The following is a 138906-nucleotide window of genomic DNA, read 5'->3' as shown; positions in this document are numbered from 1 at the left end:
AAATGGTATCAATAGCATTTTCCACCATGAAACTAGTCCGGAAGTCTGGTTTGTAAGGGGAAGCAGTAATTTTAATTTTGCTGATAACAGTTGTGCTAATGTTACTGATGAATTTGCAGTAGTAAGTGGCTATTTCTCATCTTCCCTCAATTCCCTCTGAATGCTGCAGTTGATACCTAGGCAGGCCTGTAGGTATTAAAAGAAAGTGTGGAGGGGACCCCTTCTGCCTTTCAGTTTTCTTTTGCACTGATAAATCTCATCTGCTGTAGACATGTTACCTGTGAACCTAGCTCCCTGCTGAACAAAGCACTTGATCTCTGTGGCTGCCTGGGAGGTGATAGCAGGGGAGAGAGAAGCTGTTGGGATACCTCACCCAGCGCCTCTGGCCAGCAGTGCCTCAGGGTGAAGGGGAGAGAATACCCACAAAAGGTGTGAAACCTCATTGTTTACTTTGTACAGAAGAGACCACTTGGAGAAGAACCAAAAACTACACTCTGAACTTCAAAAGATGGTAAATCAATTGCAGCTTCAGGTTATGAGGTGTGACCATAGGTGAAACGCTATGTAATGCTCTAGAAAATATAATTGATACGTGACTGATGCATCATGGAGTTCCCATTTTTTTCCTCATTTAACATGTATAACTGCAGCTACATCAGATACAGGTTTTAATTGAAATCCGCAGTTGTCTTGTATGGGGCAGTTAAGTTGCCAAATCTTGTCTGTGGTGGTGCTGCTTGTCTGTTTCATTGAAACACTCTTTAAATGCTGAGCAGAGCATGGCAGATGCACTGGTGCAATAGAAAGGCTTGAGAAACAGTCTGAGATGGTAGCTGAGCCAAACATTTTGTCCGCCTACTTGTTTTAATCTATTCTGGAACAAGCACTGTGAGGGGTTAGTTTCAAATGATGGCAAGCACAAAGATTTGGTGCCATAATAGAAGATATTTTATATTTTATTATTAACAAAAAGCAGACTTGTGCATGCAGTGGCATTTTTGATAGCTGGAGCTCTGAAGAAGAGCATCAGATAATATAATTCAAATAATATGTCCAAATCCAGGGCCTAGGTTATTTTGGGATCTGTGAAAGTAGAGATGGCTTATTACTGAAAGGCAGAATCTAAAAGGTAGCTCTAGGTAAGGACCTGTTAATGTATTTGGTCGTAAACTATAACTGGAATTTCCCACACTGAGCTTATCATAAAGGTAAGACTAAAACATATACTAGCATGAAACACCTACAACTGATACTGCAGAAACAAAAGTCTTTAGGTGGTATTGATGGATGGATGTATGGTAATGGTTTATTGTTTTGCTTTGTTTAGTTTTGTTTTAATATTTACTGCTTGCAATTATAAGCCCTTCTTGGATAGTCTGGCTTGTTTTACTAGTATAACAGCACTAAGCTATCAGGCATGTTATTTATTACAACACGGTAGCTTTTCTAAAATAATTCTGTTGGAGTTTTTCTGGCATTTAAGCAGTTCTGCTGAAGTAGCTAGTTGTCTATGAAGTTGTTGGCTAGTAAGTCTTTTTGAGTTTGTTTTTAAGCATTTAATTTGTTGCCTTGAAAAAATTAGGTATGGAGTTAATGGTGTTAGAAGTCTCAGCTCTTATTTTCTAGATGATTTGAGTTGGTTTCAAATCTGGATATAAAAGCTTTTAAGTATGACATTGTCATTCTCCCAGTATTACAGCTTATAGACAAAAACAGTTGTAATGCCTTTGCTTATCTACAAAACCTTCTATGAGGGGACAAAAGTATAAGACAGAGTGAAGCAATGTACATTTTTCATGCTTTTAGTGAATGTAAATGTCAGCAAGGAAAGAGACTGTCCGAGCATGCCAAACACAACAGATAATTGTTTTCTGTCCCAATGTAAACATCTGTTCCTAAATAAGACTAGCAAGAGTACCACCTTTCTGATAATGGGCAGTTACACTCACCCAAATTGTTAAGACAATATCAACAGACCACTGCTTCCTGCTATTTCTCAGATGTACTCTTGGTTGTGTGATATTGTAGTGTTACATGATGAGACAAGTAATAAAGTGCTGGTTTTACTGCCACACTGTTCACAGAGCTCTGTGAGAGCAAAGCAGTAGTACCTTAGTTTTTGAAGAAATAGAATCCTCTAGAAAGAACAAGGTGTGACTGTGATGCAGAACCATTATATGTGGTCCAAGAACTTGAGAACTGAGACTCCACCAGGCTTAGTTCCTCAGCTGAAGACATTTCATGCTGGTTTATGAGTAGTTGACGAGTATTTAGTAAACAGAAAATTCAACAACCAAAAGTGAAAACATTAAAGTTGTGATACCAGTTATGATAATTCATGGATGAATGATTTGAGCTTGCACAGGTGCCATGTTGAGCTGCAGTCTGCTCCTTCATTTGATGGTTTGCTGGTGACTCTTCCTGTTCTCTTTAGCTGGGAAGAGTGGGATAAGCTGCATTCTCCTCTGGAGTTGTTTTTGTGTGGTGTAGTTGGACTGAAGCCTGAGTGAGGAGATAGGACATAAAGGGCAGTTAGAAGAAACTATAGGGGAAAGCCGGATGTGTGGGAGACAGTGGGACTTCCTGTGTTGATTTTCCTGCTTGCTGAGCAGGGGTGAAGATGAGGCTCAAGGCCTCCTACTGAAAGAATCTCTTGAGGAAGGCATTTTCTGCTCAGATTGAAAACTTGTTTCGTTTGGTGCCCCCGTGTGTTCTGTTTGTTGACAACACGCAAGCTTGTCAGTATGCCTCTCTATTGAACTAGTATCAGTGTTTGTAACTTTAACCATATTAGCATAGTTAAGAGTCAACTTTCATGTGCCATTTATTATGGCACAAAAATTAATGGTAGCCGCATTTCAAGTATTAAGTTATGTGGCTTCACAAGCAAGCTGTGTGCCGTGGGAAGCTTGTATTAGGTAATTATACTGTGCTATCCTTGGTGCTTTAAGGTCATTTCCAGAGTGACCAGATTAATCAGAAGTATCACAGAAGCATCTTGTAGTGGCTTGGATTAATTTTTGTAAATTCCTATTGTGTTGATGTGGTAACTTCAATAGTTTAGAAAACTGGCTTGTGAAATTCTGCCGTGCCCCCACTGCCACACAGGCTGCAAATTCCCACCCAGCCATTCCACCATGGCTGTAGTTTTCCATTGAGGTTATTTTTCAGGGAACACCCTTGAAGCCAGATCATAAAAGTCATCAGAGTTAAACAAAAATGAAATTTCTGAAGGGCTGCAATCTGTGGAGGATGCGTGAGACAATGACCTGCAAGCCTGCTTTACAGAAACAACAAATCCTGGAGTGTGGCCTAGATTTCCCACTGTGAACTGACGGAGATGCTTACAGTATAGTTTTCTCATTTGTTCTAAGGCACTCAATGAAGTTATCCTTATTATGACTGCCCTATGTAAGAGTGGCATAGCTGCAAGCCTCAAAAGGGTGTTACTTGTGTTCTCTACGTAAACAAACAAGTATTTTAACTCCCAGTCTGTGGAACTCGATGCAGTGAGGTCTAGAAGTTTGTTTGGTTTAGAGGTAAGTGTTCCTCTGAATTGCAGTGTGCTCGGGGGCATGTAAATTAGACAGGTACGATAAAATACAAACCCTAGTCCAGCAAAAAGAGACTAATAGATGATAGAGGTTTGTGGGAAGAAACAAGTCCTGTAACTGCCTTTGTGAATTCTCCTGTGATATTTGCCGTTGGTCAGACTGCTTGGGTACCTTGAATTGGGAGTGTTACCATGTTCTACAGGGAGGCTTTTCAAATAGTATTATTAGCTTTCTTTTTGTCTGTGACCATTTCAGGCTACTATGCATTGGTCTACCACACTACTCACTGTGTCTGCCACTCTGTCAACATTTCAGTTGAAAGCCAGTTTGTTTTCTATGGGAAGGAATGCATCTCCCACTTCATCTGCTCTGTCTCCTTAAGTGGTACCAATATTTTTTGTTGGCAGTACTAAATGATCTAATACTGATCGTGATCTGGCTAAGGAGGTAATAGTTCTTTAAACATCTCCCAGAAGTTAAATTCTTTTCTAAGGTTTTGTTTTAAATGTTTGTTTCAAGTTCATATTTGGACACGTAGAAAAGACAGTTACTTAGAAATGACATAACTAAAAACAAGAAATTGGGCAATTATGTACTCTCAACAGGAGTGTATTTCACTACTAAACAAAATCAAATGTTTTTTCAAATAGCTGATGGACTTCGGCTGCAGAGTGAACTGTAGCTGCTATGGAAAATTCCAGGAAAAGGTGTAAAATGATGAGTGAAAAATGTCAGGGGTGGTATTTGTTTAATGTGATTTCATTCATACGTTTATATCCAAAAACGTCTCTTTAGACCATGTGGGAGTTGTACTGTTGAGTCATGTTAGCCTTTTCCTTTTTCACATTTACTCCATTTTGTTTGTACTTCCCAAAGCTATTTTATTTTTCTGATTTTATTTTACCCTGCCGGTTTGTTCTTTCTTGGCTTTATTTTTAATTAGTTAAACATAAGTGGCCTTTGACATAGCAAAGATTATGAAAACAGTGGGACACTGGTTACTGCTTTGAAGGAGTAAGGCAAATATTTTGTGTGTTTGTTCTCCTTTGTCTGTTACCTCTCTCCTGGGGTTATATTGTCAGTGAGTGAAATAAAAGAACCACTTGAAGGGGGAGAAGGGAGTTGATTTAGAATCTTGCTTAGTTTTCCCTGCATTATGACTAGAGACCCCAATAAATCTTAGTTCTGCAAAGCTGTGAATGCATGGTGAGAGCCTCAAGTTTACAGCATAAAGCGTTATGGCAGACCAGACCTGGCAGGCAGATGAAATTTTAATTTTAAGCATGTAGATTAACAGCCAAACATTTGGAGCCAGCATCTAATCATGTTTAGGATCTCTTGAAAATCTGTCCTCCTGTAATGGAAGCTTCTATATGGAAGATAGCCTACTGGAAATCTCTTCTTTTTTAGTCATCTCAGGGTCATAGAGGGAGACAGTGACATGAGGTTTGAAAGAGCTTCCCAGCTCTGCTGCCAGTCCAGCACTGTAAGCTTAAGAATATACCATTTCACTCACTTTAGACCCATCATATCCAGTACCAGCTGTGGTCAGACTGTGCATGTTTGGTCTCCCTTTGAGATTTGTGTCATATTGCATTTGAAACATCAGCATTTAATGATAACCAGAGGTGGCAGCAATTGAGATGGCTGATTCTGTTGTAAATGGGTAATACAGCTCCCTGAATAACAAACACATGCATACTGTTCCCTTGCTTGATTTAAACCAAAAGTTGTTGCTGAGGCTCTGCTACTTAAGTGAGGCTTACACTTTGTCAAAAGGAACATGTAAAATAGCCACAGAATCCTGTGTCTGTACATTTCTCTATAATGGGAACCAGTTAGCCTTAAAGAGGTTCAAGGGTGTTTTCTTAGAAAGTTATTAAAAGATAGAAGGTTGATACTTGCGTTGCCTTCTTAGAGAAAGCTGTTTGGGAATTAACCATTGTTAGTTGCCACAGGGGAGAAGTAACAAGATCCTTGTGACTCGCATAAAGGGATCTTTCCAGGTTGCCAGAGAGGTTGCAGCTGGCAACACACAAGGCCAGGTTGGATGTGGCTCTGAGCAATCCGGGCTAGTGGAAAGTGATCTTGTTCATTGCAGGGCAGGATGGAGTGGTAGACATGCTGGTGGAACTAGAAGACCTTTAAAGGTCCTTTCCAACCCAAACCATTCTATGATCTTTTGAATTCTGATTGCTGAAACTGAATAGGTCTGTTTCAGGTGACCACAGAAAGACTAGTTATCTTTATCCCAGCAGTAGATCTCAGCTCTGAGAGGTAATACAATTAAATGATAATTGATGGCCTTCCACAGTTTGAATACAATACAGCATGATTTGCAAAAGACTGGAAATGAGCATGTGTCCCAGAAAATAAGGGGATTCACACCTGTATGTGTGAAAGTGTACAGGAAATGTACAGCAGATTTAAGTGGTTTTCATTCATGGCCATCATTAAATACTAATCTGTTTTGTACTCAATCATGGTAGTCATACATGTTGGTGTATGACTAACATGTCATACATTTGAAGTCCCAGAGAGCATCACCCTACTCTCTGGGGCTTCAAAAATCAAGATTGGGATGGGATTTCTACTTTCCAGAAGGCCTTCAAGTGTCAATGAACCAATAAATCCTCAGTTTCCTGCAGCTAGTCAGCAGCTTGAATTTGAAAAACAGCAGTCTGTTGCCTTCCTACTCTCGGTGAAAGCTAAGTGGTGGTAGTGAAGCACTCCATGTTCAGCTCCATGGAAATACTTGTATTCATATAAAACGTTGTCCATGAAAGAAGGCTGATAACAGAAACTCTGATTCAACTGTAACAGAGGCACTACAAAGTCTCCCTGATTGCAGGAGCAGAGTTGTTAAGAAATGTCAACCTTTCAGCTGTTTAAATAGTCTTAGAATATAAAGCTCCATACTTTGAAGATTACAGAAATAACAAAGGAAATACAGTCAGTAGGAAATGATGTTATCTTTTTTTTTTTTTTAGCATTGACCAAATACAATCACTGACACTCTCTTTAATGTATTCTAAGGCACATGACAATGCAGGCTATGAAGACTGTAAACAAGGATTCAGAGATAATGAGCTTCTTTACCAGCTCTGTTTGTTCCAGAGCCTTCATCTGATTCACATACCTGCGTTTCAGTAGTTGAGCAGATGAGTACTTTGCTTCTGTTTTACAACTAGTAGCAGGAGAAAAGTTCCAGTTCATCTTATTGAACTGACAGAGAAGGCCCCCGTTTAAGTCTCTGTATGGAAATGTGATTAGTTCTTGCCCTAAATATGTACCGGTTAAGAGAGAAAAGGTGTGTGAAGCTCAGGGGAATGAAGGGCAAGAAGCCTGTTCCCAAGAACAGTGCTTATCATCCAAACTTGACAAACACAAAGAAGAGACACAGGTAAGGAGTTTTAGCACAGAAACAAAGCATGTATGCTACGTGTAACTGTGATCCAAGCTTCAAAATCTGGTATTTCTGCTCAATAGTTTTTTGAGTCCTGGAGTAGGTTAATTCTGAAATGATCAGGAGCATCATTCATTTTCAATCTAAATGTGGGCCTGGAAACATGGGGTTTCAGCAGTGGAAAAGGATAATTTAAAATAGTATAGTAACAGTTCTGTGCCTTTGGTGTCTGTACTTTCTTTGCATGATGGTTGACATAGGTGGATATTGGTAAGAAAGTTGGAATCCCTTTTTGAATAACTCAGTGAGATGTGTAAATGATCATATTTCTTCTGTACTGAGGGAAGCAGGTTTGTATGGTTATCTAGTTTTGGATGCACAAATATGTAGCTCATTGGAATTAAAGCAGGCAAATGTACCATGTGCATTTTTAACAGTCCATTCTAATGTTTTTGCCTATTGTTACCAGGAAACCCTTCTGCAGTTGCATGTAAAACACAATCTGGCCATTGCTTGTTTTAAGCCGTACTATTTTCTCCATTATTCACCAGCTTAGTTTTGTTATAATCTGAGTTTAAAGGCAATTGAAATGTCATCTTTGTCGACAGAAGCAAATACTGATTAATGTCTAGAGATTTGAATTAAGCATTACAGAAATTAAGGTAAAGATAGAGGCGGTGGCCTCTATAGCAGACTATAGCATTTACCTGTAACTGAATCACACAAGAAGGCATTGCTTTCAAGATGATCTTCGAGCTACTCCTCTACTGAATTTAGTCACTCCTGGAAATGAAATTTCTGACATTGTTTGTTACAGTGCAGAAATGGGGGAATCTAAGAAGTGAACCTGATACCGAGGATTAATGTGAAACAAGAAAATCTTCCAGTGCTGGGCATCACATTCTGACTTCTGGAAGATTTATTTTCATTTGTGCAGGAAGTCCTATTTTCAAGGAGTGCTTTTAAGCATATAGCTCCCATGTACCTCATTGACAAATACATGCCTTGTTCTATTCTTCCGTAAGCAGGAATTGAGCAAGGACTGCTGCCTAGAAGCAGGGTTGGGAGAGAGGAAAAGCTTTAATGCAGTCAGCTGTCACTGAGTTTTGTGAGACTGCAGATCTGTGGTAAGGGCTCTTCTGAACTCTTGGAAAACTATATTACCTTCACCTTTTTTTTTTTCCTATTCTTATTTTCAAGATACTTAAAAATCACTGCTTTTGGCTAATGGTATGGGTAGTTAGAGCTGTCTACTCCTTGGAGGCATATGGACTTCCATCTATTCCATGGAACATACTCAGGGAAAGCTGCTTGTGCAGAACATTTCTGAGTACTGGAGCCTGCATGACTAAGAAGTAATTTGTGTAGCATTTCCAAGAGCTGTGTGTTGGCATTTCCCAAATCACTTACTTTAGACTAGTGCAGTTTTCAAGCATGGTCAGTTTCTCTCACTGAAATGAAGTGAAGGAAAACAGAAGATGAGTTTAGAATTAGTCTCTTTGGAGCTATCATTGCACCATGGAGTTGATGGTGGTGAGACTACTGCCAGTTTGAGATTAGTCACGTACAGTTGTAATTCTGCACTTCAGAAATCATGTGCTCTAGACAGAAAAGGAAGAAAAGTGGTGATACTGTAAGAAAAGCTACTACAAGGATTTTTCCTTGTGGCAGCCTATATTCTGGCTACGATAAAAGGGGAAATGAAATAATCCATATTTGGGACATTTATGCTTGAATTAAATTCTGTTATGTTGTCTTGAATGAATGGATGGAAATTAAAAAGAAACTCCACAAATATGAACTTTCAAAAAAAATGGACAGTGCCTTTTAAATGATAAAAGGCTTCGGCTGTAGTGGTGGAAATATAAAACAGTTGACATTTAAAATGTCAATAATTTCAGCATTTACCACAGAGCTCTGACATTTTAATAGTGACCATTGGAGCTTTTACAAGTTTGAAATGCCTCAAATTCTACAAAATTTTTGGCAATCTGGTCATCTTTGAAAAGTGGTATCCTCTTTTGGAACTACAGCTATTGGGGAAACAAAGCTCTTAATTTTGATGATTACGTTCAGTGAAATAGGGTCATCTGTACAAAGATGCACACTGATTTCCTACTGCTTACATTTGCATTTTGCTTTAGGCAGTGAGAAAAATTCAGCAAGAGGTAATATTTTCTTTCTTCTTTCATCCCCGCCCTGAAAATGTGATGTGTATTAAAATCTTTCTTTGGTAGGCAAAAAGTAGCAGCCATGGAAGATCTTATTCTTCCCTGGCTTTTACAAATCTCTTCCCTTTCTGTGTATTAGTTTTCAAAGTTTAAGAAGTTAAGTGATAATGATCTTTTTCTAAAAAACATATTGAAATTAGTGTTAGGAAGAAACTAATCTTCAAGGCATTTGTAGAGACAGTAGAGGATTCTTAAAAGCTTTTAGATGATGAAAACTGTGGTTTCCTTATTGAGAACTTAATCTATACTCAGTTATTCAGTGTTTTATGACCATTAATGAAGGGCTTACATTGAAAGTTTTTCTTATTATAATATTGAATATTAATGACACTGAACTAACATTTCTCTCAGGAAGATACTGGGAAAACCAACACATCTAAACAAATAATTCAGTACCATTCTTGCTTCCACTGCATATGCTTGTTTCACATATACTTCTAACACAGTTTCTGAAATATCTTTGTATCTTATGGGCACCAAAGTGCCCATTTTAGCCTAACAAAGTAAAATGCCTGGTGTGAAGGTCCATTCCACAAAGTTTCACATCTATACCATGTGCACAGTAAAAGGAATCTCCATCCCCAGTTTCATATGGGAGAGTGAAGCAAAGTTCAAGGGAATGCCTTTTTGCTGAAGAAAACTGCTTCATTGCTTGCCAAAGTATAATTATCTACATGAAACTTTGCTGAGTTGAAGCTTTTTCTGTAGAATGAGGAATTCCTGTGAGTGTGTAATACATTTCGGTTCTTGCTATTCTTGGCTTTCTTCATAAAAGAAACACCATTGCTGCTAGTTATAAAAACATTTTGTGTGACCCTATATCATGGTATTGAACTGTAACCAGGTTGCCTGCCAGGTTTGAATTCAAATATTTAGCATTACCCTGAACAAAAGCTGATAATGGCAGCTCTGACGGTTTTTTAAAAATATGTATTTGGTTAAAGTTCATTGATGTAGAAATAGTCTAAAACCCTCCAAGTATTAGATTCCTCTGTAACATCCAAAACTCTATGTTGAAGTGTTTTCTGTTGTTTTTTTTTCTTTAAATGAGATTTTTAATGAGATTTTACTTATTTTGTTATAATTAAAATTTTTTTTTTAAGACCCTGCTAAGGCTTCAGGAGTCCTGGCTGTGACGCTACTAAACTAACTGCTGCACTTCATTTAAGTAGAATGTGTGGTGGAGATTTTAAGCTTCTGTACCTCCAGAGACGACTCAAAGATTCTTTAACTGTACTCAAATGGTGGGTTTATATTGGGTCTTGCAATATTTAAGTCTTCAGAAAGAAATCCCCATGATATGCAAGCTGAGATTTTTTTTTCCCTTTGAGGGAAGACCTATTTAAGGCATCATTTAATTCCATGAACAGAATTATTTATATTCTCTGGCATATTAGTTCATTGCATATTTTAAATATTGCACCAGCAACTTGAATTGAAAGGTGTGTGAATGATGGAAAAAAACATGATGTTTCAATTGTACTGCCAAATGATGTTAGTAAATGAAGGGCATAGTTGGTGGTCTGTTTTCCTACTCAGACTCAACAGAAGAACTTATAACCGAAATGCCTAACCAGTCACTTGATTGAAGAAAATCTAAATTTATTCAGCACAATGGAAGAGTCCTTCAGTCTCCTCTCTTATGCTCCTCCCGCATACAGGATCTGCTAAGGGAAATGAAAGAAGCATACCTTGGAAGACTGTTATTTTGTGCAATACCACCCATTTGTTTAGAGGTCTCTTTGTAAGAGACTGTTAGGAAGATCTATGTGAGTGATACATGGGAATGGAAAATGACTCTGATTTGGTCATCAGAAGGTGAGACAGCTTTCTGTGAGTGGAATCATGGAAGTGATCAGAAGCAAATCTTAATATACAAACTGTAATTCCTTCAAAAGAGAAAGGAAGCTGGGTTTGTACCTTCCCTGCCCTTCCTTACAACAATAACCACTATGGCCTCTGTCCTGAAATAATCTGAAAAATCTACGGAGGTCCCAACATTCTGGAGCCGTGTTGTAGTTCCAGTTCTGTTTGAAATTATGCATATCTGGCCATAGGATCCCTGAAGTGAAAGCTATGTAACTTTGTGTCTTTTTCTGGCAAACTCTATCTGTCTCTTTCTTAAAGCTTAAAAAAGTGTAGCATGCCTTTCTGCACAGCCCCAGGGAGAAGGAGCTGTCAGAGACACTCATACATGAACGAGGGGCAGTCTCTGTGTGTAGAATGTCATGGGAGGAAGGTCATTCAGGCCTCTTGCACAAAGAAAGAACTGTAACTGAAGCTCTGCTTTATACTGTTTCTCCCTTGATGCAACTATCCCTCACCTTTCCAAATTGGAAGCCAATGAACTGTGCTGCACTGTAGACTAGAGTGCCCTACAGTTATAAGGGGAACAGATATATCTGGAGATGACTAACTTCTGTGGAACACACTTTTGCATTTGATTAATTGTGCCATGTCAGTGGCCTTGCAATGCTGCTGGAGACGCTGTGGTGCCTGCAGGTTTTCCCAGCAGCTTTAATCTCTTTGTGTCACAGAAAGATTAATGCTGCGAGACACATGACATCAGGGTACAAGCTGACCTCATATGCCCTGTGATGACTTTTGGAATTGGTAGATAAGGTTGTTCTCTCTTGTTTATAATGGGCTATTATCTTACTGCAGGATCCCGCAAATAGTGCAGTGACTTCTCAGTAATGTACAGGGGCAAAAAAGTTGCCCTTTTATGGTCATTTCTTAGATGTGATAGGGTTTTCAGGAAGGATTTAATGTTGGAAGATTATTGCCACTTCTGCAGTGGATCACGGGCAGGTTTATTTTCTTTGTCTTTGGTTATAAAATCTAGAAGGAGAAAAAACTCAAAGCAAAGTTCCTTATGACATTAGCACCTACATGACCTACTAATGACAGGGAAAAGGGAGTGTCAGCCTATTCCTCCAGCCAGAAAGAAGTGCATACAGCAACTATAATGGATTCTTCTTACTCATATTTTCAGAAAGCCTGATCCGGACCAAACTCTTCAGAGCCAGAGCCAAAGCTCTGTAGTTTTGGATTTTCACCCTTGACTAGAAGGCAAGGAAGAAGTGGCTTCATCTTTGGAAGGCCCTCTGGGTAAACTAATGAAGTCCTTCTGTATCTATCAATAGTTTTGCCTGCTTCCTTCTGTTTCCTTTTGAGAGGGTGCTTTTAGAGATGGTTAAGTGGATTCTTTAAGAATAAGTACTCTGAAAAGGGTATGTTTTCTGGGAGCTTTATTTACTGTTCTTCAATACAAATACATAGCCTGCCTTTTGTTTTTTAGAGCATGAATGGGAAGAGTTCGGAGAACTAGTCTCGAATCTTACCATGTTTTAAACAGTACTACAATGGCTTTCTCCAGTAAAAGTATTTACAGTCAGTAAATGACAGTATCAGTAAATGACAGTATCAATTACTCTTTTGCTGTTGTTGTTGTTGTTGTTTTCCAGAAGGTGAAAAATCCAGTTGTGACTCTAATTGGTATGTAGGATGGAGCAAGTTCTGCTTGTAAAGCCTCATAAAAACTGAGGAAAGTTTGACTGTCAGGGACTGAGGGTTAAAAAACGGTTTTCATTTTTGTCTTGTTTAAACCTGTATCTTTTTGCATTATTCATTATTTTGACTTCAGTTTGAATAAAATCATCTTGAATAGCAATGTTTTAGCTTAGTTTTATGTGCATTTTTATAACTATCATCTTCCTTTGGTACAAAAATGCTTATATTCATAATAAGAGGAGGATGTAAGAACAACTAAGGCTTTTTCATTCAATAAAATATTACAAAAGATTTGAAGGATATGGATTCTTGTCTGTCTTTAAATGTCATGTGTCTTTGCAAATCTCGTGACATCACTTGATTAGGTTTTGTTTGTCTTTGTGGAGATAATGTCTTAAGTTTTTTGCGGAACTAAATAATGTATTTGTGTGACTCATGCTGTGGCTGCTTTTCCTGATAGCAACAGTGTATGAAAAATTGTCTAATATATTAAATACATATTTAGTTGTGAAGAATTCAAAATGCTGCAGTCGAGGGCAATTTCTGTCACAAAATTTCTGAAATCTAAAACCTTTCCTTGTTTGCTGATGTCCTTTCACAGCTGTCTTCTGCAAAGTGTGCCAGCAGTTGTCTGGCGTTTGTCTTAATGCTGTTTGCCCTGGTTGTGAAAGGATGTGTAGCAAAGCAAAGGGAGTGGACAATGACTTAGCAATCCAGACTTTGGTTCTCCCTTGTTTTCAAGACTCAGCTGTCCTGGGCCTTTCTAGTAGTGGAGGGGAAAAAAACAAGTGAGATGAGGTGGATCATAGCTGTTAGTTTAGTTCCCACTCTCCCATTTCATCTATTGTGGCTGTTGTTTCCTCACCTGTGTAAATGACCAGTGTCCTACCCGCATGATGTAAATGGTTTTATTAGCTGAGTGAACAGGCAGCAAAGTTGTGACCTGCCCTGGTAGTAAATACAACTTTGTTTTGAAGTTGCACGTTCTTTTTATAATCATTTTATCTGGAGTCCTGCAGGAATCTAATATTTCTGCATTGGCTGAAATGTACCTGTTTGTCCAATAGCTGTAAAGTAGACCAAACTGGAAACTTTCCTACTTGACTGAGCTCTTGACTTGTATGTGAGTGCATGCCTGACTTAAATAAGAGGATCTTAACTGGACTAAGTCAAACAAAATTGAATTTTTGAGGTGATGCTAAAATGCCTTACTAGTGCTTCTGACATTTGCTTCTCACTTACATTATGAGGAGGGGCTGAGTTTTCCTTTGAGCAGAATGATCTTGGTCTAGGCTCATTTTCCTGAAGATGCCATGTTTCCAGCCTAATAAAGATGTCAGTAATGCTGGGCAAAGGGAGGCTTCTGAATAAGCCACAAGGAGAAAGGTATTGAGCCCTGGGCAACATGGTTTAGGGTAAGACATCCCTGCTCATGGTAGAGGATTGGAACTAGATCATCTTAAGGTCCTTTCCAACCCAAACCATCCTAAGATTCTATGACAATAGTCTTACATGTGAACCAATATGTATGTGATCAGCAGTGTTGGCAAAGAGAAGGCATAGTGAAGAATTGGAAGCTAGAAGTTAAAGCTGTAAGAGACTTTGTGTGTCATATATGTGTATATACATACAATTATCCGCTGAATTGCGAGGGGCATTTAAAGTCAGTTTGTTATAAAATTTGAGTTTTGGCAACCATACTTTTTTCAGCAGCTTTGATAATGAAGCTTGTCAGGATATATTCTGAGGTCTCTCATTTAGGCAAGGACAGTTGTTACTACAGTTTAAGTTCAGGCATAGCCTGCTATTGACCCAGTCCTCCTGCTCAGCTCCTCACTAGCACATAAGCTTTATCAGGAACTGAGAGCCTCAGTGTAACTGAGAGGCAAATTCACCTGCAAGGTAGCTCCACAGAAGTCAGTGGATTACAGCAGTCCACAGGAATGTTCAGCACCAAATTAATTTCTATGTAGCTTGTAAGTTTTATTAAAGATGTAGATTAATGCGACTTAGTTTTTAAATCTCATGGTCTAGTATCTTCTTGTCTTCTCAGCCCTGTAGACTTCAGCAGGAGCTGCCATTCCGGTCAATAGTAAATAAGTAGTGTGTCTCTATGGCAACTTTCAAGAAAAGAATGATTTATTTGTACACACACACATTTTTTACCTCACTTATAACTGAAGGGGTATGTCTGAATCACTACAAACATAAAGATTTATAGTTCTAGCTTCTAAATAAATCAAACTCTACCCTGTTTCAGGCCCACCAAAGGAAAATACTAAGTAGAAGAGGATACTATAATGTGCTTGCTGTAGAAATGTTAGATCTGAATGGGGTGATGTACACTGATCCTTTACTGAACATTATAAGTTCAGAGGCTTCAAGCTGTGTGTAGTCTGCTCCTTTCTAATATCTGGAGTTTGAGGAGCAATTTTCAAGCTGAACCAATCACAGACGGAATTTGTAAAGATCAGCCCTTCTGGCTTTCTAAAAGTATTAGCTGTTAGTCATAATTACTATTTTTCATTGTTTTTAAAGTGTGTAAAGTTTGTTCCATGTGAGAAATAGATGGTATACAATTGAATTACTTCTAAGTTTTTCCTGGAGTGCAAAATGCATATTTCATACCTATCTATATATCTGCATTTTATTAAATTACAGCCATGTTAAGCCTGCTTTTTAATGTATTCCACTGCATCTTAGTGAGTCTGATTTTTGTATAAGTTGATGAGGCCTAAAACTGCTTTAGGTTTTACTTATATAATTCTGGATGCAACCACTCTTTTCCATGGTTGAGCTGAAGGTAGAAGTAGGCTCTGTAAGTTGAATAGACTTTCAATGGGGGAAAAATTAGCAAACTTACTGTAAATTAATCTATTTGCAAATATGTGGAAAATGCTAATGTTTATCAACTTTCATTGCATGGGAGAGTAAAACATTATCCAAGCAGAAGGTTGCAGCTGAAATGCATCAAGAATAGCAGCTAATAGTGCATTAAGCAGAAAAACTGAGAAATTGTATTAAATTCACTGTCTTTCTTTGCAGGGTTCATAGAGCTCCTATGAATAAGCTTATTTCTATGAGGGGAATTAAATACCACAGCATTCATTTTATAGGGGGAAGAATAAGGCATGGCAGGATTACCTAACCCTATGCCATGAGTGTGAATGTATCTTCAGGTAATATTATGGACCTTGGTGATGTGCATTTAAAATTGCATAATAAATTATTCCACATTAGCCAAAAAAAAAAAGAAATTGTACTGTTAGGTATTTGTGCTTTATCTAACACTAATTTTTGATATGGGTGGGATATGCTAGAAAGAAGTGCTTCCTGAAGCTAAAAGTACTTAGTTGTTATTGATAAAGAGCTCTTCTCTATCTCTAGATATTGCTGTCTAAAGAGTTTTTGTAATAAAAGGGCCCAGTAGGTCACGTCAGGCTTGTTAATTATCATTACTGCTAAAAGTTCTTTGGTGTTATTTTTATGAAAGCCAAGCAGCGCTGCAAAAAAGCTGTGGAGCCCTATGGTGCTAAGAAACCCTGGTAATGAGTCAGCCTTAAATAATTTGTAACAGACAACAATTGCTCTGTTTTCCAAATATGAGAAAACTATTAGCAGTTGCTATGTTAGTTCAATTGGCATTTAATAGTATCATATTTGTCTGTGAGCCAGAAAATATATAGAGCAGGTTTTGTTTATTGTCACGTTATGCACAAAAAACACATGCACATCAAGTTGCTCCAAGGATAAATACCAGCTTCTTAAGCAATGATTTCTCATTTGGTAACCCAACTCTGTGGTGGAACTGCAACTTGTTAAAAATTTTGGTGCATAGAAAATGACATGTAACCTGGCTTACTTATAGTTGACAGGACATGGTAAAAAGAAGGTATGAGTTAAAGTAAAGTTGAGTATTATGTTACTTTTGCCATGTGGGTATGTTTCTCAGGCATCTGTGGCATGGAGTATTGTAAGAGGCAGAAGTCATGATGCAAACAAGATACACACATGTATCTTCCACATGAGTATAAAGCAATATGTATGTGTTGTGAGACTAGTTTTAATAGCAGTCCTGAAGTTCCTGCCTTCATTCCTGGTCTAACCATGTCAGTTATACCCCACAAGAGCTTGTGATGCTGACTGATTTCAAAGGCAGGATTACTGCTAGTGTTCTTTTTGGGGCTGTAAAACCATTCTGCAGCTCAACACAGCCCTTGGTAGTTTGGTTGTCTTCATGCCTGCATAGAAGTTCTATTTCTTCAGAAGGCAGTGGTCATTTTGTTTTACAGGTTATAGCTTTTCTTGTGCTTCAGATTTGCTTGCCAGGTCAGAGGCTGGAAATTCTTTGCCCATGTGTAGCAGGAATACAGTTTCTTTTTGTGTTTCTAAACCCTTTAAACATTTTAATCTTGTGACTTGGAACAATTAATAGCGTTTTGGTAATTAATTTTGATAGATATTTGACAAGTGCTATTTAGAGGGATTGTATTGCATAGCCCATAGCAAACCTTATTCCTAAATGGCTGAAGCTTTTTCTTAGAGAATACAGTCTCATATTTCTAAGATGGGGGAAGAAAAGCTTTCTTCTAGAATTCTAATAATTCTGTTCCAGATTAAAAAGAAGAAAAAGTAATAAAAAATATTTCCAGCAACAACTAATGAAAACATTTCATCTGCTCCTTACCATGATTATATGTCAGTAACCTGATGACTGCAATCCTGGACACATTTTTCTGGGAGATTATATATGCTTTTTCTTTGCTTTGAGTGAGATCATGAGAGGAGTCCATTTGTTTTGTCAGAGAAAAGGGCAGTGCCATGTCACTTTCAGAAAAGAGTAAGATAGGGTGTGATTCATTAGAAATACTTGTAAAACTTTTTCAGATATTCATCTACCAAGGCCTGTAGTGTAGTTGTCAAAAGCATGGAATAAACTTCAGAAGCTGCTTGACTACCTCAACTGACAAGCTAACACTGCAAGCTTGGTAACTATTTTAAAATAGTACAGAATTCAAGGTACAGCCGTATTTAGCATGAAATTATAGGAGTAAGTCTAGCTTCAGGTTAAACGGGGAGAAATTAATTTGCTGTGTTCTTGAATTGATGCATTTTTCCCATATTTATGCATTTTTTAATTTATAAGATTTAAACAAAAGAGCTGATCTAAACAGAAAAAAGCCTCCAGTAATGTAGAGTTAATAGAAAAGCATAATCATCGTGAACTGTTGGAAGCTCTGCTCATTCATCTGCTTTATATATTAGGCTGCAAAACACAGCTGTCAAGCTGTTAGTGGCTCACAAAACAACCCCTCAACCCTCCTTTTACTGTCAAAATTCTTTCTCATTATGTTTTTCTGCATATTTTTTTTTAATTCTTAAAAATGGTTAATTCAAATGTATGATTATTTATCTGTATCACTTAGCGAGTACTTGTGTTCTCAGTCTGTCCAAATCTACAAACAGTGCTTGTCTACACCTCCAGTTTTTTTCAAGAGACTTGATGTTAGGGAAAGTAAAATTTGATAGGTAAGTTAGGATGCTATTCCATATAATATGTGAACCTATCCTAGTCCAAGTGAGACTCGTAATTAGAGGGTCTAGTTGATGAAGAGCAAAGACAAAGAGTCCAGAAAGCAATTCAGCCTGTTAAAGAGCTGAATCTTTAATGTTGTCTGGTTATGTCTTTTTCTACTGACTGCAGAGGACATGTAAATGTGTACATCTTAGAATTTAAATTCAGAAGAGGACTGTGCTTTTAATACGCTTCCTATTTGTGCCTCCACAGGTTTTGGCTTGCACGGAGCTGCATAGGAGCAGTCTTCAGGGTGCCCTCCCTTCTGTGGTGGTAATGTTTGATATCTGCCTTCTGCTATGACTTTAACAGAAAAAGGCAGTGTGGTCATCTAAGCTTGTAACTGCACTTTTACCAAGGTGCAGAGTTTTGTGATCCTAAATTGTTCTGTAGGAGTTTAAGAGATGCTATTGGCAGAGTGATAATTAGCCCCTCAGGAGAGTCTTCCAGTCTTTGTGTAAAAAATCTGTAACGTTTGCATAAGTTTGGCAGCTCAGAATTTCATGTCGAATTCCAATGGATATTTGTGCAAGATGTTCACCTGTATGTCCTCTGCCCTACGTTTTAGCTGTCTTTGTGAACATTTCAAAGGAGATGATTGGGTTTTTGGAGAATGACCAAGCCTGAGAATTTTCTGCAGAACTTCAGACTGCCTTTTGCTAGACAGAAATGGGTATGTTCATGCAGTTGAATCTGGTTGTATTTCTGGGTTCATATTTTATGGAAGTATTACCGTTGTGGAAATTTTTGGAAATAATGAAATCCCCCTCCCCAGGGATTATGATAAATATGATCAGTGGATTTGAGTTTATGGTTTTTATAGCCAGGTCTAGTATAAGAATTTTCCCTTGGAGTAAACATGCATCAATCTAGTTGCCAGTGGTTGGGCACACAAAACACATAAACAAGAAATAAGGAGTAATCTATAACCCTGCATACTTGAATCGTAATACGGACAGGATTGGAATGAAGTTGTTTTAAGATTGGAGAAAGATGGAACAGCAGCTGAGAGTATTTTTTTTTTTTCCCGTGGAAGTCCTCTCATAAAGAAGCTTTCTATAAATCAGCCCATTGCATTTCTTGACATTATGCTATTGTCATATTTTGTATGTTGTATGAATATGTAAAAACGACATCAGTGATAATTATATATAGAAAATAGCACACTGAGGAACTTTAGCTTCAGGAATTAGTTTGTTTTCTTGGATATTTTTTAACTACCTTAAGTTTGGGATGGTATTTAACATTCTGTGTCTATAAGCCATGGAAAGGACTTTTATGGAGGCTTGTATGAGAATGAAAACAGTGTGCTTGCACATATTTTTCTTTCTGGAAGATGTTTAACAGGTTTTGAATAGCGCTTGAAGGCATTCAAATAAGATCAGATGCAAAGTTTTGAGAAAGGTAGCTTTTAGATCAGGAACCAGACAGATAAATGTTTTGTGAATTAGATTAGAGTTGAAGTTGTCTGAATGAGTTTGATACCAGACAGCTAGCCAAAAGTTTTTTCCTCTTGAATTGGATTAAACCATTGTAGTCACAGCAATTACGCTGTGCTGACTTTTATTATTTAAATAAATTTTGACGAGTTTTGTAAGTTTAACGTTTTGCAACATCAGATAGCAGCAGGAGCTTGGAAGGAAACCAACAGGCTAAAGAACTGTAGAAAAGCCAGATTTTCTCAAGCATACATATTTTCTCAAACATAATATACTCATTATTGAAGATGGAATATAATAAAACTGCAGAACATCTTTCAAACCTCTCTAATAATTCTAAGGGATATTTCTGTCATTTTCAGTGTTTAGTTTGCATCAGATATCCTTTAATGCTGTGTGGAAATGAAACCTTTGAAATTAAGAAATACTGGGTGGTAATAGCTGATCATAGAATCATAAAATGGTTAAGATTGGAAAGGACCTTAAGCTCATCTAGTTCCAACCCCCTGCCACGGGCAGGGATACCTTGCACTAAACTGTGTCACCCAAGGCTCCACCCAACCCAGCTTTGAACACCATCAGGGATGGAGAGTTCACAGCTTCCTTGGGCAACCCATTCTAGTGCCTCACTACCCTCATAGTAAAAAACTTCCTTATATCCAGTCTAAACTTCCCCTGTTTAAGTTTTAACCCGTTACCCCTTGTCCTATCACTACAGTCCATAATGAATAGTCCTTCCCCAGCACCCTTACAAGCCCCCTTCAGATACTGGAAGGCTGCTATGAGGTCTCCACGCAGCCTTCTCTTCTCCAGGCTGAACAGCCCCAACTTTCTCAGCCTATCTTCTTACCAGAGGTGCTCCAGTCCCCTGATCATCCTTTTGTCCTCCTCTGGACTTGCTCCAACAGCTCCATGTCCTTCTTATGTTGAGGACACCAGAACTGCACACAGGGCTCCACGTGGGGTTTCACAAGACAGAGCAGAGGGGCAGGATCACCTCCTTCGACCTGCTGGTCACGCTCCTTTTGATGCAGCCCAGGATACAGTTGGGTTTCTGGGCTGCGAATATACACTGAAGACAGCTCATGTTCATTTTCTCATCAACCAACACCCTCAAGTCCTTCTCTGCAGGGCTGCTCTGAATCTCTTCTCTGCCCAACCTGTAGCTGTGCCTGGGATTGCTCCCACCCAGGTGTAGGACCTTGCACTTGGCATGGTTAAACTTCATGAGGTTGGCATCAGCCCACCCCACAAGTGTGTCGAGGTCCCTCTGGATGGCATTCCTTCCCTCCAGGGTATCAACCAAACCACAGCTTGGTGTCATCGGCAAACTTGCTGAGGGCACACTCAATCCCACTGTCCATGTCAGTGAGAAAGATGTTGAAAAGGATCAACTCCAACCCCTGAAGGACACCACTCTTTACTGGTCTCCATTTGGACATTGAACTGTTGACCACAACTCTCTGCATGAGGCCATCCAGCCAATTCTTTACCCACTCAGTGGTGAGTCCATCATATTTATGTCTCTCTAGTTTAGAGGCAAGGATGTAATGTGGGACAGTGTTGAATGCTTTGCACAAGCGCCCTCTGTAATGCCTAAAAAGGTGTTTCAAGGGCTATTAATGCAAAACCCCTTGAAGAGATGGTTAGGTATCTTTGAGGTTTCATCACATATGGGACTCCTATGTCTAGAAAAAAAAACCCAAAATATAAAACAAACACCGAACCCCCTAAAACAAACTACAGAACAGAGCCTGACCTGACTCTTTCTGGCCTGAACTTGCCTGCTATCCTCATTTGCATTGTGAGGAATGTCAGAGCCAATATCACTCCAACAGCGCTCTGCATTGAAGGGGTGAATGGGAGCAGAAATAATTGATCATTATTCTTTTTTGTTGCTTAATTGTATCTTACCTTTGTATACAGTGACTTTTCTGTCTATCTCTTTCTTGATGACAACAGCCTCATACACTTAAAGGGTAATGTCATTTGGGCTTCAGAATACACTGAAAAGTCAGTGGAAGATGTGAACTACTGAACTGGCATATTGCAAGGACGGAAGCAACATGATGATGGGTATAAAACAGCTCATTCTGTTGGATAACAAAGAATATGCTACATGCCTAGGAGGGACATTAATACTTTGAAGTAAAATGGATTTAAAAACAAAGAACAAAATAGTTCAAGGGAATCAGGGTCAGTTCAGTGGGTGCCTTCAATTATTTTCTCTGTAACATGCTTAACAAAAAACAAAAGTGCAAAATAGTGATTTAAAGCTAGAGTTTGAAATTCCTAGGCTGCTTAAGAGTTTCAGACTACAGCAAAATGGATGTGGGCTTCTGGCCTTTCTAGGTAGGTGTGCTGGCACTCAGTCAGCACTCAAGCTTCTATTGCCGTGCTTTTGGACAACTAGGAATTGAAAAGCAGTTTGCTCTTTTCTGAAAAAGGGAAATTAAAGTTCTTACACAGTCAATTCTCTGCCTTACTTACAATCCCAATGGAAATGGGGCCATTGAAGACCACTGGAACACTGAAGCCAAATATAGTATATTACATAATAAATAAAAATCAGCTCTTTATAACATTCAGACTTCACAGTTTTCAAATGCAGACTCCTACCTATGTTTTCTTAGCTTATGGAATGTTTTACAGAAGACTTCATGCTTCATTCTGTTTCAGAGGGATGGCAGGCTACCTTTCTCTTGTATGACTGCTCTATTACTTGTCCTATATCAAATGAGCTACAAATGATTTAAATAGTATAGCTGACTTGATTCCTTTTGAGTAAAGAGGATTAAGAAGCCCCTACACAGGTTGCTTAGCTGGCAGACCTTAGGTGAGAGGAGGGGCAAGATAGTGGCCTGTAGCATGGTGCACTGCAGCTGGGGGACAGTATTAGTGTCTGCTAGCAGAGCTGATGCTAGTCAGTGTCTGCCATCAGTCCAGCCTTACTCCATCAGTGCTGTATGTTTGTTACTCTTGGTAACTGTTTCTCACTATGTAGCTCTATGATGCCTTTGTCCCCTTCAGAATTTTCATTACTGATGATGAAAGCTTAGTGACAGCAGAATTAAAAATTGGCTGTAAAGTTAAATCAATATGCTCTTTACAATCTAGCTTAATTAACTTCAAGGTTTGAAAACAGAAGCTTAAGGGAAGCTGTCAGTGATCTCTTAGCAGAACATGGAAGACTGAACGCTGTTCAGCTGTCAGGACCAAAGTTGTAATGAAGAGAGTAGGTGGCAGAAAAATCTATCAGTTCTAGGAACAAAGAACAGGACAAGATCCATTATCTTGCAGTCAATGTCTGTTTCACTTCAGGTTCAAAAATTCTGATCTGTGGCTCTTGTTAATATGTGTTCTGGGAAGAAGTCAGGAAATAGTTTTGACACATCTGTATTTGGTTGCAAGCAAATCACCCATATTTACTTGAAGCCTTGATTCAAGATAAACTTTCCTTCTCTGGGAGTGAGGAATTGGCCTTAGTTAGGAATATATTGCACTTATTTCATCCCTTATATTGCACTTATTTAATCCCTTGTATTGGACTTCGTCCCTTATATTGCACTTGGAGATAGAACATAAGCTTTCTATATAGTTAGGCCCCCTGCACTCAGAATGTGCTGTCACTGTCTGCATGTGAGATAGCAGTAACAGTGGTGAGTGAGCCTTGCTCTGTTATGGGGTGGATTAGTCACAAACTTTATTCAGGAGGAAGCTCTGTCTGGTGGCTGCTGTATTACAGCTCCTGGGCTCTTGTGCTTACCAAACTGTAGTAACTTTGCCCAAACGGTAGTCTTATTTCCATCTCTCTTGTCTACTCTCAGGGTGAAATGATTGCATAAGCTTTTTGTTGAGCTCCTTAGTTAACTATTGATTTGGAAGTAATTAATGATCACAATGATATCCCTGGATGTTTTGATTTTTTTTCTGTACACTTGCATATGCATGTGTATGTGTTGCATTGGACCATTGGTCTTGGAAGACTTTGTCAGTAGCTTGTGCTTTATCTTACTGACTCGAAACATCTTTTGCAAAATGCGTATTTTGTTGTAAATTTTTTCATCTATCAAAGAAGAAAGTTATTATTTGTATGAAAAAAACCCTGATTTTTCAGAAAGAAAGAAGTATTCTTAAACTCTACCACATTTATACCTAGGCATTCCCTACTAGAACTTTTTGTGGCAAACGATGAAAAGTAAAATACCCAGAGTTATGGTCAAGCTTAGAAGGACGTATAAGATAGCTTTCTTAATTGGATCATTTTATTAATTTCAGTGTGTTCATATTTTTAAGGTGGCCTATTGTTCATAAGCAACAGTTCCTCAGCTGGAATCACTAATGAGAAAAGATAGATACTTTGGAATAAAAGAGAATGTTGAATGTTGTTGGCATATACATTAATGTGCAGAGTAGGTGTGATTTAATAGGTAAATTATATTAAGTATGGTCAGCAGTAGTAGTCAGACAGCTTTGCCTGTGGAGGTGGGCTGCTTCAGATCAGTTAAAGGCTGTGCCGACGTGTGATTTTGTTCTTTTTATTATCAAAACTTGCTTGATGTTCCTATTATTTCAACAGGCTTATTATGTTGTCATGGTTTAACCCCAGCTGGCAACTAAGTATGACACAGCCAATCATTCACATCCCCCTTCCTCTCCTACTGGTGGGATGGGGAGGAGAATCAGAAAAAGGCAAAACAGCCAGGTTGAAATAAACACAGTTTAATACTTGAAATACAATAAAATGGAATAATAATAAAAGGAAAAAGAGAGAGAGGAATAAACTCCAGGACTGCAAGAAACCCAAGTGATGCACAGAACAGTTGCTCCTTACCCACTGACCAATGCTCACACCATCCCCAAACAGTGGCCTGCCCCTTCCTTCCAAATCCCCCAGTTTCTGTACTGAATTAAGTGTGAGTAATCCATACTGGATTACTCCTTTGGCTAGTTTGGGTCAGATGTCCTGTCTCGGTTGTCTCCTGGCTTCTTGTGCCCCTCCTCACTGGCAGAGCATAAGAGACTGAAAAGTCCTCGATTTAGAGTAAGCATTACTGACCCACAACTAAAGCATCAGTGTGTTATCAGCATTATTCTCACACTAAATCCAAAGCACAGCACTGCACCAGCTACTAAGAGGAAAATGAACTCTATCCCAGCTGAAACCCGGACACATACGTCATAACAGGATGTGGGTTAACACTGATTAAGGTTTTAATGCTGCTGCCTGTCATTGTGATTAATGACAGGTAGCAGCATGGCTTGCAGTATTTCCAAAATTGTCTCTTCTGGCTAGAATGTAAGAAGTAGTTTAGTGGGGCATCCAGTGTTCTTCCATCAAAAGGGAAGGGAGAATTTTGACAGTAGTAGTACAGGGGTGTGTTGCTCCTGCTTTTCTAATATGCTTAGTAATATTGTAAAAAATAATAGTACATGACTTAGCTGTAAAGTATGTACTGTATGGAATACCAGATTTCAGTGACCTCTTAGTACATTTTTAAGGGTTCTTCAGACCATAAGATGTCAGAGTTAAGTATGGGTAGACATGGGATTTTTAGTCAAGACAGACTGTGTGAGAGAATAGAGGGAACTATGGAGACAGGGTTAAATTTAGTCCCACATTTAATGTCCTGTATCTTGTGAATCCTTGGGAAATTTCCTCCATGTTGAACGATGGTATCTGACCCTTTCTGCAGCAGTTATTGGATGGGCAACTCTCAGTAAGGCAGGCAGTACTATCAGAGAATACTGCTATTGCAGGCCTAGAGATTACAATAGAAAAACATTTTCTGGTTTGTGAAGTTTTTTCTATGATTTTTTTTTTCCATTTTTCCAAATTAAAGAACAGGCTGAAAATACGCAATATTGATTATGAAGCTTTCAATTTTGCAGTTGAATAGCTGTAACTGTGGTTGTTTCAGTCATGTTCAATGACAAAATATACAAATTTCTCAAAAGATTTTCTTTCATGGGTACCACAGAATGAAGTATTTCCTTTCTGAAATGTAGTAGTATTGTTTCTCTGTCAGAAATTATATCTTTTAATATTTGCTATCTACATGTGCTTTATTTCTGTTGTCTGGGGAGGCTTAAGTAAGAGTCATGAACCCCAAAATTTAATGGGAATATAATGATGTACGTGCAACTTTCAAAGGGAATGGAATTTCCAGTTAACATTAGGTGACAGCAATAGGTAAGAAGAAAACTTCAACTGCACAGTCACTGCCAGGTTCAGAACAGGGTCAGGAACAGCTTAGTGTAATATATAGTCTGAAAGCCAACCTGTGACACTGAATCACAATGAATAATATTGTGTAAATAGACAAGCAATTTAAGACTGAGATTAAAAGTAGGTCTGCTTGAATTAGAATATGATTTGGAACTGGATCTCTTGCATTCTGTTCAAGTACTTACCTATCAATTGGGATATAGGGAGTGAGGAATAGAGCAACATCTCAGTTAAGACAGCTTGAACTTCAGGGGTTGTTTTACAAGACCAGTATATAGATAATTTGTGATCAGGAATTTAGAAAAGCAGTATTGACCAACAATATTCTCTGCTTGATTGTTTTATGGCTTTGACAGGAAGGAAGGAAATTACAAAAAATGGATTTTCATTTTAAAAATGTTTCAGTGTTATGTAAGTATCTTAAATCATGTTGTTTTTATTGGAGTCTCAGTAACTAGGTAATAAGGTACGGGTAATAAACCCCCAACATTTATGCCTTCTGAAAATGTATGCAGTGTCATATATTTTGGTTAAAGTTGATTTCTGTCCATGTAGTTTGAGAACTAAATCTCTAACAAAATGGAAATCAGTGGTTTGACCATACATACATTTTGCCTGAAACAACAGTAAACTTTGCAATTTGATTTTAACAAGACACTGAAAAGAGGTGGATTAATGGGTGTCTGAATTTAAGGTATAAGCAGAAATTAAGACCAGTAGGTATTGGTGTTCAGCTTTTCTGTTTGGTTCAGTGATAGTTATTTGCATAATGTAGTTCATTACAAAGTGTACACCTTCCCACACACACTGTAGATGCATAAGAAGAAAATTATTGTCTCCTTTTGATTCTTTATTGCAAACCACAAGGGGAAAATTAGAGTTGGCTCTGCCTTATCTTGCACAAGTGATGCTTAGTCCAGAGTGATTTATAAGACCAGGGATACCTTTTCTTCCACTAGTTTTCTATGTCTATGTCAAACAAAGCCCCCCAGCATCAAACAAAACCCCTCAACATCTGTCTCTTTCTCAATACTCATTACTCGGTAATATAACTCAAGTTGTATTCTTAAATGGAGTTTTGAGGAAATGTTTGCTTATTTAAATATTTCATACTTAGGGGGGAGGGATAGTTCTGCAGTTAGTGTGTCACCATGTTTGATTTTGCAGTAAGTTGCTCTAATGGTCCTTTGGAGGTAATGTTGCTATGAAAGCTTGAAGAAAAAAGGACAAGCAGTAGGAAGGAGTTAAACAAGTAAACTGTTCATCAAACGTTTTCTAGAGAATTTCCTTTCATGTTTCACAGTGGAGACAGAAAAGTGTAATGAACACCAAATAGCAGTGCTGGCTTGTGCTAGTAACCCAGGTCATCAAAATAAGTCACAATCTTCATCTGGCTGTAATTTGAGTATCAGAGGAACAAGTTAATTTTCTTTAGGGTAACTCTGTGTAGGAGGAAGAAAGAAATTATTCTGTTTGTGTTTGGTTTTCAGATTATTGCATCAAAGCAGGAAATGGGCTTGAGGTATATCAGAAGAAATTTTTAGAATGAATTAAGCAAACACTTGGAGCTGACAGCCTCATCAGATGTAAGCACAATAGCCCATGTTTCTGCAGCATGACATGCTTGTTTGGTGCCTTGGGGTTTTGCTTTTCTAAAATGGGCCCAAAGCAGGGTAGTGATGCTGAATTGAAATTCTTCTGTGCTGTAGTTAGAACAGGTAGGAAATTAAGTTCATACAGAAACCATAGAATAGTAGTCTGGTTTGGGTTGGCAGTGACCTTACAGCTCATTCAGTTCCAACCTGCTGCCACGGGCAGAGACACCTTTCATTAGACCAAGTCGCTCCAAGCCCCATCCAACCTGGCCTTGAGCACCCCCAGGGATGGGGCAGCCACAGCTCCTCTGGGCAACCTGTGCCAGTGCCTCACCACCCTTACAGGGAAGAACTTCTGCCTTGTATCTAATTGAAATCTACTATCTATAAGTTTAAAAACAGTTTATATGAAAAAAAACTTTGCTACCAGGTTTAGTGTGTATGGTTAATTGGACTAACTCTCTGTATTAGGAAAGAAAGAGTTGTGAACAGTAGGTTACACTTGTTCCTCTAGAAAATCTGGCAGTTAGATGATTGAAATTTAAAGCACTCAGCTTTTTGTACTCTAATGGGAAATGCAGTCACATATCTGTAAAGATCATCTAACTTGAAACACATTGAAAATGTTACTTTTTCTGAAGTATTTCAACTGTAACTAATTGAATTTTTTTTTATAACAATAAAAATAGAGAAAAAGAAGTGTTAAGGCACATGAAAATCAACAAGGTGCTTGGTGACAGCCAGCATGGCTTCAATAAGGGGAAATCCTGCCTGACCAATTTGGTGGCCTTCTATGGTGGGGCTACAGAACTGATGAACAGGGGCAGAGCAGTTGATGGCATCTACCTGGACTTGTGCAAAGCATTCGACACTGTCCCACACGACATCCTTGTCTCTAAATTGGAGAGACATCAATTTGATGGATGGACCACTGGGTGGATAAAGAACTGGCTGGATGGCCGCACGCAAAGAGTTGTGGTCAATGGCTCAATGTCCAGCTGCAGACAAGTAACGAGTGGTGTCCCTCAGGGATCAGTGTTGGGACCGGTCTTGTTCAACATCTTTGTCGCTGACATGGACAGTGGGATTGAGTGCGCCCTCAGCAAGTTTGCCGATGACACCAAGCTGTGTGGTTTGGTTGATACCCTGGAGGGAAGGAATGCCATCCAGAGGGACCTTGACAGGCTTGTGAGGTGGGCTGTTGCCAACCTCGTGAAGTTTAACCATGCCAAGTGCAAGGTCCTGTACTTGGGTGGGAGCAATCCCAGGCACAGCTACAGGTTGGGCAGAGAAGAGATTCAGAGCAGCCCTGTGGAGAAGGACTTGGGGGTGTTGGTTGATGAGAAAATGAACATGAGCCGGCTTCGTTGTCCTCTCACAGCCCAGAAAGCCAACCGCATCCTGGGCTGCATCAAAAGGAGCGTGACCAGCAGTCAATGGAGGTGATCCTGCCCCTCTGCTCTGCTCTTGTGAAACCCCACGTGGAGCCCTGTGTGTAGTTCTGGTGTTCTCAACATAAAAAGGACGTGGAGCTGTTGGAGCAAGTCCAGAGGAGGACACAAGGATGATCAGGGGACTGGAGCACCTCCCCTATGAAGACAGGCTGAGAAAGTTGGGGCTGTTCAGCCTGGAGAAGAGAAGGCTGCATGGAGACCTCATCGCAGCCTTCCAGTATCTGAAGGGGGACTACAAGGATGCTGAAGAGGTACTCTTCGTCAGAGACTGTAGTGGCAGAACAAGGGGTGATGCATTTAAATTTAAACAGGGGAAGTTTAGATTGGATATAAGGAGGAAGTTTTTTACTATGAGGGGAATGAGACTGGAATGGATTGCCCAAGGAAGCTGTGAATGCTTCATCGCTGGTGGTGTTCAAGGCCAGGTTGGGTGGAGCCTTGGGTGACACGGTTTAGTGTGAGGAGTCCTTGCCCATGGCAGGGGGTTGGATCTAGATGATCTTGAGGTCCTTTCCAACCCTAACTACTCTATGATTCTATAACAGTTTATTTGTAAAAAACCTCAAATATAATTGATATTGTCTAGAAAAAAAATGCAGGAATTCTTGAAGACTAAAGGTGTATATAAGTTACATATCTTCCTCTAGCCATAATTTTTTCCTGTTATTGGGTAGCTGAGGTTTAAATGTCAAGTGAGCTTTGCATCTATTTGGATGAATTCCTGCCCAAGGTAACGTGGATTGGCATTGTGTCAGATGTGGCAATTTGAATAAGAATCAGCCAGTATTATGAAAATCTAAACATGTACAGTAAGGATAATACTTAGCTTTTACAGAGCCCTTTTCATCTGCTAAAATACTTTTGTCCTGGGTTCAGCAGTAGCAGTCATGTTTCTCCTTTGTGGTAGCTGGTGCAGTGCTGTGTTTTGATTTCCAGCCTGGGAACAGTGCTGGTGGTACCGATGTTTTCAGTTGTTGCTAAGTGATGTTTACCCTGACCAAGGAGTTTGTGAGGCTCATGCTCTGCCAGGGAGGAGGGGAAGCCGTGAGGAAGCAGAGATGGGGCGCCTGACCCAGGCTGACTGGGAGTTACGCGGAAGGACACGGGCTTCCAGGTGGGACTCGTTTCTTGGCCAGTGGTATCGTATTCTCTTCCCTTGTTATTTTCTGTTATCATTGTTGTAGTTGGTGGTAGCGGTGGTGATTTGTGTTGTACATTGGTTGCTGGACTGTTCTTGTCTCAACCTGTGGGAGTTGCACCCTTTCGATCCTCCTCCCCGTTCCTCCGGGAGAGGGGAAGGAGAGAGCCCGGGGGGGGGGAGGCCTTAATTGTTGTCAGCCCGGCACCACTCAATGGGAGTGAGTGAACAGGTTGCCTGACTGGGTTTAAACCACAACAGTTCTTTTTGGCACCCAACGTGGGGCACGAGGGGTTGAGATAACGACAGATCAGACCGGATTAATAGTCACTCATCACAATGCTGATTTATTGGCTCTCAAGGTTGTTGCTCTTGATCTCACAGTTTCAGTATATCGTATCTTACTTCCATCCGGTATTTGTCATATTAGTGTTTTTCAAGTGTGGGGCTTGGGCTAAGGTTTTTGTCTCATTGTACTTTATGGTAATGACTTGTAATACAATAGAATCATTGATCATGAAACTGATCCGGCTTATGTTCCCAGTGTGGTCACCACCTTTATACTTTGGGAGGTATATAATAGAAGTGCTTAGCAATTACACATCTTTTTTCTCCTCAGGTGCTCAACCTGTGAAGGAGACATCCTTTTACCCTCCCAGTCGTCCCCCCAGACCATTTACATTTGAGAGTTTTGAAGTTTTTGAATTGCCTTTTAATGCTGTTGAGACTTGTTTGCTGATGGTGATGGGAATCACCATGCTAGCACGCATACAGAGTGTGTTTTGCCCACGACTGATTTCAAGAGTTAAGCAGAGTCAGGTTTGAGTCTTGTCCGGGGTCAACCAACGATGTAGGAGGACCAAGAGGTTTTCCCTGAGGCTGGACAACCATGAGCGGCCGGGTGTGTGGGATAGTATGGGCAAGTATCTAGGTCAGTGGGCCCCTCCAGTACTTTGGAATTTCACTACCAAACAACTGCAAAATCCAGAAGAATTAGTAAAACACTTAAATGAGGTGTGCGGTCATTCTGGCCATACCGGAGATGGACAAATCATGGCAACGTGCTGGGGCTTGGCCTATGCTTACAGGGCCTTGTTCAACACTATCCAGCACCTTCAAAAGGAAAAGAATGTTGGTGGATCTGAGGGCAAAGCAACAGCCAGCGCAGCTACTCCAGCTCCACCAGCTTCACCACAGCGCAGCTACTCCACCACAGCAGCTTCACCACCCCCAGCGACAAGTACAGTCGCTACTCAAACTTTGGCTGCAATGAACAGCGCAGCTACCCCAGTGGCAAGTACAGCAGCTGCTCAAACTTCAACTGCAACAGACAGCGCGGTTACCCCAACTCCAAGCACAGCAGCTGCACCACCCCCAGCAACAAGTACAGTCGCTACTCAAACCACAGTGATAATCACTGCAGCCAAACCAGAGGACCAATTTGTACCAATATCGGTTGCCCCTGTACGCAAGAGAACAAGTAAAAAAGAGGCAAGAAGGGTGAAGCGAGATGAAGAACCAATGAATTCACCACCTGTTCCAGAATCTGATCAGGAGTCATCATCACATGACGAAGAAGAAGAAGAAGAGGTAACTTCTCGACCTCGGACCTCAACTGAGCTGCGGAATATGCGAAAAAGATTTTACCAGTCAACCAGGGGAGCACATCATCACCTGGTTACTCTGATGCTGGGACAATGGGGCCGATGGACACGAACTAGAAGGTACAGAAGCCAAGCAGCTGGGATCACTTGCTAGAGAAGGGGGAATTGACAAAGCAATTGCAAGAGAGAAAAAGTCCCTCAGTCTTTGGAGGCGGCTCTTGGCAGCTGTGAAAGAAAGGTTTCCACACAAGGACGATGTTACGAGTCATTTGGCCAAATGGACTACTATAGACAAAGGCATCCAGTCTCTGAGGGAATCAGCCATCGTAGGGATGATCTATCACATCAAGCCGAATAACGGGGATACACCCATAGATCCAGATGAAGTTGAATGCACACGACCCATGTGGCGAAAACTTACACGGAATGCACCGTCATCATATGCCCATTCATTGGCAACGGTAACCTGGAATGACATAGTACCACTAACAGTGGATGAAATGGTTCATAAACTCTGAGAGTTCGAAGACAATCTCACCCCTTCCATCATCTCAGATGTGGAAAAACTGTCCCAGGACCTCAAACAATTGAGGGACGATCTATCTGATTTATCCAGCTCCTCACATGTACCAACACATGTCTCAGCTATTAACAAAAGGCGTCCTATTGTTCAAGAGAGGAGATACAGGAGGTATACGCCACTGGGTCCCCTATGGTTTTACCTGCTGGATCACGGAGAAGACATGACAAAGTGGGATGGAAAACCTTCTTCAGCTTTGGAGGAACGGGTGAGTGAACTGAAGAGGGGAGCAAGGGCCAAGACTGATCGTCCCATAAGAGCTACAGCTTCAGTCTCTGGTGAGCAGTTTCCCAAATGGAGCGGAAGAGCTGATTTTACTCCAGCTCCTGTGATAACGAAGAATAATCCCTTTCACCACAACTTAAGTGTCCAACTCTGTGATGACCATTAGAGGGGCCCTGCCTCCAGCCAGGTGGAGGTGGGGGACAATCGGATTTACTGGACTGTGTGGATCAGATGGCCTGGCACATCAGTCCCACAGAAGTATAAGGCTCTAGTAGATATCGGTGCACAGTGTACCCTAATCAACCTATCAAGGGGTGGAACCCATCTATATTTCTGGAGTGACAGGAGGATCCCAAAAGTTGACTGTGCTGGAGGCTGAAATCAGCCTGACTGGGAGGGAATGGCAAAAGCACCCTATTGTGAATGTTCTGGAGGCTCCGTGCATCCTCGGCATAGACTACCTCAGGAGAGGGTACTTCAAAGACCCAAAAGGGTACCGATGGGCTTTTGGTATTGCTGCTTTGGAGACAGAGGAAATTGAGCAGCTGTCCACCTTGCCTGGTCTCTCAGAAGATCCCTCTGCTGTGGGGTTGCTGGAAGTTGAAGAACAACAAGTGCCAATTGCATCCACAACAGTGCACCGGTGGCAATATCGCACCAACCGAGACTCTCTGATTCCCATCCATCAGCTGATCCGTAGACTGGAGAGTCAGGGGGTGATCAGCAGGACCCACTCACCCTTTAATAGCCCCATACGGCCAGTGCCAAAGCCTAATGGAGGATGGAGACTAACAGTAGACTATCATGGCCTGAATGAAGTCACACAACCATTGAGTGCTGCCGTACCGGACATGCTAGAACTTCAGTATGAACTAGAGTCAAAGGCAGCCAAGTGGTATGCCATGATTGATATTGCCAATGCATTTTTCTCCATTCCTTTGGCAGCAGAGTGCAGGCCACAGTTTGCTTTTACTTGGAGGGGTGTCCAGTTCACTTGGAACCGACTGCCCCAGGGGTGGAAACACAGCCCTACCATTTGCCATGGACTGATCCAGACTGCACTGGAACAGGGGCAAGCTCCAGAACACCTGCAATACATTGATGACATTATTGTGTGGGGCGATACAGCGGAAGAAGTCTTTGAGAAAGGGAGGAAAAAAATCCAAATCCTGCTGAAAGCCGGTTTTGCCATAAAACGGAGTAAGGTCAAGGGACCTGCACAGGAGATTCAATTTTTGGGAATAAAATGGCAAGATGGACGTAGACAGATCCCCACAGATGTGATCAACAAGATAACAGCAATGTCTCCACCAACTAATAAGAAAGAAATGCAAGCTTTCTTGGGTGTTGTGGGGTTCTGGAGAATGAACATCCCAAATTACAGTTCAATTGTAAGCCCTCTCTACCGTGTGACCCAGAAGAAGAATGATTTTAAATGGGTCCCTGAGCAACAACAAGCCTTTGAGCAAATTAAACGCGAGATAGTTCATGCAGTAGCCCTTGGACCTTTCCGGACCGGGCCAGATGTAAAAAATGTACTGTACACTGCAGCTGGGGAGAACGGTCCTACCTGGAGCCTCTGGCAGAAAGCTCCAGGGGAAACTCGAGGTCGACCCCTCGGCTTTTGGACTTGGGGATACAAAGGATCTGAGACCAGCTATACCCCAACTGAGAAAGAGATACTGGCAGCCTATGAAGGGGTTCGAGCTGCTTCGGAAGTGATTGGCACTGAAGCACAGCTCCTCCTGGCACCCTGGTTGCCCGTGCTGGGCTGGATGTTCAAAGGCAGGCTCTCCTCTACACATCATGCAACTGATGCTACATGGAGTAAATGGGTTGCACTAATTACACAACGAACTTGAATAGGAAATCTCAGTCGTCCAGGCATTCTAGAAGTCATCATGGACTGGCCAGAGGGCAAAGATTTCAGAATGTCACCAAAGGAGGAGGTGATGCGTGCTGAAGAGGCCCCACCATATAATAAACTGTCAGAAAGTGAAAAGCAGTACGCCTTGTTTACTGATGGGTCTTGCCGTGTTGTGGGAAAGCATCAGAGATGGAAGGCAGCTGTACGGAGTCCCCGATGACAAGCTGCAGAAACTGCTGAAAGAGAGGGTGAATCGAGTCAGTTTGCCGAGGTGAAAGCCATCCAGCTGGCCCTGGACATTGCTGAATGAGAAAAGTGGCCAGTACTTTATCTCTACACTGACTCATGGATGGTGGCAAATGCCCTGTGGGGGTGGTTGAAGCAATGGAAGCAGAGCAACTGGCAACGCAGAGGTAAACCCATCTGGGCTGCTTCACTGTGGAAAGATATTGCTGCCAGGGTGCAGAACCTGGTGGTGAAGGTACGTCATGTAGATGCCCATGTACCCGAGAGTCGGGCAACTGGGAAACACCAGAACAACCAACAAGTGGATAAAGCGGCTAAAATTGAAGTGGCTCAGATGGACTTAGATTGGCAACATAAAGGTGAATTATTTTTGGCCCGGTGGGCCCATGACACTTCAGGCCATCAGGGCAGAGATGCAACATATAGATGGGCTCGTGATTGAGGGGTGGACTTAACAATGGACACTATTGCCCAGGTTATTCATGAGTGTGAAACATGTGCTGCAATTAAACAAGCCAAGCGGTAAAGCCTCTTTGGTATGGAGGATGATGGTTGAAGTATAAATATGGGGAGGCCTGGCAGATTGACTATATCACCCTGCTGGTAACCCACCAAGGCAAGCGCCATGTGCTTACCATGGTGGAAGCAACCACCGGGTGGCTGGAAACATGCACTGTGCCCCATGCCACTGCCCGGAATGCTATCCTGGGACTTGGGAAACAGATTTTGTGGTGACACGGCACCCCAGAGAGAATTGAGTCAGACAATGGGACTCATTTCCGGAATAACCCTACAGATATTTGGGCCAAAGAGCATGGCATTGAGTGGGTATCTCACATCCCCTACCATGCACCAGCCTCTGGGAAAATCGAAAGGTACAATGGGCTGTTAAAAACTACACTGGGAGCAACGGGTGGGGGAACTTTCAAGCATTGGGATACACACTTACCAAAGGCCACCTGGTTGGTCAACACCAGAGGATCTGCCAACAGGGCTGGCCCAGCCCAGTCAGAACTTTTACATATTGTAGAGGGGGACAGAGTTCCCGTGGTGCATATGAAGAATTTGCTGGGGAAGACAGTCTGGGTTATTCCTGCTTCAGGTAAAGGAAAACCCACTCGTGGGATTGCTTTTGCTCAGGGGCCTGGATATACTTGGTGGGTAATGCGGGAAGATGGGGAAGTCCGATGTATACCTCAAGGGGATTTGATTTTAGGGGAAAACAGCCAGTGAACTCAATTGTATGCTGTTGCCTGCTGTGTAATACTTTTATAGCCCATCAACTAGATGTCTTCAGGTCACCAGCGACTAGCCCTGACTTCCCTCCAGCCATCATCCCAACAGAGAATGAACTTTGATAGAACCAGATGCGTTCTGCAGTAAAGGAATGACCAGCATCAGCAGGCAACGATCCAATACTGCACACAGCCTTTCCTGCCCTGAAAGATTGTTACAAGAGATGGAACCTGACATCATGGACCGAATGGACTTGGCGGCATTATAGGAATTGGTCCATGCACTAAGAAAATGATTTCTTTCTCTTGGTCTGTATGTATATGGATCTATATATGTGGGAGAGCGATGGTGTATTGAAAATGTGGGATATGAGCATGACGTGAATGGTATGGAATAAGGGGTGGATAATGTCCTGCGTTCAGCAGTAGCAGTTGTGTTTCTCCTTTGTGGTAGCTGGTGCAGTGCTGTGTTTTGACTTCCAGCCTGGGAACAGTGCTGGTGATACCGATGTTTTCGGTTGTTGCTAAGTGATGTTTACCCTGACCAAGGACTTTGTGAGGCTCATGCTCTGCCAGGGAGGAGGGGAAGCCGTGAGGAAGCAGAGATGGGGCGCCTGACCCGGGCTAGCGAAGGAGGTATTCCATACCACAGCACGTCATGCCCAGGGTGGGGGGTAACTGGGAGTTACCCGGAAGGACACGGGCTTCCAGGTGGGACTCGTTTCTTGGCCGGTGGTATCGTATTCTCTTCCCTTGTTATTTTCTGTTATCATTGTTGTAGTTGGTGGTAGCGGTGGTGATTTGTGTTGTACATTGGTTGCTGGACTGTTCTTGTCTCAACCTGTGGGAGTTGCACCCTTTCGATCCTCCTCCCCGTTCCTCCGGGAGCGGGGAAGGGGAGAGCCCCGGAGGGGGGCCTCGATTGCTGTCAGCCCGGCACCACTCACTGGGTGTGAGTGAACAAGTTGCCTGACTGGGTTTAAACCACGACAACTTTACAAGAGATCAACTGCCTTACCCTGATTAGCTGTTCTGATGAAACATGAATTGTTAGAGTGTGTGCCTGTAAAGAATTTTATTATTTTTGATTCCTTCTGTTATCCTTGTGTCTTACCCTTTTAAGTCTTTTGCTGTTTGAAAACACACTTGCTGTTAATATTTATTTAATTTGCAAGATACATCAAGATTCTGAATTACTGAAATATTTGATAAGGAGCTGTCATGTTTTCACTTCCAAAAATTCCTCTGGGTTTCAGGACAGATGAGGAACTGTTAGCTATAGAATCCATCCTGATAATGGGAAACTGAACCTATTTATTGTTATTTCAGTTCTTCAGGAGCTTCTTTAGAATGTCTCTATGTTCTCTCAGTCATCACAGTTATTACCTGATCTGATTTGATGAGAATCTGTACTTTTCAAGTATTTAAGTCCCATAAGCGAGTACAGGGCAGAACACTGTTCGTTTTCTGCCTTGTACAACCTGAAACAGAGGTTTTCAAAGTAGCACCTACAGACTTACCTAAAGTTGTTTGATGTGTAGATGACAAGCCTCATTTATTTTTTACTTTCATTTATTTTTAATCTGTCTAAATAAAAGGAAAAATCTTTTAGTTCTTAAATCCTGAATATTTCGGGTTTGTCCTTTCACCTCTGCTTGTGATGCAAGGCAATCAAGCTGGAATTTGTGTTTGTGTATTTATTTTTCAGGTTTATTTTTTCCTATAGAAATGTTTGGGCGTAAGTTTCATTTTCTATTTTTTTCTGCTTTTTAAACCTCTTTCTTTTCTTAAGTATTTCAAGCCTTTATAATGGTAATGCCTGGATATGAGACTTTCTCTGTATTTTTATGCCATTTAAACCTTAGTGTTAAAGTCAGAAGGAAATGAATTCTCTGTCATGATTATCTTGCAAAAGTAATTCTGAGAATAATCTAGCACAGTAATTTGTTTAATCATGGCACCAGCTGTGTATATTTCTGTCACAACTCATCACACTCTGTTTGTACATTTGCCCATAACTAATGGTGTTTTCCAGTCTAATGTAAAAGCAACCATGCAGATTGTGCTTGGATTTAGCCTAATGTTTTGGTTTTTTTCTTGGTAGATACCAACTTTATGCAGCTCTAGAAAGTGTCATTTTATTTTGAATGTGCAAATGGAAGATATGGTGGTCATTCCCTTCAGCACCTTATGTGTATGTCTGTGTAATATTGCTCCTTTAATTGGGTCCATGCTGCCTCCAGATTTTCAGTGTTGGCAGAGAAGGACAGTTAAATCTAATGAGCTGCTTACAAGACCAGAAGATTGGTTCATTGCACTGTTAGTATGAAATTTGATAGAACTGTGCTTCAGAATGCTAAAGATAATCTGATAGCTAGCATAAATCAGTGGAAAATAATCGATATTTGGATGTACATGCTGCCTGGACTTATAAACTTATGATGTGCTGTTGTTTCTGTATTCTGAAGGAGCATGATGGCACTGACCTATTCTGCCATGCCACAGAATTATTAATCTGATAGCAAGAGTATAAAAATGATTTTAATCAAAATACGCGATAAATTGTGATAGTATAGGCAAAGATGGTATTGCTGTAAGAAGAAAACTGTAGTGATTTTTCAAGTCTGTCACTGGCCTTGTGAGTGTTCTTTCTTTTGCAACTTTGTCCAAATCTAGAGCAAGACCCACGAGGGGCTTGGCATCCAAAAGCATAGTTCTTCAGTTCTTGACTGGAATCCACAGTACTGATTTAGTCAGTAAGCTTCCTGTATATATGTGTGCGTGTGTGACCTTCTCGAAGAGCAAGGTCTCTGAGAGGAGATGGTGAACCTCTGATATGGTGGGCGAAGGCATGTACAAGGTGTATCTTGTATAGCTGGACCGTTGTCTGCCTGGGACTGCTGTAAGTGGCATTAAGTCATGCTATTATGAGGATGTTAGGCAGATATAGACACAAAGAGGCTACTTGGTTGCTTTCAGAAATTTACCAAACCTTCCCCCCCTCCCCCAACTCATAGGTGACTTTGAAAATAGTGCTGAAGAAACTAAGATTAAAAGAAGCAGACATATGGCTGGATTGGGTGAAGAGGAAGCAGGCTGAGGCAGATAATTTGCCAGAAAATTGTTGAAAATATGCTCAGAACCATGTAAAATGCAGACCCTTTCAGAGACCCTTTGGTACTTGACTGATTGAAAGTCCTTAGCTTTAATATTCTTCATGCAGAAGTGAAAGAAAGGTAAGGCAAACTTCTTTCCAAAATATAGGAGAGTTTATAGGAGAGTACAACATTCTGGAGGCTTTTTTGTGCTTTAGTAAGTTTTAGTAACTGTCAGAGTGAAGAGTTCTATTATTTGCCTTGTGTATGCCATTGCTTTGGTCTGTCCAAGATCTTGTAGAACTTCTATGGAGATATGCAGTATTATCACTGCTTTCACATTTTATTATCACTGCTTTTACAGTTGAGGAGGCAGACAGCCTTTCTGTTCTCTAGGAATTACTTTTGATTTATTGCTGGAATTGCACATTGGTGGAATATGCAAGTGGGCATTTCTGGTTCTCTCTCAGTTATAGCAGTATACTGTTAGTTTAAAAGAAAAAAAAAGCTTAGCTGGTTTCTCTTTAAACTTTCTTTAAAAAGTAAGACTCTGTTACTTGTAGTTACTTTTTAAAACACATCTGCTTTTTTTCTTCATCCTCTTTGCCTTTACAAGACTCCAGTGTCTTAACTTTTTTGGCAGCACTGTTAATTCATGTTATAATGAAAAAAAAATCAGATATATTCTAATTTTTCTCCAGCCTTCAGTTTTCTTTTCAAAGATGACAATTTTTTTTGTAGTAGTTCTGCATTTTAAAATAACTTAGGATATAAATATTGGCTTATGTAGGAGGACAAACTGAAATTTCTTACTTGTACAATCAGAGGTGCTGAAGCAGTTGACTTTACTACAAGCAGCATCAGTACCGACTCTGCCTCTTTGTTTTGGGTGTTGAAGAAGGATGTAACTAAAGTTCCTGTATTTAGAATAAATTGGGGGCCTATCAGAGGAGATGATGTAGTTATCCAAAAGCAGATAGGAAACTGGCTTTCTAGAATATTTCCAGGAAGACAAAATTCCTCCATTATTTTAAGCCCTGCCTAGTTTTGCTTTCATAATAGTATGCTAGTGCTGAGTCTTAAAAGAGTTACCAGTTGACGGAAGCTCATTGAAAATACTAAATGGGAGAATGAAAAGGAGGGACAAATGAAAATTTTGTAAATGGGCTTTTGTTGAAGAGGAATATAGATTAAAGAAAACTTCTGTGAAACCCTAACAGAACTTTTAACTTGATTATTGTAATACTAACATGTGGTTTGGAGTGTTTTACCTTATTAAACACTGATGTACAAACGCTTTATTATTCAGTTTTTCACATGCATTAAAAATAATTTAAACCATGTTTTTCTCACTTGCTTGAAGGCAGTAGAGGAATATGAAAAATTGAAGTCTCTACCTTAATAATGTTGAGATTTGATATAAAAAAAAATTGTGGACAGAAGTAGATTAGTCCCTGTATGTGTCAAGTATGAAATTGTTTGTAGATAATGGAGATTACCTAGCAAACTGTACCTTAGGAAATGGTGTGTCTCATCATTTTGCGAAGTCCTGTGCAGAGAAATACAAGAAAAAAGGCCTGAGTTTAAGTAAAAAAAGTCACTGTTGCCTACTGTTCCTTCATGTTGGATAAGAATAGCCTTTTCCTGACTGATACATAAATTAAGACTAATGCTCTTAGGCTGCTGCTACTTAAGGCAAAGTTAATGGGACAAAAGGAATTGCTTGTAAAGAGGAAAACAATGTAGCCTTGGGGAATTACAGGTTTTGGGCTGCGCATTTTGATTCATGCTCCTAAGAGGTCTTGATTCTTTCCTTTCAGTGTGTGTTTGTGAAAGCTGCATTGCACCACTGTAATTACATTCCTGAAAGGAGTTCACATGCAGAAATGAATCTGTTCACTACATCTGCTGGGCACTGAAAATATGTGAAATATCTCATGAAGGTTGAGAGCTTTATAGGGCTCTGGCTTTTGGGCTTTTGTTCTTGGTTGTCTGCCAGTTTTTACAGCCAGCTCCAGGCTGGCTTCTAGAGGCTCTCTTGGCACTGCTGTTGGACAGGCTTGCTCCAGAATGCCTGTGCCTGGGAGGCAACCCTGCCACTGCTGCAGTAGTCACCGTGGAACTAAGGACCGGCTGTCACTGGGAAGCTTTTGTTGGGAACAGTATTGACAACAAGCAAAACTTTCATTTAGGCTTTTAATTGGCTGTCATAAGTAAATTCTTGGTACATAAGACTTTTCTTTATACTCTTTTTAGATGCATATTTGTCAGTTTTTATTTAAATAATTTTATACACAATATTGGATAATTTGTTACATTAATGCACAGCTTAAAACAGTTCTTATTTACACTGATCACAGACAGAGGAATGAGGACAAATACTTTACATTCACCATCTTTATCAGCATTTTAAGTATAGTTAACCAGCACACATCACACACATCCATATCCGTATTTATAAGAAATGTAGTTGTTTCTAACCACACACATGGACATGTAGGTGTCTCCCTTTCAAAATAAAGAAATAAATTGAAATGCCATTTCCCCCAGACAACCAAAGACTTACTTACACAAAAAAAAAAGTCAAAAGGACTTGCAGATTGCACAATTAATGGAATAGGAAGTGGAAATGTGGTGGCTATGTTTGGACGCTTTTGGTCACTGGGCACTTTGGAGAATATTTTTACTAGTGACAAGTTTTGAACTCTTATGAAAACTTACTCCTGAAAACTGCAATGTGATCTCTTGCTTTGGAAATAGACTTACTGGACACTAACACATTGGGTTTAATGTTGTCTAACAACACAAAATTGCAGCTAAAGGATGCTTTGGATTTGTGTTTTTAACTTTTTTTAGAATATAAAGTAAAAACATATGACTTCTTTTATGAGATTAAGGCAGCAATGGAGAAAATTGTGCTACAATGTGCATTCACTGTAGATAATGTTCTATTCTTCTTTTTCACGTTTTTACATTAATAATCAAAGGCCAACATATTATTGAACTAGACTGGTTGACTACAAAATCTTTTAATGAAGAAATAGGTCTTGTGTGATAACCATGGTACATCAAAGTTGAATTTTTCGCCTTACAATACACACTTATCTCTATGAAAATTAAAAAAACACGTAAAAATATTAAAGTATTTCCTGTATAGAGGTACCCTTACCTAAGGTAAAGTCTAGTCACTGCTATAAAAAGGTATTAAAAATGAAGTAAAACACTAGTGTAAACCAAGTAAATTCTCGCTATAAAACTTTTATTTGTAAGGCAAATCTTCCTTAGACCTGTAGAAGCTATCTTCAAAATGTACTATTTGGAGATTTCTCCCTTTGTAGCTGATACTACCCATGGCAAACAAAAGCAGAGTCCTGTAGATAGGTTCACAGAGAGTGCAACATAAATTGCAAATGCAGGTCACCTGCAAGTTTGAGGCCTCTTGACAGTGACCAAGAATATCACCATGACACCTTTAGAAGAGAGTTGGCTTAAGGCTTAGTAATTATGCTACTTCACTGAATTTGTTCAGTTCCCTTATTTAAAAGAATAAGCAATTTTCATTTACTATGGTAGCTAAACAAACATCTTTAAAAAGAAGGAAAGCAAAGCCCAGAGATGGCCCAATCTTGTCAATTCTTAGGCAAAAAAAGCCCACATGAAAACTGAAGGCAGGAATGGTTAACTTACATAAAGGCTGCACTGCTGGGCTGAGACCTAAGCCTCTCTGGTTCTCCCCCTCTCATCTTTCTGTCAATCACTTGCATCTGAACACTTACATATTTGTCTATGAGGGACAGTTTCACTGTCATGATATCTGTGTTACTTGTAGTCTTCTGGCCGCCTATTGTTTCTCTGTGTGCTTCTCAGTTGTTAATACATGATTACAATTTGTCTAAACATATTCTGGTTTTAAACAATGAAGGAAAACTGATCAAATTCAGTAGTTAGGAGCAGCTATGTTACACTGCTAGGTTTTTCTGCTGGTTAAAGCATCTTTATCTGCCATCTAGTTCTCTTTAGTAGTCTCTGGTGCAGGTAGATGCACCTAAATTCAGTCTCAGGCAGTGAACAGTAACAATGTATGGATTAAGCCCCAGCTGATGATCTTAGTCCTATGTTGATTTAATTTTCATTAGGAACAGTGTGCAAAAATTTAATTCTTTTGCCCTGGGAAAAGTTTCTTTGTGCATGGCATGGCTTACAAGTCTTGTCATTCACCAGCTAAACTTAAGCAGGCAAACCCGACTAATTGTACTTCTAATCTCAGCTATGGAACACTTGCATGCCGTATTGGTCAGCCCAAGTGGTCTTGGCTGACTATCAGCAGAAAACTGTTCTTTGAGAATATGGACTAGAGGGGAAGAAGCGCTTGGTGAAATGTTCCAGCTGAAGTCTGAGTTACAGCAGCCTGAAATGGATGACCAAAATCCCATTTTCCAGCACAGAAACACTCAAACATGAATTCTTTGAGATACAGCTATACCCTGTATATCATCCTCACTGAAACTCAGTGATCACAGATGTGGCAGGGTTTAACTGGAAGCTTAACTTCTGTAAATTACTTTTTTTTCAGACTGCTTTGCAGTATCCTGTACTAGTGTACCCTTTACCTAAATAAAGCCAGAATGTGTCTGGTTTTCTCATGTGCCAGCTAATATTAGTTGAGTAACTGGTGATCTTTAACCATCCAGGTGTCCAAGCAACTCACAGATTCAGTCCTGCATGGTGATTTCTGGCCAGCTTTGCTTAAAATAGTCCATAAGCTACTTTCAGCTTGTATATGGATATGAACCTAGTAAGGTCATGACAAAGTCCTCTTTCTCACTTGTGTGATGTATTATGGACAGTTTAGCTCCATATTCTATAGCTTAACTTTCTATGGGTCAACTAGGTCAGCCCACAGGAACAGGAATATGAGTATGAGTCAGAGGAAGGCAGACTGAAAAATTGTTTCCCTTCGGGGGAGATTTTCTGGAGGTGTTTCCAGAAGATCTGTCTCCCTTTACTGCAGCTAAAAGACTCAGTCTTTTCAAGGGTCTAATCTGAAACATCATGTTGGCCTTTAAATTAAGGAGATTGAGTTCTTGCTCATGACCTGATCTATGGACCTTACGTATTCTTAGCCCTGGGAAAATAAAGCGTATAAGAACAAGTATATTCTATTTTACTGTTTTGAGAGGCTCAGAGTGCACACATAATTTCTGCAGGTAGAATATATACTGCCATTTGTTGAGCTGTGGGAACTGCCTGATGTCTTGAGTCTTTCAAGCCCATTTAAAAATGTTTTAACAGGGTACTGCAAATAAAATGTAAACCTTGACTCTTTTGAAATTGCTGATCTAAACTTAAATTTGGTTCATAGGGAAGAAATTCTTAAATATTTGCTAGCGTCATGTGAAACTTGGTGAATCAGGTTTCAAGACCAGGTTGGACGAGGCCTTGGCTGACATGGTTTATTGTGAGGTGTCCCTGCCCATGGTAGAGGGTTTGGTACTAGATGATCTTGGGGTCCTTTCCAACCCTAACTATTCTATGATTCTATGATATGAGCAAAAGCCATTTACTTACCTAAAAACAAGTATCTGCTAATTAGTGCTGTATGAATCAGAAGAACTGCAAGATATTAAAAGCAAAAGAACTTTCTACATGGCCTCCTACAACCTAACGCTACAAAATAAATTGAATTTATGTCAAAACAGTAGTGTAAGAAGTGGATATACATCTGAAATGTCTGGGATTGACCTTTTTAAATAATAGCATTCAAATGGTGTTTTGCTGAGAAAAAATGGCCAATTATAGGAAATTTCCTCTGGGGAAATTGTATACAACATACTTTGCACATGCAGTTAAGGAACATGTACAACAGTAACTGCCAAGGATCTCTCCTACATTCTATATTTAAAATATCATGTTTGATCCTGGTTTTCCTGCAAAATCCTTCACTATGGTAAGATGTCTTTCAAATGTTGCCAGGGTGGATGCCTCAGGACATGACAGAACACAAGAGGGACTGACAAAGAGATACGGTTCAAACAGGGGCTGAACACTAAATAGCACTAGTGCTTTTTGGACTACTGCCCAAGAAAGAGCTGCTGTGTCTACCAGAAATCTAATAGTAATGTAGCTTTAGGAGAGTATCAAGTATATAAAGAATTACCCTGCTAAATGACAGCAGAAGGAGCACAAAGAAAATGGAGGATCTCTTTCCTTGGTGCTAACTTTCTGTAGCTTGATGAAACAATACAGATCATGGCAGAAAAGAAGGTCAGAAGAAAGATTATGATGTATGACAGCTGCTTCCTTTATCAGATTAAAGAAGGCTTTGAAAAAAATATTTTCTGAAGCTGTCAAGTGAGCTATTTAACTGCTTCACTAAATTCTTCCTATTGGCTTGTTACTAAAACAGACAACATAATTAGCAAGCAGATGATACTGCATCTTGAATAAGCTTGTATCAAATATATTCCTTTGGAAGTGGGCTGCCTACTCCATCAGCATACACTTGCCATCCCATGAGGGTGTCTCGGAGAGAGGGCTTTTTCCCACAGTACTTATAGCTGAGTGAAAGAGTGAGCTGTCCGGCTGAAAATTCAAGACTGAATTAGAGAAAGGCTTGCAGTTAAAACATATGGGTGGTAAGGACCTGGATGGTTATTTTGTTTTAAACTACAAGTGGCTGAACTGAAGGGAGATGAATATGTTGGTGGCATTTAGTATTTTCCATACTGAAAACGTATTCTGGAGCTCAAAACAGGTGCTTAAGAGGAGCTGGATGCCAGAGCCATGGCTTCTTATTGGACTGTCTGCACCATATCACAGAGTGGAGAAAAAGAGTATAAACTGTTTTTCACAAATGTGTTTGTCATTTGAATGAACACTATTTAATATCTAATGGCATCATTCATCATCCAAGAGGCATGAGGTAGCTGAGCATTTTGTTTTGTAGAGAAATGAAGACATTGTTCTTCATCTCTGGGATATAAGTTGTATTATTTTTGGGGATACTTCCTTTGGCTAACATCTTGAATTTAAAATCTAGCTGTGCACTCAGGCAATGTGTATTATCTTTCTTTTTCATTTGGGCTATCCCTGGCAGTAAGATTCCTGCTTTCTCTGACTTGCCTATCATCTTCTATGCAGATTGTGAAAAAGCCTCAGAACAAGATGGCAGTAATGCAGTGGAGTTCTGAGCTATAAATACTACCTTAAACCTAAGAAGTTATTCAGTAATAGAAATAATGGAGTAGATAATTGCCTTGTGAGTTGGGATTAAAAATACAATCAAACCCTAATATGCTGGGTAAAGCTGCTTGCACTCCCATGTTAAAATAGCTTTGCTCCTATTTCAGAGCAGAGGGGTGATGACATGCAACTTCTGCGTGGGTTTTGCTATATGGATGGTGGTGATGGGGTGTGTCACAAGTGATGTAGGTTGGTAGCATTTCCAATCATGAGTGAACCAAACAATGCATAATGTGACAAGCTATTAAAGCTCCATGTAAAAGAGCCCCCAGGAGTTTCAAACTTAGTACTATTATATCTATGCTAAGAAGCTTTAGAGCCATGCCAAGACAGTGACTGAAGCTGCTGTATTATTGAAAAGTAAGCTTTATAACAATGAAAGATTCTTACATAGTTTTTCAAGCAATAAAAATGGGATTAACTATGAGGTTGGTAGGATGGCTTTTTTTGAAGCCCTCAACATATTTTCACTGTTTGGCCTCTTGAGTAATTACAGGCTACCCTTGAAATTCCTTTATTATTGAAATATATTTTATAACAGGTTTTAAACAGCTATCGACTATCAGCTGGGCCAGTAAATATGACTTTATGATTAGGAGAAAGTATCCTTTGGGTTTAAACCTTACTTAAGTAAAACTACTGTTTGTCACAGGAACTCTTCAAGAAAAGGACAATTTGTGATATATTCCAAAGTATTGATGATATTGGAGAAGACAGGTGAATAAGGAAATTTCCCTTCCATTATTGTGAACAGAAATCAGTGTTAAATGGAAAAGTCCAAAATCACTTAGGACTTTTAAATTGGGCTATTTTTAAAAAATTAAAGAAAACCTCAACAAAAATTGTTTCATACATAAAAAAGCTCCATCCTTTTAAAGAGGAACTGCTACATACATTTGAAAGATGAGTTCAATGTATAGAGGCTAAAAAAATCAGAGGTAAGTTCTGGAGGTAAACTCTGGGCTGGATTCATGAGAAGCTACTGTCTCTGAAAATTGCTGTAGATGTACTGACAAATAAGTATAAGAAGTAACTCAAAGCTATCAGATCCAGTGATCACTGGGAAGATACTACAGTGATAAGTGACCACAGCATTAGAACAGCACCCAAATGCAGTTTGTTCCGTATCTTCTACCTTGCATAACACTACCAGAGAGAAGAGCTGGAACATGTTTAGAGAGCTGAGTATGCCGGAAATACCCTAGACTATTCAACAGAATCTTACTACGTGTTGTAGATGACTCCAGGTTAAATTATAGTAATAGCATATTCACAGCAGGAGAATAAAGCCGAAGTTTGGTATTTTTTGTGCCTCTGGGTAGATTACGTAATTCTAAAAATTGTTCTATCTTCCTATGCATTTTACATTCTTTATTTCCAACAAAATATAACACAAAAATGAATGTCATTATTTGGGTTTCACGTTCATACTTAGCTGAAAAAGTCTGTGGAGTACGGATTGCATGATAAAACTATTTCAATTGTTAACATAAGGGAATATATCTTTCATGAAGTATAGGGTGGTAGTAAACTGTATTCTGTACTCAGTGTCAACAACAGGAATTCTGTTCCTGCTGCTCTTCAGCTTGTGTAATTAAACTGGACAGGAAATGGCATGGACATATATAGGAGAGACAACCTTCTTCACAAAGAGAAGAAAACCAATATCAAACCACTGAAAAAGTAGTAATGAGTTTTCAGTTTATATCCCCAAAGATAGTATGGCAAGAAAGCTAATGATATTAGTACATAGTTAAAATTGCTCTTTCCTCATAATGGAGATGCACTCTTTCTTTAGGTCTAAGAACGTTCAGGTGTTGTTGGTTTAAAATAGGTCGTGGCATGAATATCTGAAGTAATCATTACTGTCAGAAAATTTTAATTGACTTCTTCACACTAAAAGAGCATTTAACTTATGTTGATTGCTTTTTTTCTCTGCTCCCGCCTCCTCCACTTCTACCAATAGCAAAACTCACAAGTTTTGGTCATGTAGGGATGTCATGGCACCAAAGGATGTAAGGAAAATTAAACAGTGTCTTTAAAGATCATTTGAAGCCAAGTAATAGAAGGGAGGCATTGAGAACAGAGAGTGGATGTCTTCCCTCAAAGAGTCAGTAGATAAGCTCTGAGCCAGCCTGGTCCAAGCATTGTCGAGGGAGCTTTGAAGTTGACTTTCCTGTATTCTCAGTTTACCTTAATATATTGACTTTTTCCTCAACCTATTGGTTGTCATATTGTTAGCCAGTGTTGAAGCTGTAAGGGAACAGAAGTATTTGTTAAATAACACCATTGATTCAAATGATGATAGTAAGAAAGTTTTTAAATACAGTGGTTGACAAATCTAGAGTTACGAAGAGGTTTCAAAGTAACATAGAGATTGTAACTAAATTTCTGTGGATTCCAGTTTCCAATGAGAAATGTGGAGAATAGAAAAGCTATTTTAGTCAACTCCTAGTTCAGTTTTAAAATTCAGAACTGCTGAACATATATGAGCAGGAAATTTTTGTACTTGTTTGGTTATGGTAGTCAGTGTTTTGTTTACAAGCTCAAATATTATGGACAAAGCACAACTATGAACTAAAGCATAACTATGCTTTAGCAATAACAAATCTATTCTTTGCTGTTAGTTGAAAACAACAAATCAATGCTCCCTAGTGTTTGGTGTGGTTTGAGGTATTATTAGAAATTTATTTCTGAGTACAATCTTTCCTAATTTATGTGAAATTCATTTGCTTCTTTTTTTGCCATCAGAGATTTGGGTTCAGAAGAGCAGTACTCTTTGTAGGAATGGTTGTTTATAGCCCATTCACACAGGACCATCTGCCTCTGGAAAAATCAGGTTATTATTTACAGCTGGAACATTAAATCCTCAGACAACTGAGGGCAGGAATGAAGGAAAGAAGGTAGGAAAAGGTGCTGTGCTAGTTCATATTTTTGGGCACATCAAATAAATTGTGGTCATGAAACAGGAAGTCTTTTCTTCTTGCTTTCATTCTGCATCCCATAAACCTACACTTGGATTATATCTTATAAAATTAAAAATTATGCTTCAAACACTTTTTTTCAGAGTAAGCAAAAGACAAATTTCTTTTTTCAGTACCAACGTACAAACCACCGCTATAAAATCTGGGTCACATTTTGAGGTGGTGTACATAATTCCAGTTGCTTTCAACTTTGAAGAAAGAAAGTGGTCAAACATGAACGCTGATAAGTGTAACAAGCTTCACATTTGCATCCTTTTCATCTTCTACAAAAAGGACTTTATTTCAATAAGCTCATTTTGTTTGCAGAAAGGAAAGCACGATTTGGAAGCCTATAGTATATTTTTCATGGCTGTTTAATTGAAAGTCTCCAGCAGTACTTTCAAAGAACTGCAGGCCTGTGGGGAAAGCTAATTCCACATAAGCTATCACACTATTTCATTATGGCCGTTGTGCCTAAGATCTGACACTGGCTATTTATTTTTCTGTTTACCATGTATTGTGCTACATAATTGGAGTTTAGGAAACATGACTTCAAACTGCTGTGCATGCCTGAGAGACTATGACCTGTACAAATGTATGTGATAGTTTGGAAATGCCTTTGTCTCTTAGTGAGATCTCACTGTGTTCAGATTCAACCTAAAACACTGGATTTGGGTGATCTGTAAAATAATGGGTTCTGCTTAGTAAAAGAAGGAAGGTACCAAAAGCCTTCCAGAAGAACTGATGCGTACGGTACTGATTCCTTCTGCATCTTGTCATGCTGGCAGAAATAAAGGACCACAGACCTGCAGAGGTTTGGTGCAAACCTGTAGCTGCTGCTAAAGACAGAAAAAGGTTGATATTGGGAGACAAGTTTGGTGAAAGGAGTACAAACCTTAAACTGCCTGACATTTCCTTGGGCCACGAGTTGGTGCTCATTTTCAGGTGTGATGCAGTAAGCTAGTCTCTAAACCAGATGGGAAGAAGAGAAAAAAGTCAGCCATATGAGGTGGGGTTATGTCTGTAATCCCCAATCTATAATGGGGAAGTAGCATGAACTTTATTTAAAATGGTAACTTAGATCTTTAATATCACTGCATCATGTGCCTTTAACTTAGTCACTGAAAAAACAAGCTTATTTTAAACCCCTTGGCATTAGCCTTTAATATAAGAAGCAACAGTAGAAAGTTTATGCAAATACAAAGTCCAAATATTTAGCAAGTGCATATGGAAAAGAACATCAGGAACAAGTTGGTATCATAGGCCTTAATCCCCTAAATTCACACTTTTCTGTTTGTGCTGTAATGGGATTGCTCAGTCCCAGTGGGAGTGAAAGGAGATACTATTTCTTAGCTCATCTCCCTTGCCTAACCACTCTGCTGGGATCACATGTGGGTTTTGTCTTATCATTAAATTTTAACCAATTTAAGGAGTTCCTATTAGACTAAGAGCACACCTTTCGTCTTTCTTCTAAGAGCCACAATTTAGGGTATCACCATATCTTGTGACAGTTATTTGGATGTAATACACTAGACTTTTGCTATATTTCTCATGAAGTGACTGGAGAATTTCTAACTATAGGAGCCTGTACTATAGTACAAGCCAGACTAGCTGACACTACAAAATTAATGAGAAAATGTGGGTTTGGTCAAAGTTTTTTGCATTCCTATTTTCTGCTTAATTCTTTGTGTGGTGGTGGTTCAGTGATTTGCTTAAGAGCATTTCTGTCTTGCTACACCATTGTCTAACTCCAGCTGTAGGAAAGGAGAGCAATAGAACCAGCTGTAAGTGTGAGAGTCTAGGTTAGGTTGCAAAATTATGACATGATGGGATAAAAACTGATATTATAGAATGGTGAGGAGTCTTACATCTGAGCACCATTAGAAGTTTTAAAACTGTACTTAATTTGCTATGGCTGTAAAATTAGTACCATCATAAGACTGATATGGGCAGTGAATTATAATCCTACTTCTTTACCCTTCGGGGTACGGGATTATAGTAGAGAAGTAGCAATTGGTAGAGAGGTAAGGGAGGTGAACTGTAAGGAAATATAGATGTGTTTCTTCCTTTTGCATAGGTTCTTTTACAGGTTCTTTTACATAGATTTATTACTACACTTAAACATATAAATGAGGTTAAAAGAACACTATTAAGGCTGTAGGTTTAAATGTCATTAGGCAAATCATTAGAATAAGATGTTCACAAATTGTTTCTCCTCAGTTTCTTCTTTATTCAGTGCACAGACTAGGCATATAATGCATGAAGTGAGTTTATGTAGTGCAAGATGCTGCTGTCTAGCGCCTTGGTTCTTTTACCAAATTAGTTAAAAAGCAACAGGCTAGATGAGATCATAAGTGACTATACAAGAATTTTCTTGATTTCCAGATCTATGCCAGCACCTATCTTGAATATTTTTTCAAGAATTCTAATATTACTGATTAAATCAAAAGCAAGATCTTCATTAATTATAGCCTTCAGAGAATGTCGAAATAATTCCAGTAAATAGAGGATAAGGGCAATGGAAATCAAACCCGAAGTGGCTGCTGTTAAAGGCAGAACACATAGCTAAATGGACCTGTTGCTGTCACCCAGTAAGGCATTTCTTCTGCCCTTGATGGTTGTTCATTAAATGAACAAAGGGCAACTCTGGGGGCATCCCACTTTCCCAGCATGTGGATATATATTTACAGACTCTTCAAATGCTAAGTTAGGAGCGGTCTGAATTAACTTTGTACTTATAACAGTTTACAACACTGCGTTATAGCTTGATAAAGCATACCTTGGACTGACCTTTGTTTAGATAGAACTGTGTGAAGACTATATCTCACAGATGAATATGAAGATACCATGATTTGTATTTTTTGTTAATAAGAAAAAATAATCTCATCAATTGCATTAATTACATGCATCAAAAATATTTTTTCAGAATTACTGTGCTGAATGGAAAGGTAATTTCAAACAGCATGCAGTAATCCTACCTCAAAATTCCAATCCATCTGATGGTTGAATCCAAAAGGTCATTCACAAGTAATAAGTTGTGGGAGTAAGAGAAACAAACTACCAACTTGGATCCAGCCATTTAATTACACAGCAACGTACCACGACATTTTATGAGTGTTCCACTTACCTCTTTAAAGGTCCCACGCACATTCATGAATTTATAGATAATATAGGCAGGCACAAGTATCATGGAAGACAATGCTATTCCCCAGCCAATGCGATTTGCCCAGAGAGGGAAGGTGTAGTCATCATAGGTCAGAGGTTTGAAATTTATTATGCTGACTATCACGACAAACTAGGGAAGAAAGAATAAAATGAACCACAGTTTTGAGATGAAGTAACTTAGTGAAAAAACAATTATATGTATTTTATTAGGCAGACCACCTAAGGTGTATTTCAAACCAGTTTTACTATTTACCTTCATCTTATTTACTTTGTGCTTCTTACTGCTTAAACTGCTGAAGTTCTTTATGCATTTTCTAATATTAAATGTTCATTTTAGCTACTTTGGACACACACAATATGAAAATTTGGTGGAAAAAGCAGGTGGTTGTCTGCTACTGCTTCATTTAAACTTGGTTACAGATGTAAAAAAGGGATTATGTAGTCAAGAAAAAACTCTGCAGGATCTGTTGGGTTTCATTTCTTTGTTTCCCAGAGATATTAGTCTTCATTTTGAAGTTTTGTACTCATTTTTCAATGAGAGATATAATGCAAACTCCAGTATGACATTTTTTCTGAGGAAAGGTCAAGCAGCCTTAAGGCCTAGAGAACAAAGGTTTTGGGTTTATTTTCTGCTGGTGTTATCCTGTCCAGTACTGGATGCATGCAAGTAAGAGTGGAATACTACCCTATTTCCCTCCTGCTAAATCCATATGGGTTGTGTAGCATGTAGAGTTCCTTGGTTTGGGTCTCTAGGCCTATACATTTTCCATTGCTCCACATAGCATTTTCAAGTTAGAGTATTTTGAGCTGAGAGTTACAAAGGGAGCAGTAGTGTGGGTTAAAGGAAGTTGATACTGTGAAATCTGGTTAGAAAACACCAATTCCATTTTGAGTTTCTTCTTGGGATGATGTCCATAGCTGCAGACAATACAGAGAAGAAGAACCATGGCCATATTTCCCGGTATCAGATACTTGACCAAGTCCAACTTCTTTTCTCTTAAAGATAATTAGGAACTGCTATAATACATTACTAGTCCCAAACAGGGGCCACCTTGCACGAAGCATAATGGGATTGTTAAAGCAAGAATCATACTGATGTCTGACAATCTTGTAGCCTTTTCCAAATTAATCTGTCATTTTTGTAATTTGTATTTACTACGCTTATGGTCTCAGTCTGTTCTTGTAAGAACTTTGTATGCTTCATGCAGGTGGTAGAAAAAAATGCAGTTTCTTAGAACAAGTGGCCAAACGTCTAAAATTTGTAGGTTTTAATTATGTAGGCTTTTAATTCAACTACATAGGTTTAATTATGTAGGCTAACGTTGGACTATCATTTTCATTCTAGTTGCTATCTTTTATGGTTTTCACTTACAGATCAAGTTAAAACATTTTGGCCAATTTAATGTAATGTGCTTTATGAATGTATTCAATAATGAACCCAAAAGATGGACTGTGAGAAGATATATTATTTTTACTTTTCCCCTATAAAGTAAGATTTTAATGTCCCTGTTGCCTTTTAGGAAATTGAGACAATGTACAGCTATAACAGAACTGCCCAGTGTTCCCTACCCACTGTGATATCATTCCTATGGGCTTTAAAATATATTCATAGCCATAATTAAGTTGGTAGCACTGGCAGCTGGAAAAATTTGTGTGCTGTGACGGCTGAAAGATGCATTACCTACAAGTTTGTTCTGACCCTTAGGTTAATAGTAGGATGGTATTGGGGCCACTTCACCAAGAAATCCTAAGCTACCTGAAGGTTAGACAGATTCACTTCAGCTTTCTCTAGTGAGCTTGCTGGAACTCCCTGTACAATCTAATTTTTCAACAGTCTCCTAATGTGAAAACCTAAGGATGTTTGGTGCAGCATTTTTCCATTCACTTGAGTCAGCCTGTTGGAACTGCTGCAGGACATGCTTTCATACAAGCTTCTTTAGAGAAAAGTGTTTAAAAGGATAATCAATACATGCTTAATAGGTGCTTACTGACAAGTTTTGGGACCAGAAGTTTTTGTATTTAAAAACAAGTGGACCTGAAAGCTGTCATAAAAGCCTACCCAACATCTTTGGAATACCAGTACTGCTTTCAGAATGCACAGCTTTGATGAGATTATTAGCCTACTAAAAACATAGAGAGGTCAAATTTCCATACTATTCAACCTGACCTTTTGATTTACAAATATGCATAGGAAAAGATCCTAATATAAAACTGTATTTTAGTTTTGAATCTAAACTTTACACAAAGAAACCTAATTCACACAGTGGGTTTTATTTTATTTTTTTCCCCTAGATGTAATGAAGCACTTGTTTTTCACATCAGGCAGGCTTTTAGCGTATATTTACTACATATCTTCAGTGTTTCACATAGCTAATTTGTGTAGAAGTAGTTTGTCTGAGGTGTCATTCAAATAGCCAGTGATCTTGGTATCCTCCAGTGAAAGATAAATTCCTGCTAACACCATTTATTATGCCTGGCTAGTTTATTTTCCTAACAGAATGATTTGTGTTTAACATGAACAGATGTTGGCAGGACAGACGATACCGCTTAAGTGTTCAGCGTTCTGTAAGAAAAACTGCTCTCTTTAAATCCTGCTAAAGTGAAGGAACAGAAGATGCCCACAGCCACAATTAGCTTCTCTTTTACAACTGAAATGTATTATACAAATATAACTAATGCCATTGTGGAAATAAAAGAATTAAACAGGAGTGTCTTCTGTTCAACCTGACAACACCCGGCATAGCAGTGGATATCCTGCTGTTGGTACCTATTACCTATTCTAGAACCAGTACACTGGCATTCTTTCCATGATGAAATAATTATCTGCACTTACCAATAAAAAAGCAGGGCTAACAAATTTCCAGCACAGTCTCCAGTAGAGGCCTGGTTTGAAGCCCATCATTTGCTGGATGTCTTCACTGAATCTGTCCACACCTATAAGGGATATGAACATAAGACTGGCATAAACCTAAACTGACGTGATGCTGGCAACACCCCAAAAATCTGCTTTTTTAGTAAGCAGACACGAATGATTTCCATACCAGAAAACATACAAAATAACAACATTGGTCTCCTTTCAATGATGTGTCTTTGACGTCACTGTATACAAGACTTAAACGCCTGTGAGCATTTAAGGCCTGTTGCAGCTGGCATTACATTGAAAAGTGTCATTGCACAAATAACTAGAATTTAAGCTGTGAATGGGACACACATTTTTTCAATAGTTGTGGCCTATTGTGACCTAATTATTCAATACGATTACAAGTATGCAGAAGGAAAACCCAGAACCTTACTCTTCACTGCTTACTGATAATAAGGTAGATTCGTATGATTCTTAATTTATCAAAGGAGTCTTTTTTTTCCACTTATTGATATACTTTACCTACTTTTCAGTGCTTGGCTGAATACCACAGAATATTCATTATACTTGACAAATGTTATTTCATCTTTTATCACCTTCTAAGGAACAAGGGAGATGCAACCTCTGTTCAGTGTAAATATGCACAAAACTACATCAGCTTGAAACAGGTGGCCTTTTTTTAAAGTATCCTCTGTGTTTTTGAAAATTATAACACCAACTAGAATTTCTAAAATTGTTAATTTTTTAATGCAGCTAAATATCTAGTAATGTAGCTGTTGTAGATACCTGAGAAGATACATGATCTGTTCATGTGAGTAAATACATAGCATGCTAATTCTGTATCTGAATACACATTAGCGTTACACAAGTATAACATGCTTTCTGTGAGTGGTGCTAGCCTAACCCAGCTAAAGATCTTGAATCATCTACAAGTCTATAAATCAAGCTTGTCTGTATGTGGGAAATGTATTTTCTTTATTTATTCTAATAATATTAATTCGTATGAACTTGCATGCTTTGAATTTTCTGGAAATTGTCTAATCCTCAGTCAGTGGGGCGTTTTCTGCCTTCAGTATTTATTAGAACTCTTTTTTTTGCATTAAGTGATATGCTATAATTTACTATAGAAAGTAAATATGCACTATAGAGTGACTGTAAAATGCCTGAATGGTAGCTTCTTCCCTTTTTTTTTTTAATTGATTTTATTCTGGTAGGACTTAACTAGCATGAAGTATCTTGCAAAAATTTAGTCTAAGCCCATGGTATTTGGCACACTGTATTTTAGAATGGAATGATTATCGCTGATATAAATGGAGGAAAAATGTCCTCAGTTTTCTTTAAAAAGCAAGTAATCTCTTAACTTTATGCCTTAGAGACACTTGCTCACAGATAAGTAATTCTTTCTAGTGCAATCTGTCATGTCAGACTATTAGTTTGTAATTTATTATACTTGATGTGTTTAGGAAGTTTACTTTTAATCCTGAATCCCATCAGGTAAACAGCAGAAATGCAGCTTTTTGCTATGAAGATTTGTTTCTTAGAGAGGATGTTTAGTTTACCACAGTAATTGTTTCTTTTCATGTGGATCAGTTAAGTAGGATTTACTTAATCTATTTAATGTAAATAATGGTGACGGCTTAAGTTAATCCTTTACATGCAGCCAGGATGTAGCACATTCATAAGGTCTGAACATCAGAGTGTAAACTTCTCTTTGATTTTTCCTCCCTTTCCCCCCCCCCCCCCAATATTATGTACAGTTGAAGAAAAGTAGCCAAAAGGATCTGCAAATGCTCTTTAAATTTAATCTAATTCTGTTTGCAGGGCCTTCTGTGAACTTTAAAATGACTGAATTTCAACTGCTATGAATACTGAGTGAAATTTATCATTGTGCAGAAGGTTAAAGAAAAGGACTAGATAGCTGCAAAAACGTTATTCATAGGTTTCCAGACAAACATACACACAGCTCAAATAGTGCTTGGTGTTCAATTTCTACTGGAAACAGGAGATAAGTAGGCCATGCTCTCAGCCTGCTTTTTTAACAGCATGCTTTCTCTGTACTATGTGTCTTCAAAAAACTGTTGTAAGAATCAACATGTAAAATAGAACACAGCTACAGCTACAGGCAACGGCACCTGTAGGTTTGTACACAAATTAAGAGCTGTAGTAAAACTGCTTCATTAATGAGTCCTATCTTTTGGCTCCTGGAAATTACAATAAATCATAGAACCATGAAACTCTTCCTTTTGAAGGAGTTCTTGGGAGGTCTCTGGTGCAGTTTCTTGCTCAAATCCAGGTCAGAACAATTCAGAACAGCTTTCTCAGGGCATCGTCCCATTAGGCCTTGAAAACCTCCAAGAAAAGAGTCATCGAGCACACGCTGGGCAAACTGTTCCAATGTGTATTTATCCTTATATAGAAAAATACTTTTCCTCCTTTCAATTTGATCATGGTCTTCTGTCCATTGTGCACCTCAGTGAAAAGCCCAATTCTGTTTCTTGATAGCTTCCTTGTAGGTACTGCAAAGCCACTATTAGGTCCTCCTTCAGACTCCTCCAGGCTAAACAAACTCAGTTCACTAAAATTTGTTCACAGTGCATGTACACAGCTCTTGAGTATCTTGGTGGCCTACCACTGCACTCTTGTCAGTTTACCACCACAAACTTTTACTGAGGGTCAAAAGCAGGACACAGTATTCCAGGAGAAGTATAAGTGCCAAGTAAAAGAGAGTAATCATCTCCTGTATACTCCTGGCTATGCTTCTGCTACAGCTCAGTATGCACCTACTTCCTGTCTTAGTGAGTTTGCATCTATCAAATGAAGAACCCTAGTCATACCAGCCCTCATCCAGGAGAAGATGAGAAAAGACCTTGCTTTTTTCACACAGTTCAGCAGTCATTGGCCTTGAGAGAATGAGAAAGAAGGGGTAAAAGGAATATAAAAGCCATTGTGGAGTGTTCATTTGCAAATCCTACAGAATGCAGAACAAGGTATCTGTTGATTAGACATGTAGTGAAGTAACAACCACTGTCCCTTTTTGTTCCTGAGTCTCCTTTCTAACTCTGGGGCAATACTGATACTCATCGATGGTGACCCTCACGTGGTGGCAGTGAGGGGAGTAAGCCATATAGTACCATTACCAAGGAAGAGCAGCTGAGTTAACGTAAAAGCAAGGAGAACAGTAGGAAACATTCCCCTCCTTGGCAAAAAGGGTAATAAGCCAGCAGCCATAACTAAAATACATCTGTATAATAAAACAAACCAGCTTTCCCTTCTCTCACAAATACAGCTGGCCTTTGCAAGAGGAAACTTCACAGTGAGTGGTCACAGGTATAATTTGAACAAAATTTCCATGATTTTGGTCTGTGCTAGAATGTCAATGCTTGCCTTCAGGCTGGCTTAATATTCATCTGGGTCATTAAGGCAACTAGTAAAAAAAAAAAAGAGGTAGACAAGACCATGCCAGATTTAATCAGTTTAAATAGCACCTGGGGCTGCAGTAAGTTCTTTATACAGCAACAGGTCATGCTGTGTCAGTAAAAACACAGGTCGAGTGCTCAAGACAAGTGAATAGCTATTTTCCCAGTTACAGGGAGGCAGGAGAGAGGAAGGAAAGGATGGTGAAGGACAGAAGATGCAACAAGCAAACAGAATCTGACTAAACTTGGCTTGGTCTGTGAACCACATGCAAAGCCTAGCTATTGTAAGGTGCAGTAAATCCTATTTTAATAGTAGCAGACAGCAACTTGCCTTTACTAACTGAGGAATATTTTTATGTTTCTGCTTCCAAATTAAGCTATCATCACTCTTCTGCATCCAGCTCTTTTACAAGGATTAGAGACAGTTGTCTGTCAAAAGCAGTGCTTCCACTACTTTGACAGAGAACAGCATATGAGCTGCTAAGTCCATGCTGACATTGAGTGACAGAATTATTACATTAAAGCTAAAAACTATTTCTTTAGTAGACTGCGGAGCTTTATGCATGAATGCCATCAACACTTTCTAACTTCAAGAGAGAGTCTGACTAGAAGAATATGGTGGCACAGAACTGATGGATAAATAAGTGACTGAGGGAGGTAAATGGCATGAGAGTGATAATGTCTAAGAACCTTCTGAATAATACATTAATTCTGAATACAGTTATATACTGAATCATACAGTATCTCTGAATACTAATGAAGGGGGGAGAGAAAAATAAGTCTTTCTTTTTTTCTTATGAAACTTGTGTATCAAGTGTCTTGATTTTTATTTATGTTACTTTATGGAGGCAAAATATATCAAAAGACCAAATAAGGCAAGGGAAATTATTTAATAAGATGTCCACATCATCTGAGACCTGCCTTCAATTGTGAGTGGTATTTTTTCAGGGTACTACAGCACATCACTGCACTCCAGTTGGCACACAGTGATTCCAGCCTAGTGCCAGAGATCAACTGAATACTCCTAAAGCTTGCTATACAGGGGATAAAGTGAATTACTGCACCCTTTTTGTGGTGCAAATTAGTATGAAATACTAGAAATAGTACTATTTCTGGTATCTAGGATGTTGGGTATTCCATATCAGGCTGTGAAATTTGGTACATTTTAAACCAATAGTGCTTTACAATGAAGTAGAATATTTTCTTAGACAAAAGAGAATAACATAGGAATAACCCTCTAAAGACAAACTACTTTTATTTGTATTGCATGGGGAGAGCTTGAGATTGGCCTGGGGAAATCATGAGAAGGAGGAACAAGTGCGTCTTTAGGCTAATCTACTTGCTTTGAAAGTACCAGATGTAAACCTGCTACTGCAAATCATCAGCTATGTTAAGAGCTGCAAAATACTGACAAAAGTAGCAACATTTCCATCCCACTGCAGTCTCCTTTGTAAGGTAGGGTTTTCTTTTTGGCTTTGTGTAGAGTTTCAAAGCTTGGCCCAATAGACATCTGCATTACTGGCTATTCATAAATCCGATGAAAATCACTGTGTGACACCTGACTTGTGGCTTCATGTACACAAGACTATGCTGGTTTTCCTTCAACGTGTAAACTTGTCATGAGCACTTGGGATTATAGAAAAGATTTTGCAGGTGTAAAATGAAGCACTTACCATAAAACCAGGAAACCCCAATTGCCTCCATTAGAACTGCAAATAATATCGAAGTTCCAGCTGCAAATGTGTCCAGAAGTGTGAGCACATAAATTCCACCCTAGCATTGGGGAGTTAAAAGATGCAACAAAACGAAGTTACAAACAGAATTATCTCAGTAGCTTAGTATCTAATTATCAGATATCACCTTTACTTCAAACATTATCTCAACCCAAGTATTTTAATATGGAGCTGATGCCGCAGACACGGTTTCATGCCTGTATACAAAACAGTGGAATCAGATTGAAGCTCTTCTGAAAAGGTTTCCTTTCACCCATGTCCTCACTTAACTGGGAAACAGAAGCCTCAGCTTGGTGTGATTAATGGGTGTTCTTGGCACTCTGTGTTCAATGGAAGCTGAAGGCACTGGCTAGTCAGGGAATGCTCAGCAGCTTGTAGGAAAGGGCATGTCTACAGAAGTGAATGAACACCTTTCAAAATTATTAGCAGGGATGGAGCACTACAAGAGTTGCCACAAGCCATTACCACTCAGTTTGTTTCTAAAGCAAATTATTCTGTAGTCCAGTGAATCTGCAGTCTTAGACTGTTTCCTTTTCCCAGACTGCTGGTATCTCTCTTTTCCAATGTTCCTGCAAAGCAAGCTGTTGCATGTTAAGTCCCTGTTCCCAGCCCAGTGTGGAGGCAGCTTAGCTTAGTTTGGTTTCTTGGCTGTGGTATTAGTAAGCCTTTGCTCAATGAGAGAGCAAACTAGATCTCTCATTCCAACTCTTTCTTTCCAAAAGCACATTTCTGTTCTTCAGTCGTTCATGACTGAGAACTGTAAATGCATTTACTACAGTCTAGTTTCACTGATACAATTTTATTTTTAGCTCCAATTTGACTTCTTTTTGCCTCATTTTACAATGTGGTATGAATTTGTCTAAATTATTGCTTATTTTATTTAGTTTGGAGCAATGAGAAATGAAGGCCATGGTATGGTTACTTGTTTTAAATTAAACCTAAATAAAGAATGACATGTTTCAGAACATTCTTTGTCACATGTAAATAACTGAAATGTTTGCAGTTGCATTAAGTTTTTAACTTTTCTCTTTTTGTTTTTTTTTTTTTTACAACAGAACTTGATCTAACTATGCCTGCTCAGAAGCGGCGGACAAAGGAATTATTCTGCATGGTTTTATCAATGGTATAAAGGGCACTTGGAAAATTTAAATCTGTAGGTGATTTTAATCTCTGTAATAAATTGGTTTTCTCTTATGAAATGTGGCTTTCTGAAACAGCTGTGCGTATTTACAAATAGAGAGGAAAGAGTACTTAGGCCTTGTCTAGATTTTTAATTCTGTGGCAAAAAAAAAAAAAAAACCTGGTGAGGCAGATCATGCAGGATGATGGTAGTACTAAATACAGGTCACTAGATGTTCAGGATGAGTTATTTGTGCGTTTTTTCTGGTGTTAAATGATACGATCTATGTACATGATGGAACATAAAGAAACCTCGGGTGAAGGAGATCATTATTCTAAACTTCTTTCACATGAAGTGAATGCTTCTTATTTGCTTCAAGAAGAGGATAGGCAAATGACCAAGTGAATGGTCACTTAAAATTCTTGGTTTCTCACACAGGACTAAGCACTCAACACAGTTACATTTAACATGAATTAAAAAACAAACCAAAACACAGAAACCCAAACAAAACCAACAGTAGCACAGACAGCTCCTTGGAAGAAAGAATTGTAGGTTCTGTTGATAGCTAATAATCTTGTGCAAAAAGCGGAGCAACTTCATGTAGTTTAGACTGAGTAATGTTCTGACCATAAAGTGAAGTGTTAAAATTTATAACAAAAATAGTCACCTGAACCTATTCAAGTTTCTATCCAATGATAAAAACTTGCATTTTTAAGGTAGTTTATGGATGGAAATTTTTGTTGTACTTACATTGGTGATGCAAAAAAGGGCAAGTAGAAAAGTGCCAAAAGAAACACCAAAGGTGAAGAGCTTTCTGTGCTGCTTCAGAATTTGGAAATCATCCGCCAAGCCAGTGATGACAGCCTCCATTCCACCCATCTGACGAAGAGAAGGCAAGAGTTTTGCTTGAACACTACCGGCTGTTGCAAACTCAGATCAAAGAATGTAAAGCAACTTGTATAAATAATTCCTAACCACTGTATGATTACTGACATTTCAGCTGTAGATCACTGCCATTTGGAGGTATGTTTTAATACCTGTGGTAAAGAACTGAGTGAGAGAGCTGGACATCAAGTGCCATGGTTGTTGGCTCAGTAGCCATATCCTCTGTGACCATTTCTTGGCTCACCAGGACAGTAAGCAGACAGTACTTTGGGAAAAATAATATACATTTTAATGTGCTTTGGGGAAAAAGCTGGTAGCTTAAGCAACCAAACTCCTTAAGAGAATTCCAACACAAAGACAGACACAAGAAGCACTTAGGGGAAACATAATGAACAAAGATTCAGTTTAGCCGTTGAATAACCAAATCCAGTTTGACAGAAATCTTTATAGATCTGAGAGATTCCCTCCATAGGAAGCTTGATATCTTTTGTTGACAACATGAAAGAATTTTATTCTGTTTTCTGGAAGTTAATGCTGAACTTCAGCCACTGTGCCTGAATTAGCAATTATTGTGCAATATAGGAAAGGTACTTTCCATGCTTTCATTGAAATTGCTGGGTTATGTAGGTGGTTATAGATTTTAATTTCTTTCCACCATTGAAAGCATTCTGCCTCTGCTCCACTAGGAAGTTGAAAAAAAAAATTCCGGTTCCTTGTCATAATAAATAAGTGTATTTAATGTTCTGGGGAGGCTGGATTCCATGCTGGCATAGCCTGTCCCTTACCTGTAAGAATTTGATGAAAGCAGTGTTTTTGGTTGAAATCAGTAGCAGAGGATTATCTCTCTACAATGTGAATGATTCCAGTCTAGAGCCAAATTGGTGGAGGCAGTGGATCGATTTCTTTTTTTTTTAAAGGTAACTAATATTCACAAGTAAAATGTCCCAAAGCCTCATGTTGGCTTGTACTTCTTAATGTCTATGGGTGCAACAATGAGTGCACTGCAGTTAAGATGGGTTAATATTTGATATTCTCAGAAGTTGTAACTGTGTTGGCATCTAAATAGTCTTGGAGAAGTTGAAACTGGAAAGAGGAAGTTTGAATGATTTTGTCTAAGGACCACTCCTTAATGTCTCACGGTTTATTCTTCTTGTCAGCTCCCTATGCCAAGTTAGATACCTACTCTAAAAAAATGTCTACAAACATTTGTTCCATTTTCTGTCCTTTTCATTGTTTCTTGCTTAAACCTGCATGATCAGATTTCTCTTTGCTTAAACATTTTGACAGTTTCGCACAGATGTCTGTATTTCTGTGCCAGTGCATGCTTATATGTGTGAATAAAGGTAGTTCTATATAATTATTCCTCTTTAGTTTTAGGGTTATTTGATTTTTAGCTTTAAAAATTTTCATTGTCCCTTCAGGGACTTAATGTGGGGGATACTTGAGGAGACCACCATAAAAAATACCCTATGACCTGACTTTTCTTGAGTAAATTATGAAAAATCATGAACAAAACATGAACAAACAAATTCTTCACCTTTTAAACAGAAAAATCTAAACTTGGCCACAGTTTCTCAGTTCACATTATTTTAGTCAGCTCCACAAAAAAGAGCTTTCTCCACCTGTAAGAAAACTATGTTCTGTGATCTAAAGGCTTGTGCATTTTTTACTCAAATATTTCTTTGTTGCCTTAAATTTACTGCTGCTGCAAAGTTAACTGGTTTGGATCTAAACACTTCTGAGCATCTGTTTTCTTCTTAATTCTGCCCTCTTCTACTGGCCATTCATGCTTTTTCAGTGTGCTAAACCCTTCCTTTCCATTCTTCATATTTGCTTACAGTTGGAAAGTGGCCAAGCTACAAAGCCAGACATAATCGTGCCTCAGACTTTTGAATAAGGATTCAGATATTTGTGTATAAAGACAAACTTTATTGAATGTGAGCTGGAATCCAAAAATCCAAACAAGTCAGAAACATTTAGACCCAAATCTGACCTTTACGGCTCAGGCCTCACTCCACAAGATCTCATTCTATTTGCCAATGATTACCAAAGTTTCCTTCTGCAACCTTATTTTACTCAGTTTTGTTCTCCTCTTTGTCAATTCATTCTCTCCCTCTCTTGCCCTTGAAAATGAAGGAAGTTTTCTAAAGTTGTAAGCAATGGAAATGCTGTGTTTTGCCATTTCCAGCAAGAAATTTCTAGATTAGCTGCGTACTTTCAGAAATACCAAAGACACTTCTACGCTTTAGAAGAGTAAGAAACCCCTATCCTACTAAATGCGTTAAATGCTTTGTCATGGTTCACTATTTCTTAAAGACCCTGGATTTTTGCCCCCCAGAAATTAATCAACCTTTAAGTGGAATATAATAGGATGTCTTGATGTCTCTTTGGCAAGAACAAAACAGTGATGTTAGGTCATACTTTAAAATAGTAATAACTCTTGGTGAACAGCCCCTCTTATAAGGTCATAAAAAAGCAGCATTAAGTAATTATTTACTGGCTTGTAAGAGACTTGATCTTTTCCTAAACCTTTTAAATATTGTGAGCCTTTAAAATATACGGTCAAGATTCGTATTATTGGTATGTTGGCTGTGACTGTGAAAACAGATTCAGGGAACATACAGAATGTTTATTTAAAATGTAATAAAGCCCCTGTTTAAGGCTGATACCTCTCCAGTTACAGAATATAATAGTAAATGAAAGATGTCAAGGCTTGAAGGAAAAAATACTCACAGAACTGTCTATACCAAGAGTAAGGAGCATGATGAAGAATACCACAGCCCAAAATGTAGATCCTGAAAGAGTTGAAATTGCCTCTGGATACAGGATGAAAACTAAACCAGCTCCTGAAATAGGAACGAAAAGATTAAAAAAAAAACAAACACCAAAAAACAAATGATGTTGCTTACCCTCACAAAAGGGTTCATTTTAAAAAAATAAAATATGATTAAATAGACTCTTACATCAGTTCACATCACACTCTGAGTAGCTGTGAAAAGAAAATTTGTGTTATACCAAAAATATATTCAAAGTACTTTAATAACGTACTCATGACAGTTTCATACTAAGAAGAAAAATCTCTATCCCATTCTTTTTCACTTCTATTAATCTTTTTATTGGATTTACATCCTTGCTAGCTGTTTTTCAACTGTGTAGTAGAGAAGGAGCCGTGCGGATGTGGACCTTACTGTTTGGCAGGAGAACTTGGATGTGATGAGAGATACAGGAACTGAAATCATGAGTGATCTGTTAACAGTGAAAGGACTCTACCAGCTAAACTTATGAGAACCATCCAAACCAGTAAACTGCGGTACTGAGCAGCAATGCTTTCACAACATACTATGCAGGGGTAAATGTCGCTTTGTTGCACCGGCTAAACCTGTGAGGAGCTAGATGTTTGTGAACTTCATTTCAGAGGAGGCAAGATGAATCAATACCACTTAGAGTTCACTTTTCAGTAGGACATATACACACAAAGCTTTAGCTCCAAATAAGCTAATTCAAGTAATTTGCATAAGGTTTTCACACACTGAAACAAATATAAACACATTTATTGGATGAAAAAGGGTAGAACTAGTATAAAATTAACTTCCTACCTTCAGTAGCTACATCCTCAATTTTAACTTTGTGCTCATGAGCCATGTAGCCCAATATGGAGAAAATTGCAAATCCTGAGATGAAGCTTGTGACACAGTTAATGGTACTAGTCAGCAAAGCATCCCTAAATGGAGAGAAGAACAGCCCAGTGGAAAAAAGTCAACAAAAAATACTTTAAGAATAGATGGGGATTGGTTCATAGGAAGATTCTCATCAAAATGCTTATTGTAAAACTCTTTTGATGACCTAAAGCTTGTATCATCACACTATGTTAGGAAATAACTTCTGTTTACTATTTGGATTTAAACCAGAGTTCTGTTAAACCCACAAACCAACAAAGCTCTATTAAATATTAAGATACGAAAAAGCAATGTGTTGTAAATGCTACTGAATTGAAGTGTGCTTTTATGGTTATAACTAAACCACAGTACTCAATGAAAGTACAGATTACTCTTACACGGAAGGCCAGGCTTATGAAGTGATATTGAACAAATATGTTAAGCTAAGAACTATATAATATGAATTTGCATATAGTCTGTGGGGGTATTTTCTCAGGTTCAAGTGGATTTTTTTCCATTTTGAATCAAAATTAGAATACAGAAGAAAAATACACAGCAGCTATAAGATAAATGTAAAATTACTTGAAGATGATGGTAACTATTATTTCGGAAGACTGCTGTGGTTAGCATTCTAACTGAAGGGTTCTCAAACCTTGTAATAGTACCTACTGCAAATAATCAGCTGGCAACCCAAAGCTGCTTTCAGGTAAGTACAAAACTCTGAAGTTAGTGGAAGTGTTCCATGATTTTGGCTTTCAGTCTGCTTAAGGCAGTTCCAATCTATGCATTTTCTGTTACCTTCTCATTTCAACATTTATTTTTTTTTTTGCCATCCTTCAGTTCACAATGTATTTATAACACCTGTACTTTCTGAATTTATATTTCATGGGAAAATTTAAAGCTATGATTGTTTTCATTCCAAAACGGAATGTTAACAAGACTTCTAAATGTTGGAAGTTCTCAGAAGGTGCAGAGCAGTTCTGGCTGAATTTCCATGGTGGTGATTCAGCAAAATACTTACAAACTGACTTGATTTAATTTAAAGTGCATTGTTAAATTAGAGCTCAACATAAAATATCAGAAATAATCCCAGGGCACAGAAACACTGCTGGAAACTGGAATCCTTCTTCTTTTAGTTCCTGAACCAATAAGACTTCATCCTGTGTTCACTGTTACACTTACTGGTGCTTTTGAAAGGCAAACACAAGCACAGTTTACACAGCTGTCTAAAGTCCAAACCTAATCCCATTCTGTTTTGCTGTACAGCAGATTTGTTGGCAGGTTCCTGATACTAAAATTTCAGTAAGGAAGACAGTGTTTCAGGATTTGGGTTGGCTGCTTTGTCTGCACAAGACTAAGCATTAGTGATAAATGACTGAAGATAGAAAGATATGTGAGTACTTACTCTAGACGCAGTTCAAGTAAAATAGTATTGCTGTGAAACAGTAAAAGAACATGTGAAAGAACAGGCTGTCTTACCTGTAACAGTTGTTGTCAAACTTATTGTAACTGGCAAATGCAATTAAAACACCAAATCCGGCTCCTAAGGAGTAAAATATCTGAGTAGCTGCATCAATCCATACCTGCATAATGACACCAACATTATCAATGTCAGTTCAGTCCAAAAGATACATCAGGAAAATGCAAGAAGTGTACAAGACAGATGGCTTTTGAAAAATGATCAGCATTCAAGCTCATGGGAGTGTGTTTCTCAGTCTCATGAGATGTCACATGGAGCACAGTCGTGGTCCAGAACAGCTTAACCTGAAATGGTAAGGGCTGAAGCAGTGGGCAAGCGCTACCACAGTGTGGGGTACTAGTTGAATCTGTGCTTCTGAGCTTTTACTGAGTACTGAAATGATTGCATGACTTTTCTCCTGGGTGGCAGAAATGCATTTCCAATAGCTCTTGTTCCAAGATAATTTGGACAATCAGAAAACTAAAAATATACAACGGGTCATGAGTCATAGGACATTTTCTTTCCCATGAGAGAGCTTTCTTCATGGGATTGTTAGTACATTTTATATGATGCTTTCCTGTTTCAGAAGCTGAGGCACAAGTGATGTGCTGTGAACAGAACCACACATGTTATCTGTCACTCTTCCTGCTTAGGTGGAAAAGGAGTTATTCCTGTGGTACTCATTAAATTTCAGTTTAGATGCAGCTTGGTAATTTTTAGGATTGTGCACCAAAGAAAACCTGCTATTACCGCTATACCATTTTCTAAAGTGACCATCCAGCTCAGCATCCATGTGCAGACAGCAGTCAGGAACAATGCACGCTGCTGGTGTCCTGAAGCAGAAGCCTGAAAATAGCTTACCCTGGTTAATTGGGGGTTCCACATATTAAATTTTTATGAAGAGATATTTAAACAAGAATCTTCAACAAAGGTCTGGAATTCAAGACTGCAAAAAGTACTGGATTTATCTCCACCCAGCTCTATAAAATCAGATCTAATGTATCTGTTTAGCAGTGGCATTTTAACAGATCTAAGCTGCTTATAAGCTCCATCTACATGGGGGCTTTAAGCTAAGCTCTCGCATTTGGCCCAGTGGAGAGAGATTTCCTTATCCCATCCTAACATGATATATGAAATCACATTAGTGATCAATTTTTTTCCTCGGCATAAGTGATAGATGCTTTCAACTACTGCGTGTTGAAGACTGTGACCATTTACTGAACTCTGGATTTGTAGAGAAACTTAGTTTTATGAGTTTTAAGCTAAGTACTTGAAACATAACATGAAGAACAATCTACGTGTTTATTGGAAACCAGTGGATAGGCAGATATGATTTCTCTCAAACTGCAGTTCAGACAGGGCTTTCAGGTATCATGGATTTCTTTTACTAAATAGCAAAATGATCCTGTAAAATTAATTCCTTGATCATTCCTTTTGTGTACCCAGTTACACCTTCATGTTCTACCTCCACATAAAGGCTGGTATCAATGACGATTGTACTCTCTGAAAAGTGCTTAGGTGGATAAGAGTTCAGGACAGGGTGATGCAAAGCCTCCTGTACCTTTTCTTGCTTTTTAAAGCTTCTTACGAGTTGCGTTGTTAACAAATTTCCTGAATTCTCTTAAAATAATTTTTGCTTACACTGTAACTGCCACCAGCTACTTGTTTTTAGTGGCTCTGTAGCTCGTTGTGTCTTGGCGGTGGCATTGTACTCATTATTGCTTTCTTAATATTAAAGCATCGTTCAGCACATGCTTAATTCCTAATGATTCAAATAAGAGGTTAGCACTTGCTGCCTACCAAAAGAGTTAAGCGTATGCCCAAGTACCTGTCGAGAAGCTGAATGGCTTCTGATTGATGCATAGTCTAACATATGTTATACTAGGGTATTGATTTTGTATGCATTAAAACTGAAAAAAATATAAACCTTTTACATGAGGCAGTCACCATCTTTTGAGCTTTCTTCATAGTTTAGTTGTTTATGCCATTGTAAGTTTTGTGCATGTTCTGTCTTCTGTATGTGGATTTAAAGAATTACTGTGCTGTGTGAAAAGGAAACATTGCGTGTTTCTTCAGGAAACTTGTTAAGGTGTATAAAAGACTGAGTGTCTCTTCCTCACATATGATTTAATTCTGTAACACATTTCTTTAGGAGAACAGAAGTGTAGCTGCTGTTTTACACAGGTGTTTAATGTACCCATCTGTGTGGTGGAGATGAGCATTGTGGCTTTGTAGCTCCTGGACAGTCAGGAAAGAACACAGCTAAGTATTGGTCTAGTTAAGAGATATGAGTATCTTTCTTTCCTTTTTATAGACACATTCTTTGTGGATTCAGTATTCCCAAAAATTCACGTCTCAGGCTTTGCTCAGTGCTGTGCGGTATGTGGCTCCATAAAATGAAGCAGAGCTTGACACAGATCAGGATGCTCTAAGGTCTTTCAGAGGAGCATTGGCCGAGGTCATTACTGTTTGTGACTTACAATGTTCCTTTGTTTGATTTTTCATGTGGGAGAAGAAAAAACGTAAATCAGAAAGATTCAGGAACTCACAGACATAGAGCTAAAGCAGGAGTCTGTTCTTTGGAGCCTGAGGACAAAGATTAAACACACAAGTGTATTGCATCAGCAGGTATCTCAGTCTCCGAGCAGGAGAAAGGCTGATGTGCCAAAGCAGTTTGTGAAAATTCTCCTTATAACTGATCTTTAGTCTTTTATTATTCCTGAGCAACTTTTTTGTTGTTGTTGCTGTCTGAAAAAAATTAGTCTTAGAAACAAATAACTTCAGGGTCATCCAAATAGCAGCTGCAGAAACATTAAGCCAAGGAGGAGCAGTGCACAGAATATCCTTCCAAAAGCAGAAGGCAGAAATGATTATGAAGGTCTGGATTATGAGCTGATGCCAGCTGGCACAGCTCCATTGACATTTTTTGAACTTGTGATGTTCTTTTCAAACAGCACTTAAAATACTTAAGAAAACTTTAAGCACCTACTTTGTTCATCCTTGCATCTTTGTATTTATGTGTATGCATGAATGTGAACTACTGAGGTGGCTACTGCCTTGGTGGCAAAGGTGAATGAAAGACCTATACCTGAAGTTCAGTTTGACTATTTCAAAATGGAGTGAGATGGGGTCTGGGTTCTAGTGGTAACTTCTGTTGTGAAAGAAACGCCAGTTTCCAAATCCAGTATCACAAAGCCAAGGAAGAATTGGTTTGCTAAGAGTATATAAAATAGGTCTGTATTCTAACTCTCAGGGTGTTTTTAAATATTCATGGAATAGATTGCCCAGGGAGGTTGTGAATGCTCCATCCCTGGCAGTGTTCAAGACCAGGCTGGACAAGGCCTTGGGTGATATGATTTAGCGTAAGGTGTCCCTGCCCATGGCAGGGGGGGGGGAACTAGATGATCTTAAGGTCCTTTCCAACCCTAACTATTCTATGATTCTATGAAAAATCAAGATAGGATGCATAGGTAATGTGCAGTGCCACTATGTACAGATTACAGACATCTCTGAAAGCAGAAGATTTTCTGGATAGTTTGTTTCATTCCGGTAGAACTACATCATTGATTTTTACTTTTGCAACCATTTGAATGGCCTCATGACCCATTCACAGAGAGACCAGTCTCTTAGAAATTATTTATGATATTTTTGGAATAGCATAATGGTATGATCACTCTAGTCACCGGATCATTGTTGTTTGTGGGTCTGAAATGCTGCTAACTTTGTAAGTTAGTGACTATACTCTTAGATCTGGCTTTACAATGGATGAAATAATTCTTAGTTCCAAGGTACTCCTCAAATTGAGTTGGTTTGTATATATTTAGTGAGAATGTCTTGCAATGTTGTTAAATGATACAGTGAAATGTACATTACTTTCATTAGTAAGATAAGAACACCATACTATTGAAAATTTCTTTCTTATGAAGGACCATGATTTGATTAGGTGAGTTAGTTCTGATTTAGTATGTTTAGCAAGGTTTTCATAGGCCAGGATTTTTGTTTACCAGGTTAATATTTAACCTCATGATTCAAAAAGCAAATTTTTTTTTATTGACAGCATTCTTAGCCTTTTGAGAACTGACTTTTGCATGACTCAATTTGCATGTATAAAGGATACTGCAATTCACAGCATCTCAGTCAAAGCATGAACTTTTTAAGGGACTATCACACCTGAAACTGCCCTTGCACAGGTTTACTGTGATCAGAACAGTTTGAGTTGAGGCTGAGAAAGTTCTGTAATGGAGAGTGCTGGAAAGTTAGACCTTTAGGGACAGTGGACTAGCTCTTCTGCAAAAGCAGAATTGTGGCTATATAATTTGAGGAATCAGCTGTAGTATTTTCATCTGTAATAACAGGGGCAACAGGTTTAATAGTAATAAGGGAATGAGAGCAGAAGAGTACACTTACTGTGGCTTCTTTTAATCTTCTGAAATCTATGTGCAGGTATGCATTTATTCCATTGTATGCACCAGGCAGGGTTATTCCATGTATTAACAAGACAAATAATACAACATAAGGCAAAGTGGCTGTTATCCAAACAACCTGCAGACAACAGAGACCCCAAAGGTTAATCACCTGTTACAGAAGATTTAAGAAGGAGTGAAAATTACAGGTAGTGTTTTCTTGGGTTTGCCCATTCAGTTCAATGGAGAAGCTCTTTATAGGATGTCTTGGGGGCAAAATGCTGTTATGAGTCTTTATGTATATGTTTACTGATACTAGTAGGGGACAGTTTAGACAAACAGAAGACTTGGAATGCTTACACATTACCAGTGTATTAGACTACTGATTAGCTATTCAGCTGCATATTCATTTACTAAAAAAGTACATTTATTGCCTGCTGTTATTTGACACCTTCATGACAATGTACAGAAAGCTCTCAGATGTATCCAACCCTAGAATTGCTGTTAAGGTGTTTTCTGAGAGATGTAAAAGACTAATTTCAAATTACTTCATTGGCTATTTCTCCTGCCATTATTATATAACAAAACCAAAGCATCTTATACCATTGAAACATTGGTACTTTTGGCTAAGAAAAGGAGGCATGTTTCAGACAACTTAAAAGTCTTTCAAAATATTTGCTGGATGAGACCATTAGTGTTGAATCAAAAATAATCTGATAATAGAATTTCCAGTAAAACTTGTAAATAAGATAAAGGCTGAATTGGGATTGTGTATTTCCACTGTACAAATGTGAAGGTCTCTCACATGGTTTGGTCCACATGGCTCCCTCAGAAGCAGTGATTTAGCCTCTTGCTTTCTAAAATCAAGAGACTTCTTAAACGAGACAAAGAAGGTGGTTGAGATAGAAGGACAATATTAGCTCTACCTTTCCTGAAGTCTTCACGCCTTTCCACAGACTAAAGAAAAGAATGATAACCACCACCAAGAGGCAGAGGGAAAGTTGCCAGCGAGGCAAGCCAAGGTCATGGATTCCACGGCTTTCGTGCAGGTGCAGAACTCCTCGCCTACATACCAGATATACAGAAACAAAGAAGTCACTTGGAGAAAAGGCTCTTACATATCTCATGGGCAGCAGAAATGGATGCTGCACTGCAGCTGTAGTTGCCCTACTGACATTGCTAGCAGTTAGTGGAATCTGTTTTGTGGAGCCATGTATTGTGGTTCTTCTACAATGCCTTTATGGTCTCACTGTCCACCCATGTTTGTTTGGCACCATAGTGCCGTAATGATAGCACTCTCCTTCACTGGAAGTCTGGAAGTGTTTGGGGATTTTGGAAGTGTCATTTGTTGGTTCTTGCTTGAACAATGAAGAGATGGAGAATCTCCACCACTGGAGATTTTAAAACTTGGCCCATAAAAGCCTTTGAGACTGATTTATTTTTGAAGTTAGTTAGCCTTGAATTTGTGTAAGGAGTTGTATTAGGTGACTTTCAGAGTCCTCTTCCAACCTAAATTATTTTGTGATTCCAGGTAAGCAAACAGCTGGATTCCTGCAACTTGAACAGTTTCAAAATTACTTTTGATTTCTATTTGAAATAGGCTATTGCTAGGCTCCAAAAGTGGCTGGGTAGGAAAAGCAAGTGCTGGAAAATTTAAACTGTTATAGTGCTCTGTGGTGTTCACTGAGGCAATAGAGTGATAGCAGAGGAAATTTTGTTGCTCACCAGGACAGGCTAATTCTTTTGAGACATCTACACAGTGAAGTGGATTGAAGTGTAAAAAAGTGTCCTCATAACTGGTGACATCTACAATTAGAGTTGTCAAAACACAGTGTATGCAACCAGCATAGGGAAATGGGAGAGATGTTACAGTGGATCTTGTTTTAGTTCAGATCTATGCTACTGAAGTGTCTCTTGCTGCTTTTACAAATCTAGAAAATGCAGAAATACTTTGCTTTACTGAAAGCTGTACTTGCACAGGGGAACGGCACTGTGGCTGGAGCCCTGCACTAGAGGTGAATTGCAGAGCTAACTTCTGGTTCTGATATGGATCTACAGGATGCTGCCTCAGGGATTCAGTTTCTCAGTGTTTCAGTGTTCATCCAGATAAAATGGAAAGAACCTTCCTTGCCTCCTCCCTTTTCTTGATCAGCTTTTATTTGTTATGCACTGCTTGGGTAGAACAGAAAGTTGATCCCTGTTGGCTTTTCTTACCACCGTGATAATGCAAACAAATCAAATCAAAGAAACCCTTTGGTTTGGAGGTCCTTGACATATTTTAGGTAGGTAACTACTTTTAGAGAAACTGAAGAACTGATTGATGTGACCTGCATGACTGCAGACATGCAGAGACTAATTAGAGGAGTCTAATTCCAAACCCATTGGCTGTCCTGATACAATCTCTTACTAGATAGATGGTGCTTCAGAATTAACTTAAATACTTTTCTTATCAAGCCAGAGCTGAATGAGATAGTTGAATAACTTCCAAGATAAGGCAAACCTTTGACAACTTAAATAGGGAAAACTGAATTATATCTCTGTATTACTTAAACTATAGAGACATGCTGGGAAAATTAAGGCCCATTAGAATGATCCATCTAGTAACATGAAAAAGTTGTACACAATTTTCTTTTAACCCCTAAAGCATCAAGATATGATCAGCTAAGAATTGTATTAGTTCCACATCTGTAGTTTCTCATGTGTAATAAGAAATTCTATGTTTCTGAATTGTTTCTATGATTAATCCTAGGTTGGATGAAAGACACTTGTAGAAAGCATCCTCCTGAATGAAGCAGCTGATCCATTTGTGTTGCATTGTAAGGCTAACAATAAGTAAGGCATCAAAAGTGTAGTGACCATGTGTTTGTGGCATGTATTCAAGAATGTTCCTATTTGGAAAGTATGAGGTGAGTTTAACTCTTACTATACAACAATATACCAACTTAACAATATAGCTGTTACCTGTGAAAGCAGTAAAACATAGAGACAGACTTCTTTATCTCATCTGAAAACCCATTATCTTTAATTAAATGTAAATAAATAGGTAGGTCTCTAACCTTTGCTTAGAGTGCGAATGAAAGCTATTTGCATTTCTGCTAATAAAGTATAATTTGCCAGAGGATCCCCAGACGTAAGTGAATCCTGGGCAGGGATGCCTGACTCCCTTCTAAATTACCAGGCTGGGCAGTGATAAATACAGTCAGGAAAAGCTTCATGAGTTTCTGATCAGAACATTTTTCAAGGATCTTGGGAGGGTTTTGGCAATCTGTGCTGTTACAGTTATGCTGCTATCAGTATTGGAGCTGGATGTTGTAAAGAAAGTCCTTTGGATTATAATATTAGATGTCTACACATAAGAACTGTATCTGAACTTGTATTCTTTGGGCCCATTTAACTTTTTCTTCTTCTTGCCTAAATGTTTTTTCTGGATTTGTAAGGAAGCCTACTTCCTCGTGTGTTTGCTTTCCAAGAAGCAGCTTGCAATGTATCTTGCTGTCTGGAACACTTGCCAGAACTGCCATTTCAAATGTGGGATTCCCAGGATTTTCAGGAGCATCTCCACTCCAAGTGTTCTGCTTGCTTAATCAGGGTAAGGGATCATAAAGCAGGAAGAGAAAAACAGTAACCAGTCAAGACAGCTGTGTAACTAGGCAACTACACAAGGAAAACTTCATAGACAGCTGCTGTTTCTGAGCTGTAATTCTGGCAGGTTTTACTTCCTTTTCTTTTTTGTTTTTCTTTGTGACCTCTGGAGATAGTAATAGAAGCTTTCCAACAGATGCCCCTTCAGAGGGTTGCTGGGAAGTAGTTCATGAATGTTTACCTACTAGAAACTACATTTCTGTTCCAGCAGCACTGTAAACTATAAAATATCTAGTGGTAGACTGCGATTTAGCTGAAGATGCGCTGACATGTGAATAGATGGAGGAGAGAAGCAGTTGCTAAAGGGTTAGATAGACTAAACCTTCTTGGTTTGAAGGACTTGGCTTTATTCTTTGAAAAACAGGCATTTTTTGGAGAAGGGCAGATTTGTAAAGAACTTTTCATATCGTCTTCATCCAAGTTTGCATACATCAGTGACGCTATAAAAAATCCAGTTAGCTCAATCATGCCACAGTTATTCTTTTTTCAAGTTAAAAAAAAAATTCTTGTACTTATTTCAGGAGCAGCTGAGGCTGTTTTAAACCTGTCTATGTTAAGACAAGTTGAGTGATAAATCTCTGACAGGCTTCTTTCAATTATACTCCATCGCTTCCCTTATACTGCTCACAAAAAGGGAAACAGGAAGTAAGAGATACTGCAAGATTCCCCATTCAGGAAGCTCTGAGGTCAAAACACCTGAATTTTTAGCCTTTTGATATTATAGCAGAATAATGCAGTGTGCCCAGTGACTTTTCCTAAATCGAGGTTGCTTCCACTAGCTGCAGGATTGACCCATTACCCAGTCTATAAAGGCATGTACAAGTCATAGACAAAATAGCATAAACTGGTCTCTCTTAAATCCCTGCAGGGAACCAGAGGAGATACAACACCTACAAATGTCAGTTTCTGTTGTCTATCAGCTTCTTTAAATCATGTCCAGAGCTACCGAGAAAGTCTTAAGTAAAAGCTTCTGGAAGCATGTCATGGATTCTTGGTTTATATGTTAGAGATGTATGTCCAATTCTGCTCCCAAAAGAAACTCTCATAATTTAGAATGCTAAGTCAAAGAGAAAGGAAGAATCAGAGGCAGTAAGGCAATTGGAATTAGTATTTTGCTTATAGTGTGTTATTGAGAAAAGAATAAAAGTAGATGAAAAATATGTGCAAAAAAGGAGAAGAAAATGTCATAGGGAAAAGAATGGCAACAAACATTAGCAGATGGAGCTGACGAAGTAGAACAGGGACCTATTATATTATGCTGAGCAAAATGCAAGAGGAGCTAATAAATCATTTAAGCTTTCTGATATTCTAGTCAGAGCTCTAGCCATATTTAGTTAGTATAGCACCAAGCATCAAAGAACATGCATTAGAGATCAGAAATTCTTTTCTTTTTCTATCAGGGTTTTGTGCAAAGGAGCCTGATTTATCCTAAAAGTGCTTTCCATGTAAGGAAGTAGAAATTACATTTGCAATGACTTTGAGACTGTACATCACTGTACCTATGGGTCCCAAGAGTCTTCCTGCCTATCTGCAAGAACAGCAGGAAGTGGTTTCACGTTGAAACGGCATTCAGAGATTTCAACTTCTCTGTCTGGGAGATTTGTTCTCATTCTCTCTTTTCCTGTGCTTTCTGCTGGGAAGATTCCCCTAGTCACCCAATAACCCTGGCACCAATTCTTGCCTTACTTCCACTCTGCATTCAGTTAAACAGAAATAGTTCACCTCTGCTGAAATCAGTCAACAGCCATTCATTTGCTGGTACCATTGTCCTCTGCTTTGTCTTCATGCAGCACCTGGGTCCTCTTTAATTTGGTGTCAGAACACAAAGAGCCATCAGGAAGTCCTGCTGTTTGGAATTCACACATAAGCCCTACTAAAGACAAATTATTGGGGGGGGGGGGGGGGGAATGCTGCTCAGTGGGACTCAGTAAATGAAGAATCCAGTCATAATTTTAGTAACAGCTAATATTGCAACCAATAAATCCTCTGTGTTTTAGTGTTCTCACTATCAAATAAGGATTGTTAGAAACCTTTGCTTTTACTCCACTGAGCAATTCAGAACATACTGTTTATGGGACTTGTGAGTATTTGAGTATAAACAGAGAGCCAAACCAAAGAGAAAAGAAACACCCAAGGATAGTGGCCTGAAAATTACTTTGTATCTTTTTCAATCCAAAATACTTAATCTGTACCCAGAAATCAGGAGGTGAGTTTTTGGTGTAGAATTCTCTTAAACATTTTTGTCAGACTAGTTCTAAGGACTTTCTAAGGAGCCTTTTGTATTACTTAGCCCTAGGCAGATTTATGTCATGGCATTTTTGAAATTTAGAAGGTTTTGCATAAACAGTTCAAGTGAAGGTCTTGGAGCAGACCTTGTTTTTTTCAATCCCAAATCAATTATAATCTTAGATTTCAGTCCAAATATGATTACACACCTCTCTAGGCTCATTCTTTTTTTATTAAAGGCAAAAGTTATCTTCCTAAATTTGATGTGATCAATGGAAGGGTGTCATTCATCTAAACAATTTTTAGATGTGTTGTATGTGTTGATGTATGTTAATAAACATACACCATGTATGTTAATAAACATTTGGATTGCAAAAATGTCATCCGCTTGTCAAAAAATCAGTATGTAAACTAAAAAATGTATTTCTTGATTAACGCATTAAGTACTTCTAAGAATTTCCGAAAACTTCTAAAAGTTAGTAGTCACTTCTCTGGGATCAAAAACAAACGGCATGTATGAAATAAGTATCAGCAATTTGGCTAAGATATAAATAGCCATATTAAAAAAATATAAAAATATATAAACAGTCCTGGTCTCCTGAGCTCCATTCCCTACTCTGGTAGTTTTTTATGATTTAAAACTAAATGCAAGTTATCAACTGAAGATGCTAAAAGGACTGTCAATGTATACAGTGTGCAATCTATAGAAATTAAATTACATACTCTGTTTAGAAGGCAATTTGAAGCATGATAATTGTACTTAATGCAAAGGCTCTCCAACATACATCTTCTTCAATATATATTTGGGCAACCATAGTTCAGTCAATGCTGCCAATTTCCTTCAGAAATTGGTTGGTTCTTTTATCTGCGGAAGGTTAAGCTGTCTGTATTGAGCAGTCACAGATAGAGTCCTTTGTGCACAGTTTGCCAGGCTTCAGGTATTTTTACTTCAGAAACAGCTCTGCTTAAATTCAGCTGTAGTGTTTGTATGGGAGTTTGTGTCTCAAAGGTGTCTATCCACAGCTGTGTGAGGCAGAGCTTATAATGCAAACCCTGCAGACCTGAGCTGGCTCCATGCAGGTAGAACATCACTATCTACTCACTGTAACTGTGGGGCCAGGGGCACACTGCAGAAATAGCAGTGTGGCTCTACATGAAGTCAGCAAGTGCAACAGGGTTAGCCTGGCTCTGATCCAGCTCTGCCAAACATACAGCCACTGATGAGCTGCTTTGGTGCCTCTAGGTGCTGCAGAATGATAGCCTGAGTCCAGGAGAGTGCCAAGAACAAAGGAGAGTGGTTCCAAGCCATCTGATGTGCAATGCTACATGTGCACTATGTAGCTCTCCCCTACCATGGAAAACTGGACACACTTCAGAGGTATGCCAAGGGCTCTGCAGCACTCAGCTTGGGTTCAGCTGGGTGTTTTCACTACAGCTTTGTTGGACACTACTGCACTGTCTTTAGCCAACACCTTTGTTGTCTGGGTTTTTCTCAAGATATTACAGCTCCCTCTTGTGTTGGAGAACGTAGCTGTGTAATGGACTTTAAGCTAGATTTTGGGAATCACAGAAAGATAATTTACCAGCGGCACCTTGGCTGTCATATAATACATTATTATTTATACTGAATGAAATTTTGCTTCTTTTTGAATCATGATAATCCTGAAATTATATGCAGCCAATAGGACTAACCTGTTCATTCAGTGAGAATGCTTAACTCACTGAAGTCTTTATGTAGCTTAATTCTCCCATTAGCTTAATAGATCTGACCTCTCCTCCCATTTGTGCCCCACTTCAGGACATTCAAGTCTGCAAAGCTCTCTGAAAAAAGATATTTTCAAAATCTGCTTTTAAACCCTTTATATTATTTGTAGATTGGAAATTCTTGAATTCCATCCCCCGTATATCTAATGACCATATAAAGTTTGAATAATGAATAGAGGAAGTTTGTTGCTTGAGGATACATGGAAAAACAGCTAAAGCACATGTGCTGACAGCTGCCCCAGCACTTATTCAGCAAGTTAAATGATGCTTCAGCTGTTATTCTCAAAAGGCTGTGCACTGGCCTAGACAGGAGAGTCATGAAAGAAGAGCTCCAGCCTTTTCAAAGAAGTTGTTGAGTTTTCATGATGTTTTTCTGATTTCAGAAGAGCTGCATGGAAAGACATAAATTGCCAGAAGAATGCCAACCACAGGAATAAGCCCATGCACCACAAACAGAGGAGTACTGACACATTTAAACAAGTGAATGAAAAATCATAGAATCCCAGACTGGTTTGGGTTGGAAGGGAACTCAAAGCTCATCCAGTTCCAACCCCTGCCACAAGGAGGGTTACCTTCTGCTTGACCAGGTTGATCCAAGCCCCATCCAACCTGTCCTTGAACATTGCCAGGGATGGGGCAGCCACAGCTTCTCTGGCAAACCTGTGCCAGGGCCTCACCACCCTCACAGGGAAGAACTTTTTCCTTATATATAATCAAAATTTACCTTCTTTCAGTGTAAAGCCATTGCCCTTTCCTGTCACTATGTGCCCTCGTAAAATGTCCCTCTCCAGCTTTCTTATAGGCCCCTTTAGGTACTTGCAGGAATGCTCACTTTAAGATTTGACATTTTGTTATAATGCTTGGTCTTTTACACAATAAGGTGAAGTTTGTAAGCTTTTCATGGATTAATGCTCAGGTGTGAATGTTTTGGATGAGCAAACACTTCTCCCATAGGAAGCAATGCATAAAATACTAGTGGAGATACTATGTCAGTACTGTGTTGTAAAGAACATTTGATGAGAAACCGATGAAAATAATGGGTGTTAAGTTGTGTGACAGCTTTATTAGCATGGCCTTAAGAAATATACGCAAGTGGGGATGTTCCACAGGGGAAAGACTCTGCTTCTGCTTGCCAGAATTTCAAATGCAAAGTAATGTAGGGGAGGTGCTGTCCCACTGACCTCAGCTGCCGTAATTATTGCTCAGAGCCTGGCACCACTACCAAACCACAGAGGATTCTGTACAGAAGTATAAGCAGTTAGAATTCCTCCTACAAGTTAGTACAAAGCAAGCCGATTGCATGAAGCATAATGTGCCGCTCCGGACATTTGCCACATCTCATAAACCTCCCATGCAAATCTAAGTTGGCAAAGTGGTCATTCTTCCAGTCTTTGGGACTTGCTACACAAGGGCGTGTTGTGATTTAGGAATTGTTTCCATAAAGCTGTCCAAAGCTTAGGAACATATGTATACATTTACATGGATTGACTTCCACTGTATTCACATTTAGTTTCTTTTCTCTTTGTGTAAGTAAATATGTCAACAAATGTGAAGATGCAAACATATATGAAAAGTAAGTTTCACAGCTGCACGTTGTCCTGGGTTTAAACCACGACACACATGTAAATGTTTGTGGAACAGCTGTTCTTATTTTATGCACTTGTACCAGAAATTTCTGTGCAATGAAAAGGATTGAGTTACTTAGTCCAAAAAGTCAATAGAGTCAAAAGTAAATTTGTAATGTGTTGGGAGGGAAATATGTTAGTCTCAGACTATGGATGCATAAAGAATGCACCCAAACACTTCCTAAATATGCCTATGCAGTTAATATAGAATTGATATTTAAAGCAGTTTGCTTATTGCTATTCAACAATGTGACCATGAATTTCCTACATAAAGCATTTAATAATGTACCTGATTCTAAGTCTACGGTGTTCAGAGTTCTGTTATAGTCAAGGGATTTTCTAGGTGTGAAGGTACAGAACTTGGCAAAAATTATTGGTAGCCTTTGATTGCACGATCTCTGTAAGGGTAAACAGATGACTGCTATCTGACTTCAAACCTCTCGGAAACATCTCACAACTTTCTTTTCAATTAAGATGCAAAAGATGAGTAAGCCTAAATGTCTAGAGAGGCTCTTAATTTGCCATTGCTTACAAACCCTCTAATTAGTTTGTAGGGTATGGATGTTGCATGAAGAAACCTCTTAAAGAAGCTCCAGATATATTCAATGGGAATTTGTTGTCCAGGAAAGTGGACACATTGAGAACTGCTGTTCATGTTTAGCATAAGCTTAGAGTCTTTTCTTACCAGATATGGTTAGCAGAATATAGGGCTGTCTACTCTCATTTCTTGTTCTTGGATTCACTTTTCAAAGGCATTTATAGGCAGAATTGCTTGTGCTTAGATTTGAAGTGATGTTTCTTCTCTTTAGGGAAAGTTTGCTTCTCAGTTGTTTTATAGGAATAGGTTCCTGCATCTTCCTCTGGAGCACATAGTGTTGATGACTCCCTTTGATGTGATACTGAATTATGTGGACCCTTTAGTTACTGGTGGTATTTCTGGTGAAGGCTTGTACCGTGAAGCACAAACCTGTTGGCCTACAAAAGTAAGCTTTGCTGTATAGGGAGAGGATTATATTCAGGATATTCGTGGTTCACATACTCATAATTTTATATACATAAATATGGTAGATGCAGACTACCATGACTGGAAGTTGTCTTTATTCCTTGTTCTTAGGTAGCATTTTGCGATTACTCACTTGTGGAACACTTGTCAATTTTATGAATTTCCTTTACTGAAGCTGGCATGAAAATTTCCACGTAAAAATGTGTTTTATTTCTCAGGCAGAAAGAATTGATGACAGCCCTGAGAAAAAGGATTATCTGAGGAAAATAGCTGTAGCTCATTACATCTGTTGGCAACTTCACTGTTTTGTTTTAAAAGTCTCCAGGATTTATCCATATACATCATGAATTTTTACAGACACAGTACCTTGTAAGAAGAATAGTGCTTTTGTTCCTCCAAACTGGTATTTTTTTAATTGTCAGAGTAAATGAAAGCAAGATGGCAACAAACATTTCCCAGACACAAGACTGGAGAGAACAAATATAAACTATGTCTGTATTCAGACAAAATATTTGAATAGGAGTGATACAGAGCAGATAGGGGAAATTTTTTTTTTTTTTTGCAGTGATGCACTTGTGTTTTTCCAAAAAAAAAAAAAAAAGTTTATAATGAAATATTTTAATACATGTTGAAAGGATAGAAGGTCATTTGCAGTTTGTGAGTTTAATTCCAAACCACTGAAGAGGGAATTAAAGTAATGTGGGTCTCCAAAGAAATGACATTTTATTCCCAAGTGGGTTACTCTTATGGCTGACTATTAGATTATTATAGGCTCTCTAGAAAAGAGAGGCCCGGCAGATGGGGAGGGGGAGTTTATGTTAGGGATAGACTGGAGAGTATGGAACTCTGTCTGGGGACAGGTGAGCAGTCAACAGAGAGTTTGTGGGTCAGGGTTAAAGGGAGAACAGCGATGTGAGACATTACTGTGGGGATCTGTTACAGACCGCCTGATGAAGAGGACTCTGTGGATGAAGCGCTCTGTAGACAGATAGGAACAGCCTCACGCTCGCAGGTCCTTGTCCTCATAGGGGACTTCAACCACCCTGATATCTGTTGCAGGTATGTTACAGCCCGGCACAAGCAATCCAGGAGGTTCCTCGATTGTGTGGAAGGAGGAGCCGACAAGGAGAGGTGCCATGCTTGACCTCGTGCTCACCAACAGGAAAGGGCTCGTTGGAAATGTGATGCTCCAGGGCAGTCTTGGTTGTAGCGATCATGAAGTGGTTGAGTTCGTAGATCCTCGGGACAGTGAGAAGAGCGTGCAGCAAGCTCACTGCCCTGGACTTCAAAAGAGCAGACTTTGGCCTCTTCAGGAACCTGCTCAGTAAGATTCCATGGGATATAGCCCTAGAGGGCAGGGGGGCCCAAGACTCTTGGTTGATATTCAAGGATCACCTGCTACAAGCTCAGGAGGCCTGCATCCCAACCAGAAGGAAGTGCAGTAGGAGGGCCGGGAGACCTCCTTGGGTGGATAAGGAGCTGCTGAGGAAAATTCAAGTGAAAAAAGAGGCTTATAAAAGGTGGAAGTAAGGACAGGAGGCTTGGGAAGAATACAGAGATAATGTCTGGGAAGCTAGGGACCAGGTTAGGAAAGCTAAGGCCCAGTTAGAATTAAACTTGGCTAGGGATGTGAAAGGTAACAGGAAGGGATTCTATAGATATGCAGTGAATAAAAGACAGACTAGGGACAACGTGGGCCCTCTCCAGAAGCTATCAGGACTACTGGCTACCCTGGATTTGGAGAAGGCTGAGGTTCTGAATGACTTCTTTGCCTCGGTCTTCACTAGCAAAGGCTCTGACCTCACCACCCAAGTCTTGGAAGGCAGACGCAGGGACTGTGAGAATGAAGACCTTAGGCCCGCTGTAGAAGAGGATCTGGTTTGAGATCATCTTAAGAACCTGAACATGCACAAGTCCATGGGTCCTGATGAAATCCATCCGTGGGTCCTGAAGGAGCTGCCGAATGAAGGTGCTAAGCCGCTGGCCATCATATTTGAGAAATCATGGCAGTCAGGTGAAGTTCCTGATGACTGGAAAAAGGGAAATATAACCCCCGTTTTCAAGAAGGGGAAAATGGATGACCCGGGGAATTACAGACCAGTCAGTCTCACCTCTGTGCCTGGCAAAATCTTGGAGCAGATTCTCCTGGAAGGCATGCTAAGGCACATGAAAATCAACAAGGTCCTTGGTGACAGCCAGCACGGCTTCACTAAGGGGAAATCCTGCCTGACCAATTTGGTGGCCTTCTACGATGGGACTACAGAACTGATGGACAGGGGCAGAGCAGTTGACGTCATCTACCTGGACTTGTGCAAAGCGTTCGACACTGTCCCACACGACATCCTTGTCTCTAAATTGGAGAGACATCAATTTGATGGATGGACCACTCAGTGGATAAAGAACTGGCTGGATGGCCGCATACAAAGAGTTGTGGTCAATGGCTCAATGTCCAGCTGGAGAGCAGTAACGAGTGGTGTCCCTCAGGGATCGGTGTTGGGACCGGTCTTGTTCAGCATCTTTGTCGCTGACAAGGACAGTGGGATTGAGTGCGCCCTCAGCAAGTTTGCCGATGACACCAAGCTGTGTGGTTCGGTTGATACCCTGGAGGGAAGGAATGCCATCCAGAGGGACCTTGACAGGCTTGTAAGCTGGGCTGATGAAGTTTGACCATGCCAAGTGCAAGGTCCTACACCTGGGTCGGAGCAATCCCAGGCACAGCTACAGGTTGGGCAAAGAAGAGATTCAGAGCAGCCCTGCAGAGAAGGACTTGGGGGTGTTGGTTAATGAGAAACTTAACATGAGCCAGCTTCAGTGTGCGCTCACAGCCCAGAAAGCCAACTGTATCCTGGGCTGCATCAAAAGGAGCGTGACCAGCAGGTCAGAGGAGGTGATCCTGCCCCTCTACTCTGCTCTCGTGAGACCTCACTTGGAGTACTGTGTGCAGTTCTGGTGTCCTCAACATAAAAAGGACATGGAACTGTTGGAACAAGTCCAGAGAAAGCCCATGAGGACGATCAGGGGACTGGAGCACCTCCCTTATGAAGACAGGCTGAGAAAGTTGGGGCTGTTCAGCCTGGAGAAGAGAAGGCTGCGTGGAGACCTCATAGCAGCCTTCCAGTATCTGAAGGGGGCTTGTAAGGGTGCTGGGGAGGGACCCTTCATTAGGGACTGTAGTGATAGGACAAGGGGTAATGGGTTAAAACTTAAACAGGGGAAGTTTAGACTGGATACAATCTTTACTGTAAGGGTGGTGAGGCACCAGAATGGGTTGCCCAGGGAGGTTGTGAATGCTGCATTCCTGGCGGTGTTCAAGGGCAGGTTGGACAGAGTCTTGGGTGATATGGTTTAGTGGGAGGGGTCCCTGCCCATGGCAGGGGAGTTGGAACTAGATCATCTTAAGGTCCTTTCCAACACTAACTATGCTATGATTCTCTGATTCTATTACTACCAGAAGAGCACAAGTTGTTTTCAGATTGTGGAGTGCTCCCTTTGCTAAGTTTGCAGCGTACAAATGCTTCCCAAATGATTTTTACTGTCTCTAATGAAGTATTGTAGAGGTCCCATTTCTTCCTGTCGTAAGCAACTGTCCTGTTGATGTCAGTGGCACCTTAGCCTCAGATAAGCCTGAATGACTGAAACCAGATTTAGTAAAGTGAAACACTCTAGAAAACCTACACGTAGAACCAGTTCAACCTGAATTATTGCCCAGCTCTTAAGGCTTAATAACTAAAGCCAAACATGCTTGTCAAAGTCTGCCTGTCGCTGCCTTGGCATGGAAATTGAAATTTGAGGGATTTATTCAAAGTCTGAAATTTAGAGGTTTCTCCCTGCTTTCCCTCATGCTGGACCTGAAAGATTTGTTCTAGATTCTTAGCAAGTGTTCCTGTCTCTGACTGAATGTCAGTGCTGAAAATCAGCATATTTCTATTGAACTTAGCAGCGTCTTTCTTAAAGTATTAGACGAACCATCACATCACAATACTTCCACCCCTTCCGACAGTTTATTTCTGTGCAGGTAGAGATAGTCAGCTTTGGCAGCTGCATGGTTTTAGGAAATAATCTACTCTAAATTCATAGTCAGGTCATCTTTGTGTGAAGGAATCATGTCCCAGACAGAAGTGTCTGTTTCTCTTAAGGGTAATGACATCAGCTCTCTGTTTGTGGCCCATTCTGGACGTACCTTTTCTCAGTAATTCTCCAACTGTTAAATAGATGTTTATGTTTCTGGCCTCCCTGCTTCCAGTTCTGCCTGCCCACTGGAAGGCAAAGGTTTGCATATGTTCTTGACGTAAGTATACATCCTACAGAACCAAGTTCAAGGTGTACCACTTCCCATTTAGTCTTGAGGTTGAAGGCTCAAGTGCTGAGGTGCATTTAGCATCCTTAACAAGTTTTCCATAAGCTCTAGCACATTTCAGAAGCAAGTTATTGTGGTTGAAAAGATGACCCCAAATACTCCAAATTGGATGATCTCCCATAGGCTCCCAAGGAGAACAATGGAACAATGGAACTTATTGTCACCCCAACTAATAAAATCACTCATTTTCATGCTATTTTTACAGTGGGCACCAGTTTTCAGTCTTTGTTTTAATGATGCTAATTATCATATGTTGCTCTGTTAGTGCTGGGGCTGGGATTCCATAAGTATCCCACTGAAATTTGAGTGGCATAGTTTGATTTCCCTCTGTTATAAAAGTAGCTGCTCTATTTCCTTGTTTCTCTATTTAACTGATAAAATCTCAACATTTGAAATCTGCCATATTAAGTCTATTTTTGCAAAAATAACTGTTTCTGTTATTGTTAATATCTTGCACCACTGGATTACAGAGTCACAGAATCATTAGGGTTGGAAGTGACCTCGAGATTGTCTAGTCTACAACCTTGCCAAGGCAGGGCCACTTACAGCAGGTTGCACAGAAATATGCCCAGGTGGGTTTTGAATATTTGGATAGCAGTACAAACCTTGAAAGTAAACATGATCATAGAATTTGGAAACCAAATGAACTGTAGTTCTCCTCCAGCAGAGATGTGTTGATAAAGAAGTGACTAATGGCTATCTACTACCAGGAAGAATCAGATGGAATTCCACATAAACACTCGGGTCAAGTTCAGCAGTCATTCAAGCAGTAGTGCAATCTGGTATAAGGATACCCAATAAGATAAGGGAATATTCAGCCTTTACTTTACTTTACTTTACTTTACTTTACTTTACTTTATTTACCGGGTTTTCAGAGGGAATGTAGCCAGCCAAGACCCTTACTTGAGCTATTATTTAACATAATCCAAAAATGGTGTATCATTTTGGAAAGGCACTATACCGATGCAAATTTAATATTACATCATTACTTCTGCTTCTTTGACCCTGTTGCACATAATGTGAAACTTCATAATCAGAAGATTCATCTGTCCCTGTTGTAAAAAGCAGAAACACTGTTTTCTGAATTGGGCTGTCTTTGGTTTGTTGGATCTGAATACACTAAAACTTTGCACAAGTTTAGGTCCACACCTGAGCTGTACAGCTGTGCTTGATGAGCTAATCCAAATACTGGGTAAGTGAACACAATGCCCCTTGTGGTTCCCTGTTTTTACAGCTGGTGAAGCAAGTTACACTCTGTGTTACTCGAGTGGTGGTTATTAGAATCATAGAATCATAGAATAGTTAGAGTTGGAAAGGACCTTAGGATCATCTAGTTATAACCCCCCTGCCATGGGCAGGGACACCTCACATTAAGCCATGTCACCCAAGGCTCTGTCCAACCTGGCCTTGAACACTGCCAGGGATGCAGCATTCACAGCTTCCTTGGGCAACCTATTCCAGTGCCTCATCACCCTCACAGTAAAGAACTTCTGCTTTATATTTGATATAAACTTCCATTTTTGCAATATAATGTAATTGCCAGTAAGTACGGGGCCTGTAGACTTAATTGCAGCCCCCGAATTCAGGTATCAAAGCATAACAAAATGTTACATTCACTTTTTATTCTTATCTTCTGAAAACTGTGCCTTGAATCTATTTCATGTGAGGAAAGGAGCCTAATGTTTCAGTGTACAGGCGAAGTCACAAACTGAGTTGTTTCCCAGAACAGTGGAACGAAATCCAAACACTGTGAATAGATTCTACCACAGTCTCACCCACTACAAAGCTGTACCCCAAGCACGATGTGATAACTGAAAATGCATAGAACTACTTTAAGTCATAAAGGAGCAAAGAAATAATATAGGGATTGTGTGTTGCTTTGCAAAGGCATAAATTCAAGAAAATTATAAAGAAAATCTTTTTTTAAAATGTTGTTCAAATCAAAGTTCAGTAATGATGCAGCTCTTTGAAGATCCTGAATATATAGTTTCTTATAGTTCACTTCAAAGTCAGGTTTGTTAACTGACTACATGTCATAGCCCTTTGCTATAAATGATCTAGCTTTACATTTGAGTTATGAACACATCCTATCTTGTCTTTGTAAGGGCAGTAGATTTCCTGGCTGTCATTATTTGCCATTGTAGTGAGCTCCTTTGAACTCAACTCCTCTTATTGTTTTCAAAGCACTGAATTTAGTTTACCCAAACCCCTGCCAACAGTTTGTGTATCGCTCCTGATCTTTCACTGTGCTGGCCTCAGAGGACAAATAGCCACAGATGTTTCAGAACTATAAACGCAGACTCCAAGATCCCTGCTGTAGCAATGCATGGTGTAACACACACCACGTTATTTATTGTAACAGTTGTGTCCCTTTGTTTCTACATGGTTGGATGCACTACTCAGCAGGTGTGTGCCCTGATACCGTTCCATTCCCAACAAAGAAATAATCAATTGACTGATTATTCAGATTGATTCAAAAGCTGATTCAATCCTGATGCCTTTCCTCCTTCTTTTATCCTAATCAAATCCCATTTTCCCCAAGAGGTTCATAATACAATTATTTACTCACAGATCAAAGTTTTTGTTTTATTTTAGTTTGGTTGTTAATTTAGATACCTTTCTGGTTTTGATTCCATGTGTTTGATTTGAGCCTCTTTGCCTGTCTTGGCCCATACTGCAGAATGCCCTTTTGCTTAGGAATTGGAAAAAGCCCACCTTTTACAGTTGAGTTGCTCTCCTCCAGCTCAGTGCTTCCCCTTGCTTCATTGAAATATTGAAGCAGCTGAGCAGAGAACTACTTTCAAATGTTTTGCAAGTAGAGAAGCGGGCCAAGCCTGTTGAACAAATTAGTACTTTAAAGCCCTAAAGTCAGCTCAGTTTGGAGTTCGTTTTTGTCAAAATATTGTTGTGTTCCCTGGCAAAGTTGGTGCAAGCAACAGTGGTACACTGGGGAAGATTTGCGTCTTTTGTCCAATTCCATTTTGCTCACTGGCAAGTATTACACTTGTACAGGAGAAACCAAACCTCACAGAGGCAAGAGTCTCAATCACAAGGGAATACAGATCAACATTACAAATGCATTTTAACCTTAGCCTTCTGACGCTTATTCTAGAGGCTGGATGCTAAGTTTTTATCTCCCAGAATAAACATTCACAGACACAGAATTCTGATTAAATAAAATGAAGTTAAGTCAACACTTACTCATAAAATTCAGCTGCAGGAGTGAGCTTGTACTTTGAGTATTTGGTACCGTTGCCAAGCACTGATGCATTGAAGAGTTTGGGATCTGTGCAGTTTGGACTGTTCCAACTGTTGTCACAGTGTGTCCAGGGGAGCTCAAACGTGAATGATGAAAATAGGTAATACAGAGACCAAGCTATGATAACGTTGTAGTAGAATCCCACATAAAGAGCTATGAGTATCACTGCATAGCCTACACCTAAAGACAAAGGAAAACTAGATTATACATCGTGTTTTACAAGCAGCAGTATACGCAAACACTGTAGTTACTCAGCCATACATAGTTGCAAATTCATTTTAGGTCTTCAAACTAATAAAAGGATTTTTTTTGACGTTTATGTACACACATGTAGAAACAGTGTCACTGACCTTAATCCAAAAAATTATGTTAATGATTTTGGAAAATGACTGGCTGTTGGCAAATCCAATTGTTTACCAGAAAAAGAAATTAAGCAGTGTTATGTCAAAATCTGCTCTTGTACAACTCTGTTGCTGATTTGCTTCCAATGCACAAGACTGCAAGTCCATGTTAGGAGTGAAACTCACTTCATCTTCCTAATGTCAGAGACCTTGGCAACTTCTCTTGGAAAAGTAGAGCTCGAGACTTAAGTGAAGTTTCCCTATGCCTCACGTTCCCACCCTGAGCTAGCTTGGAACAGACACTGATCCCTCTCCTGTTTCTTTCCCATTGTTACTCTTCAGATTGGCTTCCTTCAGCATGTGACTAGGTCCAAAACTTACATGAAGCAGTCTGTGCTGTTCCACTGAGGGGCTCTAAGGGGTTCTTGGGCACGCCAGTAAATCTTGGTGAATATCAAGCTTAGGGCTAAACTGTATGTGGACCTCCACACTATATAATTATCTCCCCAGGATTACAGAGTCCCCACTGCAAGAATTCTCTTTTGACTTTTAATATTTGTTTTGTGTTTTTGTGTACTGTGAAGTGTGCTTGGAGGGTCCCAAAAATGAGAGGGTCCCAGAGAGTGCATGTTCTCCTCAGGAAAATGGACATTTTTAAGTAGTTTGGGAGGAACCTTTGGTACCAATATGAGAGCAGAGCTACAGTTTCTTGCCAGACTTTTCAGGAAGCTTGCTTTACCTTGGCTTATATTATTCTTCCTTTACTGTGAGCACAGCATTGTTCTCTGAATCCTACCCAGAAGTTGTATGCGGAGATTACTGCTGTTTTATGACTATCATCACTGTACTGTCACAACACCTATGTGTAAACCTCGTGTTTTTTGATAAGGCAAGGAAGTAGCATACACTTTTGGTATCAATCCTTGGTTTAGAAACTGCCTGAGGAACAGATGCTGACCCTGAAGGAGTTGGCAGTTCAGAGACTGCTGCATACACCAGAGTTATTCTTTGCTCTTCAGGAGGCTTTTAATACATAGACCAGTTTGCTCATCCCTAACACTGGGGAAAACATTGTGAAAGTAAAAAAGAAATTGTAACTTCAAATCCTTGGTGCTTAAATTAATCCAGTACAGTAACACTCAAACTCTAGTGATGTTATGATCAACAGAATGGAGTAGAGCTGGGGAATCACCGAAGTGGATCATTCTTAAATATTAATGTGAATGCTAAGATACTAAAATACTAAGTAATATATGCTGCACTGAAATTTCATGACTTCTGTTTAAAAAGTCTTCCTAAAATTCCTCCAATTCAGGAGAACAATGATAGATATTTAGATTTATCAAGATTAAAAACTGCATCTTAACTGTCACTCCACTGAAATAATGAGATTATTCAGGAATGAATTTGCTGTCGTGTTTCTAGATCTAGCTTTCCTAAAAGTAATTCTGGACCACTCACACTCTGAAACAGACCCTGGAAAATGCAGAGATGAAACCAGACTGTTGTAAAAGATGCAGGTTATGTTTTTAATTGCACATGTTATGAGAAATCTCATTAGAAGTAAAGCCCTTAGAGTTCATAGCAATAATATTCATAGCTAAAATTAGTACTATAGTGCTGTTGCTTTAGCGAACCTGTTACAAATTTGTGTAGACTGTGTACTTTTTATTTGAGTGAGAGTTTTGAGTTATCCCAGAAACAACACCAAAGCATTAGCAGTAAAATCTGTTTGCATGTTATCAGAAGATGTGGTGAAAACTTTAAAAGTACTGAGTTTATACTAGTCCTGAGGTGCAAATACAACTCAGTGCTTGTTACCTTTTACGAATCAAATAACTTACGCTATTCTATATCCCAGTAACAAGAACACTTAAAAATCAACAGTAAGGTATGTTTAGTCCACCTTGAAAATGTCAGCTTAAAAACACAGCCATAAAGTCAACAAGACTATACATGAAATAAGTTCTATTTTCCTTTCTCATCTTTTCAATCCTGAAATCAACAGAGTGCCTCTGAGCACAGTTGTATTTGGCTCAAGCACTTTGAGATCCTTAAGGCCTAATTTTTCAGTTAGGTTTTCAGAATCCTCACTGCTATCCAAAGGCATTAACTGATACTGGCCGGAATTTTCACTGAGCAAGGGTCTTCAGGTTCTCAGGTGCTGGGATGAGTTTTGCCTCCCATGAAGGGATTATAGAAGGGTTAGGTCTGTATGAATTAATTTTAAAATTGAGGAGCATATATTTTATTAATGTTCTTATTTATTTTTTATCTCTCTTAACTTTGCTGTGAGTTTTGGGTGTGAATGATAACAAGAAAACCCACAGTTTTCTTATTCTGCACTAGACTCCTTGAAGAGGAAAGCTGTATTTTGAGAAAGATTAACACTTACTCAGTGTAACCTATATCCAAGCACCGGATCCACCAAGTCTGTATTGTATTGTTAAGCTCCTCAGCTTTTATCAGTTACATGGTCTGAATTTTAAGGATGTAGGGTCAACTGAGCTTGAATGGTTTCATTTCAGATAGCTCTGTGTTGAAAAGATTTTTACATAAGTTTTTAGATACAACCTGGTATAGATATAAGTGAATTTACAATTTTTACTGGTAAGCAATGCTTAAGAAGATTCTTGAAGCTCCTTAACAGGTATCTGTTTCATGTACAGAAAGCATATGGCTTCTTTTGCCCAGAGGGATTCCTTTATCCCTAACCAGTGCCAGACACACTGATCAGTATCCAAATACCTAACCTGGGCTGGTTTTAGCTTACAGAATGGTTGCAAGTTAGCGCACCAGACAACAATCTACAGCCTTTTATTCAGTGATGCTGGAGAGTTATCCCTAGTGGAAAACATTCAACAGTAATAGTAAAATTCATGTTTTATTGAGTGTTTTTTTATTGCTAGATTTGAAAACCACTTTACAAAGTCTATTGGAATAATTGCCCACATTTCATAGGTAGGAAAACTGAAGTACAGAGCCACCAATAACTGGCGTGAGGTTACAGGTCTAGTGGCTGAATGACAGCCTTCACAACTCCGTTTGAGTGTTCTAGCCACTGTGGCATGCTGACTTCTGCAGAGCTCCACACAATGAACTGAACGGAGTCAGTGGTTATATTAGTCACCAGGGAAGACAGAGTTGAACAACTGACCTGTGTGAGATTTTGAATTTCCAGCTGTTCTCATTGCCAAGCCCTCCCTCTACCTCAAGGTACCCAGTTCCTCCCACATCTCAGTATGCAGGGAAGGGAGAAAATATATGATCTGCTCCTGCTCACTGCTCTCTATTTCACTCCTCAGCAATCACCCTGATTTCTGTGGCTTTTCCCATTTTGTGCTCCACCCGTGATAATAAAAAGACTTCTGACTTCAAGGGTTAGGGAAAGGTCAGCAAATATCATGCTGTCTGTGGGAAGATGAGAGACCTTTACTTTGTGACCACGAATGTGTGGCACCCTCACGGTGCTATTCAAGTGAACAGAGGAGCACTTACCTTTGAAAACTGGACAGATTTTCCACACAGTGGCAGCCCCTTCTCGGTTATACTGTCCCAGTGCTAATTCCATATAGAACAGGGGCATTCCAGCAATGATTAAAAAGAGGATATAGGGAATAAGGAAAGCACCTGGAAAGAGAATAATTAGTCATTGTAGTCTCGGTTTTGGTTGCATTTTGCTTTCTTTATTGCTTACTTTTACTGGCTAAAGACAAAGCCAGTCTTTGGGAAGTAGAAAGGAAATATGAGGAAGGAGGAGCCCATGTTCTCTGGTCCATTTCTTGTATTTTTAATTTTTTTTTTTTTAAGATCTCAGAGAAAGAAACCCTGAAAAAGGCTGTAGACTGTGGCTCCTATTTCCCTCTAATGTTTCCTGACTGCTTTTTGGCTTCAAAGGGAAAAAGATATGTTCCTGAAAATTAATCCCTAACTGCAGAAGAAATTATGCACTTGCAGAGCTAAAAGGGAAAAGGACTATGAAACACTTTGTTAAGTTTTCATTAGTGCAGTATGTTCAAAAAGGAGCATGGAAGTCATCCACTGAGGGAAAAAAACGTCATGTGAGTTCCTGTTATTGCAGTTTAACTCATACTGTGCAAGGTGTCTTCTTGAAAATGGATCAGTGTTGGTTAGTTATATGAAATTTGGGTTTCCATGGTATATTTTGGTTTTTGCTACAATTCCCTCATTCTTATGAAAAGTGGTAGACAACAGCCCCCTTTCCAACCCAGTGATACTTTGCTAACATGGAGCGTACATTAACAGAGTATGTACCAGGTTTCACTGCTAGGCTCACTGCTACATTGCAGCAGGACAGTGCCAGGCTGCTTGCCTGGAATACATTACTTTCCTTGATGGAGGATTCTCCTGTGAGTTCATACCACAGAAGCTGTCACCTCTGGAAAAATCCTGATGTGTCAGTGCTACTATCATAAAAAGTATTGCGAACTGAAATACAGAAGAATCATTCAATACAGAAACTATCTGAAGATTTCTTAGCTCTCTTATATGATCCAGGTCACAGGAAGAAGAATCCCCCATAGCGCATGGCTATATATGGTACTGTAAAACAATTGTAGTTGGTGTCATGTTTAATAACTGGATACTCTGTCAATTCTCTGCTTTGTGGTACCAATCAGGTGTAGCTTTTATTTTATTGCATAGCTTACTTGGTCCAGAACTGTTCATTTCATGTAAAATTTGTCAGTATTAAAAAATCATTAGATTGTCTTGATAAATATGGAGCTGCCAGAGTAACCACATATACTGAATAAACTGACTGCTGTCCTTAGAAATTATGGATGAAAATGAAAATAGATTGTGAAAATTACGGTTAAATTGTTCAGCAGAAGACAAAAAGAAAACAGCAGCAGCTGTCTATTTCTCCCAATAGCAAGTAGTAGGAACTTTCACAACCCTTTAAAATCTGCATGTACTGGTTTAGTAATTGGAAAACTTTCCTTGCGAAACAAAGTAAGTTTGCCTTACTTCTAAATACATAAAGAAGATAGGTGCAGTCTATAAAACAATAAAAGCTAGAAACATGACTGTAGCTATGTAAAACCTGCCAGTAAGCAGAGTGAATTGCATATTTAAAAGGTATTTCTGAAACTACTGTAGTGCTTTGAAAGGTCTGAATACTTGTTGCCCATTTACTTTCCAAGTTTGCTTTTCACAGCTATTATCAATGCAAGCTGCCTAGCGTGACTGTTCAGAGGGAAAATTTAAAGTATATACTGGAGAATAAGAATGGAAAAACAAACTGTTCTCTTAGTCATACTACAAATCTAATTTGAAAAGTAGCATGCTGGAACGTAATGTAAGGACAATGTATTCAGCATTCAGTTGTAAGTTTAGGCATTTGAAAGCTGAAATCTTGTGCTGAAATGAAGACAAGGTACCTCAACAGAGATAAATAATAGCTTAAAGCTTTGACAATGTAACCTAAAAGCTGAAATTATTGTTGTATCACTGTGGGGCAGGAATCTTCTTGTTCATGGTGACTATATGTAGTGTAGTGTACTGTAAATGCAACCTGCATTCACATTAGCTACTACAGTAGTTTTAGTTGTATTTCAGTGTTGTTCGTCAGCTGCTTTTATCATGTCAAACTGTCATATTGTAGAGGAAAAAATCATTGTATTTAACAAATACTTGATACCCTGCAGTTCTCATCTCTGTTCTGTGTTGAATCATACTCTGATAAATCAATCTGGGATATTACATATTGCTTTTGCTGTATCTGGGATCTATAAAAAATATTTCAGGTGGTGTTACTGTCAGATTTCTGATAAGTGACAGCCTTTGAAGTGCTGTACTTGTCTTGCTTTGATGGTATTACAGTGTGTGGAGCTGACTCACCAGCCTAGCTTGCAATTTGGAGGTATGGAGTCTGCACAACGTTGTTTGATTCACGTGAACATCAAGAGACTGTGGAAAACATGATGCCACAAATTGAATAGGGAAATTTGTGTTTCAGAAAATAAATACTGGCAATGTGTAGTACGCATAGTTAATAAATGCTAGTTAAAACTATGTGTTTTTCAAGTATGGCTAATAGCATGATGAACTGTAAAGTTTACTGTACTTAGGCATACTTGCTTTAGCGTCATCTAGTTGGCTGCAAGACATTCCAGGCTTTAGTTGAAGGAGATTTCTCACTTTTTTTCTTCTCCTGCCCTGCCCCCACAGGGATTAATAAGGTGTGGTGTCATTTTCAGTAAAGAGCAGTTATGGCAGGATTTCATAGCTGGGTTACTTTTCAGGTAACTAAGTGACTGAAGTATTTTGAAATTGAGATAAAGATGAAAGTAAGGGTGCTTAGTCACATTAAGTTGACTTACTTTTTTGGTGGCTTCTGAAAACTTCTTGTTTGGCAAGTTCTGATTAGGTAAAAAATGACAAGTACTCAGGTGTATTGTAAATATCTTGATATTTGCTCAGCTCTTCCCAGCCAATATCCAGAACCAAACCTCATTGTGTTCACTGAACCCTTTTCAAGATTATGGGCACTTCAGAGGAAAATAAATGATGGTCAAAGTATCATTCAAATTACTGCAAACTATAATGGTATGCAAATGCTTATAAACAGCATATGCGTGATCTATGATCAGCTTCACTCTGATTGCACAGGGGCTTCATCACAGCACTGTTTGTGTACAGTATCTTACGAACACGAGGTGTTGTTTTGAAATAGATTTTGTTCTGTCCTGCATGTGTGAACATCTTCCGGGCTAGGGAGAAGGCAACCGGCATTCTGGCGAGTCTCTTGCTTTAGGTACACTTGTGGGAATTTGTGTTGAGCATCACACCAGACATCTCTGAAGTAACAGCCTCATTGTTAATGCCTTCCTGGTATAGGAAGTCAAAATAAGTTAGGAAGAGTGACACGTTGTCAGCTGTGTCACTCCCACCTGTGCCACTGGCTCCAGAAACTGCTGTGCTTGAATTGTGTGATTCTAGTCAAATTTGTATAGCCCAGACAACTGAACTGGTAGGAGCACACAGTTTGGCCAGCACTTCAGACTAGCTTGCCAAGACCTACCTACCTCAGTGAGCTGAGAGAATGCAATTGTGGGACTGTTGCATTGGCAGTAACATACTGATAGCACTCAAGGGGATTCTGCTCCCCCGCTGTGTGATGGGATAGGGCTGAATGCACAGCTGCATCCCACAAAGCAATACAGGTTTCAGCATTCCCTAATTTCCCTTTACAGCTAAGAACCTGAAATAATTAACATCTGTAACATAGCCCTGGCATAAGAGCCATACTTGACTTGCTACTGAGTCACATGCAGCTCAAAAGCTACAGGTTTACTTCAGACTGTTGTAAATTGCTCTATCTGTCGGTTAACAGATTTCATGAGATCCATCTACATCGCTTAAGGCACCAGTGTGTCCACAGAGTTAAGACAGCCTTGTGTCTCAGGCAAAACTAGATAAGGTCAAACTCTCAGCTTCTACAAGAACCATCTGTGTGAAACTTAAAGTAGAAACTTTAGGCTTTAAAAAACCTATTACATTTAGTTAGTGAAGGACAAAATACAAGACTGGCTTTGCATTCCTGTGTTCAGTGCCAAAAAAACTTAATTTTTATGCAACAGAATCTATGCAAGGAGTGTGTCTTTCTTTTGTACTTCAGCATCCATAGTGGGAAGCAAAGAGGAATACTGCTCTAAATACTCTCAGTCCTAAGGGGAGGTCCCATCTCCCTTTTAAATACCAGAAAAGAGGAAGCATTAATTTACTAATGACTTACAAAAGATCATTTCAACAGCTGCTGCTATCCTGGAAGGACTTGTTGGTGCACATACAAGAAGCAGGCCAGCCCAGCGGTAGATGAAACAACTCTGAACTCTGTGCTTGTTGGCCTTCTGCATTTGTTACCATGGATATTCCAGTTGAAATGGCAATTGGCAGGATGTTAAAGGCGGGATGCTAAAACAACAAACTGGGTGCAAATATTGCAGTGTATTTTCAGATAAGAATGTTTCCAGAATTTGTGCAGGAAAAGAATCTAAAAAGAAAGATCTCCCAGTTGGTGAATTGAAATACAAACTAATCCTGTGTCTCATCAACGCTGCTTGTTTCTTTCATACAGAATAAGTAGTGCTTCAAACAATACCTATAAACAGTTGATAGAATGCAGTACATCTGCTCTGATAGTGAGGAAAATAAGTGGAAACTAATTTGTCCAGGCTCTTGTGAGTGAAAAAAAGAGTTCCCTGATGCAGAGATCTTAAAATCTAGATTATGCAAGATCACCATAGGTAGAAAAACTAGGTAATGGGAAAGGTGGACATTTCTTAGTACATAAACATTCATCCGGGCTCTCCAGCAGACTGGTGACCATCTGGTTTGCATAGCCACTGAGGCTTCTCTTATGGAGGGGAGCACAAGCCTGTGCTGACCCTGGGGAGAGAAGGAATGGAAGGGTAGATCTTTACTGCCCTGAGACTGAAAGTAGTAAGGGTTTGCATGGTACAGCAAAGAGAAGTCAGAGATAAAAACAACTGTGATGTAACTTCAGTGTCAAAGCCAAGCTGATGATTTTAATAGAAGCTGTATGATGATGGTGAACTCTGCCATAGTAGTCAAAAATAACATTTTTCTGCAAAACAGATCTCATGACATACTATAAAAAATTCAGCAGCACTTTGCACATATAAAATCCTCAAAGTATGCCATAAAATCTTCCAAGTATGCAACCTTTTTCATGGAAAGTATTTCTGAATCATAAAACTTGTGGAGCTATACCGTAGTGATTGACATGTTTCTTCTGAAGCCCTTATATTTAGCAACTCAATCATTGCTAGATTTAAACCTGTTTATATTTCTTCTCTCAATTTGGGCTCAGAACCTTCAATTTCTCCAGAATTCAATTATAATAGCCTTCCTTTCACTCAAAAGGAAGTGAAAACAAGTTTCCAGAAATGGTTCAGTGCTGTCCATGGGCTGATGTTAGCTGAAGCCTGCATTTCTTGTCTTGAGCTGTTAACCTGCTACTGCCTTGAAATCATTTGTGGTGACTGGAAGTGCAGCGTATTTATAAACTGGTTGCTGATTTGTAATAAAAAGTGTCACCCAAGCCCTTCCATGCAAAACCAGTAATCTCTCCGGCTTTTTGTTACAAGAGTAATGATCTAAAGGAACTCGTTAGTAGCTATTTTGAACAAATAAATGACAGTTAAATATACCCAGCCACTCAGAGCAGCATGATTCATTCATAAATAACACCCAAGTAATTGGCTAAGGTCATATATACATAAATTAATGATCACATTTACAACAGCGTGTAGTTTAAGGATAATTGCAGGAACATACAAGAACAGAACCCTGGCCTATGTGGTTTGATAGGAAATTAAAAAAGAAATAGACATGGTGGGTTTGGTAGCATATAAATCAGGTTGGCCCAAGATGGGGCAGTGGGAGCTCTTGAGTTTTGTGAGATGTTTCTGCTGCTGACCTTCACAACCTTCTCACTGCTGCTAGCTTAGGAAGTTAAGCCATTCCCATCTTCTGCCATGAGTGTGACCATAGGAAGTTCAAAAATCTGCTTTTCAAGGAGCAGTGACAGCTTTTGGTCTGCCAGTGTGCCTCCTTATAGCAGAGGTACTATTGGCCTGATTCCTTTGAATAAATTAGCATCAAGGTGAGTTTTGACAGTAGTTGAATAAGTAAATAACCTGGAGTTTGTAACAATGTCTAGCTCCTAAAGTCCAGCTACTAAAATTCCTGTGCAAATCCATCCTGTTGATTTTTTTTAGCTATCTGGCTGGTTTAAACAAGAAATGGGAGAGTGAGCTGGGCTGTGGAGCCAGCTTGTAGCCTGTTTTGTTATGTGATTTATAAAATCCCTGTTACTATGTTCAGTAGGACAGTGTTTGTAGGAGTGGTTAGTATCCTTTCCTGGAACAGTTAACACTGTTGGGAACAAACCAGCAGACTTTGTAGTTCACAAGGTCTTCAGAAGGTGCTAGTCAGGGGGAAGTCTGTAGTACTGGACTGCTGGGTCAGTGTGCAGATGCCTAGCTGGTGAACATTGCTGCTTCACCACAGACATGAATGGAAGCTTAGGAGATGCTAATAAAGAAGAAGAAATACTATTCTAGCATTTCATTACTAGGAGTGTTATATTTGGTTGGTTTCTTTCAACCTTGCCATTACTGGGGTTGACACAAGGGTATATTCACCTGCAATTATGTATCTATGTAAGGTGTAAGTAGTACTTCAGATGTATAAATTCAAGTGTCTGTCAGAATGTAACCTGATTTATTGGTGGCGGAACATCCATGGCTAAAACCATTTTGAATTAAGACATCAGAAGCTATTTGCTGTGAGCTTGTGGCTCAAAACAAGCAGGTTTTGATAGATCCCAGCTGTAGAAAATCTGTAGTAACATAACTTCATGCGGTAAGTTCCGCTTGAAATGTGGTTTGTGAAAACCTACAATCTGTAATGTGTGGAATATAGTCATATATGTGAAAGAAATACTACTTCATCAGCTTTAACTGTCTCTTAAATGTGGGGAAGTCCTAGCTTGGTGCCAAGGAGATTTTGGAAACTCCAGTTTTACTTTGATTTAGATACACGCTGTTAGTCATAGTTTTACCTCCCTTCTCAGAGAACTTTTATATTTATGTGTTTTGTCTCAGTCAACTATAAACTGAGTGTTTTCAAAATTAATGAATCCATGTGATTTTGATGCCAGAATGGTTAGATACTTTGATCTAACTTCTTGTTTAACATAAAACATTTTCAGACAGAAAAACATACAATTCTGATTTAAATATACCAGGCAGATCCTTTGCTTTTTTGATAGTTTATTTCATAGATTAATAACTTTGATGTTATAAAAATATAATTTAAAAACCGTCATTATTTCTAATTTGAATATATCTGCCATCTGATTGTGGCAGTTCTTTCCCTGATAAATTAACATACCCTGCAATACTTTCTATTTCCCTCCTGTAAAGATTCTGAAGTGCTGCAATCAAGTGTTCCATTCTTCATTTTTATAATCTGAAGAGACTTGAGTGAACTAAACTAATGAATTACAGTGTTTGGACTGTAATTCTTGTAATTTTGACTAAGCATTGGAATAGGTTGCCCAGAGAGACTGTGGAGTCTCCTTCCCTGGAGGCACTCAGGAGCTGACTGGATACAGCCCTAAGTAACGTGCTTTAGGTGACCCTGCTTGAGCTGGGAGGCTGGAGTAGATGACCCCCAGTGGTTAAATCCAACCTCAACCATGCTGTGATTCTTAATAATGATTCCTACTTTTCTGTCTAAAATCCCCACCTTATGGTATTCCTTGGTGTAGCAGGTTCGTATATTGGCAGGTTGAACAGTTAATGTGGGCATTTTTTATATCCACATTAAGTTACAGTACTCACTCTCTGAGCTGCACTTTTGATGTTTCAAGAATGCCAAGTTTATATTCCTGAGGTGATCCTGCACCTTCCTAGAAAAGAGCCTGGGATGAATCCTCTGGATTTCAGCCCCTCATTTAGGCAGCATTACTCCTCGCTTTGGTCTTCTCCTTTTAACATTCTCAGGATTGCCCTTGCGGGAGTTGCTCACTGTCCTGTGTATACTGGGTATACATGGAGAAGTATACATCTCCTGGTTATGAAACCTCCAGTGGGTGCTTAATACAAGGTGATACAAGTGCCCTGGCAGAGCTAATTAGAGCCACAGCAGTTAGTAACTAATGCGCATAGTGATACACGGTGTATTAAATGTGATTTTTTCTGTGCATGTAATAGTGCAATTGCTGCTTCACAACACAACTTCAGATGCAGGGTGTTTCTCTTAAAGACTGCTTTTCTTTTGCAGGTTGTCAAAATAAAAAACAGCCCAAAGTTAAGCACCCTCTGAAGAAGACTCAGTACCCATTTTAGGCAGCAGGAGATTCATAACTGTGCCAGAGTAAAACAAAGTGCTTAAGACATCTTAAATCAGCCCTAGACAAATGCCAGGCAGCTTTCAAGAGGATTAATGTATAAACCAATAGGAGGTAAATGCCTTGAAATTCTGCTAGAGAAGAATCAAGTATAAACATTCTCAGGTACACTTAAAGCTTAACTTACTGTTTAGTGATTAATCCAATTTTAAGTTGTAACTCCAATTTTTGGACTCAATGACCAAAGTAAAACATTCCTTTTCCTTCCAGGGTTTATTAGAGCTTTATTTGTAGTAGTGTAATACTTTCTGTAGCATTTTAATCATTACAAACTTTCACAACAGAATCTCCTAAATTCCCCCTATCAGTAAAAGGCTGTACTCTACCACAGAAGTACTAAACTGCTATGTATTCCTATCTATAAGAGTTGTAGTAAATATAACTTTTACTCTGTCATTATAAATGAAGCCTTTGGGATGAATGTTCTTTCTGATAACACTAAAGGAAGCAGAATAACTGTACTGTAAACTACATGCAATGCATGTTTATAAAGATTTTGGAAAATTTACTATTACAGTGATGGCTATTACTGCATAATTGTGTAGAACAATGCAACTGTTGTCAAATGTACTCTTATCAAAGTACAACATACTCTTATCAAAGATTAGAGTCACCACTGGATTTTGCTAAAATTTTGGAGGCTCTGGGTGAGGGTATCTTCCAAATGGCTATGGCTTCTTTATTTTGTATATTTCTGTTAGCAGAAACACAAGTATTTCACAAGAACTGTCACAGTATTCTTCACAGGAAAGCTTTCTATTTGGGAAAAATATGTGTTTGGCCTAGAGTAGTACTGGCAACATTCTGTACGCGATGCAGAGCCATCAGGTGGGTTCTGGAGAATTTGGGCATTGTGGGCACAAAGCAGAACTTTTCAGCAGCGTTCCTGTTGCAGGACTATAAAAACTACTTCTCTTTACATTCCCTTACACTGATGGGTAAATTGAGTCTCATCTAGGTAAGTGTAAAACCACAACAGTGCTGCATCAATCTCACTGTACTGGTTAGCAACACCCTACCTTCATTCTCTGTCCAACTACTTTCCCTCTTTGGTGGAAATTGATCAGACAAAATCATTTACTAAAGGTTGAAACCTAAGTCTACTGTTTGCTCTTATTTGAAGGACTATTTTCCTAATAGTCTTCAAGCAATGAAGTAAATTTTCCCCTCAGTCCAAGCTGTCCAGTACATACTTTATCATTGCCATTCTGCACAGGACCTCCTAGCTTAAAATACAATAGCAGAATGTGAAAATGACCTCAGGGCCCATCAGCTCACTGCCAAGATGAAGTGGAGTCCTGTTAACAGTTTGAAGCAAAATCCTTCTTGTTTCATCACAGTGCAAACTTTTGCTAGGACAGATTGAGGGGCAGTTTTGTTCACTGATTACTCAGACCTTATGATAAATCAGTGTGGCTGAGCTTTGTGTTTTCAGTTTCTGAACAGCTTTTAAACACATGCTACCTCATGACTGTAAAACACTATTGAGAAAGAAAAATGTAGCTGATCTTGAAGATCTCCAAATCTCTTAATTTAGGGTTATAGACAGTGATTTTGTCATAAGCCTCTGTATATGTCACTATAGGTTTAACCTGCAATTTAGGAAAAGCCTGGTAAATGTTCTCTGTTACTCTTTTAGGGAAGAGTCAAGGGAGAGACAATGACCAATGCCAGTTATATTCCTACAACCGCCAATTTCAAAAGTTCAGAAACTATGTGTTAGGCCCCAAATGAATTTAAAATATTTTAAAATGGAACATCTTCTAGTTCATCCCCTTTTTTACCTGCTGGCTTTCAGTCTTGTACTTGCTCTGTATTTTTCCAGCTTTTCTTTTTAGCATTGAGAGAGTGAATGAGATTTTTCCCTAATAATTTGTCTTTATAAAACTGTGAGTAAAAAACACTTCTTAAAATAGTACTTTCTAAAAATTGTTGTATCTGGAGCCATACAGAGGAGAATGCCGAGGTAGTAGTCTAACTCGCACAGAGTAAATTCATTTTGTGCAATAATGACCATCATTATTACACAGTACATCCTGATAGTTTGCTTCTTAAGTAAAATGTTGAGCTGTTGCTCTGAGTGAAGATAAGTTGTTAGTCAGTGGAAGTCTTCTATATCAGTTTGGTCTGAATAGTTTTTTATTACTTTATTTTTGTTCTCACATAATTCTTAGTCTGGAAATTCTGTCTACTTACGAGTCCTTAAGAGAGAGACGTCTGTTATTTGGGTTTAAATCCTGACTCTGATGACGTCAATGGAAAAAAACACCCATTGACTTCAGCTGGGCCAGGATTTCTCCCTTGTGGTTTATGAATTTATTGATTTCAACTAAGGCTATAGAACTATACATAAATGAGACACAAACTGCACAAAAGGAGTAAATGATCAAACTTTTCCACAAAACAAAATCCTGGGGTGTCTCTGGTCTCACCAGCACCTGCCTTGTGATCTATTGACACATCTGTATTTCTTTTTGGAGAGGAAACAAAAGCACTGTACAGCACAAGCTATTCCTTACTTTTATGATAAATCTGATTTCTAAGACGCCTGTGTGTAGTTAAAATCACCTCTCAGCTGGGGGCATGAGATTTTGAGCTGTCTTCCAGCATCAGTCTTATTTGACATCAGGAGGCAGATACAGTCCTGCATGCTGACTGAGAGTCATGTAGCAAAGATACTTCTGATTAGCTTCTAAGGGGTCAGACTGATGTTTTGATAACACTTGGCCTTGACCTAATATCACATATTGTGTGTCTGATATACTTAAATGTTCTTTGCTTTCTGTTACTGATGTTGTGAAATAATCATGCTTCTGCCAAGAAGGCAAGGTGCCAAGACATGCTGCAAGGCGGGTCATGTTAACATTGAAGAAGGAAAAAAAAAGTACTCTGGCTCTTTATTGTAGAGCGGTAGAGAAAGCATGCGTGGAGCTTGCTTGTTTTCCAAAGGTGGATCTTTTGAGGGGACTGCAGAGAACAACCTCCTAACCTTAGTATTTGAAAAATTATTTTCTCCTGTATCATTCTTTGAGGGGAGACACTGTATCTTGATCATAATATTACACTAATTTTAAAACTGGTTAACTGGATGTTCAGAAGTAACATCCTGTTATTGGTGGATTGTCTCTTTGCTGTCATTGTGACAACGCCAACAAGTGTGCTCCTTGAGGTGAAGTTGACACTTCACAAAAAGCTGCCACTCCTATAATGTCCTGATAAATGAAATGGAAACCCAACAAGGGTCTGCTTGGGAACAACCTATTACTGCGCAGCTCCAGTAATTCTTTTTCTTCATAAATGCAGTCGGTTGCTGTTAGGTTAATTACCAGGTTGAGATCTACTGAGACCTATAAGGATCTACTGCGCCACCTTGTGGTCTGAAAAAAGTTTTCTGCTATTCTCGGTAGAGTGTTGTGTCAGAAGTCCAGCCCACAGGAATTCGACTGGAATCAGTATCATACTCGGTCTCGAGATACGGATTTTAAGGGCAATTAATGTGTTGTCACTTCTGGCATACTTCAGGATCGACATTGCACGACATGTTTGATTACAGAGGAGTAAAAAAGAGGAAAAGAAATGGAAGCTTGAATTAGTGGAGAGTTCTACTAAGTGCACATAGTTCAGAAGGTGCAAATAAATTATAAATACCTAGCCAAAATTAGGATGCACAATACTCAGCTGCTTTTCTTTCGGTACATGCGCAAGGCCCATAGTAACAGCTTGCTTGTAAGGTCAGTGACGCAGTTGGGGTGTATTCTTGCATGCTGCTGATGGGCAAGAAAATCAGCAGTTTCCCACAGTCCTGCAGCCTTCAGTGAAGATGAATACTCTGCAATTACCTGTTTACAATCCTTCTTGTACATCAATGCCATTAAAGCTGTTTCTCAACCTAACAGGACTGCTATAGCAAAACACTACAGGAAAGGCTTTGTATTTGTGTACTCTAACACCACCAGTCTGGGAGCATTGGATCCTATTTTGGACACTTCAATTAATGTATATTCTTGAACAACAGTAATAGCCAAACAACAGCAACCAGCTAATACCTACATTAAGAGCACAGCTTCTGCAGTCACTTGTACTTTTGGAAGTGAGTAGTTATGCTTATAAAGCCTTAAAGAGTAGGAGCTGGAAAAATTACAATCTTCTATAAAAAGGCTTACTGTATAATAAGGGCAGCTTGCCTTACTGCATACCAGCAATGAGAATGCTATTCGTAAAAACATTTATGAACTGACAAAAGACAACTGCCTGCCCAGTCCTGCCCCAGTTTTGTTTAGTAATATGTTGCCATGGAATTCCATGCACTGGAAAGTTGATAGTGTGCTTTGGATGAGCACAAGTGCAAAGGAGTCTGTATCTTCTGTAGCCAGACCTCCCTGTGGATAGTTTCTGTTTCTGAATTGTAAGACCCTTCTTCTCAAAGTGAGGTACTGTGCTGTCACCTTTGTCATGCTTCTGAAGAGAGATTGCAAAAGTTGCTTAAATAGAGAATAGAGGAAAGGAGAAAGAAGAGTGAAAATAAAACAAAGGATATCTTTCGTAAGTAGTTTAGAGGTTCTTTCCTATGGTCTTCATGAAGAGTAGTATGTCACAAGGCAAGGAGCTTAACTGTTTCCCTTTCCCCTTCTTTATGGATTATAGGTTTCAAAATACAGCTAAAATTAAGTATGTTGAATATATACAGAATACAAATTCATATAAGTTAAGACACTGAATTATACTACAGTTATCTCCACAGAATTTCCATGATAACAGAGATTATTCAGCATTACTGGGGGCCAGGCATTTTTGTGCATGTTTCCTGAAGAACAGATACTCATATTCAAGAACTGAAGTTTGGAGCATCAGTAAAGCCTTTCATTTGAAACTATTCTGACTTGGTGTCAGTGCTTAAGATCTACACAATCAGGATGAAATTTTGCCATGGAAGTTGCCTACTTAACTCAGAGGCAGGGAGAAGGAAAGGTGAAGATTAAGGAGCTGTAGTTGGAGGAGGGAATTACAGGTTGTAAAGACATGGGTAGTAGGTTACTAACATGAATCCTTTGTCTCCAAATGCCCCAAGGAAAGGAAACTGGAGGTTTATAATCAGTGTGATATTCCTGGAATCTTTACACTCTCTTCTCTGAAACTGGATTGAGGCGTTGGAGTTGTCTTGAGTACAACTTAGTTCAACTTGTAATAATAAGAACAACAACAACAGTATCTATTATTACTGTTGTTGTTATTTCTTATTTTTCCATTTCAAGTCAAGAAGCCAAAAGTCACTTGCAAGATTCCCCCAAATCCATTGTCATGTTTTCTTATATTCTATATAAAGCACTAAGAGAAAGGTAGTACTGAAAGACCTAGAACTATGTTACAGAGACACTAATTTAAATTTGTTTCTTGCCTTCTGAATTACAATATTTTAATATAAATATATATCTAAATATAGAACTTCTTTGGTTATGGTTTGTTATTTTGTAATAGTGCTGACAGCAGTTAGGGACATCATCTCATAATTAAAATGTATGTAAATGCTATGAGTTCACAGTGCAAACTGATATTAGAGAGCCATACTAGAGTTCTTAGCATTTAATCAATTGGTTAACCTGGTACAAAGGCTTTAGAAGTTGGGAGTTGCTGATGTGCTTCCCATTAAACAAAAACGAAAGCATGAGCTATTTGATGCTGCTCCTCAGAACTGCTCAAAATTCTTTAAATGGTGTTTCCATTTGAACTCACAGCAAGAGGTTCAGTAATTTGCAGACTGATTTAATCATCATTTCCCTCACAGCATATCTAAATGCTCACTAAAGCTGTATGTTCTCTCTGATCTTACATGTAGGTAGTTGTCTTAGCATTCTGTTTCCTGTTGGTGTAAGTATGGGGTGGAAAATATCTGTCTTGAAATAACATCTTTAGACTGCTGAAGTTGTATTCACATATTCACTGAACTGAGAGATGGATTTGTGATATTTTACCAAAAGGTGAAATGGAAACTCTGCCCCAAAGCCGTGTTGATCATGTCTCAGTCTCCTTAGAAATATTTTGGTTTCTTCAGTGAAGAACGGCTGTTAGCTGCTACACTCCAAATATGGCATTTCTGGTTTCCATTGCTCTCAGAAAATTTAATAAAGAGTTCAAAAAGATATTGGTGAGAAAACAAACTAGAGACAGGTGAAGCTGAAGACCCTGATCTTTCAGCTCGAATGAACCTGAGACCCCCAGCCAAACTACAAGGATCTCATGTACCCATTATAATAGGTATTAATATGAATGTAAGAGACTTTCTAATGTGACTTCAGAATTTACTTGCCCAGGAGGGAATATATCCTATTAGATATTTCGGTTCCTCAGTTTCTTGGTGAAATTGAGAATGGTACACAGGAATGAAGAGCGGGGAGACCTTAAGCAGAGATTTTAAATTTCCAGACAATGGAACTAAGTTTACTACTTGATGCCTTTTCTGCCTCTTACATTAGAATAAAGTGCTTCTAAGTGGTAATCGTATTCTTTCAGCATGCTTAGGAAGAGGTATCTCTGATTTTGTCAGAACAGCTCATTTGATTCACACCAGCATTTTTATTGGCAACTTGGAGGGACAAAGGTAGAAAATCGGTTTGGTGACTGGAGCACTCCTTAGATCAGTGCTTAATGCTTTCCCCACATTAGACACAGGATTGTAGTGTTAAGCTACATATTATGAATCTTTTCTAGAACCTTTCTATGCTTGTGTATCTCTAGAACCTTTGCACAATTGTCAATCTAAGGGTTGCTAGAATTGTTCGGGGACAAATAATTTCTCCCCTCAGGCAGGTATTTAGCTGAGTCCATGTATGTACCACTTAGACATTCTTTCATGGTATCTTACCCCAGAGCTGGAAACAAGAACTTTAGAACTGATGAAAGATGTGAGTGAGAAAGACTCAGTTCTTCCTTATCAGCTATTCAAAATGTTTCATAGGTAGTAGGTGTACGACATAGTAGCTTATAACCCTGCAGACATTACAGTTCTGAAGATGTGTTTTGCAGAGCCAGCAAAGCATGCAAAGGAGAACACAGAATTTCACAAGAAGCAGCTGGCAACCAGCATGTGAGTGACAGTGCTGGTAATTCTGGGTAAATCTGTGCTTTGTGTACACCAGATGATTACTGGCTGATCAAGGAAAGGAAAGAGAAAGGAGTAAGTCACATGAGAAAGGGAAGAGAGCAACTGTGAGCTGGCCACTGAGTTCAGATCTGAGGAAAGGGGTACTGTCACACCACAAAAACTGAAAATTGTCCCCAGTGTCACATGAAGCTCAGAAGGCCAAAGCTCACAGTCACAGTGTGGAGATCAGCATGGTAGTTTAACCTGTTTGAGGTTATTGGCTTGATGTGCTAATGGGAACTAAAAACTTCTTATTAAGAAATCGAAATCTCTAGAGTTGCATCTAAGCTTTGATTGATTGATGAGTCAAACTCTTGGCGTAGGCTTTGCAATGAGATTACTTCAAAGTTGACTTAATATTATCATCATCAATGCTATTTTGGAATATAAACCTTGATATTACAAGGCAAAGGTCATCCATCTTTGAAGTGTAAAATGCCAAATGATATTCTTTCCCAAAATAGTAATTTAATTTGGTGGCAGACACTTGGCAAAACTTAGGGGATAGAGTCTAGCAGGAATGCAAGCTGCTGGTGGTCAGCATCATAGCTTGCTTTTAGCCAGGTTCATAGCTTTGTGGGAGGTGATGCTTTCACAGGTGTCGTTCTCAGTGTGTGACAGCTCTTGGCTCTTGACTTTGTGCTGGCCTTGTTTGGGGGTATTCAGATTCAGTTCTATGCTGTCTTGGTACCTATGATATGAGTGCCTCAGTCCTGCATTACAATTTATGGAAATATGAATAGGAAAGGAAGCATTAGGATAAATGGCAAAATACTTCTGAGATGTACTGACTGCTGGCAAACTGTTCTTTGAAGCCAATGATATTTTCTAGAAATACTGTAGTCTAAAACCACTTAAAAAATTATGCTTCAGAGATTAGAAGTGCATATTATGATAGCTAGAGAACTATTAAAAAGTTTATCTGCAGCTATTAGTTAGTTCATGAAAAGCTTAATCCGATTCTTATGATAGAATAAGTCTCCAGTGACTAATCCGACAATTCCTAATGAGTAGTCTGAACATGACTGACCTTGTGAATACTTTGACTCACAAAAAAGTACTTTATGATGTTGGTAAATTCTTTTTCCACAGTTTTCAATGAGAAGTGTTAATTTTGCCAATGACTATGAAGGAAAACAAAGCAAAAATGATCATTAATACTAAAAGTATTTTCTACAAAAGCTACAATAGCTTTGTTAACTAAGACTGAGCATTGTCCTCCCCCACTGTAAGCACTACTCCATTTGGCATCAGTAAAATTGTAGATGTAATCCAAATATCAGGATAAATATTTCCCAAAGTTGAGGAGAGTCTAATTTTAATACTTTTCTTACACTTTATTCAGCATAGCCTCTTACAGCACTGGGGAGTACTTAAAAGGCTGGCTGTATTATGAAGACTTATGTTGAGCACACTGATATTGACCACTTGCAGAGAGTCTTACAGATAGGGAGCCTTTTCTTAAGAAAGAGAAATGGACCCTTGCCAGAAATGAGTTATAATAAGGATATGGCACTTGTGAGGACAGGCAGTAGGAGTGACCATAGCTGATGATTTCTCCAGTAACATCCACTGCTCCTTGAAATTCTTACAGAAGGGTTGCGTAAAATGTACTTGATTCACTGCAAACAGAGCCTTTAGCTTGTACTGGGAGCACCAGTCAAATCCATGCAAGTTGTGGTATTTATTGATCAGCTGTCCTGACATGGTGATGTTTCAGAATTTCTGCTGCCGCACTGTTGCCTTATCTGCTTAATGAGAGCTCACAGAATTTTACCATTTGTATAGAGACTATTGGTAATCTTATAAAGCAGTTTAGAGTGGGAGAGAGTCTTTTAGTGGGTATATCCTGCTTCCAAGAAGTCAGGGAGGGCAAGTTCTCATCCAGTCTGTTCATACTAAAGTGTTCTGAAAGTTTTCTGTGGCCCATTTCATATTCTAATACAGCCACTGGATCTGTCTGTGCCCTTGTAAGGCAAGCAAGTCCTATGGAAGTAGGTATCTGATATGAAAAAATAAATGCTCTAGCTTTTTAAATCTTACTAAAGATTGGAAAGTATTACTATTATTATTTTAATAGCAGAAGAATGTTTCCAAAAATCAGTTGCTCACAGAAGGGTTACATTCTGCCATCTATCTTTGTGCATAAGTCCCATTGGGGTCTCTCAGCAGGCTACTCCCAAAACACAGATGTTTCTGGCTCTTCATTCAGCATTTAATTGCTGTTGGATGCTTCTTACTCTTTAGCTTTTCTGTTAATGGGAGCTTGTTAAAATACAAATGGGACTTTCTGTTAACACTACTTGTGCTGTCTTCAAAGTTACCTGACATAAAAAAGTCTATGTAACTACCACTGGGTGGTGTATGCCTCATGTACATAAAATTCACTCAAGTAAATTATCAGAGTTTTGTATTTGTGGAACTTGAGATCTAAACCCAAAAGCCTGTATGTTTTAGTTTTTAATCAAGAAAATTCCCTGGACTTTATCAAAGAAAGAAATTCAAGGATTTGGCTAATAAGAAAGTGATAGTGTATATGCATCCACGTTCTTCTAAAACTTCAACTTCGAATAAGGGAATATAGTGTGTATTTATACTTTCTTTCTGAATTCCTCTAAGTTCTCACGCTTTATTGAGAACCACTTATTTTTAAAAGCATGGAAAGGCCTTCAGTGTGTCTACTGGCATCTTAAATTGATCATAGCCAGTCATAGGCACATAACAGTCCATACATCACCAAGTCACTTTGTTCAGATGTAAAGGAGAACACCATTTTCTACCCCTTCCATGTCCTTGATGCTGCTGTTCAACATCTAAGAACATTTGTGAAACTTTTGTGTGCGCAGATTTTGGAAGGATAACAGTATTTCTTTTTGCTATGCTGAAGACAAGTGTTAAAATATTTCAGTAGGTTAAGACTTATGGCATTGCAACATGCTGCCTTTCCACTGTCAATTTTTTATCAATCCATTGAAGATACACAAGTTGGTAATCGTGTTTCAATGTTGGTAATCATGTTTGACTGTCTTTGTCTAAAGTCAGCTCTAGGTAAATTGCTGAGACTGAGTAATAGCTGATGCTGTCAAAATAAAGAGCAACTGTGGGAGAAAGAGGAGAGGAAACCATTTAGAGAAAACCATTTTTTACTTTATACATGCCATCCAAGTCAAGCTTAATATGTTTTTCTGGGTTTTGTGGTTAGTTTTTGTAGGTTGTTGTTGTTGTTGTTGGTTTGTTTGGGTCTTTTTTAAGCCTTGTCTAGCTTCTTAAAAATATCAAAAAGCCGACTGTAACCCTATCATGAGCATCTTTGTAAAACTCGTGTTAAAGAGCAATATGCTGTACATGTATGGAAACGTCACCTGATTGTGTCTCTTTATCTTGCCTGGCAGTCCAGCAAAACTATGGAATGATAATGAAATTAAATTTTCTCCATGTCAATCAGTACCTTTATTCTTACATCTTCTGCATGGAGATACATAAGCCAACAGTTACATGAAACACATTGAATTATTCTTTTGAAATAGCAAAACTTGCACTAGTGCTAGAGAGGTTCTCTCCTGTAGTAGCTATATGAGGTGGGGGAGAAACTCAAATGCTCAAGAATGTCTGTGATTTAGGACTTAGTTACCCATAGTTACCCATAATATAGTTACCCATAAAGCAAACAAGCTCCCAAACATGGTTTGAAAGAGAGAAAGGGCTGTGTTGGCTTAAAACTCAGTACTTTTAGAGTCTGAATCTCTTACAGGAGTTTCTACTACATGAAATTGGTATGTGTGTGCAACACGGGAGGAAATGGATGGAAAATTGTTAAGATACCATAGAAACAATTGTTATAAAAAGAAGGAATAAAGCTGTTAACCAATCCCTGGCTCTATTTCCATTCCCCACTTCTCAGTGCAGGGTTTATTCTGGAAATTCTGTTCTGACTGAATACTAGTAGGTGGTATGCTGATGACCATATTTTATTGAACAGCACAGAAAAAGAAAAATAATCTCAATATCTAGATTGGATTAAACTTCATTATACCACCAGATTGTAAAAATTAGTTTGTACCCCTACTAGCCACAGACTATGCATCTGCATCCAGGCTAGCTGCTGATGTCTTCCATGAGAACACCTCCTTAGGAAAAGCCCACTATTGATGGATTTTGTCCATCGGGACTATCCCAACTTTCATTTTATGGTAAAATAAGTCTTTTAAGCACCTATAAAGGATGTTGTGATGCTATGTATGTGTTCAAGAATGACATCCTAGGTTGAGACACTTCATACTGCAGTTTGTGCTCTATTGAAGAGCAAAGTAAATGAGTGGTTATAATCTGGTACCAGTAAGCAGCTATCAGTCCTTCTAGAGACTTTGTTAGCATAGGGCCTCCCTACCTCTGCTTGTAAAGGTCTGATTTCTCTTTGATGACATGGAAGAATTGGGGTAAACTTTTCACTGAAGGGTGCCTTTTGTACCTGTCAAATAGTTAGCTTTCTCCCCATTGCAATTTAGAGGTACTTGAGTTAAAAGATACTAATGAAGACACTGGTTTCTCTGGCTGAACTGACATAAGGTAGTATGTGGGGACCAAAGAAAATGGAAGAGAGTTGCGGAGTTGCTCAGTTGCTTCAATGCCTGAGCAGGTAGCAAATTATCAAGAAAGCAGGTTAGGAAATTATGTGACCCAAAATATGATAGAAAATAGTTCAAGCACTCTGGGTATCAGGGTATCACCTTGTGCAGTGTGAGCTAGGTGAATGTATCTCTTTTCCTGAAGACTGGCAGCGATGTCTGTGTACTTAGTGGCATGAATGATGCTGCTGCCACACCTGCACCTGATACAGTGGATCCCGCTGGGTTCGTGATGCATTATGCTGCTGCCCTGGGAGTTGCGGGAATTATTTCTGGACATAATGAAATAAGGATGGAGGTTATTTTTCACAACTAATTACTTTCTGTCTGGGTGGTAAGCAGGGAGATCTTTTGATTTAATTCAGAAATTCTGGAGGTACCAGAACAGACCAAGTATTTTGGAACCAGCCCTTTTTGGTATCCTATAAAGTTCCAAGGGCAGATGTAATTCCATGTTAATTGGTAGGGATTTTCCCATCTTACATTCCTCTTCTCACAGGAAGCAAGGATTTTATGCTACAAGTGTGAACCATTAGCCTTTTATCACCAGGCAACCACGTTATCAAGATATACATAACTATCCTACAGATCACGCTTTTTGTCTCACAGCTACCTGCAGCATGATTCACCGTTCACACACAGTCCCGCATCTGCTGGGCAGCGGCTGCTCCTCCTCCCTGGGATCTGGAAGCACACCAGTGCCTGCCCGGCTTTCAGGGGCTGTTACTCCGTCACGGCATGGTATCATCACTACACAGCCTTGTTCAGGGAGATGGTAGGGGATGCTGGAAGTTAGGACTTGCCGAAGATGTACCAGACAATCTCATCTAACTGTAGTTAGTGAGTCTAATTTTGTTGTTGCTGTGCCAAACTGTGCAGGAGGTGAGGTTTGGTTTGTAACGACTCTCCTACCTTCTCTGGAGGGGGGTAGAACCCCCAAACTTCAGAATGGGGGGCAGAAGTCCTGATCTCACGTTAAAATTGTCCCTCAAAACCCCTTCTCACGTTAAAACTGTCCCTCAAAAACCTTTCAGTGGCTCGGCGCTAACTTTTCTATTCAAGTGATTCTGGCTTGGTTGGTTTTTTGGTTTTCTTTTTTGTGTGTTTTTTTTTTTCCCTCTATGCTTTTTTTTTTTTTTTTTTTTTTTCCGAACGAAAAAAGCGTTCAGCAGGCTGAAGTGGAGGCAGAAGGCAAATAACACCCGTGTTCACAACGAAGTTACACTCCGAAGGGGAGCGGGCAGGGTGCGGGGTGCCCCGGCCGGGCGGCGGAGAGGGGAGCGAGCAGCGGCAGAAGGCAGAGACCCGCTCCCGCGGCGAGCCTCGGCGCTCAGCTTTGCCCCTGAAACTCCGGAAGGAGGGAAGGGGATGCCGCACCGAGCGGCGGTGCGGCTTTGGGGTTGTGGGGCCGGTGGGGGAGTGTGGGGTGGAAAAAGACCTCGCAAGCGGTACTCTTACCCCCTCCATTTTTGTAGCAGAGGTACGGAAAGCGCCAAACGTTCGCCAGGTCCACGGCGAAGCCGATGACGGAGAGGAGGAAGTCGATCTTCTTGCCCCAGGTCTCCCTGTCAGGGGGTCCGTGTCGCGGGGCGGCGGGCAGGAGGTTGCTGCTAGTGTACTGCACTCCGTTGTGCTCCTTCACCAGGATCAGCTCCACGTCCTTCCGCGGCGGCGGCGGCCCCGCGCGCTCCGGCAAGGGGGCCACCACCGACACTTTGCGGTCGGGCTGGATCTGTTTGTTCATCCTTGCCTTAAACATCCAGAGAGAGCGAGCTGAGGAGGGGGAGCGGGCTAGCCGGGGTGCGGGAACGCAGATAACGGAAGTGCACTTCCCGCTGGAGGCGACTCCGCCGCTCCAGCCCGCCGGTGTCAGAGCGGCAGGAGCGAGGCACGGCCGTAATAAGAGCCATGCAAATGAGGCGGGAGAGGGGGGACCGCTGCCCCCGCGCCAGCCGGGGAGCCCCCGGGGAGCAGCGGGGCTGCCCGCGCCCTTCCTGCCTCCGCCGGCGAGCAGCAGGGAGCGGGAGCAGCGCCACTGCCCGCAGCCTGCCCAGAACAGCGGGCGCACCTGGACACCGCGCCGGGCACCAGCGGCAGCCTCCCGACCTGCACCGTGAGTTGCGGGACCTCTGCCCTGACCCTCCGACAGCGGCGGGTCCACCTTGAGCTGGGCAGCTCGGGCTCGTTCTGCCGCGGGGCCCCGCTCGAGCAATCGGGTGGTGCCGGGAGCGGGCAACAGGTAGAGCTAAACCGGACTGCTCATTTCCCTCCTTTCCCGGCCGAGCTGCAGTACAGAGGCAGCTTCCCCCTGTCTGTTAGAGTGGCCTTGGTTAAACCGTAGAGAGGCAGCTTCTCCCTGTCTGCTAGAGTGGCCCTAGTTAAACAGTAGAATTTGGCTTTTGACATCAGGACCTGGCGGGGTGCAAGTTGACTGGCAGAGCTGGACGCTGCTGATGTTCGTATGCCAGGACGGATGGATGCCCAGCTTTTTCTTTCCTGGCAAGAGTGGGCCTGGTAGGATTCAGTTGTCAGGTTGAAGTATTTGCAGGACGTTAACTATTTGCTGCTATTCCAAATGGGACCTGAGTCTTTTACATGTAAAATGAGCAAAAAAAATGAGCTGGCAGAACAACAGGGATTAGTGCCAAAAGTTGGCTAAATACAGCTGCAAAAATGGCTTTCAGGGGCTGTTCTGTTACAGCTGTAAGCAGTAATTCTAGGTTCAGTCTCTGTTATGGGAACAAAATTTGAGCACATAAGGCAGAAATGGGTTCCCCTTCCCCAGTGTGGAGTAGCTTCCCTTCTGCCTGTCGTCAATGAGAATAGGTTGGACTGCAGAGGATGCTTGGTGGTGGTGCCATTTACTGCTCTTACTCTCTCTGCTAGGACTTCCCAGGACTGGTAACGCAGGGTTGTAATCATAAATGTGAAAAAGAGCCCCAACTCAGAGTTAAAGCTCACATACTGGCATATTCCCCTTTCTCTCTTTAGGCCAGAGACTAAAAAATGCTAGTAAGACAGCTTTTGACAATTTGCAGATTTTCTGCCTTCACAAAAAGCTCTTGGTTCAAGGTCCAAGACCCAAGCTGTGACTTGGATCCTAAAGCTGTCATCTGGGTGCCGCATTTGAGCTGTGGCTGTGCTGTTTCAGAGCAATTGGATGCTTAGAACATGCAGCTCATATGTTCTCTATTGGTTACTCTCTGATTTCACACCCTCATCTCTGAATACACCTCATAAGACCATTTCCTCTCTTCTTTTTGACACTTCATGCCACACATGCTGAAAGTACTTCCCCTATGCAATCATTACATAGTACCCTGCAAACACTTGCTGTAAAACCCACATTTTTACACCCATGTGCAGATACACTGCTACTTGTTCCTCATAACATCCCTCAGTCACTGCCACCACATGCATCAAATACAGACCCATAATATGTGCAGTGCCCCCACATCTGCCCCATTCCCCTGCTTTGCAGTGAGCATCACACCCATTCTCCCACAGCAAGTCAAGGACAAGCTCTTCTCTGGGCATGAGGAGAACCTCTGCTTCTCACTGCAGAGCCCCAAAGCCATCTTGCAGACAGACTCACCAGGTAGCACTGGGGGTGTCTCTGTCCCATTCCCTGGTACCTATGGGAGGGGGAAGATGACAGAAGGGGTATTCCTCCTCCTTGGTTCCACCACTCGGGTACTGCAGTCTCTCTGGGAGCTGAGGCTGTAGCCTAGCCAGGAAGGAGCTTTTTAAACCTGGTTCCCCTCTCTCCACGTGACTATTACTGTCTTAATGATCTGCACAGACTTCCTATGCTAGACAACAGCACTCCCATATTGCTTCTGGAAAAAATAAGGCCTTGTTAAGGAGCACCCTTTTCCTCACAGTGCCTCAATTAGCTGAGCTTGATCATGATGTCTATGGTGGGAGGAATCCAGAAAGCCCCCACCTATTTCCCAAGAGAATTAAGTCACTCTGCATATATATATATGCCTTTAGTACTTGCATGGGAAGTGTGCACAATCTGGTTAATGTAATATCAGCTGCACCCTCAAGGTAAGAAAGTCCTCAATTGGATTTTATAAAAAAGTTGCTTAATCTTGAATCTGTCTGGATCTCATTATGCCTAATGGAGCCTGACAGCGGGTAGAGTTGAAGTCAGAGAAGGGAATATTGTATACAGAAACCTCAATGGAGCCAGGTAAGTTAGCAGGGTGCTTGTGATATTCCACTGTTGGCTGGGAAGTTTACTTTAGAAATATTTAATTCACTATAATTTACTATAGATTTGACTTCAGAAAACATGTGTTGTTAGGTTAGTCATCAATTATTCAAATTTCTATCATCCTCTTTGCAATGTATAGAAAAATGTACTGTGTGCTGTTACAGTAAGCTGGGATTGTTGCTCTCATATGTTAGTATCTATGATGAAAATACCCCAGCCTAGTGAACCACTATTTAGCATGTCCTTCCAGACCTCCATTTGCTGTTGGTGCGAAGGCTCACTGTGCTTGCTGTCTGCAGGGTTTGAATTCTTCCCGTTTGGCAGGACAGCTCTCTGCCACTGAAGGTGCTGAACTTCAAGAGCTAGCTACTCTTCTTGCTTGAGAAGGGCTGTATCAAACACTTGGAATATATGTTGTAACTCACTTTATGGCTAGTGCATTTCTTCCTTCACGTTATGTCTGATACACTTTTTGAAAGAGCTTGGCAGCTGAGCCAAACAAAACAGGGACTGAGAGGAGATACGATTGCTTTATTAATAAATTGAGGTAAATTTCACCAAGAAAAATACCCATCGCTATTTAAACCAAAGGACAAAAGAATCATAATAAATTTGCTATCAAAGCAGTCAATACAGGAGGAACTAAATACCTGGGGTTTAGGATACTGTTTTATGAGCAGGGGTGTATTGCTTGTGAGAGCTGGGACTTGGGCTTGAAGACCCAGGACAATCACTTTCTTATTATAATCCAAAATAAAACGAAAAGAGTAAAAAGGGGACAAGGGATACATACACTAAATATTTAATTTCTCATCAGGTTCATCAGAAACTGAGCTCATTCTGGCCTTGGGGCTTCTGGGTACTGAAAGACTAAATATTTTTCAAACGAGGTGCATAAGCTGAATGTAGTTAGTTTTGTTTATTCTGTTATAGAAGAAACTCGGGGAACAGCCAGTTGCTGCAGGAACTGGGAACAAAATAGACAACAGCCTTCTGCCTGAATCAATGTTAAAATGATTTCACAGTGATGGGAACATGGCAGTGGCAGGGGTACCCATCCTTCTAGGTTAGCAGGTAAAGGATGCCATGCTGTAGACTGTATCAGACACCTTTAATGATAGTGGGTATGTCAGCTTCAGCTTCTTGGACAAGTCGGTTGGACAGGTTTTCTTCATAGTATCTCTAAAATCATATTACCCTTCCAAATGCAGTGTTTACTTAGCATTTAAAAGCTTTGTGTTTATTGTTAGCAGGCTATTGTCATAGTATCTCTTCCATAAAGCCAAAGAAATGGATCTCTTTCACTGAGAGGGCCCATTTGGATTGGTCCAACCCTGCATTTCCACTGCCAGTGTCTGTCATGCTACAAACTGTCTTCAGACTGAAAATAAATATTACAAAAGCACTCTACAATGTTTTGGTATTCCATTTATGCAAGAACGCAAAGTTCAAGGGGAAAACAAGGTCTTTCCCTGTTTCCTACAATAGTAGCATTTGTATCTTTCTTACCAAGTTGCTTTGGATTGTCACAAACACATGGGTCCCAAGCTCATTTCATCTGGGATCTGCTACCCATGGCACCAGGTGACCTTGTTCAAGGGAGACGTGTCACCCAAGCAAGCTATCCCATGGCAACTTCATTGTTTTATCACATCTAGAGTATCTCTGTGTGTAGAAGATGATGTTGAAGTCTAGGAGGTTTATCCCTCTCATTGCCCACCCTCTTTGGGCACACTGTCTTCACCTCTCTTTGGCCTCTTCCCAGCTTACTAGCACTTACTATCATTTAAAGTTTATAAATTTATTTTTGAAAATTTTACACCAGTAGCAGTTAAGTTACAGCTTCAACAGTATTCTTTATTGTTATTTTGAATCAGTAACTCTTGCTGCTGCTTTAGCATCATGTTTTTTCTATCTCGGACATAGTTGTAATAGAGTAATTTGTAAAGCTGCATGTAAGTGGGGTGAAACTGGGAGCACTCCCAATTTCAGTCTAACTGGACTCTGCCCTCCTCACTTCATCTTGTCTTGTGCAAGAGAGAATCCAGGTGCAGGGTCCAGAAGGCAGCAAGAGGACACATCGACCGAGTACCTGCTTTGAGCAGTGAGAGAACCAGAGCACTGTAGTCCATCCTCTGGGTTCACCATGTGCCCATGTGATCTTTCACTTTTCTAGTTGGAATAAAACTTTCCTGAAGAAAAATAGCCTAGATTTCAGATGAAGTCTTACCAACATTTAGTGCAACAGTAGTAATTCCCAGACAAGACTTTAATAAGAAGGAGATCTCACTTGCCTCTTTCACACCTTCATTACATGTTTATCCACAGACAGGTTATAAACACACAAGTCATTCTGCTTTATCATTTCTCTAATTCTGAAAGGCCAGGTTTAAGGTGTAATTCTATTCACTTCCATCCCATTTCTGTTACTCATGATTTTTTTTTTTCCCCTGTGTGAGTCCCATTCTTCACTATTTAATATTGGTGGCCAACTTAATACTCTTCAAGTTTCATTAGCAAACACAAACTTTTAGGTGCATATTACTAATGCAAATATTTAATAAGATCATTCCCAATAACAGATCTTTCAGGATGGGCAATATTACTCCAAGCCTGTAATTATCCTTGCAGCACAGCACAATATTATATCATCTTCAGTCAGTTCCTTTCCTGTCTTAACAATTCTATTTATCTCTCTCTCTTCTGCTCAGACTAACAATTACAAGTGTCATTGTAGCAGCTGCTTTTGTGAAATAGTGATAGATTAATATCTACCACATTTTACTTGCTTTTATAAAAGGTGGTTATCAAAATAAGGTAGCAGATAATCTGGCTTCCTTTGGGAAGTTTGTTTTGCATGTAGCAGTCTTCTGTGCTTATATTCCCTATGGGTAGAATTCATGAAAAGTATTTTAAATTTGGGACTCCATATGGTCATAGGATTATATGCATCTCCATAAATCAGAGCTTTTATAAGATACTTCATAATTTCTGTCATCTGCAAACCCCAAAGAAGACACCTTGCTTGATGTCCAAAGCTAGACTGAGAGATGACCCAAAGTATTTTATGATACAGAAAAACTCATTGAATTTCAGATGATCCTAAGATTAGATTTTTCACTGCACTTCTGATGGCAAGATGCTGGATATCATTTTACTCCTGTTGAAAAGACTAAAAAAAAAAACCAAACCAGAAGCAATCTGTCCTTACTTGCTGGGAGGACCTGCCCTTTCACTTGGTGCCAGTCTCTTGCTGATATCTCTGCTTGTACAGCAGTAAAATATGTCCAACTGTGCAGGCTGCAGAAAAGACTGAGAATGAGCTCTGATATTTTGGTTAATTAGAAATAGGCACCTCAATATGGGTTTCTGATGTGAAGTTTATTGTGTTCTACACTGATTATGGAATATACTCAAAGCAAATCATTACATAACCTCATTCATTATGAGGCATCATGCACCTGTATCTGAAGACATGATAGCACTGATTCTTTTTATAAATGCAAAACAATTGATTTCACTGATTACACTAAACCCAAACAAAGAGTGAGCACATTTAAATTATATATTGTTGTTTCATTAAATTATGCACTGTGTTTTCTGGTAGGCCTAATATAAACATTTGGGACCAAGTTATTTCCTTTGGTATAGAAACAAAACTCTCTTTGTAGCCAGTGAGAATGCTATACACAGATCTGGAGAGGAGATGTGGGAATGAAACAATCCTCCCTTATCTGAATTCCGTTTGTCACTTTTGGCTTTTCAAAGAGTACTCAGAAACAACTCAGTTGTGATCAGTAAAGTTGCCTTTTCAGTAAGGGAAGGTGTGCAAGCAGCAGATCACACTACTGTTGCCCAAGGCTTGCACTGCAGATCCAAATCAGAGTTCTGTTGTGCTAGATGCTGAACATGCACAAGCACAGTTAGATTCACATTATCTACTTAGAAGCAATTAGCTGGTATCTTCAGAAAGAAAGGACTACTGTGTCTGTCAGTAGTCCTAAGGCAACTGATTTCCTTAAGCTTTTGATAGTCTGATTACATCTCTCTGAGACAGAAGGAGAAAAAAAACCAGTATCTAACTGAAAATAGTCTCCTCCCAAACACTGAATGAGACCAGTTCTTTATTTCTCCTAAACCCAAAGTGAATCTGTAAAAATACAAGCATTCAAAAGGATCCAAGTCTCCTCATAGGTTATTATTTGAAGAGCAAAACTAACTTCATCTCAAAGTTCAAGAACCTTCGTGTCTATTTTGCCATATGTAAGTTTATACATTCATCTGACAGGTGTTTTCACTTGGTCCCCTCATGTATATGTTCAAATGGGTTTTACTTATTTTTACTGGCTAAAGCTTTTACAGTTCTATAGCAACAGGTCCATCAAGTTGTCAGCTGATTTAGTACTTGGAAACCTCCAGTTGTCCTCAGTTGTAGTGTTTATCAAAGTGCAGCACTCAGTAGCAGATTAGCTTCTAGGCTAACATTGACTAGTTTGGACAGTTATAAGTAAATTGTTTTTTGTTGGGCTGATTGTTTTAAAATTAAGCCTCCAAGCACCGAAAGAATCGGCAATGCCAAAGGAGACTCGGAGCCTTGTCTTCAAAGTTATGACAAGTCAGGCACTTGGCAGTTTTCACAATGACCTATATTTTAATATGGGCTATTGGATTATTTCTAAAGAGGCTTCTTAGCCATAAAAGAATTATGCTCATTGGCCGGGCTGTGGCAAAAATACAATTGAATTAAGGATTGAAATAATTTAGAATCCAGCTGGACAAGTTGTCCCTGCGGCTGAGCTGTAGCAGATGTATTAAGCATTGGAAATTGCACAGAAAAAAGGTATAATTGATCTAAGGTAACCTCACTACTTTGTATTAAACAAATCAATGCTGATAAGATGACAGGTTAGAAGCAAGAAGCCAAATTGAAGGAAGGTGGACCTGGAAAAAAAAAAAAGCTTAGGTAAACCAAGTTAAATTCTGGATCCTAAATGTGGTCGGGACTGTGGACAATTAGGCTCTGTAAGTACAGTGGCTATGAGTTTCCAAATCAGCAGGAATGCTGGGGAGTGATGGGAAGAGTGGAGAAGGAGATACCAAACTGTGTGTCCTTACAGAAGGGACATGTTTCCTAAGTGAGAAAATAAATTCTAATTAGCCACATCTGTGTTAATTTGGGCACCTGAAATCATTTGCCACTGAAAATCATTGGTGCCCCATAGCCCTCACACTCACACAGATCTGTACCTGTATGTATTGCTGCATTTCACCTCTGAGATTAAAAGCTAAGGCTGCATTGTGACAATGGCAATATGCAGAGCAGCTGATGTTTAAGAGTGCAGTGTGTGTGTGTTGTGTTAGTTAAAAGAAACAGGTAAAATTAAAATGTTGGCTAGCAATGTAGGATATGGTAAATTCCTTCTGGAGGCAGTGCCTGAACACTAGCAAATGGAGTGGAAGGTGTCCACGACAGAAGGCTATAGAATAAAGAAAAATAATATTTTTCTAGTTTTCTTTCAAAACACAGTGAATTTTAGAGGGAGTGACTTCAAATAACTCCTGTATGTACTTAATGGAGATAGAAATACTGGCAGTATTTCCTGTTGTTACTCACCTAACTTCTTTTTCTGCATTCCAGACTGAGCCCAAATGGTTTCATAGTCATTAACCTTGTTTTTGCAAAGATTGAAAAGATGCAGAAAAAAAAAAAAGATAAATGCATGTGTTACGGCTTTGGGTGTATGTACCCTGAAGTGAACATACACTCCTGTGGCTATCGACACTGAGAAAACGAGGCACATAGACACAGCGTTGCCTCCAGGAGAGCGTTGTAGCAAGTTCTCTTGCCCTGTGTCCAGAGGAGCAGATGAAGCCGGTGCCAGGATGGGGGTGCATTTCTCCAGATTGTGTTATTGAGTATTAGAGAGGTAATAATTACAGTGCTTTGCCTTCTGCTCTCTGAATAGCTCTGCTTTTCTGGCAGGAAGCCTTTTGAGGCGGGTGGTGGGGCTGCAGTGAAGAGAGATGCTGCTGTCAGTGCTGTCAAGGGTGGGCCATGACCCGTGTTCCTGCGGCTGTGAGGAAAGGGTAGCGAGCGGTATTCCTGCAGCTGCTCGGGAAGGCAGGGCCGCGAGCTGTATCCCTTGGCTTGCCCTGAAGCTCCACCTGCTGGTTCTTCCCTCCAGCGCAGGGATTAGCGGCGGGGCGGAGGGGGTGCTGCTGTGCAAGCAGCGGGAGGCAGGGAGCTGGGGCTCCTGGTACTGCCGAGCCTAAAACTTGGGAACAGCCCTTCAAGGGAGCAGGGGCTTGGCTTGTGTGCCTCTCCTCTTCCTCCTGTTAAATACTATAGACCTCTAAAACGACTAGAGCTCAGTGGTTTTCTACGGAAATTAGACACCTGCTTTGAAAATAAGGAAGACAGAAGCTCCCTTAATTGTCCAGCAAATATGCTGATTTGAAACACATCATAGAATCCCAGGTTGGAAGGGACCTCAAGGATCACCTGGTCCAACCTTTCTAGGCAAAGCATAACCTAGACTAGATGGTCCAGCACCCTGTCCGATCTTAACAGTGTTCAGCACTGGGGAATTCACCGCTTCCCTAGGGAGAGATTATTCCAATGTTACAATGGCTGATTGTTGATGGTTCTAATTGTGAAAAATTTTCCTCTTGTGTCCAGTCAGAATCTCCCCAGCAGTAACTTGTGCCACTCACCCTCTCTCTTTTCTATGTGACTCCTTGTAGAAAGCAAGTCTCCATCTCCTTTATACCTGCTCTTTAAATACTGGCCTCTATGCATTTGAGACCTATGAATAGCAATGTTGAAGGCCAGTCCAAGTGCAAAGTCAAGCAATCAAAGTTCAGGAAATGTTGTTAAGATAACATTTTAGTTAAGATTTTGCTGTGGCACAAGCAAATGGAAGAGCTGATGTTAAAACACGGTTATTCCTCTGACAGCTCCCTCTCTCTCACACCAGGCATCTTCTGCCTCTCTGCCATTTGCAGGAATTGAAACTTTTGTGACCTAGTAATTCCATGTAGCTTTCCTAAAGCTAGTACCAAATTTTGCCTGATTGCTCCTTGTCTTGGGCAGACAAGGATCTTTGATGTAAAATATAAGTGAATGAAAGTGTGGATTTTGAAGTTAGATGTAGATTTGAAGAATCACTTGTTTCTTTGTTCATTTCAAATAAATGAGATGTAACCAGCAGATAAACATGCAGCCATCCATCCTTGGTGTGATTGTTCAGTTTTCAGACTGTTCTTAATCAAGGCACAGCACTTGCATCTCAGTAAATCCTAAGCATAGAAAGGGCTAAACATCGAATTATGTAATTAAAAAAAATGATGGTACTTTGCCCAGCCAAAACCTCACTATTTGTTTACTGACAGAGTAGTAATACCAGAAGATTAATTGTTATGAGAGGTTCTTTGTGAGACATTAAACACTGAAGGAAAGATGGGTCATTCAGATGCATCCTCAACATGAAAAAATGTCTTTTGCTTTCTGAAAAATTGCATGTTGCATTCTCTTGCAGGTGTTCAAGTTATGATGAGATAGTGTATAATTCCTCATGGTCAAGCTCAAAAATTATCGCCCATTGGGAAAGTATGATGGGGAAGTTGAATATACTCACCTCTATACTGTCATTAACAATTTCTGTGCTGTTTCTAAGAGAATATTGTGACTTGTTTGATAGCAGAGTTTAGAACCCTGTTGTAATAGCAAGTCTACAGTGGACTTCATCCTGTGCTCATGCACAGAGACAGAAGAGTATGGTGGCAGCAGATTAGGGAGAAAGTAGAAAAGATAAATGAACAGTCGCTCAGTTTTTGTTATGGAAGATGTCATCTGCTACTCCATCAGATCCTCTCAAGTTTACTTCTTAACTTTTCTGCAGACTGAGGATACATCTGAAGACTAGACAGTCTCTGTTCTACCTGAAATCCAGCTTAATATTGGGGTAACTGCTTTTTGATACAAATTACAGTACAAAGTTTTTCACATTCGCAGAAGAGATTATGGCAGCAAGTCTCGTAACATGAAGGGCAATGGTATTCCATATCAGTGACTGGGTTCCCATTGTAGTTCATGAGGTATAAGGAGGACTTACTTTGTTAAGAAGAACTGACAGGTATGCTCCTTTCTTAGTGAACATGTGCATTTGCTGTCCCCCTGTTCTCTATCCCACTGGTGGTCTCTTATGTCCCTTCATGGATCATCATTATTAGCTAGATAGTCCATGTAATCTCAGCAGAAGAATATTCTGCCTGCCTTCCCTGTGTCTGCAATTTGGATATTTTAGATTTGTAAAGGCAAAGTTGCTACACAGCTGATCTCCAAGCATGACAGAACATTGTGCTATGTGCCTGCCTACCCTTCATCTGTGCTTTTACCTCTGGTGAGCTGCAGCCACTGTTCTTTTTAGGGTTTGATACAGAAGAGGAGTCCAGGTGCCACCACTCCTGTTTTAAGGGACACTTTTCTTACGCTAAGGACAGTGCAATGGGAATGGAATGAAACCTGGGCCTGTCTTCACTGGGTAAGGGAAGGAACTGGGATAATACAAATACAGTTGCTCTTCTGGCCATAGAGAGGAACTTGTAAAAACAAGCACAGGGTGGGACAGCAGTTCATGCTCTGGAAGGATCTGCTGCATAAGGGGATCTCTTTAAAAAGAGCATCAGCGAGAGTGCCAGCCCCAGGGAGTGCCTGGCAGTAAGATGAAGTTGGAATAAGGTTGGGGAAGGCTGGTGGGTGCTGTGTCTTGATGCAGATGGGCTGCTATACTGCAGCTCCCCAGGGATCCTCCATCTCTGTGGGTGGCCCAGGGATGCCAGCTTGCCCTAACCTTGCAATATTTAGGGTATTTTGATGAAGTTCCACCATCTGAATTCATGTGATTCTATTAAAAACCTAGTTTCCATTCAGGAATAAAAAGTTACATTGCTAGCTCATAAGCTGAAAATATAAACCATAAGGGCTCAAAACTGGAAGGATAATAAAAATAAATGCCTTACTATTTTTAGGAATAAAATAAAATATAAATTTAAGAAGTTGTTTTGTTTTTTTTTTTCTGCATGGCTTTGAATGCCTCCAGGAAAGGGAAACCACTTGAGCTTCTTTCTGTGCATTCAGGGAGACATCTCAGAACCTTTCTAAGATATTTCACATTCTGCAGGTGTGTTGTGGTAGGGAGGTAGAGATGGGGAACCAAATTAGGGATCAGGCCCTCATAACATTATGTTCCACTCAGCTTTGCTTTCCTGGAACTGTATAGTGCAGAAACTTCCTGCACAAAGGAGCACATGAAATTTAAAAAATAAACAGATGTGTGTGGAAAGCTGTTAAAACAAATGCAAACTAGACATTATCACAGAAAATTAAGGTGTCCTACCATACACGGTGTGTGCTTCTGAACATCATAGAACAATGAGTTGTACATGCTCACTCCTATTTCCTCAAAGAAGCTTTTGCTGTTAAAAAAAGGCTGTTGTTAACTATTAGTCTGCTTGTTATTAATGTAGGCAGTGCTATTTCTTAAATCATTCTTGCAATCCTAGTGTTTCATATTGTTTTGTTTGGTTTAATTTCCAAAGTTTGGAAAAGGACCTGCCTGAGCTTCCATGTATATTGCAGAAAGAAATCAAAGGGCCTGTCTCATTAGCAGTCTGCAGGTTTTCTGGAGGAGGGTCAGGTATGTTCAGTACCTCTTCAGGTGGGACTCAAACTCCTGCAGGGCCACATAGAAGCGTGGTTTGCCTTGAGTCCAATTCCAGCCAGGAGCTCAGAGTCCTTCCAGTAAGCGCTCAGAGGTCTAATGCACACGAGTTGAGTTAAACCCAAAACTGCCAGAGGAAGTTGGGAAACATGGCTTCTCCTTTTATTTCAACATCTCCTTTCCTATGGGTTTCAGCTCATGCAACTCATGATCTGTATGTCTGTAAGGAGGCACAAGCAGGATTTAATGCAGCAACAGCACTTCAGTATTCTCTTTCTCAATAAATTAACCATTGACTCCCATAGTGTTTGTCTTCTACTTTGCCCTATTCTTTTTTTTCTCTTACCCTTATTCTTTTTTCTAGTTTTCTGAGTTGATCTGAGCAAAACTTTGTTCCGGTACCTGCTCTTAGAGAAGTCTGGAACCCCTGCAGGGAGAAGAAAGTGGGTCAGAGCTACAGAGACAGTAGCAGGGAAATAAGTCTTTTTACTGGAATGAGCATGAGGCCAGGAACAAGAGAAATGCTGGAAGCTTTGTGCTGTATTTCTGTGGTATAACAACACAGCTCTGATGGCCCACTAATTCAGTTTTTTTACTGTTAGGAACCACTAAGGCAGTATTGATGCTTCCTTAACTGTGCTAGGTCATTATCATACAATGTAATTATCTGATGCTGGTGTATGGTTTGTAGGACCTATTTTCAGGGGCCTGTTTCTGGGCAGATCTACCTGATAATGCAGCTTCCAAAAATGTACGTTAAAGGGTCAGATTGCTGTGCTGAATAAATAATCATTTATAATTTGGTTGTATTAGGGGCCCTGTTGTGATAGGCTGTCTAAAACATCTGAATTAAAGGCCAGTACAAGTTCTAAAGAACACAAAATTAAACCCAATAGCTAAAAATATATGATGGACTCAGGTCAAAATCCAGCCTTTTGGAAGGAATTTGGATGTAAGTCGGAACTTGGCAGCTCTGCAGAATTTATAATAAAAAGATGCCAAGTAAAACTCTGGTAGGAGCCTTACCATATCACTGCTGACATTAACATTAGGCTGCCTCACTGGGATTGATAGAGGCTTTTTCCTTCTTGTTTAATAATGTATTTCCTCTTAGAGGAAAACTGTGGTGGTAAAACTCAGCAAAGCCAACAATGTGTCTCATAAACAAATTCATTTCCTTCTTCAAACATTGTTTCATTCAAGAGCAATACATTCAAAATCCCTTTTAGCACTGGGTCTTTAATTGGTTCCTTTTGCAGGAATGAAGCAGCCATTCTTTGAATCTCCCTTGAAGTTTGCTGAATTTGTTAAAATCTGCTGTGTTACCTCCTGTTGGGAATGTATCCTTTACTGAATTGCAGCAAGCGAATGACACTGATAACATACATGGTGTATGACTCTATTTGGGGTTTTTAGGAAAACTCCGCACATTGATTTTTAATGGTGAGCATTGGCCTGTAATACGTTAAAAAAGCCCCACACCCTTAACATTTCCCTATGGGTATGCAGTTTTGTTTCAGGATTTTTTAATGATTTTTGAAACAAAAAAATGAGGGAGGCCTGTTCCTGCAGGGAGAAGATCTCATTTCATCTGTCTCTGAGAAAGCTGCTCTGCTTCTCCAGAAACTTATTTAGTAAGGCCCAAGGAAGGGGTAGTAGGGCACTGCCATGTGTTTAACATTTGGCATGGCTTTTGCTGCATTTAATTGATTTTTTTTTTTTCAATTTTTACTACTGTGATGGACAGATGTGATTTTAATACAGGTTTATTGTTTGTTTTTTTTTAAGTTGAGACTATACAGGCTTCTTGCCTGCAGTTAGTAAGTGTAGTTATTTGAAATGCAAATATATCTGTGTTACTTCCAGTGTATAACGTTCTGCACAGAGAAGAGACAGAGATGGAGAAAGTGAAAGTAAAGGAGAATCCATGCAATCGAAAAGATTTTGTGGCTTAAGGCTGAGCACTGACTAAATCTGTGAGGCATAATCACTCATTTGGGAAGTGTTTTAGCAGTTAGAAAAGCTAAGTTCAGCTTAATATATTCTGTAGGAAGAAATAAAAGTCAGATTGCTAGTTGCCAGACATTCAACACAACTAAAGTTACTCAACTAAAGGCACCCTGATTTTAGCATTAGTGTTGCCTGGAAGGGCATTAATATTTCCTGGAAGGCTGTGTTTTAGGTTAGTGGTTTGTATTCCCTCCTTTTTCATGTGGTTTGGAATTTTTAAAATATTTTTAAAGTATCCAATCAAGGAGCAGAGGACACACTGCAACCATGTAGCAGGACTGGTAAGTAAGGCTAAAGCTGTGGAAGATGGTCTGAATATGTTGAATTGAAAATTCTCCCATGATGCGTGGATTCCAGGAAAATCAGCCCTGGCTTTTGAACCGTTTAACTGTTAATGAGAAACCAAAGTCGTAATTACGAGTGAGTATGGTGATGACATTGGCTAGTTACAGAAGATTTATAAGCAAGAAGATGCCAGAACAAGATCTGGCGCAGTGGCAATGTTTCCTCACCCAGCCCCAAATAATGAAAGAATTGAATAGAATTTGCCATTGTTGGAAAAAAGTTTACACATGGACCTGCCTTGCGAGCTGGCACCCACTTACAACAATAACTAAGTCTGTGTGCTACTGAGCCATATAAATGAGCTGAGCTTCCTCATGCATAAAGGAGGCTTTTAGCAGAGAAAATACATTGGGTTTCTTGCACTGGGTGGCAAACACTTTCCGTTAACCCTGGAGCAATGATGACTGGAAATTACTTGGCTTATTACTTGTAAACCCCAAAGTCCATGTCGTGCTGCTCCCATGCCTCTAGTTGCAGCTGCCTAATAACCAGGATGAGAGTTGTTCTGCCAGAGCTAAGAATGCTGCCTGGCTTCTCATGAGTCTTTCTTAGCTCTAAGAAAACAAAGCAGTGGAGAAAGAGTGGCTTGTGCTTTTTTACCAGTCCTGGGCTTCAGTCCTCCAGAGCTCTTATTTCACAATTAAAATGGAGTTAATAGGGCTTTTCTTCTCTTGTGTCATACCCTCTTTACACCCTGTGCTCAGCTGGGCTGTGTTTTCTGGAGAAACTGAATGACAATGTATTTCAATGATACTTGGTCCTCTAAACTGTAGGTGGTTTTTGGAAAATGGTACGTTAGGCACAGAGGCACCTTTGAGCTTTAAACAACATGACCTTTTGTCTGTGGTGCTTCCACATAGCATTTATCTAGAGATCAAAGTAAATTTTTATCTATCTGAGATCCTTCCTCTGAAGTAACTCCTTCTGAAGAAATAGAAGAGAGCTCCTGATTTCTTTTTAATCATTCCCCACTGTCTGCCAGTGGGTCACAGGTATCTGTCTAGTGGCAAATATCTACTGCAGAATGAATATTCTTGTTTGATGGTTCATTTCACCACTAAAAACACGAGCCATAGACTCCTAGTAACTGAAGTCTTCACAACTGTATATGTTTTATTCCTTAGACTTTGGGTGACCTGATTTCAACAGCACTGTTTCAGGAGAGAGGAGATGCCAACAACCATCTCATCCTGGCTTTATTATAGCCAAGGCTACATCTGAAACAATTGCCATGGTGGTTTCTTTACTGATGTTTTCAATTAGGTAAGTGTCACCAAAAATACATTTGATTCGGTTTTGCTGTATCGGTGCCATTTATTATGTTCAGCCTCTTTACAAGGGCATGTAGTGATAGGACAGGAGGGAATGGCTTTAAGGTAGAAGAGGGGACATTCAGGTTAAACATGAGGAAGAAGTTCTTCCCTGTGAGGATGCGAGGCCTTGGCATAGGTTGCCCAGAGAAACTGTGGCTGCCCCATCCCTGGCAGTGTTCAAGGCCAGGTTGGATGGGGCCTGGAGCAACTTGGTCTAATGGAAGGTGTTTCTGTCTGTGGAGCTGGTTGAACTTTAATGTCTCTTCCAACCCAATCCACCCTAGACTTCTATGTTGCAATAATCCTCATGAGAGGAGCATTAAATCTATGTAGGTGGCTAACAACTTAATTCATTATTTTATCCTTTCTCAGAAGATGGTGGAATAGTCTGATAGGTAGGCTTGATACAGGATCAGAATAGAATCTGAATATATCTTTAATTCAAGAATAGCATGGGAGTTTTGATATTTCAAAGAAAGGTGTGAAATACATAATATTTATAGCACTTATGGCACAAATTACATTCAGAGAAACATTCAGTGATTAGGAATGATCCAGTCTTCATGAATTACCCTGCCTCACACAGAGGTATAGCTAAAAGACACTTCTGGATGACTTTGTTTGCTATGACTGGTGTGATATATTCCCAAGAGACTGAAGAGCTTTATAAGGAGGGAATACATTGTCCTCATTGCATCAATAGTCCTGTCTTGGGTACATTGTGATGTTCTTTTTGTGGGATGTGTTTGTCACCATGCTGATATGTGGTAGATGTGTGCGTAATGAATCCAGTGGAAATAAACTGTGTTTTCCCCCTTATGAATATTTGATCTATGATTTATTTATCCACCCAGACTTGGACTAATAGCATGTCAAATGCTGCCTGTTTGTTTTCCTGTTGACATATTTCTATCAGCAGTGTCTTCTGTATTATGGACAGGAAAAATATTAGCAGACTTACAAAACAATGGCTTAACGAGACCAATTCTTTGATGTAAGCTAGATGGACTCCACTTGGGAAAATCAGAAAAGATTAGGTGGAGGGGAGGATTTTTTTTGCCTACTGTGAAATTATTCGCATTAGGCTGGAAGAAGAGTGAATTGAGACTGACTGACTCCACCAGAAGGTCAGACACTGACTGGTGCTGACAGGCTAGGGTCTGCGAGGGCGGGGCTTGCCTGCATACCCCTGTGTAACTTTATGGACACCTGAGAATTCATTCTTTCGCACCTTTAGAGTGCACCAGGTCATGGTGGAAAGAATCAGGCTTGATATCACTGAAAATGCCTGTTGACAGCAAGCAAGTCAGAGATAGCTGCAGGTAAGAAGCATTTTGATAGGGAAAAAGGTGGTAAAAGAGTCTAAATGCACCATGTTTTCATAAATGATCAAATCTGTTTAATCCGCTTTTCATGATCTGGTGCAGGGTTTGCTGCCTTGATCTGAAAAAAGAAGATTATCAGTGGGAGTGTTAAAGTGAAGAATGTAAAATTTTATTACAGGGTTTGAGTCCCATGAGTACCCATGGGTAATTCACTTCGTCAGGAGTCACAACTACTGTATTTCTGACTCTGCTATGCCCATACATTCCCATGTACCTTTTGGCAAAGTAGTCACTTTCTTTTTGCCTTGTCTATTTATAAACTGTTAAACATCCAGGAAAGGTAGAAACCCTTATATATGTTTTATGCAATACTTAGTTCAATATATTTCAATCTAGTTCAATTTTTTTTTTTTTTTTCCCCTGCTAGAGCTGCAAAGTCCACTTGAATAAAGTGGATAATAATGGAGAGTTTTGTGTCTCACTACTTGTTGCTGCCTGAGGGGCTGGTTCTTTTTGGTACACAGAATATCTCTTCTACTAAAAGAGAAGTTTCTGCTATAAAAGGCATAGACTTTTGCCTTTAAAATTGTAAAGTAGAAAGAATGGCTCCTGCTAGTATATATTTCAAAAGTTGTTTTAGGTTTCATGTAGCTTTGAGTTAATAATAGTTCAAGCCTGCATTCAAACTGCAAAGGTGAAATTGCTGCTCTTTCTCTGTCCCCGGTGTATATTGACAATATACTTTTCTGCTTGCAAGAGACAGGCTGTCAAAGACATGTAATTAAATAACATTATGGAGGTTGGCATGCTTTCATTCAAAAGAGCAGCGTACAAAATCTAAACATTTTAAATTATTTCTGCTTTGAATGGCTGCTGCAGTTCATGGCTGGTTATCTCCCATTTCAAAGACTTCCTCCATTGAGGAAAACAGCTTTCCTAAAAGCTGCTGGCAGTTCTGGTATGACTCCTTCAAGTCTCCTGCACTTTTTCCTGTTCATTTCTTTTTTTTTACGTTTTAAGAAAACATTTTGAATTTTCCTGCAATCTTTGATACCAGGAGATAGGAGCAGAAACACAGACTTACGTATCCAATTGTGCACTTGGCCTTATCTTTGTCTGCAAGGCTGATGTTTACCTTTCAAAAGGAAATTATTCTTTTTGAACAATTATAGCCTCTGAGCTTTCATCATGTCTCTCTAATTTCTAGTGCTTTGCTTCTAGTGCACTGTCAGATGCTTAGTGAAGTTTTAGGAAGATAATGTCCTTAACAAAAGGAAGTAATATATATGGGTTTTTTTAATTGGAGAAAGTTGTTTTTAACAATAATCTGAGCTAATCAAAATATTCTTGATATTCTTAAATTCAATAAGGATAAAGCTAAGATGCTGCAGTAGGCAGGAAGGGGGTTAAGGAGCAGTTAATTAGGAGAGGATCTAGACCTTACAGATCAGTGATAGCTGTATATCAAAGGGCAATACGGTGTTGTTTTAGAAGAGCCAAAACTTGCACTGGTTGTGTATGAGCAGGAATGCTCACTGAAAACTCTGGAAGACAAGACTTCTAGTTTGTTAGGGAATAGTGGGGCTGGACCTAAAGCAAGCAAGAAAGGTTTTGTGTTTTGGCTCAAGAAAGACAGGCTAGGAGACGCAAGGGTGAAACAAACATGCATGATGATAAGCTCTGGGTATAGGTATATAAAGATATAAATAGTTACCCTGCAGAGAAGTAAGCACCAATTCTCCTTCAGCAAGGTGAACACAAGACCTGGTGGCTTCAGCTGAAGAAGTATTCAGGTTAGACAGTGAGAGGAACTTTTCTAATAGGAAAAATTGTTAAGCAATGCACTAGATTGTCTGGCAAGGCTGTGCAGGCTCCCTCTGTGGAGACCTTTAATGACAGATTTAGTCTAATGAATTCTCACTTCTGCAAACAAATTCTGTTTGCTGGGTGTATAGGAAGAGAATGACTTTTTCACATGTTTTTATTGGTATTTTTGTAAAAATCAAATTCACAATGAAAAGAAAACTAAGTAATAGCCTTAAAATGCCTCAAGTTCACTTGCAATTCCCAGAAAATTCCCCATCTCCTTTATAAAACCCACAGGTAGTTCAAATGGTTCCTGTCGTAGTATTGTTATACTCCTGAACAGAGCCTCATGCAGCCATTGCATAACCTCAGGAGATAACACACTCAAGGAGACTTGTAGAAACTAGGGAAATATGTTCTTACCTGTGGCCAGTTTAAAGCAAAGCAATGTGCATCCAAGCATAATTTAAAAGATGAGCCTCATTTAAACCTCATGCAAAAAAAGAGTATTTTCTAGATTGTCTATTAAAATTAACTAATGAAGTTAATATCTTTCATTTACTTTCAGCACTTAAGCTTGTAATTGCATGGTAATGTATTAGAGAAGGTGTATGTATTTCAACCTGTTGTAGCCCAGAGGGCTTAAAAAAAGGCAAGTAGGCAGTGCCTAGCTCAGGTAATGAAGTATTTCCTAGTATAACATTGTCATATGTCTCTAAAGTCTTATCAGTGAGGTTACGGTTATTACAGAATGTCTTACATTATCAGGATGGCATCCTAAATTTAAAGTTCCAAAATATGTAATTAATTGTGATACTGTTTTTCTTGGTGAGGGTGGTGTAATTCTTACCCATTAACAATAACTAGCCATGGAAATTTTTCCTGTTTTCTGATTATAAGTACTATTGTGTGCTTTTAATAAGTACTGAGTATCTGGTTGATGCCCACAGGATTAAGCATGCACTTAAGTGCTTAGCAAAAATTAGGTCCTTAAATGACCCTTATATATTTCCTTTGTCATGGCACTAAACCTGCTGTGCTTCTTGAACTTTATCTGAGTCAGTGCTTCATACTGCATTTATATCAGAAGCGGTTTTTTGTTTGCATTTTGGCTTTATGAAATGTCAGAATCAATCTTATACTAATGAAATGTCCAAATTTCATCTCAGCTATGAACATGGCTGCTAATCCTATAAGATGTTTACTTTCTGCCTCTCTGGCTATGTATAGTAACAGAGAGTCTGCCAACTTAAGCACTGCTGACAAACGTCTCCTACTGCTAGTCAGTCTAATAAATGTTATTTCATTGAGTAAAGATTTGAAATTAATTAATTAAATGTTATTAAAATCCCTTGCAACCTTTGACAAGTTCGCTTTGACTGCAGACCAGTAAAAGTAGCTGAGTGCTGAATGCGCTCCCTGAATCCCACCTAATTCAATGATTTTTATGTTTACTCTTACCATTTCTTAACTTTAATCAGTGGAATAAGTCTTTTAATGGTAGTAGCTACATTTTAGGTGGAAACATGGAGGGAGAAAGTACAGGGAAAGGTAGGCTGTTCAAGGGATGCAAAACTTAATAGGAAAAATGTAAGCCAAGACCACTGACCAGTCCAGCCTTCCTAGCAAATCGTACAGTATAACCGCAAATCTCCCAAGCATTTCTTTAATATCAAATATGAGTTATTCTTCCTGTGGCATTCTCAAAGTGAGAGCTATGTAATTCTCAGCATGAAATCTCAGGCTCCTTTCCTTGTTAAAGGCTATGGCCAAAGTTCAAATTCACAAGCAGACTGTCCACAGGGGAATTGGGGGTGTGTTTGTGTATGAGGGAACTTTTCTTACATTTGGTTTCCAAGCTGCAGGGCCTAATTTTCCACATCCATGAGTTATGAGTAGCCCTTGGCACCTATGCAAATACCACCAGCAGCCTGCTCAGGCAGAATGGTGTATTTATTTGCACTGGAATAGTGTCTGAAGAATTACCCAGCAATTGGGCCCTAGTGTGCTGACCACCATATTAAAGAAGTCAATAAAAGTTCCTCAGACTTCTGATACCCAGAGAACACTTTGTTTTAAGCGAGAATTGCTAGGTAGATGACAGTTGTGGCCAAGCAGCCCTGACCCTGTGCAGCAATCCTATGAACGGTCATTAGACCTGTCACACAACATGACCCTCTTTTGACTCCCAGTGCTTCAAGTCCTGCTGAGTTCTTGAGAGGGATTGAAGAGGTAGAGCACACAGCTGTCCTGCAAAATCTCCATTGCAAACCATTTGGGAATCACAGAACTTCCCCCCTTCCCCCCCCCCCCCCCCATTATGGAGCGAGCTGATGAAGAAGAGGAGGCAACACCTACAGGAAAATTGTGCTAATACGATTTGTTACCTAACTTGTTCTGATGTAGATGAGTACAAAAACAGCCACTGCCTAGCTTGGTACCTCTGGCTGATGCTGCATGGCTATTGACTGTGAAAATAGGAGATTCTTTTTTGGATGCTTTCAATCAAAGTGTTGCTGCTCTTCATAGTTCTACTGATGGACAGCAACCACCCAAGTATCACGTGATTTTGTCAATGTAGGGCCAGATCTTATAGCAGCATGATCTTGATCTGACATGAAAGCTGGCTGTGCTACACAACACAGAAAGTACAAATAGTTGCAATTTTCTTGGCTTGAAGGATCTTTCCCTAGGAAATCAACCTGTCATGTGGCCAGTGGAGACCCTGTTGATTCACCTTCCTTAAGCAAACTGATCAAGATTTACAGTATTAATGTCTTCCTTGTTCCAGGGTGAACAAGGAAGGTCCACTTTTCTAGGTGACCTGCCATTGCCTTTCATGTGTTCACAAACAGGAGCCTTGATTTTAAAAAATATAAGTAAGATTTATTCTTGGTGTATGTACATACTTACCAGAAACCATGGAAAACAGCAGCCCATGGGCCTCTGTTCTTGAGAATTAGTTGTGTATTCCTCTTGTAATATGCTTGTCCTTGTTTGAGTCTCATCCTTGTTCAGTCAAGATTGTTAGACCTTCTGTATACATTACACAATTACATTATTTTGGTATCTGTGAAGGATTATCAGCAAATCCATGTTACAGTATGACACAAAAGTACCGATCAAATAAATGATGTTCCCTACAGTAACAAATACACCTACTAGCTCTATAGTGCAGGACTCTAAAAGTTCCTTAAGCAGCCTGTAAGCAGCCCATAGACTTAAGAACTCATACCTCAGGAAGTCTCAGGCAGAAAGGTGTTACCCCTCAATGCCTGATTGAGAACCATTTTCTGTTTAGTATTTTTAACCTTCTTCTTCTGTTTAGTTCCTTAGGCACTTAATGTAATGCCTGTTTACTGCAGACTGCTTTTAGTTTGGTCCTGTAAAAGCTCCCTGAGGCACAATAATGCCTAGAAATTAATATATTCCCTTCCTGCACATCAAGCAGATGTGTGTATATTGAGTTAGTGTCTGTAACGTTTAGCTCATTTCTTTTCAGAGCATAGTTGAATCACTGCTACATACCAAGCCCATTTGTGGCCTTTCCTCCTTAAACTACTGGGATATATAGATTTACATACACAGTATTTTTAGCCTTAATTGCAAAGTGCTTGTGTGACTTGCAGGTTTTTGTAAAATCAATAGTCTTAAACATGCTACATTTTGGGCAGCATGGTGCTCCAGTTGTTGAATGTGGCTAGACTCAACAGGAGCATGTGTAAGGAACCCTTGGTATTCCAAGGCCTTGATGTGCTTGTCTGTGTTGTCTTTGCCCACCCACCTTTTTCTTACTGGTTGGAATAAAGTTGTCTTTGAAAAGATTACTGCTGGTTGAGAAGCTGAGGACTTTGGTTAATGTGCTGGGTGAAAGTGTCCTTGCCACAGAATTAACATGCATTGCAGCTAACTGTACAGCCACATCAGGGTAACTACTGCTTCTCCTTCTCTTAAAGAAAATCCTTTCCTAATGTTTATGTTACACAAAGACATGATTGTTACTTTTCAGCTGTGGTTGAGTTCACTCATTGTACCTGTAAATGAGGTGTTATTTTCCATCAGATACCTTATTTTCCATCAGAAAAACATCTGTGTTTTCTGTGTTTACCTGAAAATCTTCTTTGTATCATATCCCCTCTTGCTGAGGCAATGAACAGAAGTAACTTTTTGGAAGAGCATCACTCCTGTCCTACTTTCCTAGCCTTACCATAAAGAGAAGTGCCAGCACACTCAGAGCTAGGAATGCCCACTTCAGGTTGCACTGTGTTTACCAAAGTAAGACATCATGATTTTCTGCAAATCCCCCCAGTCCCTTAAGGTAGACAGAATA

The 138906-nt window shown here is 39.6% G+C and overlaps 1 protein-coding gene across 2 annotated transcripts; it reads right to left on the bottom strand.

The window, feature by feature from the left end:
* Positions 1-46140: 46140 nt before the first annotated feature.
* On the bottom strand, positions 46141-117668 carry SLC6A2 (solute carrier family 6 member 2). 2 transcript variants are annotated; one of them, XM_057430633.1, is made up of 15 exons: positions 117429-117668; positions 115292-115583; positions 93604-93735; positions 89707-89944; positions 72815-72953; positions 71893-72027; positions 67506-67609; positions 65967-66091; positions 65104-65216; positions 62236-62364; positions 60306-60405; positions 55190-55290; positions 52319-52486; positions 50087-50158; positions 46141-48481 (listed from the first exon to the last, which is right to left on the bottom strand). In XM_057430633.1, the coding sequence occupies exons 1-15, from the start codon at positions 117456-117458 to the stop codon at positions 48458-48460; spliced, it is 1902 nt and encodes a 633-aa protein (XP_057286616.1). In that variant the 5' UTR covers positions 117459-117668; the 3' UTR covers positions 46141-48457. The 2 variants fall into 2 exon arrangements, with proteins under 2 accessions (XP_057286616.1, XP_057286617.1); XM_057430634.1 differs by lacking the exon at positions 117429-117668 and having other exon boundaries at positions 115292-116026.
* Positions 117669-138906: the final 21238 nt, after the last annotated feature.

This window comes from Pezoporus wallicus, unplaced genomic scaffold (genome assembly GCF_028554395.1).
Source record: "Pezoporus wallicus isolate ANWC-B61680 ecotype Strahan unplaced genomic scaffold, APGP_CSIRO_Pwel_v1 contig_8518, whole genome shotgun sequence".
In the NCBI taxonomy this organism is placed as follows: Eukaryota; Metazoa; Chordata; class Aves; order Psittaciformes; family Psittacidae; genus Pezoporus; species Pezoporus wallicus.
The sequence above is the reverse complement of the archived record's forward strand: the minus strand, read 5'-3'. Positions and strand labels throughout refer to the sequence as shown.

What these genes read in the sequence shown, in the direction of transcription:
- SLC6A2 (XM_057430633.1), bottom strand. Translation starts at nt 117,458, where the DNA reads ATGGGACAGAGACACCCCCAGTGCTACCTG. An exon ending in CCCTTTTTTGCATCACCAAT is followed by an intron (nt 60,406 to 62,235) that starts GTAAGTACAACA and finishes CCCCAATGCTAG; the next exon opens with GGTGGAATTTATGTGCTCAC. An exon ending in TGCGTGGGACCTTTAAAGAG is followed by an intron (nt 50,159 to 52,318) that starts GTAAGTGGAACA and finishes CATCTGGTTTAG; the next exon opens with AGACTAGCTTACTGCATCAC.